This window comes from Cupressus sempervirens, chromosome 8 (genome assembly GCF_028749045.1).
Source record: "Cupressus sempervirens isolate cs-2001-9-10 chromosome 8, ASM2874904v1, whole genome shotgun sequence".
NCBI classification, from domain to species: domain Eukaryota; kingdom Viridiplantae; phylum Streptophyta; class Pinopsida; order Cupressales; family Cupressaceae; genus Cupressus; species Cupressus sempervirens.
In genome coordinates, this window is record NC_143125.1 from 175,412,745 (window position 1) to 175,556,923 (window position 144,179).

Genomic DNA, 144,179 nt, shown 5'->3' on the forward strand with positions numbered 1-144,179 from the left:
CAATAGTTGAAAGCACAAATGTGAAATTTGATGAGAAATTTAGAATACAAGAAAGAATGCTTAGTTATGATTCTGATGATGATGCAAGTACTAGTCAGAGGCCTAACATCTAGAATGAACAAGAAATATTATATGAAATGATTTGTGGATTGAAGAAAAAAAGAGAAGAACTAAGATCTGAAGTTAGAGAAGAACAAGTAACACCTAAACAAAGAACACCAAAATAAATAACAAGGTAGTTTTGACTAGAAATTAGGTAAGAGATGTCATTTGATTGATATCACAAGTTGAACCTAAACTACATATGAAGCATGTAAAGATGAATCTTTGATAAAGGCCATGCGAGATGAACCTAATTAGATTTAAAATAATAAGACATAGGAATTGGTCTCTAGACCTCAAGATAAGAACATTGTTAACACTAAATGGGTTTTTAAGAAAAAGAGGAATGAATAAGGAGAAGAGTTAAGAAAAAAATTAAGGTTATTCACAATATGAAGAAATTTATATTAAATAAATTTTAACCCCTATTACTAGAATTTAAATAGTAAGGATTTTTTAGTAGATGCATCTGACAAGAACTTCTAGGTATATCAAATAGATGGACCATAAACATAAAGTTAACATTTTTGAATGGAGAACTTTAAGAAGAGTTTTACATTGAATAAACCAATAGATATCCATTTACATTTGACAAAGATATGGATTTCACACCATGTATCGATAAAATAAAGCACCTAGAGTGTGGTATGCAACATTACACAAACACTTAAAATTTTTGGGATTCAATAAAGTTAATGAAAAAGGTAATATGTATTTAAAAGAAAATTCAGATGGATTATTGATTATTGAAGTATTTTTTGATGATATTATTTTTGGGGGAAATGATGAGGCTAGTGAGAAACTTTTAGAGGAAATGAAGAAGGAATTTCAGATAGTATGATTGGTGAGATGAAATATTTTTTGGGATTGCAAATAACTTAGATTAAGGATGGCATTTTCATATTTTAGAAAAAATATCTCAAAGATCTATTGATAATGTTTGGATTGGAAAATTGTAAACTAATTGGTGCAAATATGGTTATAATTTGTAAATTATTAAGAAAAGATGAATCACCTAGTGTAATGTAAATAAAGTACAAATAAATGATAGGAGGACTACAATATATAACACAAACAAGACTAAAAATATAGCTAATGTAGTTGGTATTGTGGCAATATTCTAATAAGATCCTAAAGAGACACACTTAGCAATAGTAAAAAAGATTTTCAAATATATGAAGTGTACATTAGACTATGGATTATGCTATGGCAGATCAAATTATTTTACCTTATGTGCTTATACTAATGCTGATTGGGTAGGAAATCTTGATGACAGAAAAATCACAAGTGGTGTAGTATTCTTCTTGGAAAGGAGATTAGTTTCTCAGCTAAGAAAGAAGCAACATTATATATGAAAATATAGAACAGAACCAGAGTATGTACTAGAAAAAAAAAATTATAATAGCATCATTTGGATGAAGTAGATGTTGAAGAACATAGTTATTTAGTTTCTAGAACCTACTAATCATTCATTGTGATAACACAAGTATAGCTAGTATGTCAAAGATTCTAGTATTGCATTCAAATACTAACTTATTACTATAGCATATCACTTTTTGAGAGAGAAGGTAACAAAAAAGGAAATCAGATTGGAGTATGTCACTAGAAAGGAACAAATAGTAGTTATCTTCACAAAACCATTGGCCAAGGATAACTTTGAGTGGCTTAGAGGCATGTTTGGGTAATTCCCCAACCTTCTTTAGATTAACTAAACCAAGATTGCATTAGTTGAGTATATTAAGTGCATTTTATTACACATGTATGGAATCTCTAGTGGATGCTTCCTTTGGGGGAGTGGTCATTTGGACTAGAGTTATTATAACTCTTAGGTAAAGACTTGTATAAAAGTTCCCATTGAAACATAGAATTTTTCAAATTGTTTTGGAGATGATTGAATAATGAGAGCAGTTCAGATTCTTAGATTGGCATGTTTGGGGAGATGATTGAGTTGATGCACTTGGATTGATTTATTATGAGTTGCATTCATGACATGGTTTTTCATTGATGTCTACGTGTGTGTGTGTGTGTGTGTGTGTGTGTGTGTGTGTGTGTGTTATGACAATCAAGTTGTAAATGAGAATTTGTTCAATGAGGTCAAAAATTTAATTTTTATCTTAGTTGGGCATAGAATCATGTTTTTGGATATGTCTAAATGCTATATCTATGTTCACAAAAAGTTATGTGCAAATTTGATTAAGTTATAGATGAATATGTGAATACTAGTCACATAGTAGTTTGCAAAAGAACTATTTTCTAGTAAAACAATTGTATCTATTAAGAGATATTGAATTTAGTTAAGAGATCTTGGATTATGGTTGAATATATGTTCATGATGATGTGTTTGAGGTATTAGAATCTAGAGTTTACTTGGTGAAGGTCGATCAAGGATAACATGTGATATATTCATTGTCATTTGACTTTTTAGTTATATTATTTTTGAGATGTGTAAATCTAATGTAAAAATATTTTAATATCTTAATGAGGTTCTATATTATTTATTTTACATTGGGGAATCCTCAAGGATGACTCAATTAGTTATTAGGACAAGGTATAAAGGAATGATGTATTCCTTGGTTGTGAGTGAAAATATTGTCATTGTAATTAATGTATTAATGTCAAGGATACAACTTTGATGAGATTAAAGTAGAAGATGATAATGAAAATATGTTGAAAAATTCAAAGGAACTATAAAGGTAAATATTTTTTTGTATTGGTCAGTTCACTCTTGGATATTTTATCCTAGAGATTTAATTTCTGTGATAGTTTAAAGCAATTTTGATAGTGGGTTCAATTGACTTCTTATCATCTTCCAACATGGCTACAAAGATTCCTAAAAAATTTGGAATATTCTAACAAGGATTCAAAGCCTCCTAATAGGGACTCAAGTTAATTGATTAGTCACATCCTTTTTGAAGTAATTTTTATATTAGTACATCATCTTCTGGGTATCATTACTATCATGGTTTTCCCTCTGATCAAGGGTTTCCCTAGTTAAAAAATCTTATTTTGTTGTGCATGTTTCTCATATTATGATTTTTGCATATATTAATTATTGGAATTGGGTTTGATAATATTAACCTAGGTTTTTTTCAAGCACACAACATATTCACTTCCCCTTCCTTTCAGTTGTGTTGGTGGACTTTACTTTCTAACAAAGTACATCATGGATATCATTCCTAGGATATGATGTATGAAAATAAATAAATTACAATAATTGATCAATTACTAAGTGTACCTAAGGATGTGAAAGAAAATAGGTTTGGAACATATGAAGAAGTGGGTAGAAATATTGTTATAGTAATAAGATATTTTCTTATTAATTAAATCATTTTGATTTAATTATTAATTCATTTATTGACTCTAGTTTCCTTAAGCTAAAATTGTTAGAAATAGGGAATACTGAGAGTGGGGGTGAATCAATATTCTACAAACTTTTTCCCAAAACCAAATATTGTTAATTACTTTATAACATGCATATGAAAGTAAACTAACAATATTGAATATTAAACATAACCATGCAATAAAACAACTCATAACACCATATTTTGTTAACTAGGGAAACCCTGGCCAAGGGAAAACCCCTGTGGGGATGGTACCCAAAAAATTATCCACTAAATAAAAGTATCATGTTAATGATGTTGACCTTATTAGGAGTCCATAAAGTACATATAGTGTCTCAATCCTTGTTACAGGAATAGGCCTTATTAAAATTCTTAACCTTTTTAGGAGTTTTCATATACAATTACAAAATGTATGCAAGATGAACCCACTACCCAAACATGCAATTATACAATACAACTCTTTATACAAAAGAGATAGATACAAACACCTCTTTACTACTATTGTCTTCAATATTGTATCTTTCCTTTGCTTCTCTTCGCATACCTCTATCATTTAGAATTTTTATCATATGAGTTCGCACATGAGCTCACATATATCATACAACTTACATTGTGCTTCGCATAATACAATCTTTCCTTTATACCTTTACATTTTATCAAAATTGCCCAGTCGGCCTTCAAGCCTTCACACGCTTGGAAAAATACAAAACTAACTCTTTCACTCTTAGGGATAACATATAGAATTCTATCCCTAAATATTTAAATAATTATTTGGTAAACAAAAATCTCTATCCCATAATTATGCAATTATTGATATGTTGTGTCCTACTCTATACACTACCTTTATTGGTGTTTATTGTGTAACTCCTTCTGTACCGTCTATACAAACTTCCACACTTACATACATCATACTAACATATTGAAATATATATCCTTAATTACACACATTCCAATAATGTCTCTATCATTCATACACATCAAAATTGTCTCTTTTATGCTAGATAATTATCTAATATTTAGACAATTTTCTATGTCTAACTGTGGAAACTTCATATGTACATAATGCCTTGTTCACATAAGATATATGTTTCCATAAATTAAAACTCCATCACTATACCAACTTATCTTACTTATCCATATTTCCAACATTATCCTCCTTTGGTTTTGGTGGCAACATATGGGAAAATTGGCCAAAATGTTCTACAAAAACCTTCTTCAAAAATTGGCCTTTACAAAAATTTATAAAACTACATACATGCCAAAATTGTAAAACTTTACATTTTCACTAAGGTGGATAAGCATGAAATTTAGTAATCGAAATGTGCCTTCAAAATTTTTAAATTCTTCTCCCATGTATCCTTCACTCCCTCTAATATGCTGAGAAGAGCACACAATCTATAGGATGTAATTTCTACTACATTCAAGTCCGAGTATACAAACTTGTCAAATGATGTCTTTCCTTTCAGACACTACTCCACATGTTGTCCAACTGTGTTGAACTTCAATAATAGGTGTTCCCTCAAAAGTGAGAACCTATTTGCAATCATTTCCCTATTTAATTCTATGATACTTATCTCATCATAAGTCTTTCTTATCTACCTTTCAATATTTTCAATTCTAATGCCCAACTATTGAAGCCGATCTACTAAAGCCTTAACATCATCTTGCTTCCTCTAGAAATTGTCATCACTGTCCTTTGTAAATTTAAAAGACATAGCACATTTGGCATAAAATTCCTTTCCTTCTATCTCACATCTCCTTATCTCCTTCATACAAGCATCAAGAGCTCCTAGATTATTCCTAATGTTCTAACACACTATGTTAAACATTTGAGCATCATGCTTTTCTTGGGCTTGAATTGATGCCACATCTAATAGGTTAGATAATTTAGCATTAAATGGTTGAATCACTTCCTTAACTCTATCATTTGGATTAGGATCTGAATACTCACTACAAATTTACTATGTAACTTTTTCAATACATCCTTAAGAGTTTTATACAAACTCTTTACTTGTCTATTCTTTTTTATTATATTATTCAAAGATGATATCAACTCTATCTAATCATCATCATCTGAGCTTGTTAGAGCTACAAGGGTAAGAGATGTGCTTGGTGCACTTGTCTTCTTATCCTATTTCTTCATCTTCTTCTTTTCTTCCTCTCTTATTTTCTTCTCTTCATCTTCTCTTCTTTTTAGTTCTTCTACCTCTTTCTCATTCTTCTATTTTTCCTCATTCTTCTTTTTCTCTTCTTCTTCCTTCTTCTTCTTCTCTTCTTCCTCCTCCTCCTTCTTCTCTTCTTCCTGCTCCTTTTTCCCTTCATCTTCCTTCTTGTAAGAATTTTCCTAAGGGAAAAATTCACCCAGGAACTAAGAACTCAAACACAAGCACAACTGAAGACCAAGAGAGAGAGAGTATGATGAAAATGATGATATATTCAATATGCCATGATAAGAGTACACTAGGAGTGCCTGTATATAAAAGCCTTTGAGATACATCTAAAATGCCTCATAATCATCATCATGATATGTCACACAACCAGGCACATGTCCACAAGATATGGATTATCCTCCATTAAGCATAGAAGTAAGTGTGGTGATAAGAGGATAAGCCTACAAGGGTGTGACATGCAAATCAATGTTGTAGACACCATGTGCTAAAATAGAGTTGCATACTCTTGTGTTGTCAACATGACAACTCACATGATGTGAAAAATCTTAAGTGTCTCACAAATAAAAATAATAAAATAATGCATTAACCTAAGTAAACTTAAGTGTAAATAGTGAATACTTATTTACACCAACACTTCTTTTTCTTTTCCTCTTCTTCTTTCTTCTTCTTTACCTTATTTATTTTTCTCTTCTATTCTTCTTCCTTCTTCATTTTCTCCTCTTCCTTATTTCTTTTCTCTTCTTCCTCACTCTTTCTTTTCTCCATTCCTTCATGTGCTTCTTCTTCATATAATTGGAGTAGCTATAGATATTACCAATAATGCTTGTACCATAATCCTTAAAAGGATTCTTAGTATCAGTTCCAATTGAGATCTATGGAGCTATTTAAATTTCTTTGTTTAGGTCTTCCATCATCTACACAATAGCCTTTTTAGTGTCACTAACTTCTTGATGATTTCCTCCCATGGTAGTATGGCCATTTTCTTGTTTCTTAGATATGGTTCTAGATGCTTCATATGTTCATCACTGTCAACTTGGCATAGTTTCCTTATCTAGTTTTTCCTGATGTTCTTGTCCTTATCAACCACTCTCTTCCTTTTTTTTGTTAGCCTCTGATAGATTTCTTTTGGGATCTCATCCTTAACATCCTCACATTTCTTATTAGACATAATAATATGTCTAATAATACCATTTTCTAGCTCTAATTTGTTAATCCTTGTATATAAATGATAAAACTTATTTAATTGAACAAAGTTACCATCATTGATGATCACACTATTTACCTTCTCAATTTTAGGCTTCCATACATTTCTCCTTGAGTGCACAACTTTAGGTTTCTTCTTTTGTATTTTCTAAGGCTCTACTTGACCTTGCATCATCTTGCCAAGTAAGAAAAGCATTAATTCCTTCTATCTCTTTCATGGTCCTATTGTCATTGTCTTCATTCTTTTCTTTCTGGGAGAATCTGGTAACTCTCATTTCACCTCTACTACTCTAATTGGTTTCCTTTTTACCTCTACAACATCTACTTCTTTTTCTTTTGATTCCTTTGTTAGAGGAATAGTAGGTGTGATGGGTCCCTACTATTGTGACACTACTATATAAGGGGTAATAGGTGTTGCAATAGCAAGTGTTACCATTGTTACCCCTTTTGATGGTCCAAGAGATTCCAAGGGTGGAATGTACAACATCCCTTATTCAGTAGTTTTTTAATCCCAGTGATGGTCTGCCTCATTGCTCTTGCTTCCTTAGTTGTCATCCTAGCTTGTTCCATAGTCTTCTTCATAATAGATTCTACTTTCTTCTTTGCTGAATTTTCAAATCGAGCTTGACTAGTTGATTAGATCAGCTCTTCATAGGTTCCCAATGTTGGAATACTTTAGAATAAATAAGAGGGGGGGTGAATCAGTTATCCAATATCCAAATGTATAGATAAAACTTTTCAGTACTTAACAAATACATGTGCATGCATTGATCATCCAATATCTCAAACCATAGTATATTATTGTCCTAGGTCAAATGAACTTTTCAAAAATGTAAACATGAAATATCACAAAATCATTCATACGATTTGACACAAGGATTTCACAAGGAAACTCAATTTGGGAAAAATCACCAGTAACATGTTGCTAATTATCACTCTTCTAATGTGAGCTCTATGAGGAGCCAACGCTGTCAAAGGTTACAATGTACACAGTTAAATGTGTCCTTGATTAAAGGATTTCAATCACCCTATTAGGAGTGATCCATATTAGAGGAATTTAGAACATTCCATTAGAATGTCACCTTGTTAAAGGATTTACTCATGACTGTTAGATCAACTTTAATCCAAAGGATTTATCCAAACTAATACAGTTCTTAGAAAGTAATAGTAGGACTTGATCTAATAACAAAAAAACTCACTTACAGATTATAGATCTCATATTAAGTCCTCCATTATACTTTCCATTCATCCCCTTCATCTCTAATAGCTTGTTCACCCTTCAATCCTTCACTTCCTTAAGCCTTCTAGCTTAGTATGCCAACTGTAGGTTCATTCCTTCAGCCACCAAATGAAGCAACACTTCAAGAATCCTTGTCTATCTCTGGCCCACACTATGACACTTTTCTTTTGGCCTATTATCTCCTTATATAGAGAATTTAGATATTTTTTTGCTTCACCACAATCATCCATTTTAGGGTTAGGTCAAATTCATTGAATCTACCCTCTTTTCCATTTTGTTCCCTTCTAGAAACTTCTATTACAATCCTCTTCAAGTTCATCTTAAAATATTTTATCTTGAATTATGTGCCACCATCTCATCATGCTTATCATCCACATTCTTCACACAATTCAAGAAATCAACTTTGCCAGCTTAGATTTGTCAAATACTCAATCAAACTCATTTTACTATCACTCAATAATAACATGTTTTCTCATAAATAATTGTCTTCTAATGCTTGGTCAACACCAGGTTGTTTGGCATACACTAAAATTCCTTTTATTGGCTCACATTAAATTTCTTTTGCTCAACACATATTGAATTTCACTTTGCTTGGTGTTAACTAACTTTATGCTTGGCCTGTACTAACTTGTACTATTTGTTCGATAGGGCTTGGTAGAAAAACTTATTTTTTCAGTTTCCTTCTTGTCTTTTCTCAAGTATCCTTTCATTATAGCCTTAGGTAGATAAATAATACACTATATCATCAATGTCTTACTTGGTCTTAGTGCTTCTTTTATACACCATATAACTCAACCTTTCTCTAGGTACTTTTTAAATCCTTTCTTTTCAAATCCTCTTCATCAATCAATCAAATGATAGAATTCAAATAAAATTAGCAATTGTCTCACTAGAAAGTAGCAAGTTTGACATCAGTGACAAAATAATGATTGTTTGATGTGTTAGCTTAAAGAATAAATTTGACAACTGAGTGTCAATACACTTAACCAAGATCAAGAATAGGTGCCGAGTAATCTTCAGGTGCCGAGTAAAGTGTAGGTGCCGAGTAAAGTGTAAATGCCGAGTAAAGTGTAGGTGCCGAGTAAAGTGTAAATGCCGAGTGAAGATCAGGTGCCGAGTAAAGTTTAGATGCCGAGTAACATAGTTTTTTGTAAGTGCCGAGTAACTCAGTAAAACAGCATGTGCCGAGCAACAGAAATATTTCAGGAGCCGACTAATCCAGGATATCAGCATAAGAGTTTGGAATTGCACAAACTATGATGAAAACAGTCTTTACAACCGACATAAGGAAATCTCAAAGGATTTAATGATCAGATCGAATCTTTTATATTTCCTATGTAATTTGCATGCAGCCAATAAGAAAAATGATAAAGGCATGCAACCAATCAGCAAAAGATAAGTATTAAGCAAAAATGAAGATTGAATATGGATCGTAGATCCAGACCTAACCCTAAATCCTTGAATGTCTTTATAAGGAAGATGATATCTCATAGAGAAGATATGATAGAGAAGGAGATAATGAAGATGATGATATAGAGGAGAATATATAGAGTGGTTGATATACTATTTTCAGAAGCAAAAGATATCAGATCACAAAGGATCAAGATCAGACGAAGCAGAACAGAGCCTGCATTCAGCAATCAAGGATTGTAAATTATCAGGTTCATTTTACCTAATACTTTCTAGCCATTGTATTAGCATGGAAATCCTATGGTGATAGGTTAGCTTAACAGCTATTTCATTGATCCTAGAGATAGGTGATTAAATCATTTAACAGGGTGAAACTTCATGTCAAGTGTTTGTAAATCCTTTAACCAGGTCGCTATTGACATAGTGTAAAGCCTTTAATAGGGAAAACCATCAGAAGTGGTTAAACAATATTGGTGCAGTAATTTTTGTGGGTATCATCCCCACCCCAGTTTTACCTTCTTATTCCTGAAGGGTTTTTGGGTTACCAATTTTAGGTGCTATGTGTTATTGATGCATGTGTTAGTTTCATGTTTACTTAATGTATTTACATGCATGCAATTTATTTCCACATAAAAGTTTTATAGGACAAATTTTAGTACTTCTGATTCACCCCCCCCCCCCCCCCCCCCCCCCCTCTCATAAGTACTCTTTCCACATTTGAATATTCCAACAATTGGTATCAGAGCGTTACTAGGTTCTCATAAGGAAAAGTTTAACAGCTTGGAGGAAAAGATCTAGAGATGGAAGCTTTCAAACTTGGAAAGATCATTGAAAATCAGGTGATAGATGTGCAACTTGCTCTGCATAGCTTGGAGGAATTTAGAATCAATTTGAGAAACTCATTAAAAAAAAGGAAAGATCTGGCCATAGCTGAGAATGATATACACTACAAGGAAATTGATACCACCAACATATTTTCCAAGGGAGATACCAAAGAGTTTGATGTAGCAATAGCAGAACTGATGGAGAAAAACAAAATTCAAGCAGAAGAGATTAGATCTCTCAAGATGGAACATGAATCACAGGCCATAATGATATGTGAAATTACAGAACAAAAGAAAAGAGCAATTGATGATAAGGTCATGATGGAAAATGACAAAAGGAATCTTGCAAACAGACTTGAAGAAAAATGTACTGAACTGACAAGGATCTCAAACATGCAGATGGATACACTTGCTCAAATGATGAACCTTCATCATGAACTCAATGTGAAGGACATTGAGATCTCTACTCTAAAGATGTAGAATGAACAAATGCAGAATGAATTGAACAGAGAAAAAGAGGTAGTAGAAAATCTCAACAAGTCAAGTGAAGCCATCAAGTATTTTGAACAGTTGTTGAAAACTCCAAGATCTGCCCATGATACATCAGGACTTGGTTACAATAGCACTGAAGTTGGAGAATCATCAAAAAGTGCTGAACAAAGAAGTGACAAAGGTAAGAATACTAAACCCACTTGTCATTATTGTAATAAGAAGGGACATACTGCTAATGTGTGCAGGAGCAGAAGATTCAATCAACCAAACACACCCAAGAGTAAGAGTTTCTGTCACAAGTGCAACATGCAAGGACATATGACACAAGATTGCAGATCCAATTTCACAAGGACTCAGAGATTTGATGGAAATTGTTATAATTGCAATAAGTATGGACATAGGGCATTTTAATGCAGATCAAAACCAATGTGGACATCAAATCAACCAGCAAAAATAGAAGGAAAAGAAAGTCATCATCATTGGGATTACAATACTAGGTACAGTTGTCATTATTGTCAAGAATATGGACATACACCATAGAATTGCATAAGAACACATTTCAGAGGGAACTACAAAAGATGGTTGAACCAAACCACATGTTTCAGTTGTCTGAAAACTGGTCATATCAGCAAAAATTGTCCTACAAGATCAAAGGCACCCAAGTCTGAAGAGAATAAAGGCAAAGAAAAGATTGATATTGAAAAGATAAGGGGGCAAATGAACAAGACTTGGAAAAAGAGAGATGAGTGCAATACATCAAGTGAAGGGATCACTTCACCCAATGGGTCAAGTGATCACACTTCATCAAACTAAGCATGAGAAGTGTATGGGACTGATATACAAAGTTATATCAGACATTAGTCCCAAGATAAAGAAGCAATTCAAAGTATAAATCTACATGAAACAAGATGTCAAGATGAAAACTAAATGTTGATGCCGAGCTACCTTTGGATATCAAGTCAAAACTCAAAACAGATGCCAAGCTCCCAACAGCGACCGAGCTGATAACCGATGCCGAGTTTAAAAAAAAAAAAAACTCCAATGGAAGCCGAGTAGAAAGGAAATTTAGTAGACGCTGAGTTAGGTTGAAATTTCTTCAGAAGCCGAGTTGGCAGTTGAGCATTTAATGCGATGAAATCAGGGTATATTATCGAGATTTCAATCAGTTTTTTGCATCGCGATCAAGAAGCAAAGCCGAAAAAGGAGCGGAGAAGATCAAGAAAAGTTTAGAAGCAATTCGTGAAAGATACCAACAACGATCTCATCGATTCAAGGTATTTCTCTTAAGTGCCAAGCTACGTAGGTCTCACAAACTTGTTTGAATTATAAAACCCTAGTTTGGAAAACAATGACATCCGGGTCATAAACCAGCAAGGGTTTAGAAAGCCATGAAGTTTAGTTGGTTAGCAACGAAGTAAAACAACCTGAATTTAGGCCCATACCTGAAGTAGCATACAAGAATGATCCTGCAGGTGTATTATCAGTTATTCCGGATAAAGTTGTTATGGTAGAAGATGTTCGCAGATGCTACAATTGTAAAATTGGTGCCATAGGAGACTTAGAAATTCATAATGCATATGATAAATTATGTGAAAACAAAGTACTAAAAAATGAGTTTTCCACTGTAGAAAGAAAAGGATTAACCAAAACCCTAGCATTTCTGACTGTCTTCAAAACAGAATGGGTACGGATAGTTTTGAGCCGAATACATAACAAAACTTTTTGGTTAGAGCCAGGGCTAGTAAAATTCACCAAGAAAATCGTTCATAGGGTTACTGGTATTCCAACCCTAGATCGGCCAAAGACCCTGCGAAGTGACAAAAGGGAAGTAATTAAGAGAAATATAGGTGCAAAATGGAACAATAGAGGGATGACTATCGACACAGTCACTGATCCTCTACTAGACTTTGCTGCAAGAATTATTTCACACAAATTCTATCAATCAAGCAGATTAAATAGTGTACCTTGTATAGCAGTTAATGTTGCATACAAGATAATAAAAAGGGATCACACTTATGATCTGGCAGAGCTCATGTTTCAACAGATTAATGAAAATCTGGGAGATATAAGGAAGAGCAAAGGGGCTCAATGTAAATTTGGATCAGTTTTGATATGTATGTTTTTCTATCTGATGAAAGAATTTCCTTCTATAGGGAAAGTTAAATGGAATCCAGACAAAACAATTGTTGAACAAATTAATGGATACATTGAACAGATGGGTGAAAATTTTGATACCCAAATGATTGGTTATTTTGAGGACTTCAAAAATTCCATGAAACAAAGAATGAGAATTCCAGTTTCAATGACTGATAAATATGAAAGAGATATTTGCTTTCTTGTAGATATAGATTATACTTATGTGCAAGCAGTTATACCTAGAATAAGATGGCTTAGGCCACTAGGATATGAACTTGATGTTGATCAACCCTCTACAGAAATAATAGCCTTACTTGCAGAAGAAGTAGATAAAAATACAAAAATCTTTGGAACTTATGATGTTGTCAAATCAAAGGCATAGTAACAGATTCACTCCCAAGTATAGAGCATTCAGTATTCTACAGAATAAAATTGAAGAGGTAGTTACCAAATCCACAAGATTGTGGAAAATAGTTTACAAGAAGATTGAAGATGTATATAATGAGGAATATAAGGCAGAAGCAATTGCCAAGATAAAAGAAAAGGGAGCATCAGAAATAAAAGAGAAGAAACTAGTGGAGAGTAAAGGAGAAAAGGAAGGAGAGGCACTCAATGAGGAGAAAGAGGAAGAGAAAGATACAGCTGAACCACAAGATCAAAGTATGCAAGACATATAGGAATCTCTTCCTAGTCCTCCTCATGCCACCATCACACCTACAGATTTCATAAAAATAAAGGATGTTACAAAAATTTCAGTTCAAAACATCAATCCATTAACTACAGAGGATTTGGAAATCCTTGACCAATCATCTTTAGTAGAAAAATTAAGTTCAAATCCTATATTGGTCAGTGTTGATGAATTACAGAATCCAGAAGTCAAAGAAAAAGCAAGGGTAAAAGCACAAATGCCACCTTTGATCACACAAACTACTAGTATTCTATTCCTTCCACCACCACCTTCACCAAGTATAAGTACTGATACACTCCAAGTGCCAAGTACAACAGCAGGGGAAACAAAAGAAAAATCTGAACAGCCACCAAGTTCAACCCCATCTAGCATTCAAAAAGAGGATACTCAAGCTGAAGAAAAAGAGACACAGAAAAAGGAGGAGACTGCAATACAAATACTGGTTGCATTACCCAAATCTAGGACTCCAACACAAACTCTTCAGCAGCTGAGCACAGATGGATTACAGCTGAAAATCAGAACACCAGGCTCGAGTTCATCAAAAGCAGTCAGGAGACTTCACTATGGAGTTCCTGAGCCTGATGAAGAAATTAAAATCCCATATTATGAATCTAGCACTCTTACAAAAGAAAAGATTAATGAAATTCAGAGTGCACTAGACAAAAGAAGGAGACAAGAAGCACTAAGAAAGGAATACAAGCATAAGCGTACATTGAATGAAATTAAGGACATATTCACGGAAGCTTTTTGCTTACAATCTCTAGATGAGTCAAGACCAATCATGGAACAACTTTCTATTATAGTTGACCAGGTGACTAATGAAGACTAGGAAACAAATGTAAAATTACTTGAATGGTCAGAAAAGAAGTTCCAAGGAAAAGTAAACAGTAAAATATCCAGTGATATAGCACTAGCACAAGAAGAACTGGCAAAGAAAGTTACAACAGTTAAAATTGTACTAGGAAACATCTTTTCCCTGTACAACAAGTTGAGTGATTTTTCAAGATTCACACAAGCCACTAGCTAGAAAATACTGAGTTTGGAAAGCAATCTGAAAACTTCTAGTATGCAACTCCCTACAGATCTAGCTCAGAGTGAGAAGCATTTTGTCCAATCGCTTCACACACAAAGAGAGCTAGTCATTTTGGCAGCAGAGGATGCGACTACAAAAGCCAAATTGATACAAATGCAATCATCAATTACTCCTCATTTGGGATTACTTCATAAGGAGAAAATAAATGCAGAGACAGTCCTCAGGAAAGACCCCATTCTTTCTTCATTTGATGGACTTGTACACCTAGCAGTAGAGATTGCCATCCAGCATAAGACATTAGATGTCGCATTAGCGAATTGGGATACAGCTCTAAAGATACTCCTTGAAGTAAATAGCACATTTTTGGCCAAATATGGCATTTCATTGTAAAGACCCTTGACATAAGTGTCAAAAAAGGATGAGAATAAGTAATTAAAGAAAGAAGTTGAGTACAGGAATGAAATGATAAGTATAATAAAAGGGGGAGTAAGTATAATAAAAGGGGGAGATAGCAGAGATAGCCAATTTTGAAATTTTGACCAGGAGATAGCAGAGATAAGCAAATTTTGGAATTTTGGGAGAGAAAGAAAATTTTGGGAAGCAAAGTTTGAATGAAGGATTAATTACTGAGTCACATGGGTTAAGTATTTTTGCCACTCATGTCAAAGGGGGAGATTTTTAGCTTAAAGAATAAATTTGACAACTGAGTGTCAATACACTTAACCAAGATCAAGAATAGGTGCCGAGTGCAATAGATGTCGAGTAATCTTCAGGTGCCGAGTAAAGTGTAAATGCCGAGTAAAGTGTAGGTGCCAAGTAAAGTGTAAATTCCGAGTGAAGATCAGGTGCCGAGTAAAGTTTAGATGCCGAGTAACACAGTTTTGTGTAAGTGTCGAGTAACTCAGTAGAACAGCATGTGCGGAGCAACAGAAATATTTCAGGAGCCGACTAATCCAGGATATCAGCATAAGAGTTTGGAATCGCACAAACTATGATGAAAACAGTCTTTACAGCCAACATAAGGAAATCTCGAAGGATTTAATGATTAGATCGAATCTTTTATATTTTGTATGTAATTTGCATGCAGCCAATAAGAAAAATGATAAAGGCATGCAACCAATCAGCAAAAGATAAGTATTAAGTGGAAATGAAGATTGAATATGGATCGTAGATCCAAACCTAACCCTAAATCCTCGAATGTCTTTATAAGGAAGATGATATCTCATAGAGAAGATATGATAGAGAAGGAGATGATAAAGATGATGATATAGAGGAGAAGATATAGAGTGGTTGATATACTATTTTCAGAAGCGAAAGATATCAGATTACAAAGGATCAAGATCAGACGAAGCAGAACAAAGCCTGCATTCAACAATCAAGGATTGTAAACTATCAGGTTCATTTTACCTAATACTTTCTAGCCATTGTATTAGCATGGAAATCCTATGGTGATAGGTTAGCTTAACAGCTATTTCATTGATCCTAGAGATAGGTGATTAAATCCTTTAATAGGGTGACACTTCATGTTAAGTGTTTGTAAATCCTTTAACCAGGTCACTATTGACACAGTGTAAAGCCTTTAACAGGGTAGGCCTTTAACAGGGCAAACCATCAGAAGTGGTTAAACAATATTGCTGCAGTAATTTTTGTGGGTATCATCCCCACCCCAGTTTTACCTTCTTATTCCTGGAGGGTTTCTGGGTTACCAATTTCAAGTGTTATGTGTTATTGATGCATGTGTTAGTTTCATGTTTACTTAATGTATTTACATGCATGCAATTTATTTCCACATAAAAGTTTTATAGGAAAAATTTTAGTACTTTTGATTCACCCCCCCCCCCCCCCCCCTCTCATAAGTACTCTTTCCAAATTTGAATATTCCAACATGATGATAGGTTTTATCGATATCCTTCATTTTTATACATCAACAATCTTCTTCAACACCTAATGTGTCAAACTCCTCATCTTTATTTGATTCAAGGATAGCCTTGATATATCCTTCTATTGATTCTTCAGTGATCTCATACCCAAAGGATTCAACATACAACATATTAGGCTCTACTACCTCAATGTATGTGAAATATGTGTCCACCATAAATCAAATGTCTTTAGTACTTTTTTGTCATGGAGGGTAGAATTCTAAATCTCTCCCTCATCTTAGTTTGGTATGTCTTCACAATCAAATTTTCATTGTCATTTACCTTCTCAATAAGGTGTCTATTATATATTTTAGAAATCTTTTTCATGGTGCTCCTATCACTAATCATTATGGTTGATGCTTGCATGAATGTAAATTTCTTGATCAAATGGGAAATGAGTGATCAAGGATTAGAATCTAAGCTAATTATTCTTAACCTTATTTATCTTTTCCAAGTTCACTGTCAAGTTCACTCTTAGGATTTCACACAAGTTGACTTTATCTCTGTCAATATAGATCTTATAAGTTACTTGAATAAATCTAGGTTCTATATCATCTTCTTTGGAGCTATAGCACATCCTTGTTGCTATGATTTTCCTCAAGAATCTAACATGATCATAATTGATCTTACTTATCACTATAACTCTACCATTATAAACATAATTAGTGTTGTCAAGTACTAACTTCTTTTTATTCTTCTCATTCACTGGTATGCTACTTTCATTGCATTATCCAGTAACCTCATGAATAGGGTTAGCTGAGATTTCAACCACATTATCCCCTAACCAAAACTTGTCATCATGAATTTTACTTAATATTATCTTGGTATATTCTTCATTGTTAAACACATAGTAAAACATAAATTTTACTAGGTAATTATCCTTCAAGTATTTATATTTTTTTTGGTAACTCATGTGTTCATTGTAAATATGGTTAAATTCCTCAAAGATGTATTCTTCTCCTACATTTTCAAATTTTCTTCTTAGGTAACTACTCACATCTTCAAGATGAATCACAAGTTGGAAATATAAGAGGAGTAGCTAAGAGGGGAGGGGTGGATCGCTTACCACAAAAGTAAATCCAACATCCCTTAAGATGTCAATACAATTCAAAACCAACTAAAATACTATTGTAACTTGGTTAACACATGAACACTCAATTTACTCTAAGAATTAATGTCACTTAGAAAATACTGAAATAATAACTTCTTAAGATGTTTAGTGTGTTTAATCTTAATTAACTTAGTTGCAAAATCATAAAGAATATAACATGAAAACAAGAGACACCAAGAGTTAACCTATAAACACAATTTGGGAAAACCACCAATTGCAACTAGTTACTATTTTTTACTCTTCTAAAGTGAGCCTTGTTATGAGCCAAGCCTGATGAAGGTTACAAAACACACTATTAGGTGTGACCCTATTAAAGGGTTTAGTTCACTGTATTAGGACTAGCCTTGTTAGAGATCTTTAGACACTTCAATCTAGAAATGCCACCTTGTTAGAGGATTTGGAAAATAGTTGTTAAGCTAACTCTATTAGGAGATTTGATTTACCACTACTATTATTAGAGAGTAACAATGATATGACCTGACTGTTGATGCAACTATATTTTTTGATTTTAGATCTTTGTTCTAGCTTGAATACTTGATCCTCTTTGATTATAATGTTCTTTGCATCTTGATCAACTCAAATACTCTGACATCCTTCCAATTTTCTTCCTTGATTTATCTTTTCAATCCCATGCTTCTTTTCAATTCAATCCTCAACTTGGCCTTATATTTATATGTTTTACCATGTCTAGTCAACCTGAATGCAATTTCAAACAAATGAAATTCATCCCATGAATCGGCTAGAACTAACCAACAAAACTTTTAAATCAAATATATATATGTAGGAAAATCCTTCTTTAGTTGACCCAACTCGGTCAACACTAACTTTGAAATTACTTTCCTTCAAAATTCCTTTGGTAATTGAGTGAGCTCAATTAACAATCATTCCATGCCAACTTTTCTTTGGTAACTAAGTGAACTCGGTTAACATTGGTTCCATGTAGACTTTCCTAAGGTGACTAAGTGATCTTGGTAGACACTCACTCTGAACTTCGTCAACATTGAAATGCTCATCATACACAAAAAATTTCTTTGACTTTAGAGTGAACTTAACATACAATGATTGCTCATAATACACTTGACATTTGTGTAACATCAAAGAAAACATAAAATTGAATGATTGTATCCAACAATCTCCCTCTTTGGCATTGATGGAAACATAAAATTTCATGATACATATAAATTTTAGAGAAAAATATAAGTAAGGATAATATCCTCAATTTCATTTTGATTCTCATCCATGAGAACTCCCTCTATCAGTGTGATCTCCCTCTATCATAAATCTTTGATTGTAATATATCCTTCTGACAACAAACTCTCCCTCTTTGATATCATTTCAAAAATGTTGATATGAAAAATTATCCCTCCTTGACATCTCAAACATTCACAAAAATTTCTTTGATGTATGACAAAAAACTTTCCACTTTGATATCTTATGCCAAAAACATCAATCAATGAAGTTTTCATGTACTTGATGTACAAATTCATATGCAATCTGCTCTATCAATATTGCATCAACTTAACTAATCTTTAACATGCTTGGTTGATGCATCACTAAAATCTAATTAGTAAGCTTCAAATAGGAGAATGACCCCTAGCTTACGCCTTAGATACAAAAATGAATCCTTAGGTAATGGCTTGGTGAATATGTCTACATTTCTTCTTTTGTATTCACATATTCCAATCTTAGCTCCTTGTCTTTCACTGATTCTCTCAAGAAATGATATTTTATTGCAATTTTCTTGGTCTTAGTATCCATCACTAGATTCTTGGATATGTTGATTTCACTGGTGCTATCATAGAAGATATCAATCGGGTCCTTGATCTCCTCCTTCATACTTGACAATAGTTGTTTGAAACATACAAAGTTGGAACAATTGATTTTTGTTGCAACATATTTTACTTATGTTGTAGATTGAGATATATAGTTCTTCTTTTTTCTTGTCCAAGATAATAGCCTCTTTCCAAGAAAGAATGCTCCACCACTAGTGCTTTTCTTGTCATCAACACTTATTACCCTATCAACATTAGTGAATTCTCTCAATTCAAAGTTGCCTCCTTTCTTATACCATAAACCATAATCTTTAGTACCTTTTAGATATCTCATTTTTTTTTATTTCCATCATATTTTCATTCATATAAATTCATGCGATTTCCAAATGACATGCACTCTTAACTAGATCATCTACTCATTATCTTCTATCTCATATCAATTTCAAAATTTTTAACTCAATCTTTACCCTTAGTTTTCTCTTTTTGATACTTGATCTTCAATAAAAGGTACTTAATTCAAATAGGATGAGTCACATATAATACTTGACTTCAGCCTTTCATCGAGTGCATAAAAATAGTATTCCTCTAGTACTACATGTGAACTTGATGGATCTTTTTCTCTGACAAATACCTCTTTGAATTATTCCACATGTTCTTTCAATTCATCTTTCTTACTATTCTTGTTGCTAGCATTCCTTCCATTTTTCATGTTATTGGTTCTTTTGAAATTTGGATTTATGTTGATGTTCCTCATGTCCATTCTGCAAATTCTTGTTTTGTGACCAAAATTGTTACATAACTGACATACTGTTGTACATCTTTTTTGATTTGGTGCATTCTGATTAACTAGTAGTGCTTTGCAATTTCTGGCAATGTGTCCAAAATTGTTACACTTTAACACACAATGTTACTCCTTATTCCATTAGATCTACTAGAGGATCTTATTCTTTCATTACTTGTTGGGTTAGTATCTCTAAACATTCTACTATTTATATAATTACTATCAAATCTAGGTTTCTTACAATCAACATCTTTATGACCAAAACTATGAAAATTATAACAATAAAAATTAGTAATAGGTTTAAATGGCTTACATGTATAGTCTCTCTTCATATGACCAACTTCATTACAAAGAAAGAATCTACCTTTGAATTCATACCTCACCTCTTTAGGCAATTCAACTTGCTCTATTTTCTTAGGTTCATCAAGTTTCTTAGGTTGACTTGCTTGCTCAACTTATTTTGGTACATCTTTAGATTGATTGGATTCAATCCTATCTAGATCATTCTTCTTAGGTTCAAAGGATTCAACAACTAGATCTAGTTACTTTCTTGCTTCAGATTCCTTTTCTAATTTTTCTTTAATGAAATATCCAAGACTAGTCTTATTGTAGGAAGGTCTCTGATAATATAGTAGCTAATAAATTTTGTCACTACTAGAATATAACTTTTCTAATTGTTTCTTATCTTGGGTTAACTCTCCTTTCATGGTAGCATTATAGTTCTCAAGTTTTGCATGCTCTATTTTGATGGATTTAAGTTCAGATGTCAATTTAGTAAGATAGGCTCTTGGATCTGCATTTTTAGATTTTAGATCTGACTCGATCTTTCTATCATATTTCTTCAAACTTAGCTTTAGTTCAACAATAATCAATTCATGTTTTAGAATCTCATTTTCCTACTTTAATGTTCATGCCTCATCACTATCTTTTGTCTGCTCTCTAGGTTACTTTCTAGATTTGAGATGATCAATCTTGTCTTTCAATTTCCCAATGAAGTCTTTTGCATCTTCATATCTTTCTTTCATATTATCTCTTTCTTTAGTAACAAAATCAATATGCTCAAGGGCTTCTTCAAGATTCCTCTATAACTTTTTCATATGTTACAAGCTAGAGTTGTTGTTTCACCAAAAGATTGACCTATCAATTCTTGGTACAACCACTAAACTTATAGAACATAGGAGGCAGCTAAACCATGTCATGAATCCTAAAGGGTAACATTGGAATTTCATCAAAAAATCCCTAGCTCAACATTACCCGAGGAGATTTGAACCTATGACCAAGCTCTGATACCACTTGTTAGAAGCTAGAGTTGTTGTTGTACCAAAAGATCAACCTATCAATGCCTGATACAACCACTAGACTCATAGAACACAAGAGGTGGTTAAGTCATGTCATGAATCCCTAAGGGGAATTTTTTTGGTTGGTACAACACCATATTCATAGGGATCTTACTCAATTTGTTTAGCCTCTTTAGAGAAACTATTTCCTAATACCAATTATTAGAAATAGGGAATACTAAGAGGGGGGTGAATCAGTTTTCTACTTCCCAATATTGAATATTGTTAATTATTTTATAACATGCATATGAAAGTAAAATAATACTGTTAAAAATAAACACAACAATGCAATAAGAGAACTCATAACACCATATTTTGTTAACTAGGGAAACACTGGTGGGGATGCTATCCACAAAATGATCCACTAAAAAAAATTATCTTGTTAAGGATGTTGACCTTGTTAGGAGTCTATAAAGTACATATAATGCCTTAGTCTTTGTTAGAGGACTAGGCCCTGTTAAAAGCTTTAACCCTATTAGAATTTTTCATATACAATTACAGTCTATAAAGTACATATAATGCCTTAGTTCTTGTTAGAGGACTAGGCCCTGTTAAAAGCTTTAACCCTATTAGAATTTTTCATATACAATTACAAAATGTATGCAAGATGAGCCCACTGCCAAAACATGCAATGATACAATACAATTCTTTATACAAAAGTGGTAGATACAAAAATCTCTTTATTGTTGATATCTTCAATATCTAATCTTTCCTTTTCTTCTCTTTGCATACCTCTAATGATACATCAAAATTTACATCATATAGTTCGCATATATCATATAATATATTTGTTTCTGGATTTGATTGTGTAGAGATTTTTACCATCAACATTTCAAATCACACTACGTGATCCATAATCAGGATGAAAATAGAGCAAGAGATGTAAAAAAAAATGAGTTGCAGAAGTTGATTGACCCAAAAGATAAAGGTAACAAGAGGAAGTCATATTACATGCTGACCAAAGGAGGAAAGAAGGTTGGACAAGGAACCGACAAGGCACACTCCACACACAACAAGAAAGAAAGAACAAAAAAAAAATCAAAAAAGGAAAAAGACCAAGAAATCAATCAAATGTAGGAAAAGTAATGACACAACTAACCAATTCTTAGAACATAAAAACAATGCACGGAAAAAAAAATATATAATAAAAAGAAAACCTATGGAAAAATATATATATATATATAAGCAAATGAAGCAAGCGAGAATATTACAAAGATATATAATCATATAAGGAGACTGTAAGAAAGAGTGTGCGAAAGAGAAAGGTAAAAAATGGGCATCCACCACTAAGAAACACAAAAAAAAATAGTAATAAATAAGAACAAGATAAAAATCACAATAAGAAACAAATAAAAATGAAAAAGAATGTTCAAAAATACATATAACCAAATAAAAACAACAATCACTATATATATATATATATATATATATATATATATATATATATATATATATATATATATATATATATATATATATATATATATATATATATATATATATATATATATATATATATATATATATATATATATATATATATATATATATATATATATATATATATAGTTAAATAAAAAATGTGCACACATAATATAACAAGTGTCTGTGTGTGCATGTATTTTATTTAACACGATTGTTAATAGATAAAAATTGAAAGAAACCAAAACTAAACAACCAAAAAATTCCAAAAAATAAAAAGATAGTTAATTAATACATATTAACAAATATACAAACAAACACTATATGTGTGTGTGTGTGTGTGTGTGTGTGTGTATAGTTAAATAAAACACATGTAACTACTATGTGCATGCATTTTTTATTTAACCAAATAGTGAATAGATAATAGAGAAAGACAAACAAACTAAACAACCAAAAACTCCAAAATTATGTGCATACCAAGGTGTAAATATATATATATATATATATATATAATATAAGTAAAAACATATATCTATATAACCTGTTGAATAAAACCTATGCACATGAGATAAGGTGTGTGTAGGTATCTGGTTATATATATATATATCACGTGTTAAATAAAACACATACACACACCTTATCTCGTGTGCATATGTCTTATTCAACATGTCATATAGGTTTCTATTTCATACTTATATATATATATATATATATATATATATATATATATATATATATATATATATATAACTTTTGATATTTGATGCATATACTTTGTATCTTTCTCTCTCTATATATATATATATATAACATTAGATATTTGATACATATTTTTTCTATCTTTCTCTATATATTTTATATATTTGTGACATATATATATAACTAGTTAAATAAAATGCATACACACACCTTATCTCGTGTGCATAGGTTTTATTCAACAGGTTATATAGATATATGTTTTTACTTATATTTTATATACTTTCATATATATATATATATATATATATATATATATATATATATATATATATATATATATATATATATATATATATATATATATATATATATATATATATATATATATTTACGCCTTGGTATTGTACACTCGAAAGTGTCCCACTCTAAATCCTTCTATCCAAACGATTCCATGAGTTCGGAATGCTTGGATGCTGGCTTAGAGCTCCCTATGCACAGAGTGCAAGAGAGTGTATTTCAAGTTCAAGGGCTCTCAGACGAGCCTTAGATATACTCTTCTTGCTAGTAGACTATGCAATGGGAGGTTCCAAAGACAAGATGCAAGAATGCAAATGTCCCAAGGAGTTCCTCAAGAATGCAATGCAAATGAAAATTAAGCTAGAATGAGATGCAAAGTGGAGCTATGCTAAAACATGTATGAGAGTGTTACAATACCATTATTAAGCTATGTGAGATTAAGCTACATGTTAAAATGTACACTCGAATGGAAGGTTCCAAAGAAAAGATGCAAGAATGCAAATGTCCCAAGGAGTTCCTCAAGGATGCAATGCAAATAAAGATTAAGCTAGAATGAATATGAAAAGTGCAGCTATCCTAAGCATGGGTGAGAGTGTTACAATCCAAATATTAAGCTATGTGAGAGATTATTGCAAAATAGAAGCTAAACTAACATGCAACATGAATCTAAGCTAAAATGCCATGGTATGAGAGAATGTAGACAAGAAATAGAAGTTCTCCACAAAGCTCCAAAGAAACCTGTTAGAAAACTTGTAGCATGACAATACTCAAAAAATGGATGGATGATTTGAGGGGGAAAGCTCTCTCCCTTTTAAAGTCGTATGGATGGTAGAGATCAAGATGAAGATGGTGGATGATCAATAGTGGAATTTGAAAAGAGGAGTGATCCATGTGCACACACAAGTCAACCAATAGAATATAAGTTGATCTGTCATATAAGACAAAAGTCACAAAGCCTTTTTTTTTAGTTGCAAAATAGAATAAGGACTTTATGTGTGCACTTTAAGTGAGTTAGATGAATGGGGTCTTTTATTTAATTAAAAGGGGACATGTTCTTTTAATCAAATAATGAACTTAGGATAGCATAGTCAAACTATAGGTTATAATCAAATAAATTGATTATTATTAATTTGGTCTAGGTAAATGATTAAATTAATTTAGCCAAAATGTTGAAAAGGGGGCTAATAGTCTAGATGACGATTTTTAAGTGATTACAGGTATGTATATAATTTTGGATTTTTTGGTTGTTTAGTTTGTTTTTCTTTCTCTATTATATATTCACTATTTGGTTAAATAAAAAATGCATGCACATAGTAGTTACACTATGTGTACATGTGTTTTATTTAACTATATATATATAGTGTTTGTTTGTATATTTGTTAATATGTATTAATTAACTATCTTTTTATTTTTTAGAATTTTTTGGTTGTTTAGTTTTGGTTTCTTTCAATGTTTATCTATTAACAATCGTGTTAAATAAAATACATGCGCACACAGACACTTGTTATATTATGTGTGCACGTGTCTTATTTAACTATATATATATATATATATATATATATATATATATATATATATATATATATATATATATATATATATATATATATATATATATATGTATGTATCTATATATATATATATGTATGTATATATATATATATATATGTATGTATGTATATATATATATGTATGTATGTATATATATATATATGTATGTATATATATATATATATATGTATGTATATATATATATATATGTATGTATCTATATATATATATATGTATGTATATATATATATATGTATGTATATATATATATATGTATGTATATATATATGTACATATCTATATATATGTACATATATAGATACACACATATATATATATACACACACATATATATACACACACACATATATATACATATATATATATACACACCAATACACACACACACACACACACACACACACACACATATATAGTGATTGTTGTTTTTATTTGGTTATATGTATTTTTGAACATTCTTTTCATTTTTATTTTTTTCTTATTGTTATTTTTATCTTATTCTTATTTATTACTATTTTATGGTGTTTCTTAGTGGTGGATGCCCATTTTTTACCTCTCTCTTTCGCACACTCTTTCTTACATAGTCTCCTTATATGATTATATATCTTGGTAATATTCTCGCTTGCTTCATTTGCTTATATTTTTTATTTTTCCATAGGTTTTCTTTTTATTATATATTTTTTTGTTCGTGCATTGTTTTTATGTTCTAAGAATTGGTTAGTTGTGTCATTACTTTTCCTACATTTGATTGATTTCTTGGTCTTTTTCCTTTTTTGATTTTTTTGTTCTTTCTTTCTTGTTTTGTGTGGAGTGTGCCCTTGTTGGTTCCTTGTCCAACCTTCTTTCATCCTTTGGTTAGTGTGTAATCTCTCTTCCTCTTGGTACCCTTATCTTTTGGGTCAGTCAACTTTTGCAACTCATTTTGTTTTACATCTCTTGCTCTATTTTCATCCTAATAATGGATCACGTAGTGTGATTCGAAACATTGATGGTAAAAATCTCTACACAATCAAATCCAAAAAAAAAAATATTATGTAATGGATTGTGGAAATCTGATCTCTTTAATATATCATATAACTTACACACTACTTCGCATAATACAATCTTTCCTTTATACCATTACATTTTATCAAAAATGCCCAATCGGCCTTCAAGATTTCACACACTTGGAAAAATACAAAACTAACTCTTGCCCTCTTAGGGTTAACATCTAGGATGTCATTCCTCAATATTTAAATATGACCCATAATTACCCAATTAATGATATGCTATGTTCTGCTCTATACACTGTTTTTACGTTTATTCTATAACTCCTTCCATATTGTCTGCATAGACTTGTGCACTTACATACATCATCCTAAAAATATTGTACTATATGTCCTTAACAATGCATGTGCCAATAATATCTCTTTCATCCATACACATCAAAATCATCTCTACTCTATTGGATAATAGTCTGATACTTAGACAATTTTCTATGTCTAACTGTGGAAACTTCATCTTTACATGATGTCTTCTTCATATAAGATATATGTTTCCATAAATAACAACTCCATCATTATACCAACTTATCTTACTTAGCCACATTACTAAAAAAACATTAAGCATATAATAATTAATTCTTTTATTAATTATTATTATGCAACCTAGGTTAAACTCCTATTAGGAGTTTGATCTCCTTTTATAAGGATTGATCTCTCTTTGTAAAAATCATTCACTTTTGATTAATAGTAATCTCTTTTTTTCTCATTGATAATGTTTCATCTATGGATCTGGGGATTCCAACTTCCATATATTTTTCTTCTCTCTTTCTCTGACTAGCTTTTGCGTGTAGGTGATTATTGGGAGTTGTGGGTTTTCTCTTTCATCAACTTCAACATGGTGTTAGAACTCCAAATCTTCATGCCCTTGTTCTATTTCTAAGAGGTTTCACTTGGTTTTCAGATCTATGTTTTATCTTTCAGAGGGTTTCATTTTTCATAAATATTTTTATTGGATCTAGGGAGCCTATTTTTTAGAGAACTTTTAGCCCAAGCATACATCACTTTTGAGCTTACAACACTCAAAAAACCCCATTTACATATAAAATATGTCCAATTTAGACATTGTTGAAAATTGAACAAAAAATAATTTAGCCCAAGGTCATACAACCTTGGGCATAATTCCTAGGGGCAATGATTTTTCTTTCCAAAAAAAATTGATTATCATTTTTTTTTGATATTTTTTAATCAAAAATTAAGATGGGCTTTTGAAATTCCAAAGGCACTTTGGTTGCTTCAAAAGATACATGTGATTTTCCATGCACATGTTTGTAAAAATCAGGGGTCAATTTTGTTGGAAATATAAGGTAATTAACTAAGATGGGATGGGTGAATCAATTACTATAAAAACAAATCCTAGATACCTTTTGATGTCAATAAAAAATGCAAACAAATAACTGAATACTGCTAAAGCTCAGTAAACACACAGACTATTGTAACTCGGTAGTAACTAGATTAGCTTGGTAAAAGATTAACTTATAAACCATTAGATGCTATCTGTGATTACCATTACTTTAACTTAGTTGCAAACACATAAAGAAAATAGCATGAGCACATTTAACACCAGGATTTGACTTGGAAACCCAATTTGGGAAAAACCACCAATACCAACTAGTTATTGATTTTCACTCTTCTAAAGTGATCCCTATTAGGAGCCAACCCTGTTAAAGGTTACAAAAAACACTGTTAAGTGTGGCTCTATTAAAGGATTTAATCACCCTATTAGGAGTGGCTTGGTTAGAGGTCTTGAGAACAATTCAATGGAATTGCCACCTTGTTAAAGGATTTTGCAAATAGTTGTTAAGCCAACCCTTTTAAGAGATTTAGATCATTGCAACACTAGTTAGAGAGTAAAAATGAAATGACCTATTCGGAATGCAATGTAATTGCTGATTTTAGATCTCTATTATGGCTTGTACTTGATCCTTTATGATCGAATATGACTTTGCTACACCACAAGGATATTTTGCTTATCCTTCAAATTTTCTTCTTCATCTTGCTAATAGATCTTCAATTACATCACCATAATTCACACATTCTCTTGTACTCACATGCACACTTGCTTTCTTACTTTGAAATCACAACTTGACCCTATACTTATACCTTTCACTTTGTCAAGTTGGCTCAAATACAACTTACAATAATCAATATTCATCACCTTAGTCAGTTGGAATCAATAGATAGATTAATTAAACTCAATACAACAAAATAATAAAATCCTTTCCTAGCCAACCCTTCTTGGTAGAAACTAACTCTAAAATGATTTCCTTCATTAACCAATAGAAGATTGTTTAACACTGCAAACCTATGAAAATTCGTTTGCAACCAAGTGAGCTCAGTTATCACTGGTTCCATTCAACTTTCCTTCATTACCTAAGTGAGCTCAGTGAACACGTACTTACTGCAACTTTTCCTTCAACACTAATTGAACTCAGTAGACATTGCCTTCTAAACTAGGAAAATATAGGAACACCTGGTAGACACTAAAAACTATCTTTACTATCTAAGTGAGCTCGGCATATACTGATTGATAATAATTATGACATTTGTGTAACATCAAAGACAAAACACAATTAACCAATTGTATCCAAAAATCTCCCTCTTTGGCATTGATAGCAACACAACATGCAATAGCACAATGAAATTTTGGATTAGAGAACTCCCTCTATCAGTATGAGCTTTTCCTTTCATCAAACTCTATCTGTAATATGTGATGTCCCTAGAGTGGGCCCCTAATGGAAGGTGATGTAGGTCTGTCCGTGCGGTTTGTTGCTACCACATGTCTAGGGTCCTCACTAGCGAGGCTGTCCTGGGGTTGCCCCCTTAATGTAGGGAGGTTCCGTTTACTAACAGTTTGAGCTTTTGGTGCAACAATTACTAACTTGGTATCAGAGCCGAAGGTCTCGAGGTCGAGACCCGCAAAGCATGGTGGGTTGTGATGTCCCCAGAGTGGGCCCCTACCGTAAGGTGACGTAGGTCTATTTGTGCGGTTTGTTGCTACCATGTGTCCAGGGTCCTCGCTAGCGAGGCTGTCCTGGGGTTGCCCCCTTAATGCAAGGAGGTGCCATTTACTAACAGCCCAGGCTTTTGATGCAATGGTTACTAACTTGGTATTAGAGCCAGAGGTCTCGAGGTCGAGACCCGTGGAGCGTGGTGGGTTGTGATGTCCCCAGATTGGGCCCCTAATGGAAGGTGACGTAGGTCTGTCTGTGTAGTTTGTTGCTACCACATGTCTGGGGTCCTCACTAGCGAGGCTGTCCTAGGGTTGCCCCCTTAACGTGGGGAGGTGTTGTTTACTAACAGTTTGAGCTTTTGGTGCAATGGTTACTAACTTGGTATCAGAGTCGAAGGTCTCAAGGTCAAGACCCGCGGAGTGTGGTGGGCTATGATGTCCCCAAAGTGGGCCCTTGATGGAAGGTGATGTAGGTATGTCCATGCAGTTTGTCGCTACCACGTGTCCAGGGTCCTCGCTAGCGAGGTTGTCCTGGGGTTGCCCCCTTAACGCGAGGAGGTGCCGTTTACTAATAGTTTGGGCTTTTGGTGCAACGGTTACTAACTAAAACCTCCTCACGTTAAGGGGGCAACCCCAGGATAGCCTCGCTAGTGAGGACCCCGGACACGTGGTAGCAATAAACCGCACAGACAGACCTACGTCACCTTCCGTCAGGGGCCCACTCTGGGGACATCACAGCCCACCACGCTCCACGGGTCTCAACCTTGAGACCTCCGGCTCTGATACCAAGTTAGTAACCGTTGCACCAAAAGCCTGGACTGTTAGTAAACGACACCTCCCCGCGTTAAGGGGGCAACCCCAGGACAGCCTCGCTAGCGAGGACCCCAGACACGTGGTAGCAAAAAACTGCATGGATAGACCTACGTCACCTTCCATTAGGGGCCCACTCTGGGGACATCACAGCCCACCACGCTCCACGGGTCTCGACCTCGAGACCTCCAGCTCTGATACCAAGTTAGTAACTATTGCACCAAAAGATCAGACTGTTAGTAAATGGCACCTCCCCATGTTAAGGGGGCAACCCCATGATAGCCTCGCTAGCGAGGACCCCAGACATGTGGTAGCAAAAAAATGCATGGACAGACCTATGTCACCTTCTGTTAGGGGCCCACTCTGGGGACATCACTGCCCACCATGCTCCGCGAGTCTCGACCTTAAGACCTCTGGCTCTGATACCAAGTTAGTAACTGTTGCACCAAAAGCCTGGACTGTTAGTAAATGGCACCTCCCCGCGTTAAGGGGGCAACCCCAGGACAGCCTCGCTAGCGAGGACCCCAGACACGTAGTAGCAACAAATCACACAGACAGACCTATGTCACCTTCCATTAGGGGCCCACTCTAGGGACATTACAGAGTTAGTAACCATTGCACCAAAAGCCCAGACTGTTAGTAAACAGCACCTCCCCGCGTTAAGGTGGCAACCCCAGGACAGCCTCGCTAGCGAGGACCCTGGACACATGGTAGCAACAAACCACACGGACAAACCTACGTCACCTTCCATTAGGGGCCCACTCTGGGGACATCACAGCCCACCATGCTCCGTGGGTCTCAACCTTGAGACCTCTGGCTCTGATACCAAGTTAGTAACCATTGCACCAAAAGCCCAGACTGTTAGTAAATGGCACCTCCCTGTGTTAAGGGGGCAACACCAAGACAACCTCACTAGCGAGGACCCCGAACACATGGTAGCAACAAACCACATGGATAGACCTATGTCACCTTCTGTTAGGGGCCCACTCTGGGGACATCATAGTACCAAGTTAGTAACTGTTGCACCAAAAGCTCAGACTGTTAGTAAACGGCACCTCCCCGCGTTAAGGGGGCAACCCCAAGATAGCCTCGCTAGCGAGGACCTCGGACACGTGGTAGCAACAAACCGCACAGACAGACCTACATCACCTTCCGTTAGGGGCCTACTCTAGGGACATCACATAATAGCTATTACCAAGTCCATTTATAAAATTCTCCCTCTTTCAACATACTTCATCTTTTAGACAACTTATCCCTCTCTGACATTATTCTGGTTCAAAAATTTATTAGAGATATGATAGTAACCTTCTCCCACTTTGACAATACATGCCAAAGACAATAACTCTATAAATTCTAATGTACCTTAAGTACCGATTCATCTGCAATATGCCCTTGCTAATTGTGCACCAACTAATTGATCTTCAATAGGTTATGGTTGATGCATTCACTAAACTTCATTTATTGAATTTGAGATAGGGGAATGATCCCTAGCTTACCTCTTAGATACAAAAATGCATCCTTAGGTAATGGCTTAGTGAATATGTCTACAATCTATTCCTTTGTATTCACATATTCCAATATGACTTCTTTATATTGCACTAATTCTCTTAAGAAGTCATATTTTATAGCAATATGCTTTGTTTTGGAATGCATCACTGGATTCTTTGATATGTTGATTGCACTAGTGTTATCACAATATATAACAACTTTATCTTTGATTTCTACCTTCATTCCTTCCAAAAGTTGTTTGAACCAAACAATGTTAGAGTAATTGATTGTTGTTGCTACATATTTTTCCTTTGCTGTGGATTGAGAAGTAAAATTTTGCTTCTTGCTTGTCCAAGATACTAGTCTTTTACCAAGAAAGAATGCTCCACTAATAGTGTTTTTTTCTGTCATCAAGACTTCTGTCCAATTAGCATTAATAAATACTTTTAATTCCAAATTGCCTCCAAGTTTGTACCATAAACCATAGTCTTCAGTAACTTTTAGATACTTCATGATTCTTTTGATTTCCATCATGTGATTTTCTTTAGGATTTGCTAAGAATCTTGCCACTATTCCAACTGCTAAAGCAATATTAGGCCTTGTGTGAACTACATACTACAATTTTCCAATCATTGATTTGTAAGTAGTCTTATCTACTTCTTTGTAATCATCATTTTTGGAAAGCTTATGTCTAGTAGACATAGGTGTTCCAACTGGTCTTGAATCTTCCATTCCAAATTTCTTCAATATCTCCTTGATATACTTAGATTGAGTGATGTAGATATCATTTTTGTTCTACTATATTTGCAATCCAACAAAGAATTTTATTTCACCAAACATGGACATCTCAAATTCTTTGCTCATTTCTTTTAAGAATGCTTTGCATAAATCATCATTTTCTATAAATAAAGTATCACCAACAAATATTTCTACTAACACAATCTTCTTGGCTAGTCCTTCCTTGATATACAAACTATTTTTATCATTAGGCCTTTGAAAACCAATCTATACCAAGTAATTATGGAGTCTTTCATACTAATCTCTAGGAGCTTGCTTGAGATAATATAAAATTTTTTATAGTTTGCAAAGCATTTCTCCTTGGTTAGGATCTACAAAACCTTCTAGTTGCTCAATGTAAACTTCCTCATCAAGGATTCTATTCAAGTTTGATATACTTTAAATCCTTTATGTTTTGCATATGATAGTAAAGTTCTAACACCTTCAATTCTTTCTACATGAGCAAAAATTTCACCATAGTCAATACCTTTTTCTTGAGAGTAACCTTTGCATACCAATCTTGCTTTGTTTCTTGATACCTTTCCATCTTAATTTAGCTTATTTCTAAATACCCATTTTGTACCAATTACATTTTTATCCTTGGGTCTAGGAACAAGAGTCCAAGTTTTGTTCATTTCTATCTGTTCTATCTCTTCATTCATTGCTCCAATCCAACTTTCATTTTCTAGAGCATCTTTAATACTTCTAGGTTTAAATTCAACAAGTAAACATGTACCTTTTAATTTACTTCTTGTCATTGTTCCATATAATTTATCTCCAATGACCCGATTAGGTGCATGATGTCTTCTAACATATCTTGCTAATACAGGCTCCTTGGTCTTTGAATGAGTTTCATCATCTTATTTTTGAATTTTAGTTTCAAGTTTAGGTCCTTGTATCTATGACTCGAGTCTATCAGGCTTGGTTTGAACTAGCTTAGTATCCTTTGTTTGTGACTCAGGTCCTTGTAGCTTGGGTTGCATTGTCTACAACTTGGTAGCTATTGGAGTTTCTAGGGACTTGGAAGTTGAAGCAACTTTTCTTTCAGATAGATTAGGAAGGGTATCAGGTTCATAGTAAATGAATCTTCTATAGTCTTCAGTTTCCTTGTTGCTTTCTTCTTCACTCTTTTCTACATATTCATCAATTCTAACATGTGCACTTTCTATGATTTTGTGAGTAGATAAATTCAAACAACTATATGTTTTTTTTCTACAAGAGTATCCTAGAAATATGCCTTCATCACCTTTTACATCAAATTTTCCTTTTCTATATTCCTTCAATATGTAGCATTTTCTGTCAAATTCCTTCAAGTAACTTACATTAGGTTTGCAGCCATACCATAGCTGATAATAGGTCTTATTTGAATATTTCTTCAACTAAATTGTATTCAAGGTGTCAACTGCAGTGCTGATAGCTTCCTTCCAGTATTTGAGAGAAACATTCTATTTAATCATTAGGATTCTTACACAATCCATGATAGATATATTTCTTCTTTCTACTATACCATTCTACTGTGGTGTACCAGGAGCAAATACTTGTCTTTTGATTCCTCTTTCAATGCAAAAATTATTGAATTCATGGGAAATGAATTCACCACCTCTATCTAATCTTAGGCATTTCAACTTCTTTCCAGTTTCTTTTTCTACTCTTGCCAGATACCAGTTGAATTTTTGAAAAGCTTCTAATTTTTCTTTTAGGTACATAGTTGGCATCATTCTAGAATAGTCATCAACAAAGAGAATGAAATTTTTTTCTCCACTATAACTTTCTATTCCAATAGGTCCACATAAGTCTATATGAACAATTTCCAAGATTTCTTCTAACTGATAGTCTTTGCTTTTGAAGCTTATCTTTCCCATCTTACCAATTTGGCAATTCTTGCATAGACCCATGTTAGGCTTCTTCAAACTAGGAATACCTCTTACTCTTTTAAGTTTTCTTATAATCTTAACCAAATTATCAAAGTTCACATGACATAGTCTTTTGTGTCATAACCAACTTTCTTCTACTTGAGCAATAAAACATGAACAATCACTGAGATCAAGATAAAATTGATTACCTTTTGTTTTATTTCTAGAACCAACTAAATTTCCTTTCCCATCTAGTAGTTTGGCCTATCCTTTCATGAATTCTACCTTGAATCTAGTGTTATTCAACTGTGCCACACTTAGTAGAGTATTTTTTAGTCCTTTAACCCAATAAACATTATCACACATAAGTTCTTTATTTAACAAGATACATCCTTTTCCATTTATATTGGAAGGTTCATTGTTTCCAAATCTTACACTACCTCCATCATAGTATTCCATATGCTCAAATTTTGTTTTTTCACCAATCATATAATGTGTCAATAATCCATATATCATTTTTGCTAACATGAGAGATAAGTGCCATCTTATCTCCTTCATCAGCAGATTCATCTTTCACAATAATATAAAGCATTTCATCTTCACTATTATCAAAATCTTTAGCTATGAAAGAAGATTTCTTACCTTTGTCCTTGAAATTCTTGTAGTTCTTGGAGTCCTTCTTGCCTTTATGTTTATTTCTTTTCTTTTCATCCTTTATTTCCTTGTTTGGACACCTCGCAATAATGTGACCAATTTCTTCACAAGAAAAGCAGATAAGAGGAACTTTACCTTTATACTTCCCTCTTCCTTTGGAATACTTAATTGCAAGCAGGGCTTCAAAAACTTCAAGATCACTATCTGAACCTTTTTCTAATGATCCATCTTCTTCACTTCCTGAACTTTTTACTCTTTTCTTTGAGTGAGAGTTTATCTTTAAATGTAGATTCAATGTTTTTTGAAGCAAGAACATAGTTATCATAATTTTCTAGCTCAAAAGTTGTTAATCTTCCAACTAGAGCATCCAACCCTATGTTATTAGTTGGATCACATCTCATTTTTTGAATAGTAGATACTCTAATTACATAAATGGGAAGAAGAGTTTTGAGCACTTTACTTACAATAATTTCCTCCTTGATGTCTCCTCCAGATGCTTTGATTGCACTTACATTGGCCTTGATTCTTTCCACATATTTTTAATGTTTTCATCTTCTCTCATTCTCATTTGATCAAATTGTCCTCTAAGGCTTTCTTCTTTGGCTCTTCTAAAATTGTCATCTCCTCCATAGATATCCTTTAGTTTGTTCCACATTGTAAAAGTAGTTTTTCAATTTTTTACCTCATCAAATTCAACATAATTAAGAGCAGATGCAATATCAATCATCATGATATTATGATTCTTCTTTTCAGTAATATCTTCAACTAATAATGTTCCAGTGGGAGTCTTATATTTAGAATCAAGATACTTGCAACTTGAATCACTAATCATAACTAAATGCAATCTCATAAGTGCTTGCCATGCTACAAAATTGTCTCTGTTTAGCTTGGGAATCTCTCTTTTGTAAGACATCCTAATCTTTAGCTTAAGTCTTTGAAACCTTCTCTGCAATAACCAAAAGCTTTGATACCAATTGTTGGAAATATAAGAGGAGTAACTAAGAGGGAAGGGGTGAATTAGTTACTACAAAAATAAATCCCAAATCCCTTTTGATATTAGTACAAAATGCAAACAAATAACTAAATACTGCTAAAGCTCAATAAAAACACAGAGTGTTGTAACTCGGTAGTAACTAGATTAGCTTGGTAAAAGATTAACTTATAAACCATTAGATGCTATATGTGATTACCATTACTTTAACTTAGTTGCAAAAACATAAAGAAAATATCATGAACACATTTGACACCAAGATTTAACGTGGAAACCCAATTTGGGAAAAACCACCAATAGAAACTAGTTACTGATTTTCACTCTTTTGAAGTGAGCCCTGTTAGGAGCCAACCCTGTTAAAGGTTACAAAATATACTATTAGGTGTGACCCTATTAAAGGATTTAATCACCCTGTTAGGAGTGGCTTGGTCAAAGGTCTTGAAAACAATTAAATGAAATTTCCACCTTATTAGAGGATTTTGCAAATAGCTATTAAGCCAACCCCGTTAAGAGATTTAGATCACTGCTACAATGGTTAGAGAGTAACAACGAAATGATCTGTATTGAATGCAACTTAATTGCTGATTTCATATCTCTGTTCTGGCTTGTACTTGATCCTTCCTAATTGAATATGACTTTATTGTACCATAAGGATATTTTGATTATCCTTCAAATTTTCTTCTTCAACTTACCAATAGATCTTCAATCACATCACCATAATTCACGCATTCTCTTGCACTCACATGCACACTTGCTTGCTTACTTTGAAATCACAACTTGACCTTATACTTATACCTTTCACTTTGTCAAGTTGGCTCAAATACAACTTACAATAATGAATATTCATTACCATAGTTAGCTAGAATCAATAGATAGATTTATTAAACTCAATAAAATAATAATAATAATATCCTTTGCTAGCTGACCCTGCTCAATAGAAACTAACTCTAAAATGATTTCCTTCATTAACAAATAGAAGCTTGGTTAACACTACAAACTTATGAAAATCCTTTGGCAACCAAGTGAGCTCAGTTATCACTAGTTCCATTCAACTTTCCTTTGTTACCCAAGTGAGTTTAGTTAACACTCACTTAAACTAACTCTAAAATGATTTCCTTCATTAACAAATAGAAGCTTGGTTAACACTACAAACTTATGAAAATCCTTTGGCAACCAAGTGAGCTCAGTTATCACTAGTTCCATTCAACTTTCCTTTGTTACCCAAGTGAGTTTAGTTAACACTCACTTACTACAACTTTTCCTTTGATGCCCAAGTGAACTTAGTAGACACTACCTTCTAAACTAGGCAAACACAAGAATGCTCAGTAGACACTAAGAACTATCTTTACTGCCTAAGTGAGCTCAGCATATACTAACTAATAATGATTATGACATTTGTGTAACATCAAAGACAACACATAATTAACCAATTATATCCAACAAATTTTTTATCAGGTACCTCCCTGATGACGAGATAGGTCTATAGTCATCATGCCCTATGCTAGCATCTCCCATTAGTGATTTACTATAGTTGCATTATTTTGCATGTGGTTTTTTGCCAAAGCTTGAGGATGGCCATATGTAAACTACCCAACATGCCTTACCATCACCTATGGGCCCCTATATGAGTCGACCACCACATGAAGGAATATTGGTGGAGAATTTTCAAATTATGCTAGAACTTTTATCTCACATTTTTGATGGTTGGATATTAATTTCCACATGGAGGATTTGGTATCTATGGGCATAATTTTCTTTGAGATTTGTCAACCTATTGTACTCTTTTTGGATCTAACACCAGTCTTCCTTATACCCCACACTTTGGTGGTTTTTGTTAATATTTACACAATGACCTATGTCAAGTAGTATGTATGCATGTACAAGTGTATAGTCACCCTCTGACAATCCTTATAGCTCCTTTTTTTTGGGGCCTTGTGATTTTTGGTACACATAGAGGTCTTATTGCCTTGGTTTTAGTGTATATTTGCATCCACATTTTGGATTTGCATGCTTTTCTTGGTGCTTTTTTTTGGGTGCCAAACTAGAGATGTGTGCATGATCTTTTGAAGATGGACTTTGGGCCCTCTATCATCCCACATCAACAACCTATATGGAAATTTTATGATTTTTTTTTTATGCACAATCCTCTCCTATGTCTTCTCATAGATTTGGGGGAGCCTTTTTTGGAACCCATGTGCATTGGCATTATCAACTCATTGAGAAGGGTTGGCCCAACATCAACATCATCCTTTTTATATAGTTCTTGAAATCCAATGGTTTTTTGGGGTAGGTTATTTTATTTAGTGATTTGACATGTTTTTCAAATAAGTGCACATTTTACATGCCATTGTTTTTTACATTAACAGTGGTTGGTCAACCTTGGATTCTGTTATTTGCAGCCTCAATTTTTTTGGCACAAGGTTATTTTTTAATACACATGCTCTTGTGGGCCCCACACATTCTCAAAGACCCTTTAAGAACCATATTTATAGATCACTTTGCCTTTCTAAGATCATGTTGACATGATTAGTGGTTTCGCATCTTTATGGGGGTTTCTTGAGAAATATGGCACATGCCCTTTGAGCCACCAAAATTTTCTTCTAGCACCAACCCTTTGATCTAGCAAAACTAATTTTTTTGACATTCTTTTTTCTTTGGCAAGTAGATTTTTTTCAAAAGGGGCCATTTTTTAGGCATTTTGCCTCAACAACCATTTGACCATCAAAATTATGCTAGTCACTTGCTAACATCAACACTACATCAACATTTATGTTTTCCCTTCTGGCTCTATTTGGATCTTAGGCATACATACTCTTTTTTCTACAAATGAGATATCACCAAAATTTTGGTTTTGAGCCCATCACATTGGTATAAGTGGTTTTCAATTTTGATATTTTTTTATAGTTTTTTCTACTGTCAAAGTTAGGAGTTCTATTTTTCACTCTAAGAGACATATCTTGAGCATCTGATTTCTAATTTGGGAATTTTTTATATCATTGGAAATGACTTTCCAAGATCTTTCTCTTGATGCTAGTTTTTTTTCTAAATTCTACTCTAGGCATATTCTATTCTATTTTTTTCTTTTTTGCATTCTAGTGGATATCTAGTTGTTTCAGGTCTAGGGATCACTTCATTGCTTCAAGTGTTTTTTCATGGGTTACCTATTATATTAGCCTTATGTACCTTCTATTCTATTTAGAGATCTATTAAATACATTCTTGCAAATGCACTAAGATTAAAGTACCATATTGCATCTGTATTTTTGTTTTAGTTGTTTTGTCTTGTTTTTCCTTCTGATTCAAGTAGTGTCATATGAGGAAACTCATGCATATTATTATATTATTTGGGCTCACCTTATCCTATTCCTTATTATACATGCACTACTCTAATTAAAGTGACATGGGGGGTTGGCATTTTTCCTTTGTCCAATGAGTTTCCCTTCTGTGACATTAGCCTCATGATGTGACTAAGATTGATCACCTTAGTACACACATATGTATTGTTTTGTGCATCATGATCATGGTTCCTTGGCATGTACTTATTTTGGCCCACTTTTCTAGTTTCCTATCACCTCACCCTTGTCTGCATTAGGGTGGGTTCTTCTATTATTTCTCATGCTTACTTTGTTTGATGGGGTGAGATATATATTCATTATTTGTTCTTTCCTACTAGTCAGATGTAGTGGTTGGGTACCTATGCATTTTAGTGAGATGGATCATCTACCATATAGAAACTCTTCTTTTTATTCCTATTTTGGTTGCAGCATATTAGAATATATAGTCCACCAATATAACTAAGAGGGGGGATAAATCAGTTATACAACTATTATCACAATTACCAACCTTATTAAATCTTGACCATATGATCAATATAATTAGAAACCACAATAAGATACTCATGCACAATAACACTAGATATGTTAACTAGGAAAACCCTTGATCAGAGGGAAAACCCTGATGGGGATCATACCCACAAGATGATATGCTAATATAAATATTCCTTGTTAGAGGATGGACCCTATTAGGAATCTATGAAATACATTTAGTACATATGATTACCTGTTAGGATACTTTGAACCCCTGTCAGGAGATTCCAACCCTATTAGGAGTTGTGGAAGGTAGATGGGCCCACTTCCCAAATGATCTATTTATTATTCCTTGTAGAATAATAGAATTGAATTAAACTGCTCCTTCCTCTTTCTCTATCATGTCAAACTTGACTTGTGCTCCTTTTAATCTTGATGCCAAATCACATACTTCACATCCAATAATCCCTTGGATTTCTTACACACATTACCAAAATACTTTGCTCTTATTCACGCTTCCTTGATCACTTTGCATGCTCTATACATCTTACAAAAAAGGAAAATACTTTCCTTTATACCAAGTCCTCAAAAAAATTCCTTGAGTTGACCTTGAAACTTTCTCAATTAATTATAATAGGACCACAATAAGATAATTAATTATGTTGCAACCATATAGCACTATTGGGCCATAGTCTATACAAATCTTCACACGTGCGACTTCAGGGCTTGGGCACTTACTGATGTCATCACTAGATTACTCTCTATAACTATCCTACTACACATCTCTAGATTATATATCTATCATATGATATAATAGGATCATCATAAACTTCTTCTTAGGTACTCTATTTATGCACTACTCTTTGTAAATCACTTACAACTTATGCATGTCTTCAATTTAAGTTATGCACACCTAGCCTTATAATCAATACATAGTGTGGAACATGTCCTTAACTGTGCATCACTTGACAATCAAAATTATGATTGTATGATCATGATCTTTATCTGCTACTTTTTCAATCTTTATACAATTACTACTATGTTGACATCAATGACAATCATAGTCATGAATGCAACATTTCAATACTAATAGATTCTCTCCAATTCTTATAATACTCCCCCAAAGGAATAATACCTAACAATACTTTGCTACGACTCATATTGTTCTCATCTTTTCAAATCCTCTTCATCAATCAAATCTGAAATCCTCTAGAACACTAATCTATTCTACATCTTTTTAAAGATTGGCATTAGTTGTTAACATACTAAACAACTCGTAGGTTCTCCCTCATACATCATAGTACTTCATGCTTTATATTTCTGCATAGATATATTCCTTCTCTTCTCCTTACTTGAATCTTTCTAAATCTTCCTAATAAAGATATGTTCAACTATCTCTCCCCCACTAACTAGAGGAAATTTCTCATGTACATATCTCCCCCATTGACATCAATGAAAAAGGCCTCATTATGTCAATTCTTCTATATGGATTTGTACTTTTTTTGTTCAACTGTAGGTGTCTCATCTTTGCTAGATAACTTGTGACTAGTTATCATTGGTGTACCAGTAGGCTTACAACTCTCCAATCCAAATATTTTCAACAAGTCTTTCAAATACTTGGCTTGTGAAATGAAAATTCCATCACTATTTTGCATTATCTAAAAACCTATGAAGAAATTCATGTCTCCTATCATACTTATTTGAAACTCATTCTTTATCTCTTTAGCAACCTTATCACTTGCTTCATCATTGCCTCCAGATATTATGTCATCAACAAATATTATAGTTATCAATAAACCATTCTCAATTTCTTTCAAATACAAGTTTTTATTTGTTGTACCTTTTAGAAAATCCAAGCTTTTCCAAATACTTGTCCAAACTTGCATACCAGGTTCTTGGTGCTTGCTTTAGACCATATAGAGCTTTCTTCAATCTGCATACCATATCTTTCTTTTTTATCAGAGGAAAAGCTTCAAGCCTCTCAATATATACCTCTTCCTCAAGTTCTTGGAGAGCTTCTTTATATAGGGTATCAAAAGTTAAATCATCTGTGATGCTTCCTTGAATGGTGGTGTCATAGTTTTCAAAATCTTCCATAGAATCTTCTTCATTGGTTCCACCATATGGTTTGAGTCCTGCAACAATCTCAATTATCCTACCAACATGGATTCTTACAGATTCATCTTTCATAATTTTAGGATCTTGAAATTTAAATATTCAATTCTCTAATCTTATCCTTTTCATATGTTTATTACCTTCAAAAGTGTTGGAAATCTGATTGAAAAGCTCATTGCTGAAGATCAAAGAAGGAAGATTGTTGTAAAAGAACATTTTCAATCATTATTTTTTCATTGATATCAAACCTACTACTTGTAGGAATGAAATTTGCTTATAAAGATCCAAGTACTATCACTTAGTTGATTGATGAAGAGGATTTGATCAACAAGATATAACAAGAGCACCTAAGGGAAAGGTTGAGTTATGATGTTGTAATGAAGTACAAGGATTAGTTAAGACAATGGTTAACTGATGTATTGATAATATACTCAAAGATAAAGAGGATGGTCACACTTAGAAACTTTGGAGGAAGAAGTTGTAACAAGGTTAAATGCAAAGCTTAAACTAAGATGATTAGTGGGTGCTGAGCAAGTTAGTTGAAGTCAAGAAAGTTATTAGTTGGAGTAGAGTAATAGGAAATTCTAGTGTTTTCTAAGTGATCTTTAGCTATCGAGTGAAGACTAGGTGTCGAGCATTAGGAAAATCTTAGTTAGTGCCGAGTGATCTTCAGGTGCCGAGCATCAAGAAAAACACAGTTGATGTCGAGTAACATAGTATGTGCTAACCACTAGTATTTCAATAGTGTTGAGCTGCTACATTATTTCAAATGATGAAGATTCACCAAATCTAAGCCAACAAAGTGGTTACCTTAAATTTTGTGAATGAGTTGGTGGCACAAAATTCTATGTAAACCATTTTTTAGTGAATTCTAAAGGATTATTCAAGAAGTTTCTAGAGGAAACAAAATATGGGTTAGATGCAATGAATCCTACCTAATCCATATGAATTGAAATTTAAAAAATGGAAGAATCAAGTAGGAAAAGGAACTCCAAGACTTCTATTTAAGGAGTCATAGACCAAGAAGCAAATGCTACTGATACTGTTGCTGCTGAAGAGCCAAATCTATGAAATGGTTAGAAGGGTGTCAAGGAGAAGACATCTAGGAGAAGAAAGAGTACATAGGCTCTACTTCTACAAGTGGTCATGAAGAGATGATTGCACTAGTACATTGAGCATGGAGACTCAAGGAGACTAAGCTTGAAAGGAGGGCAAGTTGTCAAAGTTGTAGTGATTGAAGGCTAGGCAATGGTATGAACTGAGAAGTGATATGAGATCTGCAAGTAAAGTTGTATGTTGTAGTTAGGTCAAGATTTTATAATACTCTCTAGCAATTATATTAGATATGAAAATCCTATGGACTTAGGTTGGTTTAATAGCCATTTTTAAATCCTTTAATAGGGTGGCATTCCAATTGAATGTTCTAAAGTCCTTTAACTAGGCTCACTTCTAGCAAGGTGGTTAAATCCTCTAACAAGGTCACATTTAACAATGTGTTCTAAGCCTTTAACAAGGCATGCCTTTCATAGGGCATCACTTCAGAAGAGTGAGAATTGAGTAGCATGTTACTGGTGGTTTTTCCCAAATTTGGTTTCCACATAAATCACTATGTTATGTTTTGATTTCTTATATGTTATGCTTGCATGTTGACTTACAGTAATTTGCTGGTTAGAAAAGTTAAAGCTTGGATGAATGAATGGTTAAATGGGCTCATTATACTTAGTGAAAAGTTTGAATAGGACATTTGGACCTTGAATAACTAATTCTCCCCTCCCCCTCCTCCTCCACCACCCCACCCCCCCCCCCCCCCCCCCCCTCTTAGTTATTCTAAAGCATTTTTAACAATTGGTATCAGAGCCATCTGTTGATTTAGTTTCAAGGTACTAGAAGTAGGAAGATCAAGATGTCCAAAGAGAGAAGTTCCCAAGCTCAAGAAAGACAACTTTGTTGCATGGTAGAGTCTAATGATATTGCACCTTGGATCAATAGGTGACTATGCACAAACCTCAATTGGGACAAAACATGTAAATCTAGAAAGACCTCTTACTGTAGATGATTTGAACAAAAAGAAGGAGCACAATCAACCAATGTTGGAGATTGCCTCTGCACTTAACTAAGTAGAATATGATGACATCAAGGATTGTGACATTGCATTAGAGATGTGGAAAGCCTTATTAGATATCTATGGAGGAGATCAAGATGTTCAGAGATGAAAGAGAGAAAGCCTAAGAGAAAAGTTTGATGACATGAACATGGAGGAAGGTGAAAATGTTGCTCAATATGCTGCTAGAATGAAAGAACTAGTAAGTGCAATAAGATGTCTAGGTGGTCAATTGGAAGAGGAAACTCTCATCAACAAATACTTAAGAACTCTACTCCCTATCTATGCTATTAGAGTCTCAGCCATTCAAGAGCTAAGATGTGTACAAGGAAACACACTAACCTTTGAAGGAATAGTGGGAAGACTTACTACATTTGAATTGTCCAATTTTGATAACTACAGACCAGAGAACCTTGAATCTACTTTCAAGGCCAAGATGAGAATAAAAGACATTGAGGAGGAGATATCAAGAAAAAGGAGAAGAAAAGGAAAACATGCATCTAGTGATAACAGCACGGATGAGGAAGACGTGGAACAATTAAAAGCACTTCTGGCTAGGAGATTCCATAGAGGCAAAGGTAAATTCAAAGGTAAGCTCCCTATCATATGTTTTAATTGCAATGAAGTAGGTCATATTGTTGCAAGATGTACACAGAAGAAGAACTACAAAGAAGGAAACAAGTACAAGAATAAGAGGCAAGATGATAGCAAACACTATAAGGAGAAAGGCAAAAGATGCTACATTGTTGAAGAATATTCTGATGAGAATGATGATGAAGTAGTCTATGTGTCCATGAAGGATGAATCAGATAAAGATGAAGATGAAGAAACAACATTGGTTACCTATGTGAACAAGAATGACAAGTGGATCATAGATAGGGGATGCTCACATCACATGACATGAGATAAAAGTAAGTTCATTACCTTTACTCAATATGATGGAAATGGTGTTAGATTTGGTAATGATGCTCCATGTCAAATCAAAGGAAAAAACTCTATTAAGCTCACAGAGAAAATTTCGTGTGATAATGCATACTATGTTGAAGGATCGAATTACAACTTGTTGAGTGTATCATATTTAGGAAATGTAGGTTGCAAAGTTGAATTTGAAAACAAAACTACTAAGATCTATGACACTGATGGAATTATGATAGGAAAAGGTGAACAAACTAGGAGTAATCTATTTTATCTAGATATGGAAGATGCAACATGTCTTGTTGTTAGACTTGATAATGTGTGTTTGTGGCATAAAAGGTTGTGTCATGTTAATTTTGATAATCTAATTAGCCTCAGCAAGAAAAAGAAGGTTAGAGGGTTGCCCAAGTTGAAGAAACTTGAGAACACAATGTGCAAACAATGTCAACTAGGGAAGATGACTAAGTCTAGTTTCAAAAGAAAAAAATACACTTCTAATGAAGTACTAGAGCTAGTCCATACAGACTTATGTGGTCCAATAGAAGTGCAAAGCTACCTAGGAGACATATACATAATGCTTTTTGTAGATGATTATTCTAGGATGATGACTATTATATTCTTGAAGAAAAAAATCTGATGCATTTGAAATGTTTAAGTGGTATTTAGCAAGATTTGAGAAGGAAATAGGAAAGAAACTGAAATGCCTAAAGTCAAATAGAGGTGGTGAGTTCACATCAAAAGAGTTTGAAATATTCTGCAATAACAAAGGTATCAAAAGATGAACATCAGCACCAAGAACTCTCCCACATAATGGTATTGCTGAAAGGAGGAATAGGTTAGTGATTGACTGTGCTAGAACCTTGATGATGGAGAAAAATATTGCACTAAAGTACTGGAGAGAAGCTGTAAGTATTGTAGTCTACACATTAAATAGAGTTCAAGTCAAGAAAGGTACAAATGCAACACCTTTTGAACTATGGTATGGTCACTCACCTAATATTAAAAATTTCAAAGTATTTGGCTATAAATGTTATATTCTAAAAGATATGAGAAATGACAAGTTTGATGTGAAGGCATATTCTTTGGATACTCCACTAGAATTAAGGCATATAAGTGTTTGAACACTAACACTAACAAGATTGTGGAAAGTGCAAATGTAAATTTTGATGAGCATGCAGAAGTCCAAGTTGATGAGTCCAAGAAATCAAAGGATTATAGATACTTTGTATACTTCTATGAAGGAATGACTGTTGAAGACAATGCTACAAATCAAGTTGGGAATCAGCAACAAATTTCAGTATCTACCCAATCTCAGCCAGTGAATGCCAAGTTGCATTTAGAAGCCAAGCTGCAAAATGTAGAGAATGCACATTCTGATTCTGAAAACAATATACACGATAGGAATGATGAAGTTCTAGATGAAGAAGAAAAAAATGACTCTAAAGCTGAAGGATCAAACATGGAAAGAAAAATAAAATAAAGGTTAGCAAAGTATGTAAGAAGACATCACCTTGCAAAGAAAATCATTAATGACAAGGATGCCAAACCAATGACAAGGAATAGACTAAGGAATGAATCATTTCTATTGAGCAAGCTTGAGCCTAAAATAGTGAAGGATGCACTACAAGATGATGACTAGTATAAAGCCATGGAAGAGGAGATAGATCAAATTGAGAAGAACAAAATATGGACCTTAGTTCCTAGACTAGCTAATCAGAATGTGATTGGTACCAAATGGGTGTTTAGAAACAAACTTGATGAAAATGGTGAGATAACAAGAAACAAAGCCAAAATAGTTTACAAAGGCTATGCACAAGAAGAAGGACAAGATTATGGGGAAAAATTTTCCCCTATTGCAAGAATAGAAGGAGTAAGAACATTACTTGCATATGCTGCATACAAAGCTTTCAAAGTCTACTAGATGGATGTTAAATCTACTTTTTTGAATGGTATACTAGAAGAGGAAGTCTATATAGAACAACCATAGGGATTTGTTGATGAAAATAACAAGGACATGGTCTACAAACTACATAAAGAACTTTTTGAACTGAAGCAAGCACCTAAAGCATGGTATGAGAGGTTGTACAAATATCTTGTAAAGATAGGATTTGAGAGAATAGATGACAACAACAACTTTTACATCAAAGATGAAAAAGGTAAAGACATTTTGATATCAAAAATCTTTTTCAATGACATACTATTTGGAGGAAAAGAAGTTCTATGTAAATATTTTTCTGATCAAATGAAGCATGAATTTGAGATGTCAATGTTTGGAGAAATTAAATTCTTTGTTGTACTACACGTACATCAATTGAAACATGGTATATTTGTGACCCAATCCGAAGACATCAAGGAGATACTCAAAACATTAGGATTAGAAGAGTCAAAACCAATTAGCACACTAATGGCAACTGGACATAAGTTATCCAAGAATGATGAATTAGCTAAAGTGAATCAGAAATTGTATAGATCAATGATTGGAAAGTTGCAATATGTTGTACATAGTAGACCAGACATTGCATTAGTTGTTGGAATAGTGTCTATATTTTCTACAAATCCAAGAGAAAATCACTTAATGGAAGTAAAAATAATACTGAGGTACCTGAAAGGAACTAATGATTTTTTTTTGTACTACAAGAGGAGTGAAAAGTTTGAACTAAAAGCCTATATTAATGCAGATTGGCAAGGTAATATTGATGATAGAAAAAGCACCAATGGAGGAGCACTTTTCTTGGGAAAAAGGTTGATTACATGGACCAACAAAAAGCAAAGTTGCACCTCACAGTCCACTGCTAAAGCTGAATATGTTGTAGCTGCTATAAATTGCACAAATATTGTATGGATCAAACATTTGTTGCAAGGTATAACAGAATATGTAACTGAACCTATGATACTTTATTATGATAATACAAGTGCTATCAACATACCAAAGAACCCTGTAATGCATGCTAAAACCAAGCATCACTATCTAAGAGAGTTAGTGGAAGACAAACAAGTGAAGAAGGAATATGTTAGCTCAAAGGAACATATTGCTAACATCTTCACAAAGGCACTACCTAAAGATTCTTTTGAGTATCTTAGAAGTAAGTTAGGGGTGATACCCCTAGCCAAGGCTACTTGAAGCAAAAGTAAGAATTACCTGCATCAAATGAGTTGATTTTTGAAGATTTTACACATTGATGCAAAGGATGTTTACTTTAGGATTCATGCCTAAAGTAGTAAAAGTGTTAAAGTTCCAAATCAGTCACAAGTAAGGTGATAGGGGGCAAAATGAAATGAACCTACACAAGCAACACTTACATATTAAGATGCTAATATGTCTTTGGCATTATTGTCAAAGAGGGAGAAGATGTGAAAAACTTATCAATAGGAAAAGATGTAAAAAATTGATCAATAGGAGAAGTTGTGAGAAACTGATTACATGTTGATGATCTAGTGATCAAAAGTATGAGGGATATACTGATCAAATGAAGATAGAGGGAGAAGTTGATAGAAATAATCAGAATAGCAGAAGATGAGCAATACAAAGAGAGAAACAAAGAACAAGGAGGCATCAACAAAGAAAGAGAAGCAGAAGTGAAGCAATCAGAATAGTAGAGAAAGATATGAAGATACAATTACTTTTTTCCATTTGACTTACTATTCTAACTTAGTTAGCCTGTGGTTGAATAGTTTAGTTTGATGGTTGATCAGTTTGGTTTACCATCAATGCCAAAGAGGGAGATTGTTAGAAATCTAATTGAAAAGCTTATTGTTGAAGATCAAAGAGGGAGATTGTTGCAAAGAAGAAAGATTGTTGTAAAAGAATGTTTTCAATCACTGTTTTGTCATTGATGTCAAACCTGCTACTTGTAGGAATGACATTTTCTTATAAAGATCCAAGTACTATCACTTAGTTGATTGATGAAGAGGATTTGATCAACAAGATGTAACAAGAGCACCTAAGGGAAAGCTTGAGTTATGATGTTGTAATGAAGTACAAGGATTAGTTAAGATAATGGTTAAGTGATATATTGATAATATAATCAAAGATACAGAGGATGGTCACACTTAGAAACATTGGAGGAAGAAGTTGTAACAAGGTTAAATGCAAAGCTTAAACTAAGATAATTAGTAAGTTAGTTGAAGCCAAGAAAATTCTTAGTTGGAGCCAAGTAACAGGAAATTATAGTGTGTGCTAAGTGATCTTTAGGTTCCAAGTGAAGATCAGGTGCTGAGCATCAGGAAAATCTTAGTTGGTGCCAAGCATCAGGAAAAACATAGTTGATGCCAAGTAACACAGTATGTGTTGAGCACCAGTATTTCAATAGTGTCAAGCTGCTACATTATTTCAAATGATGAAGATTCACCAAATTTGAGTAGACAAAGTGGTTACCTTGACTTTTGTGAACAAGTTGGAAGATAAGGATGATGATCTAGTGGCACAGAATTCTATGTAAACCATTTTTGAGTAAATTCTAAAGGATTATTCAAGAAGTTTCTAGAGGAAACAAAATATGGCTTAGGTGCAATGAATGCTACCTAATCCATATGAATTGAAATTTAAAAATGGAAGAATCGGTCAGGAAAAGGAACTCCAAGACTTCTATTTAAGGAGTCATAGACCAAGAAGCAAATGTTGCTAATACTATTATTACTGAAGAGGCAAATATATGAAGTGGTTAGATAGGTGTCAAGGAGAAAGCATCTAGGGGAAGAAAGAGCACAAAGGCTCTACTTCTACAAGTGGTCATGGAGAGATGATTGCACTGGTACATTGAGGATAGAGACTTAAGGAGACTAAGCTTGAAAGGAGGACAAGTTGTCAGAGCTATAGTGATTGAAGGCCAGGTAATGGTATGAGCTAAGAAGTGATTCAAGATCTACAAGTAAAGTTGTATGTTGTAGTCAGGTCAAGATTTTCTAATACTCTCTAGCAATTGTATTAGATATGAAAATCCTATGGACTTAGGTTGGTTTGATAGCCATTTGTAAATCCTTTAACAAGGTGGCATTCAAAGTGAATGTTCTAAAGTCCTTTAACTAGGCCCACTTCTAACAAGGTCACATTTAATAGTGTATTGTAAGACTTTAACAGGGTAGGCCTTTTACAGGGCATCACTTTAGAAGAGTAATAATTTAGTAGCATGTTACTGGTAGCTTTTTCCAAATTGGGTTTCTACGTAAATCACTGTGTTATGTGCTGATTTCTTATGTGTTATGCTTGCATGTTGACTTACAGTAACTCGCTAGTTCGAAAAGTCAAAGCTTGGATGAATGAATGGTTGAATGGGCTCATTATACTTAGTGAAAATTTTGAATAGGACATTTGGACCTTGAATAACTAATTCACACACCCCCCCCCCCCAACCCCCCCTCAGTTATTCTAAATCATCCTGAACAAAAAGTAGACTCTAAAGTTTTCCAAATATTATAAGATGTTAAAAATGAATTTACCTAACTATATTCATTCTCTAGAAGAGCTAATAGTAAGGCTTCTCTGGCTCTCATGTTACACATAAATAGATCTATTTCTACTTCATTACATTGTTCATGTTTTTCTTCTTCTACAATTATTTTGTTACCTTTTATCAATAGCCAATATCTTGGACCCATACACACCAGATGATTCTTCATCTTATCCTTCCAACCATCATAGTTGACCACATCAAACTTAGGACTATCCCTTTTTAAAAGAATCATCATGATCTCCCAAAGTAGTTAAGCTTTCCCTTCAAGGACTTGAAGCTCTAATACTAATTGTTAGAATATATAGTCCACCAATATAACTAAGAATAGAGAGTGAATCAATTATACAAATATTATCACAATTATGAACAATATTAAATTTTAACCATATGAGAAATATAATCAAAAACCACAATAAGATACTCATGCACAATAACACCAAATATGTTAACTAGGGAAACCCTTGATCAAAGGGAAAACCCTAGTGGGGATGATACCACAAGATGAAATAATAATATAAATATTCCTTGTTAGAGGATGGATCCTATTAGGAGTCTACAAAATACATTTAGTACATATCATTCTTTGTTAGGAGACTTTGCATCCTTGTTAGGAGATTTCAACCCTATTAGGAGTTGTGGAAGGCAGATGGACCCAATATCCAAACAAATTCAAGGGAAAGAACAATGAACCCATTGTCCCAATGATCTCTATATTCTTTATTGTAGAATAATAGAATTGAATTAAATTTCTCATTTTTCTTTCTCTGTCCCATCAACCAGACTTTTGCTCCTTTTGATCTTGATGCCAGATCATGAACTTCACATCCAATAATCCCTTAGATAACTTACTTGCATTACCAAAATATTTTTCTCTTATTCACACTTCATTGATCACTTCACATGCTACATACATCCTAGAAATAGGGAAAATAATTTCCTTTATATCAAGTCCTCAAAAAAATTCCTTGAGTTGGCTTTGAGGCTTTCTCAATTAATTATAATAGGACCACAATAAGATAATTAATTATTTTGCAACCATATAACACTGTCTACTCATAGTCTATACAAATCTTCACACGTGTGAATTTAGGGCTTGCACACTTAATGATGTCATCATCATATTATCCTCTATCACTGTCTTATTACACATCTCCAAATTATGTCTCTATGAAATGATATAATAGGATCATCAAAAATTTCTTCTCAGGTACTTTATTTCTACACTGCTCTCTATAAATTACTTACAACTTTTGCATGTCTTTGACTTAAGTTACGTGCACTTAACCTTATCATTAGGACATAGTGTTGAACATGTCATTAACCATGTATTACTTGAAAATCAAAACTTTTCTCTTCTGATCATGACATCTATCTACTACTTTGTCAGTCTTCACAAGATTACTACTATGTTGACATCAATGACAAACATAGTCATGAATACAACATGTCAATATTGCTACATGCTCTCCAATGCTTAGGATATTCCCCCAAAGGAATACCATCATCATTCATGCCAACACAAACTTCCATGTTCTATTGATAAACTCTTCAGACTTTGGTATTTAATGTCATTTGTATCTTCAAGTTTAGTTATTTGGCTTTGTGTGCCTCTTGATTCAAGTAGTGTCTTCTAAGAGTACCCATGCACATTATAGTCTTATCTACCTATTCAGGTTCTATTTTAGTAGAGGCTCATTAGATCAACAATTTTTTTTTACAGAACTTTGCAACTTCTATGTGCTTCAATTGTGTTCTTCATGATCTTCTGGGACATTGCCTAGTTTGAAGGCTTCTTTACTCCTTCACTAGTTCTTTCAGCATTATTTCCATTTCTTTTTGGAGTATGGTTTTTCCCACATGGTTTTCACTATTTCTTCTCTTTTCAGATATTTTTTTGTGTTTGGGTACCTCATTAGGCCTTGTTTGTCAGGAACCAAATTTACTTTAAGTAGTAGTTTCTAGGTTTTTGGCTACTCCCTAATTTTATATTAAGGTGTATTAGAGTAATAAGATATTGTCTTGTTAATTAAATCATTCTAATTTAATTATTAATTCACTTTTTATCTCTAGTTTACTTAAGTTAAACTTTAGGCATATAATAATTAATTATTTTATTAATTATTATCATGCAACCTAAGTTAGATTCCTAGTAGGGTTTCGATCTCATTTTATAAGGATTGATCTCTCTTTTTAACAATAATTCAATTTTGATAAATAAAAATCTCTTTTTTTCTCATTAGGAATTTCTTGTCTATGGATCTAGGAATTTGATCTTTCGTAGCTCTTGTTTCTCTCTTTCTATGATGAGTTTTTTCATGTAGGTGATTCTTGAGAGTTGTGGGGTTGATATTTCATCAACTTCAAAAAATATAATATCAAAACAAAAGAAATTGAAAGATGAGAAAGATTAAGGAATTAGTTACACAAGAATACATAAATTTATAAAAATTCCAAATAAATATGCTAAGATAAAGAAAAAATAGTTAAAAGATGTGTTATCAATAAGAAAGATGGATAGGGTACACCTACAGAAAGAATGAGATCCAAGACTCCAAGAGCCACTACATCTTGACTTAGAAGAAGAAATAAAAGACAAACATAATAATTAATCAGTATAGGTACAAATAAAATAAGATTGAAACTATAACTATTAAAATTCCTAAGTCAGATTTCGATACAACCAAAGCAATAACACAACATGCAACTACTAGAGAAATACATGAAGTAAAGTATAGACTATGGTTGGATGAAGACAAAATTATCATAGAAGATGCAATAATATCATATTTCTCATAAAATCAAAAGGTTTCCAAATGAACTTAGGATAAATATTCCCAAGGTATTACTTGAAAAAATTAAGGTAAGATGGGAAGATCATGTAAAAAGAAGAAAACAAGAGAAAGAACATTAATTATTATAAAATAGAATTGAGTGTTGAAGATATTAACACCACATTGGAAAAGTATAAAAATAGATTTGCTACAAAGAATATAATTCCAAAGATATTAGCAAGATTAAATCAAAGAGCTAAGGATTAAGCTATAGAGACATAGAAAGAAAAATCATATATCAATGAACTACAAGTATCTAAGAGTGAGGAATAATTACATATTGGAGAAATATATGAGATGAAAACCATAATTGGATACAATAGTATAGATGAAGTATATATTTACTAAATGGAGTAACAAGATGAAAAAGTTTGAATAATTTCTACCAAATCAAACATTGATAAGAGATAGTATATTATATTTGAAGATGAACAAAAAATTTATCCTATCGAGATCCAAGATGATATTAATGATAAAATAGATAGTAAGGTTAGAAGAATTTCAATATTCATAAGTTAAGGACACAACATAACAAGAAATATGTACTACTACCATAAACAAGGAAGTACAAACAATTGATATTGTATACATCCTAGGTACGACTGACAAGAAAAGATAAGTTTTGGAAGAAAATGAGGAACATAAAAATGAAGCACAAATGACTAAATAAATAAAATTTGATAGAACTTTATAGATTATTATTGTGACTATGGATGAACATGATAAAAGGAAAAGAGAAGTTGATCAGATGAAGACAACAAACATATAGATAATAACCCCAAATATGACCTATAGAGAAATCCAAATGAACTAAGCTATAAACATAAGTATGTTTTCTTAGAAATTTTGAAGAGAAATTAGAAAAGGAAAAATTGAAAACAAAGAGACAAAAGAAAAGAATTATGAGGAAAAATGTTGAAACATTTTTAGAATTACTAAGCACCAAAAGTTGGTATTGATACAAATGTGTTGGAAATATAAGAGTAACTAAGAGGTTAGGGTGAATCAGTTACCACTAAAAAAATTCCAAATCCCTTAGATGTCAATACAAATTTCTTATTCACTAAAACCCTTGCACAACTCAATTAGAACTAGATATTCATTGTAACTCAGTTAACAAAGGAATCTTGAGATATTAATGTGTATAAACCTTTAGTAACTTAGTTGAAGAAACATGAAGTAGTAAGAAAATAACATGAACACATGAGACACCAAGATTTAACCTATAAACTCAATTTGGGAAAACCACCAATGAAACTAGTCATAACATTTCACTCTTCTAAAATTAGTCATATTAGGAACCATCCCTGTTAAAGGTTACAAAACAAACTATTAGCTATGATCTTGTTAAGGGATTTTAATCACCCTATTAGAAGTGGCCTTATTAGAGGTCTTAAGATACTTCAATCTAGAAATGTCACCTTTTTAGAGTATTTAAAAAAATGACTATTAAGTTAACTTTGTTAAGAGATTTCTTCACTATTAGAGAGTAACAATGATTGACCTGATTAATGAAGTAACTGATTTGTAGATTCAGATCATTTTTCTAGTTTATCCTTTGGATCCTTCCTAATCAAAATAATCTTTGTATCTCTTTGGATTTTTTACCCTTAATTAGATATCCTTCTTTATTCACATCTTATCTTCTTCCACTTCACCACATTTCAATCCACAACTTGACCTTTCATATATATGAAACCCAATGCAAGTCATCTTGAATAACTTTACAAATAATCAAATAACATCCACTAAGTCAGCTTACATAAACCAAATAACCAAAAAATTTATTCTATTATAGGTCAGTTGACACTTAAATTGGGTTACTCAGTTACCACTGAGCTCCTTGGTAACCAACTTGACTGGATTTACATTGAACCCCTTTGGTAACCAATCTAACTTAGTTAACACTTGAATCCTTCAATGACCAACCTAGCTTGGTTAACACTTGATCACTGAATTTGACTTATTCTAAACTTTTTATCAACTAATACTAGAGTCTTTTGAGTTGGGTTACTACTATCAGTGCTCTATTAGAATGTAGCATTTGTATAAAATCAATGATAATATACAATTGAATAATTGTTTTAAAAAATCTCCCTCTTTGGAATTAATGGAAACACAACATATCACAAGAAAATGAAACCTAGATCATTTAGAATGATTTATAAGATTTTATAATATCCCTAGTTTCATTTTGATTCTTCATCCATGAGAACTCCCTCTAAGATTCTCCCTCTGACATCTTATCTTCAGACTCCATTTGATCAAGTTCTCCCTATTGTTGATATAAAAGTTTCTTCCTCTAATTTATCAAACTATACATCAATTCTTTTGATATGAACATGACATATTCAATCACTCCCTCTCTAACATCAAATGCCAAAGAATTTATAGATTAAATTTATAATGAACCTGATGTACTAGTTCATATGCAATGAGCTATGACTTCTTTTTATCAACTTGATATATCTTCAATGTAGTTAGGTTGATGCATCACTAATATGTACTCTAGTGAGCATTAGATAGGAGAATGACCCATAGCTTTCCTTTGAGATACAAAAATGCATCCTAAGGTAATAGTTTGGTGAATATGTCAACAACCTACTCCTTTGTGTTCACATATTCCAATCTAACCTCTTTATCTTGAACTAATTCTCACATAAAATTATACTTGATTGCAATGTGTTTTTTCTTAGAGTTCATCATTAAATTTTTGGATATGTTGATTGCACTCGTGTTATCATAGTAGATAACCAATGGGTCCTTGACTTTTTCCTTTATTCCTAATAATAGTTTCTTGATTCAGACTACGTTGGAAAAATTAACTATTGTAGCAAGAAACATATTCTACCTCTATTTTAGATTAAGAGATGTAATTCTACTTCTTATGGGTCCATGACACTAGCCTCTTTCCAAGAAATAATGCTCATCCACTAGTGCTTTTTCTCTCATCAACACTTCCAACCCAATCTGCATCAAGAAAGACTTTTAACTCAAGATTTCCTCCTTGCTCATACCATAGACTGTAATCTTGAGTGCATTTGAGATATCTGATAATCCTTTTGATTACCATCATATGATTTTCTCTAGGATTTTCAGAAAACCTTGTAACTATACCAACTGCTAATACAATATCAAGTCTTATGTGAACAACATACTGAAGTTTCCCAATCATGGATCTACAGGTAGTCTGGTTTACCTCTTTTGAATCATCATTCTTTGATAGCTTATGTCCAATACACATAGATGTTCCAACTAGGTTGGAATCTTCCATTCTGAAGGTCTTCAATATCTCCTTGATATATTTTGACTGAGTAAGGTAAATGTTATCCTTCATTTGATTAACTTAAAAACCAAAAAAGGATTTTACCTCTCCAAATATTGATATTTCAAATTCTTAATTCATTTCTTCAGAGAATGACTTACATGAGTCATCATGAACCATGAATAATATATCATCGAAAAATATTTCTACTAACAATATATTATTTTTTGGACCTTTTATAATATATAGACTATTGTTATAATTGGTTCTTTAAAAACCAATATTTACTAGGTATCCTTGTAGCCTCTCATACCATGCTCTAGGAGCTTGTTTCAAACCATACAAATCTTTGTGTAACTTATAGACCATGTCTCTTTTATTTGGATCCATGAAACCTTCAAGCTAATCAATGTAAATTTCTTCCTCTATAATTCTATTCAAGAAAGCTGATTTTACATCCATTTGATACACTTTGAATCCTATAAATGCAACATATGTAAGTAGTGTTTTGACCCCTTCAAGTCTAGCAAAAAGAGTAAATGTTTCTCCATAGTCTATACCTTCTTCTTGAGCATATCCTTTACACACTAGCCTTGCATTATTCCTTGATACTTCTCCATTTTCATTCAATTTGTTTCTAAATATCCACTTTGTACCAATTACATTTTTGTCCTTGGGTCTACGAACAAGACTCCAGGTATTGTTCCTTTCAATTTTCTTGATCTCTTCAATCATTTCCTTTATCCAACTTTTATTATTCAATGCATCTTTAATAGTCCTAGATTCAAATTCAGTAAGGATACATGTACCTTTTAGTTTGTTCCCTATCATTGTGCCTTTTGTTTGATCTCCAATTATTTGTTTAGGTGCATTATGCCCTTGGACATATCTAGCAAGTGTAGGTTCCTTTCCTCTAGATTTTGTAAATGTTTCACTTGGTTCACCATGCTCAAAGGTTCTATGAAACTCTAAACTCTACACTATTTCCCTTGTCTGAGACTTGATTCCCATAGTCTGTGACTTGAGTTCCTCTTTCTAGGACTGAGTTTGAACTATCTCCAACTTGGATTGCTCTGGATGCAACTCAAGTTGAACTTTAGACTTAGGTGACTTGGGTGGTGTTACTACTGGAGTGATGTTATCTATTGTTACTCAATCACATTTTTTTGCACCTTTGGTAAAGTATCAAGCTCAAAGTTTTAAAAAAAATTGTAGTCTTCAAGTTCCTTGCTGCTTTGTTCTTCACTCTTTTCTTAGTTCAGTTGAACTCGATTCAAGGTATGAACTATTGTATTGATTGCTTTGTTCTAGTATTTGGATGCAACATTTTTCTCTATCATCAATTTTCTTGCACAATCCATGATGGATCTATTGCTTCTTTCTACTATGCCATTTTGTTGAGGTGTGTTAGGTGAAGATACCTATCTTTTGATTCCTCTTTCATTTTATTTTGTGATGTTTTAATCTTATCTCATCTTCATTTGATCAAATTGGCCTCTTAGACTTTTTTCTTTGGCTCTTTTCAGATTGTCATCTCCTCCATATATATTTGCTAGTGTGTTCCACATATCATAGGTAGTAGGAAAATCTTTGACTTCATCAAATTCTAAATAATTGAGAGTAGAAACAATATCAATCATCATTATGTTATGATTCTTTTTATCCACCATATGATCCATAGTCAAGAATTAGGAGATGCCACATATTGGTTCTCCCAAAAGTGTAGGCATGTATTTCCAATAGTTCCCAAATGCAACTGTATGAGTTCTTGCCATGCTTTAAAGTTTTCTCTATTGAACTTAGGAATCTCTCTTCTGTAAGATATCTTGATCTTTATCTTAAGTTTTTGAAACCTTTCTTGTGGGCGCCAATAGATCTGATACCAATTGTTGGAAATATAAAAAGAGTAATTGAGAGGGGATGGGTGAATCAATTACTACTAAAATGATTCCAAATCTCTTAAGATGTCAATACAAACTTCTTATTCACTCAAACCCTTTCACATCTTGGTTAGAACTAGATATTCATTGCAACTCAGTTAACAAAGAAATCTTGACATATTAATGCATATTAACTTTTAGTAACTTAGCTATAGAAAGATAAAGAAGTAAGAAAATAACATGAAAACATGAGATACCAATATGTAACATGGAAACCCAATTTAGGAAAACCACCAATGCAACTAGTCATAACTTTTCACTCTTCTAAAGTGAGCCCTTTTAGGAGTCAACCTTGTTAAAGGTTACAAAACACACTATTAGGTGTGACCCTATTAAGGGATTTGAATCACCCTATTAGGAGTGACCTTGTTAGAGGTTTTAAGGCACTTAAATCTAGAAATGCCACCTTGTTAGAGGATTTACAAAAATGATTGTTAAGTCAACTTTGTTAAGAGATTTCTTCACTACTACAATTGTTAGAGAGTAACAATGATTGACTTGATTAATGAAGTAACTAATATGTAAATTCATATTTTTATTCTTGTTTACCCTCTAGATCCTTCTTGATTAGAATATTCTTTGTATCTTCTTGGATATTCTATCCTTAATCAGATATCCTTCTTTATTTGCATCTTATCTTCTTCCACTTTATCATATTTCAATCCTTAACTTGGCCTTTCATATAAATGAAACCCAATGTCAAGTCAGCTTGATACCTTTACAAATAATCAAATAATTTCCACTAAGTCATCTTACATAAACCAAATAATAAAAAAAGTTATTCTACTATAAGTCAAATGACACTGAAGCTAGGTCACTTCATTACCACTAAGTTCCTTTGTAACCAACCTAACTCGGTTTACACAAAACCCATTTGGTAACTGACCTAACTTCGTTAACACTTGAATCCTTCAATGAGAGACCTAGCTTAGGTAAAAATTGATCATTGAACTTGACATATTTTGAACTTCTTCTTGGCTAATACTGGAGTCTTCTGAGCTTAGTTACTACTAGAAATGCTCTGTTAGAATGTAGCATTTGTGTAATATCAATGATAATATACAATTGAATGATTTTTTCAACAAATGGACCATTAATTGATTAATTAATGGTATTTATAGATGCAACCTAGAAAAATCAAGATATAAAAGTAGAATTTATGAAGAAAATTGAGAAGAAATTAGAAAATGAAAAAGATGAAAAGATAGTGCAGAAGGTTACATAACTAATGACAACATTATCAAAAGGTATAAAGAAAATAAAGAAAAATCTAATAGAAGATAATAAGCTATACAAAATGACATGTAGTGCAACATAATTCACTATAAATATCAATGAAAATATAGATGAAATAAGAGATAACATTTCTATTCTAACAAATAATTTAAAGCCTACAATGGAGCATATAGTCCAAATAGGAGAACTATCTTACAGGCTAGAGAAACTAAGACATATAGAGGAAAAGATCAAGAGGAATTTATTGGAGATATAGTGCATGATCATACCTACTGTAGATATGATGAAGAAATAATTAGGAATTGTTATTGAGCTACTTGATACATTAGGACAAAGTATTGCTTAGAATGTGCAAAATAGATAATAGAAGTTAAAAGCACTATTGCTACTCTAAATCAACTCAAATAGGTATGGAGTAAAATTTTCATGGACATAAAGGAAAAGTACATAATTGTTTTTTACAAGTTATAAACAAGAGAGTACCCCAACCTACATAATAATTGTTACAATATTTGGTATTTCTATAAAAAATGGGGGAGTGTAAAGAAGAAAAAATTGGAGTAGAATAGGGAGAGTAAATTTGGAATAAGTAAACAGAAAAAGGGGGAGAGTAAGGAGAAATTGAGTAAAGAGAAGTAACTCATAAACAAATAGGGTGTAGTATAATGAAAGGAAAAATACAAACAATAAATTTGGATGAACATTGAATTTTTTCTAGCAATGCCAAAGGGGAAATTGTTACTAGAAAAAAATCTCTATGGGTTATTGAAAAAGATTTTGAATATAGTTGTCATTGTTGGAAAATCACATAAGGAAAATTATATAGGTAAACAAGTTAAGAAAATAGGAAAATAGATAAGTCATGTTAGAAAAGAAAGACACTATTGCAAAAGGAAAGAAGTGAGAAATGTTATTAGTAGACTAGAATAATATGGAAATAAAGGGAACACTATGAAAAAAAAGGATAACTAATAGTTAAAAAAATAGACTAAAAAAATAGGCAAATGAAGGAAAAAATGAAAATTAGAGGTGCAATCATCACATCAAGAGATTATTTTAATTTGGACAAAAGAAGAAGTGAAGGAAACAAGTCAAAAAATCATGAAAAATGATTTATAGAAATAGGTTAAGTTATTTGAGTCTTAATCCAAGGAAGGTTTATCGAAGGAAAGTTTATCGAGGACAATAATGCAAGATTTGAGGGTAACATCTAAATTCAAAACAATTTATGGAAGATTTGAGAGGGAGTATCACAGATTCTTTATTAAGTTTAGGAAAGCATGAAAGAAAAAGAAATGATATATAGGTAATAAATCATAAACTAAAAATAATATGGGAATGAGAATGTCGAATAGAAGAACACATTTATAGAATTATTGTTCTAACATAGAGTAGAGTAATTACAGAGCTAAGGAGGAGCTAAATGGATTTAAAAAGACTTAGGGAATAAGGTATCATAGTTCAAAAATGTTGTTGATGTATTCCTAATAGTTTAGCAACAATATTATAAAATCCTTAAGCTAGGTAATCCTTAATTAGACTTAGACGTTCTATTTGGAACTTATTGTAAATCCTTTAATTGATTGAACACTGAATAAGTGGGATAAAATATCTTAATAGAGAAATATTTAACATGATAGTAGATACATTTAATTAGATATCAATCACTCTTAATAGGATGAATTCATTCAAAAGATGACATTATTATAAGCTCTTAATCAAAATAAATATTATTGTAGTGATGGGTTGTGGGTACCATCCCCACTATAGTTTTTCCATCTAACTAGTAAATTTTTGTGAGACCAAAATACTGAGTTATGTGTTATGTGTGTGATTATTCATGTGACATGTACATTTCATTGGATACTTAAAATTTTAGTAATAGTTACTCTATTATTTCATATTGGTAAACTAGTTGATGATACAATAGATATCGGTGAAAGTAATTTATCATTTATCATTTTATAGTTAAAAGGTTAGATTGGTGAAAAGTTTGTGGTACTACATCACCCCCCTCTTAGTACCTAACCTAAATCTTTCCAATAGTCATGCTCTTTTCTATTAGAAGTCCTAGGATAAAATACATACTTATGCATTCCCATGGTCTTCTTGGTATGGGTAGAGGAGTGTAAAGCCTTGTATTAGAACTAGATTTTTTGGTCTTTTGAAATATTACAAAAGTTTCCACAAACTTCTTTACATCTTCCTACAACTTAGATAAAAAATAAAATGTTATAACCAATTACAATATTTTGTCAATCCCAAAATGACTTGTAAGGCTACTAAAATGATTTTTTTAATGATATTTTCCACATTGAGCACTTTGGTATACTGAGTTCACTACACTTGAAAAGAAGACCTTCTTGTACTAGGTATTCAAAAAAATAGTATGATACCCATTCTCAAATTTAGTGCATACCTCATAGGCTTCCTTGAAGTTTGCATCATCTTGGTACATGTTTTTGAGTGACTTAACTCCCATGTTTTACAATTGGATATCTCACAATGTTAGGACCCTCCAAATAAGTGCATCTAAAATTTTGTTTGTAACTGTTAAAAATTAAACTCTACCAATATAACTGAGAGGGGGGATGAATTAGTTATTTGACCATTATAACAATTATCACTCTTACTAATCCTTAACCATGTGAGAAATATAATCAGCAACCATAACAAGATACTCATGCACAATAACACCAAATATCTTAACTAGGGAAACCCTTGATTAGAGGGAAAAACCCTAGTGGGGATGGTACCCACAAAATGATGTACTAATATAAATATTCCTTATTAGAGGATTGACCTTATTATGAGTCTATATGAGCATTCAATACATATCACTCTCTGTTAGGAGACTTTGAATCCCTATTAGGAGATTCCAACCCTATTAGGAGTTGTAGAAGGCAAATGGACCCACTGTCCAAATAGCTTCAGGGGAAAGATCACTAAACTCATTATCCAACTAATCTCTATATTATTCCTTGAAAATAATAGAAATGAATTGTACTTTTACTTCCTCTTTCTTTTTCCTTCCAACCAAACTTCTCTTCTTCTTCTAATCTCAATACTAGATCACTAACTTTGCATCCAATAATCGCTTGGATTGCTTACTCACATTTATCAAATACTTCACATATCACATTTGAATTACACACTTTACCAATAGGAAAATAAAATTATTCCTTTATACCTTCTCCTCAAAATAATTCCTTGAGTCGGCCTTGAGGATTTCCCAATTAATTATAATAGGACCACATTAAGATAATTAATTAATTTACATTTACACATCATTGTCAACTCATAGTCTATACAATTTCTCACATGTGTGACTCCAGACCTTGCACACTTTATAATGTCATCATCAAACTATCTTCTATCATTGTCTAACTTTGCATATCACAATTCTATATTAGTAAAGATATACAAACCAATCATCAAAAACTTCTTCTTAGATACTTTATCTACTTATTGCTCTTTGTAAATTGAAGCATATTTTTTGCATGACTTTGACTTACTTCATGCACACTTAACCTCATCATTAGGACATAGTGTAGAACACATCCATAACCGTACTTCACCTTGTCTGCAATACATCATCTATATGACCTCGACCTTTATTTGCCACTCTACTAGTCTTCACAAAAACATTGTTATGTTGACATCAATGACAAACATTATCATGAATGCAACATGTCAATCATGTTGTCAATCTCCACATGTTTTGGCAATGCTTAGGATACTCCCCCAAAGAAATAACATCAAAATTCATGCTAATAGTGACACCCTTCTTGTGCTTGATGGTGAAGGTGAAATCCTACAAAAATTGCACCCAATATACATTCCTATGGCTCAAATACTCCTTTCTTTTTAGAAACCTTAAAGAATGATTATCAATCTACACAATAAAATCCTTGGGAAATAATTAATATCTTCATTTTCTTAGACCTCGTACCTTTGCATACAACTCAAGATAATAAGAAGAAAGCTTGTGTTTTTCTCAATTAATATTTTCACTAAAGGATACTAGTTTTTTTTCTTGGCTCAATACTACTGCTATGGATGGTTGTCTAGCATCACATTCTATTGTGAAACCTTATTTAAATTAGGTACAACTAGTATGGATTTTTGTGATACCCTTTCCTTCAAGTACTCAAAATATTTATTAGAATCCACTATCCAACTAAATTTTAAAAATTTCTACCCCCTTTTATAGTATCAATAATAGGTGCACACACCCCATTGAAATCCTTAACAAACTTTCTATAAAAGCTTCCAATCCATGGAAACATTTTACCTAATTTGTACTTTTAGGTGTTAGAATGGATTCTACCTTGGATAGATCCATCTTTAAATTTCTCATTGAGATAAAAAAGACAATAAATGTTAGTTCCTCCTACAAGAAATCATATTTATCCATATTTATCATCAATTTCTCTTCATACAACATCTGCAAAACTAGGTCCAAGTGCCTTAGGCATTCTTAGTCTTGCTAAACACCATTCTTAGGCATTCTTAAATTGATTAATGAATGTTTTAGGACCCCATTCATGAGACACATAAAAGTGTTGGGTACATTAAATAGTTCAAATAACATGATCAACCAGTCATAGAGATACACAACGGTATTTAAAGTAAGTTTTCATGTATCTCCCTCTCTCATTATGACTTGGTGGTTGATCAAAATTTGAAAAGTACCTTGTACCTCCTAAGAAATCCAATAGGTCTTCTATCTTGGGCATGTGGAATCTATATTTGGTTGTTATCTTGTAGACTCTTTCTTATGAGCCCTTTCTACAATAATTCTTGATTTTTCCTTTAAATTTCCTCATTCTACTCTAGTTTCATCTTATAGGATTACTTATTAGGTAGAGTGGCTCCTAGAATAATGTCTATGTGGTGATTTTTGTCTCTGATAGGGGGAATTTTTTTGGCACACTACCTACAATGATACCCTTATATTTATCTAACAAAACTTGGACTTCCTGAGTATCAACCTTCCTCTCTTGGGGTTTGACAATTGGTTTGTCTTTTGGCTTCATAACAAGGGTAAAACATGTGGTATCTTTTTCTTTGAGAGTCTCCATAAACTCATTTTCATCAACTAACATGAAATTGGTTACAAATTATTTGTCCTTACCATCATGACGAAGAGGGGTCATAGTATAGTTTACACCATCCTTGATAATGTTATAAACATTCTTCCTTTTTCCATGACACAAGGAGATATATCAAAAGGTAGGCCAAAGGCTAACCTAACAATTAACCAACCCTCACTAAGTTACACAATGAAAGAAATTTACAAATGACAACACCAAAAAGAGAGAGAGCCATAAATCTTTCATTTATTCAAAAATTGCATCATACACTCCCAACTATGAGGCCTTCTAGGTAATGATCAATAAAAAGATCTAAATAGACAAAAAATATCCTTAATTATGTGAGATCATCCCCTTAATTACTTCCATCTTCTTGCCTCTCTCTCCTAAACCTAGACCAAGACCCTTAATTCATGCTTTCCAAAATGACTTACAGAAGTTTCTAGATCATCATATGGAGAAGGACAACTACATAACAATCTATATGTATCCCAATAATAAATCCAATTCATTAAATCATGACCAATACAAAGGTCAAGTATCAAATAAGAATCCAGTAAAAAACTTAGTGAAAGAAGAATTTAAGACATCATTGAACAATAGCCACAGAGGGTCACTGAGGAACTCAATAAACACGAAACATGAAACACTCGAAAAACAAAGAACTTGAGTCACTTAGTAAATGAAGATAGAACCACATACACCAAGCCAAAATTAATGAATTCTTTGAACATGTTCATAAAATAACTGAGAACATATCTATTGAATAAGATAATAGTGCAACCCAAGATGCTCATGTATTAGACTATCAGGATTTAAAATATATGATTCTCTTGAATAATGAGTGTGTCACAATCTGAGATGAATCCAACTTAGACCATGTAGAATATCCAACTAGCATGTTCTTCCACTTTACCAAATACTCAAAGTAATCATTTCCTCTTGAACTCTTACCAACTCTATGATCCAAAATTTTCTCTATCTTTTAGTCAACTTCTTAGGATAATCACTCAGTACTATTAACTCATATTGTGATTCATGATACTTGTACACAAATCAACAACATTGATATATCCATGTCATTAGGTAACTTAACTTCATAAGAATTACCACAATCAAACTTCCTCAACATTTTGCAAGGAAAAAACTTCTTCATCTTCAACTTACTATATGTGCCAATAAGAAATATACCCTTCTTCAAATGAATCATCACCTCATAACCTACTTCAAAAACCATATGTCTTCTTAAATTATCTTCATTATCCTTATATATTTGATTACTTTGTTCCAACTTATCTTTCACTTCTTCATGCAAGGACTCCATAAATTTTGCAAATTCATCACCTTCAACACTTCTCTTTGTTTCACCCACAACATTCCTTAAATTTCATATGCCTCTAGATTGTATTCTAGTAAAAACCTCAAAAGGTGTCTTTCTAGTATTCTTGTTCACAAAATTATTGGATTCAAACTCTGGTCATACCAATACCAAATCTCAGTAACTAGGTTTATCTCAAACTAAAAATCTCAATAAATTAGCTTCTTTTAATAGCCTATACTTTTTCATCTATCTATGGATGAAATGAAGAACTTTCTTCAACTTGTTGTCCATATTTTTCCACAAATTCTTCCATAAATAAGCAATAAACTTGTTATCTTAGTTAGATATGATGCTCCTTGGTAATCCATGCAACCTAACAACCTATTTAAAGAAAATCTCACCAACATGTATTGCATCAACTATTTTCCTACATTGTATGAAATATGTTATCATGAAAAACTATCCACAACAACAAATATGGAATTATGCTACCTTGTTCTCCTCAATAATCCAAGAAAAAAAGTAGTACCGATATCAATCCAAGGTTTCTCAAGTATTGAAATTAGTGTATACAACTCAATATTATGACTTACTCCTTTTGTGACTTGACAAACCCTTTAGCTCCTTACAAAATTTTAAACATCCTTATACAACTATGGCCGATAATAATTTTCATTAAGAAAACTCAACATCTTATCAATAGCCAAATTTCTAGCCAATCCACTATTATGTTTCTCCTTAATCAAATTAACTCTCATAGACCCTCTCGATATATATAACTGAATTCCTTTTAACAACATACCTTTTTGAATGAAGTAATATCCTTTCTTACTCAGTTGATCTAGTACTAGTTCTCTTCACTCTCTCCACAACTTGGAAAACTCAGGGCCAATCTCATACAAATCCTTTATCTCATCGAAGCCAAGAGCCTCAACTTTCATCTTAGTTACAAAGATTGTCTTCTGCTCAATGCATTTGTAACTCATTTAGATGTTCCACTCTTATGCTTGATCACAAATGTGAAATTCTATAATTACTCAACCTACTTCATCTTTCTTTGATTCAACTTATGCTTACTTCACAAATATTGTAAAGCTTTATGATTTGTATACAACACAAATTCTTTAAGAATTAAATAATATCTCCACTATTCAAAGCTTGAACAATAGCATAGAACTCTTGATCATACATGGAATATTTCTTTTTAGTATTATTCAATATTTCACTAAAGAGAGCAATGTGTTTTCCTTCCTAACTCAATACAATGCTAATTGCACTACCACCTACATCACACTCAACTTTAAATACCTTATTTAAATTAGATAAATATAACTTGTAATTTTGCAACCTTTTGTTTCAAAGTTTCAAAACTTCTGTTAGCTCTGTATGTCCACTTGAAATCATTTTTATCTCCTCTCATTGTCTCAGTCATAGCATTACGAACTAAATTGAAATTTATGATGAGATTCTTATAAAAAATTTCTAACTCATGAAATGATCTTTCCTCACTCACATTCTTAGGTGTAGTCTACTCAACAATTACTTTATCCTTCTAAGGATCCATCTTCAGACCATTAGTAGAAATCAAAAAACCAAGGTCCACAATCTCCTCTTTCATGGATAAACACTTCAAATTAGTCAAAAATTTTGCCTCTTTTAATCTCTATAACACTTGTCTAATATGCTCAAGATATTCATTTTTAGTCTTACTGAATATTAGAATATTATCTTGATAGACAATCACAAACTTACCAAATAATTTCTTGAAGAATTCATTCATCAACCTCATTAAAGTACTCAATGTATTAGTCAAACCAAAAGGCATAAGAACCCATTGTACAAACATTGTTTTGTCCTAAAAGAAGTCTTACACTCATAACCTTCTTTGATTCTAATTTGATGATACCCACTCTTCAAGTTAATCTTTGTAAAATATCTTGCTCCACTCAAACAATCAATTATATCATCCATCCTTAGCATAGGAAACCTATATTTCATTGTGATCTTGTCAATAGCTCTAGAATCAACACACATTCTCCATTTTCAATTCTTCTTAGGTTCCAATAGAATAGATACATCACATGCACTCAAAACTTCTCTGATCAAACCTAGCTACAATAATTCTTGTAGTTGCATGTTAAGTTCATCATTCTTAGCAAGTGTTAATCTATAATTTTCTTTGTTCACGAAAATAACTCCAAGAATCAAGTCCATACAATGACTTATGCTTCTTACTAGTCATAAACCATCAAGTACATTGTGTAAAATAATATCCTAATAATCAATGAGAAACTTTTCAATTTCTACTCAAACTTAGTCAATACTAGCATTACTCAATAAACTAGCAATCACAACAAAACAAACCTTTTCTTTCCTCACATCTTTCACAATTTGATTTCTATTAACCATCAAAACCTATATCATGGTACAATAGTTTTTATTAGGGGCCTCTATCAAAGGTAACAAGACTTGTATTTTTCCATTTTCCCAAATAATATATTGATTCAATCTACCACCATATAATACTTGTCTATCATACTTCTAGGGTCTACCAAAAATGATATGGAAATAATCGATAGGCATAATATCACATAGAAATTCAACTTAATAATTCCCAATCTTCAATTTCACATGGCATTGTTCACATAATTGTAACTTATTCTGATTCTTCATCCAAGCAACTTGATAGGGTTTTGGGTCTCTCATTTTTTGCAACTACAACTTATTAACCAACTCTTTTGATGCCAAAAATTTTAAACTATCACTGCCAATTATCACCTTATAGTATTTTCTTGCAATCTTGCATCTAGAATTCAAAAGAATTCTCCTCAATATGGATTCTCCATTAGATTTCTCATTACACATAGTTCTCACCATCATACTTTTATCATTTTCAAGTCCATTTGGTGGATGTATGGATTCTTAATGGACTAAAGCATTTTTGCTACTACTTGTCGCTTTCTTCCCAAAATAGTTACACTTAAAGGATCTATGTCCCTCTTCACCACATTTGAAATAGGTTCCATGAAATCTCCCTCTTCCATATCCACCTTGGATATGGGTCAAATAAAGGTTCCAACTCTCACAGTTCCACTATCAGTGTGTTTGAAAATCTCAAAAAAATAGGAGCATGCAATTTGGCCATCATTTTGGTGACCTAGAAGGTGTGAATTGGCCAGATGAATGTAATTGTGATTTAGATCATTCTAGAAAAAGAATTAGGTCAAAAGGCCCCACGGTTTGAAAGTTATTATAGTTTTTCAGGTTTTGAAGACCTCCTAAGAATGCTTCAAAATCAGGTTAGGGGCATTAAATGACCTCAAAAAGGGCCAAAAAAATGGGTGATGAGTGAAGCTTGTCCATAGGGCTATAGAGCGCTTCGAGAGCTTTCCAAAAATGTAAACAGTTTGTCAATCGGAGCTACGGTTCAAAAGTTATGCCTCCCGAAAGTTCGGTTACCGTTTCTGGATTCTTCTAGATTTGCACCGACTTCTAACTCCTCTTCTGGAACCTTATATTTGATCAGTGGATGCCTACTAGAATTTTCTAGAATGTACTCCTAGTCCTTAACCCTCTGGGGTCTATTTAAGGAGATTTTTGGCATTGTAAAAGGCAGTTCGGAGTGGAGTTTGAGAGGAGGTACTAAAAGGAGAAATTATCTCCAGATTTATGTTATTGTAAGCCCTTAGGGCATGTTTTGAAGTTTATTTTCCTGTACTATTTGTACTAGCTTATTTTCTCAGTTAATATAATTTCACTTTTTTGTTGTTTCCATTCTGTTCTTGGGTTGTGTCCCCATCAAGTGGTATCAGAGCAGGTTTTCGTGAGTGTGTAGACAGAGCGCCGACTGTGAGGCAATTTGCACTAGGACTGTGTGGTTGTGGGTTCGAGTTAGAAGATGCCTCCATGAAGAGAGCATGGCGGAAGGGCCAGAGCTATTAATCCTGAGGAGGTTAGAGCCCTCCAGAGGCAGGTACAAGAATTGCAAGAGGAGCTTCGTAGAGGAGCAAATGTTGCTGCAAGTGACAACAGTGAGGATGACAACGAAGAAGAAGTAATGGGACCAAAAGAGGAAGTTGATGGGGAAGTTTTGAATCCGATAGAGGAAAGGCTTTTTAGGGCCATTACTAAGTTTGGGAAAAGACCTACAATTGAAGTGGGTGTATTTTCAGGAAATCTGAAACCAGATGAGTTGATCGATTGGATCAATGAACTGGAAGAATACTTTGAGTATGAGGATATCAGGGACCCAGATAGGGTTAAGTTTGCAAAGGCCAAACTAAAAGGCCATGCAAAAATTTGGTGGCAAGAGGTTCAATTGGAAAGAAACAGAAGAGGAAAGGAGAAGATCACAAGATGGGATCGCATGGTGGACAAATTGAAGAAGCAATTCATTCTTGTGGATTATGAGCTTGATCTATTTAAGAAAATGCATGGGTTAAAACAAGCAGGAAGATCAGTCCAAGAATATACAGAAGAATTTTACCAACTCTTGATTAGAGTAGGACATGCAGAAGAAAATAAGGAGAAGGTTGCTCGTTATATCAGTGGGTTGCGACCTAGCATCTAGGAGGAATTAAGTCTGGTAAGAATGACCAGCGTTGAAGAGGCATACCAGTTTTCCCTACGAGTTGAAAAGAAGCTGAATAAAAGGTTTGAAGGAAGACAATGAGGGCGCGGTCAAGGAGGAAGGGGAAGTGGTAGATCATCTGGAGGTCGCAATGAAACCCAAAAGAAAAATGAAGATGTGGGTACTAGCAGGAACCAGAGGAATGAGGGTTTCAACCGCTCCCATGACCAAGACTTTGGAAATCAGAGAGGAAGAGGTAGAGGACGTGGACAAGGAAGAGGAGGCTTCCGTGGTACCTATTTCCATTGCAATGAAGAAGGTCATCGTGCCTTTGAATGCCCTCAACAACAAGGAAGGACAAATAGGAGAGCTGAGGGCCAAGCTAGGGTTGCTCACGTGGATGAGGATGCACAATCATCACATTCAGAGGATGCAGAAAGAGGAGAGACCTTGGTAAATGAAAGAGTCCTACTAAGTGGTGAGAATGAACCAGGACAACAGAGGAGTTTGTTTCGTACCAGATGCAAGTGTGAGGATAAATGTTGTGACGTGATCATTGATGGTGGTAGCACTGATAACTTGGTATCAGAAGAGATAGTCTCTAAGCTGAAGCTCAAGAGGGAGAAACATCCACAACCCTATCAAATTGCTTGGGTAAAAGATGATCATAAGGTCCTGGTAAGTGAACAATGTTTAGTGAAATTCAAAATTGGGAGTTACCATGATGAAGTTCTCTGTGATGTTATTTCGATGGATGTTTTCCATCTATTGTTCTGTAGACCATGGCAATTTGATAGACATGCAATACATGATGGACATGCAAACACATACTCTCTGACAAAGGATGGAGTTTGCCATAAATTGAAGCCCATGAAAAAGGAAGATGAAAAGGTATGTAGCAGTGCTAGGATTTGTCTTGTTGATGGAAGGAAGTTTTTAGATGGTATGAAACATCAGCATATGTGCTATGCTTTGATTCCTAGGAAAGATCAAGAAGGTAGTAGTGAAATACCACTTGAAGTTTCAAATTTACTAGGGGAGTTTGGAGATATTATCTCTAATAATGTTCCAGATGGATTTCCACCAGTAACGCAAATCAGTCATTAGATAGATCTGATTCTAGGAGCTAGTTTTCCAAACAAGGCTGCTCACAGGATGACTCCTACTGAAATAGAGGAGCTAAATAGATAGGTTCAGGAGCTGTTGAGGAAGGGCTTGATTTGAGAGAGCCTGAGTCCATGTGTAGTACCTACAGTACTCAGACCAAAGAAGGATGGAGAATGGAGGATGTGTACAGATTCTCAAGCTATAAATAGGATCACCATCAAGTACCGATTTCCTTTGCCAAGGATGGATGATATTATGGACTACTTGAGTGGAGCTCAGTACTTCACAAAGATAGATCTAAAGAGTGGTTATCATTAGATATAGATTTGAGAAGGAGATGAGTGGAAAATAGCCTTCAAGACCAAGGAGGGTCTTTATGAGTGGTTAGTCATGCCCTTTGGATTGACGAATGCCCCAAGCACCTTCATGCGGCTCATGAATGAGGTACTTAAGAAGTTCTTGGGAAAATTTGTTATTGTCTATTTGGATGATATTTTAATTTTCAGAAAGACTTTGGAAGAACATTTATTGCATATTCGTAGTTTCCTTGAAAGGCTAAGGGAAGAGAAACTGTTAATTAATCTAAAGAAGTGTGTCTTTGCAAAAAGAGAGTTAGTCTATTTGGGGTTTGTTATATCACCTAAAGGTCTCAAAATGGATCCAGAGAAGGTAAAAGCCATCTTGGAATGGCCTACTCCAAGGACTGCTACTGAGGTAAGATCATTTCATGATCTGGTTAGTTTTTATAGGAAGTTTATTAAGAATTTCAGTGGCATATGTGCACCCCTAACTGATACAATAAGAGGGGATAGAAAAGAGTTCAAATGGACTGCAGTAGCTGCGAGAAGTTTTGAATTGCTGAAGAAGAAGGTGACTGAACAGCCTGTGTTGGCACTTCCAAATTTTAGAAAAGTGTTCCAGGTGGATTGTGATGCTAGTGGTAGCGCTATTGGGGCTGTATTAAGCCAAGAAGGTAAGCCTATTGCATATTTTAGTGAAAAATTGAATGATGCAAAGAAGAAGTATTCTATTTATGATCAAGAGTTCTATGCAATAGTTCAGGCCTTAAAGAAATGGAGGCATTATTTATTGCCAAAGGAATTTTTTTTGTATACTGATCATCAAGCATTACAGTACCTACATAGCCAAGGTAAATTGAATCAGAGGCATATGAAGTGGGTAGAATTCTTGCAGAGTTATACATTTTTGTTGAAGCATAGAAGTGGAAAATCTAACAGGGTTGCAGATGCACTAAGTAGGAGACAGTTGTTGCTTACAACAATGCAGGTTGAAGTAGTTGGGTTTGATGAACTCAAGAATTTGTACCCCGAGGATCCTGATTTTGCTGAAGCATGGAAAGCTTGTAAAGAACCTGTTGCTGTAGATAGAACCAAGTGGTTAGACTATTTGATTCAGGATGGCATGTTGTTCAAAGGTAGTCAATTGTGCATTCCAAGGAGTTCCATGAGGGAAAATCTGATTAAGGAGAAACACAGGTGGAGGGATGGCAGGACATTTTGGTCGGGATAAGACCATTGCCATTATTAGAGAACATTATTTTTGGCCTCAAATTTCACAGGATGTGAAGAAGTTCATACAAAGTTGCTAGGTTTTTCAAGTTGCTAAGGGGTTTAGTCACAATACTGGTCTATATCAGCCATTGCCTGTTCCATCAAGGCTGTGGGAGGACATAAGTATGGATTTTGTTTGTGGATTATCAAGGACACAAAGGGGTAATGACTCAGTATTCGTGGTGGTTGATAGGTTCTCCAAAATGGCACATTTCATTCCATGCCACAAAACTCATGATGTTGTCCATATTGCAGACTTGTTTTTCAAAGAGGTGGTAAGACTACATGGTCTTCCAAGGAGTATAGTTTCTGACAGAGACACTAAATTTGTGGGGTATTTCTCGAGGACATTGTGGAAAAAGTTGAGAACAAACTTGAAATTTAGTTCCACACATCACCCACAAACTGATGGTCAAACAGAAGTGGTAAACAGAAGTTTAGGCAATTTGTTGAGATGTTTAGTTGGGGATAAGCCCAAGGGATGGGATTTAATTCTACCACAGGAAGAGTTTGCTTATAATAACTCTATAAATAGGAGCACTGGAAAATCACCATTCCAAATTGTATATGGGAATATCCCAAGGACTGCACTAGAGCTGAGGAAGATAGAACAAGGGGAGAGGACAAGTGCTGAAGCTGAGGAATTTGCTGAACATATCAAGCGTCTACATGAGGAGGTTTAGGCACACATAACCAAGATGAATCAAGAGTATAAAGCTAGGGCTGATCAAAGGAGAAGACATAAGGAATTCCAAGTAGGAGATTTAGTCATGGTGCACTTACGAAAAGAAAGATTTCCAGTCGGTACTTACAACAAGCTAAAAATGAAGAAATTTGGCCCCTGCAAAATTTTGAAAAAACATGACTCAGGAAATGCATATGAAGTGGACTTGCCAGATGGCATTCACATTTCTCCCATTTTTAACATTGCAGATTTAACAGAGTATCATGATCATGGTGCAGATGATGAGCTGGTGTTAGAGCCATGTCCAATTCCTGGTTCTAAGAAGGAGGAGATAGAAGACATTCTAGATCATCGTGTGGGTAGGAGTACCAGAAATAGGCAGTATGAAGAGTATTTGTTCAAATGGAAAGGATGACTAATCAAGGACTCAACTTGGATTTCAGCAGTTGAGGTTTCCCATTTGCAATTTCCTCTACCATCCATAAAGTGACAGGGTCACTTTTCAATCTACCCTGGGTGTCTAATGTAGGAGCATCCAGAGGTATAAGGGCAATCCTGTGTCACCCAAAAAAATGTACTTAGACTTAGTTTCTGTTTCATGTCTTTACATTTTTGGATACCCATTTGGGTCAAATAAAGGTTCCAACTCTCACAGTTCCATTATCAGTGTGTTTAAAAATCCCCAAAAAATAGGAGCATGCAATTTGGCCATCATTTTGGTGACCTAGAAGGTGTGAATTGGCTAGATGAATGTAATTGTGATTTAGAGCATTCTAGAAAAAGAATTAGGTCAAAAGGCCCCACGGTTTGAAAGTTATTGCAGTTTTTTGAGTTTTGGAGACCTCCTAAGAATGCTTCAAAGACAGGTTAGGGGCATTAAATGACCTTGAAAAGGGCTGAAAAATGGGGGACGAGCAAAGCTGGTCCATAGGGATATAGAGCGCTTCGAGAGCTTTCCAAAAATGTAAACGGTTCGTCAATCGGAGCTACGGTTCAAAAGTTATGCCTCCCGAAAGTTCGATTACCATTTCTGGATTCTTCTAGATTTGCACCGACTTCTAACGCCACTTCTGGAACCTTCTATTTGGTCGGTGGATGCCTACTAGCATTTTCTAGAATGTACTCTTAGTCCTTAACCCTCTGGGGTCTATTTAAGGAGATTTTTGGCATTGTAAAAGGCAGTTCGGAGTGGAGTTTGAGAGGAGGTACTAAAAGGAGAAATTATCTCTAGATTTATGCTATTGTAAGCCCTTAGGGCATGTTTTGAAGTTTATTTTCCTGTACTATTTGTACTAGCTTATTTTCTCAGTTAATATAATTTCACTTTTCTGTTGTTTCCATTCTGTTCTTGGGTTGTGTCCCCATCAAATTACTTCGAAGAGGCTTAACAACTTAAGTAATATCCCTATGGATATGGAAAAGTTGATGAAGAACCTCAAAGAAGCTCTTGAACAAATTGATCTCCTTACCAAAGAAAGAGATAAGCTAAAGGACAGATATGAAGACTCCAAAGTATACATTAGTTAGTTGAAAGAAAATATTAAACATCTAAAATCCAAGCCTAAATCTATTGAATCTAAAACTACTAATGATGACTATTCAAAGTTGAAGATAGAGTACAAAATATTGAAGTGTGAATTGAAGATTACAAATCTAAAGTTAACTTTGAGAAGTGATCCTAGCAAAGTTGAAACTAATTTGAAGACTAAAATTGCAAATCTAAGAGAAAGTCTGGCAAAGAAAACATCTAAGTTTGAAATATTGAAAGAAGATCATGAAGAACTCCATAAGTGCATTACTATTGTGAAAGGTGAATTGACATGGTGTAAACAATAGCTTGCGAAACTTTATTCTAGTAGAGAAAGGCTTGATGATTCTATGTCTATACAAAGACATTATGACAAGACTGGTCTTTAATATTTAATCAACTTGTCTATGAAGAACCCTGAGATTAGATCAAATCCAAAAGAAAAAGACAAATCTGATGATAAGATTAAGTCAAGTCAATCTTCTAAGAAACCTAAGGAAATTGAGCAAATCAAGGAAGTTGAAATCTTGGATGAACCAAAGAAAGTTGAGACTCCCAAGGAAACCAGGTATGAATTTAGAGGCAAGTGCTTTTTATGTGGTGAAATAGGTCATATGAAAAGAGATTTTACTAATAAGTCATTTAATCATGTTAAGGACTTTTATTGTCATAATTGTCATGGTATGGGTCATAATGCAATTGATTATAGGAAACCCAAGTATGATAATGATAGAAGAATAGTAAAATATCTATAAATACTAACCCTATAGATAGAAGAAGATCTTATGATGACAGAAAATAGATTGTGTGCTATAAGTGTAATAACTTAGGACACATTACTTGGAATTGTCATGCACTTGATGATCAAAAGAATCCTAGAAGTAGAGCACCTGTATGTTAGTTATGCAATAACTTTGGACACATAGCAAGGTACTACAGAATGGATAGAAACTTCAGAGATATAAGGAACAATGGAAGAAACTTTGGGAATAGAAGAAATGATGGAAGAAACTTTGGAAATGACAGAAGGAACCAAGAAAGGAACTCTGGAACTAGTAGAAGCAATGAAGAACAAAGAAACATTGTTAGTGAACTTCGAGAAGAACTTAATAAAGTATTCATGATAGGAAGGGATATCTCAAAAGAAAAGTTAGATGATGATGAGATAGGAGGATCGAAGTCAGTTGTTGAGTTTGATTCAATAAAGTTGAATTAAGCTTGTTCATAGCATCAAAATTTGAGAACTTCAGTTAGAGACTGAATAAGAGGTAGTGAAGTTGGGAAATGGTGTATCTAGATGTGTTTAGATGGTAACTAAGCTTTCTTGTTATTTTGAGCTCATCTAAACAAGTTATGATGAATTTCAAAGTTATTGGTATTACAATAAAGGGTAATTCTATAACAAAAGATGAAAAGTACATTTTTGCAGAGAATTTCATGATGCAAAGTTTTTAGGATGTTTTTCATGATGGAAGGAGGCTACAGTAAACCTTAGATGGCATTTGAAGATTAGACAGATGATTTTGGATAGTTATCTACTTATAAAATGCAACTAGTAGCTTTTTCATTTTTGTGAAGTATGTAATTAATGCAGTTCCAAGTTGATACTTTAATGGAGTACATAATTGATTTTACTTCATTACAAACATATTCAAAATGAAGGGCATTCAAAGCAATTTCAAAGTAAACCCTATTTTTAGAAAGAGGCATTTTATCATTTTTTTGCAATATTTGTTTGGTAAAAGATATTGTTGATAAGAATCTTGGATATGTTAGTTGTTCACAATGTTTAGAACGAGGATAGACCTAAGTTTAAGGTAGTTTCTATAAAACCTAGTAATGGAAACCCTAATTCTGCATTGTCTATCACCTTGAACAATGTAGTATATCTGGAAGATGTAGAAAACTATTTGAATTGCAAGTTTGAGTCTATTTGTAGTGAATATATGAAAAAAGATATGGAATTTTTCTTTAACCACGACATGACAGTCAAGGCCAGATTTGAACATTTAAGTGAATTGGACTTGTTTAAATATAATTTTTACCGTGAACTAGATATAGATGAATGGACTCAAATCATATTGAGTAGGATTCATGATGGAAAAATATGGATGCAAGTGAATGTAATAGACATTTATGTTGACCTTATATATGAGGTAACTAGTCTTAGCAAATAAGGCAGTGTACCCATAGGAGAGAAACTTGTTAAGAAGAAAGTAGAAAACTACACTAAGGCAATTTATAATGGTAAGGCTATGGTAATTAGCTCCATCAAGTAGAATGATGTGAGATTTCTTAGTAGAATAATAGCTTATTCAGTTTGTACAAGGTCTAAGATAGATGAACTTTTAGAAGGTTTTATATATGCAGCTTACAAGATTTGTGTTGAGAAAGAACAAGTGAATTTGAGTGAAATTTTGAGAATGTAACTCTTGGAGAACCTTGAAAATACTAAGAGGAAAAATAATGGTGTATTTAGATTCCAATCATTGATAAATCACATATTCTTTCATGTGGTAAAGAGATTTCCCTACTTGTTAGTAACAGATATAATGAGTAGTGATAGATGCACTATGGAGAAGATATCAGAGGTATGTAGAAGACACCCTGTAGACAAGGTATTGGACAGTGAAAATTTGATTATGAGAACATTCTAAAATGAGATGAAACAAAGGTTTAGGATCTCACCTGCAATTATGGATAGGTTCAAGGAAGACATATGCACTTTAGTTGATACTAACTATACATACATTCAAGTAATTGAACCTTGAGAAACATTTTTGGATCCTTTAAACTATGAGTTAAGTGAGGATATTGTAGTTGGCTACATAGATTTATTGTTGAATTTTGAGAAATATAAGGTAGAATATAGATTTGGCACATTTGTTGAGATCACACAACATGCTCATCAAGAAACCCTAGAAAAGGCATCTCACAAGAAAGTTGAGTCAATTATGAAGGAAGCATTATTTGAGGCTAGAAGGATAGAAAATGAGTCTAAGGTAGTGAGACAAACATTGAAACAAGGTGTATTGAATATTCAACCCTTGTCAATTTTAGTTGTAGAGACAACTTTGGGACAAAGTATACCATATGTAGCAATATCCATTGTTCATCCTAGTAAACATAAGATAAAATCAAAAAATATCTAAAGAAGTGCCTCTAAAGACTAAGAGAGTCAAACAAATGGCTTTGGAACCTAGCAAGAAGTAGAAAGCATTGTTAACAATTGAATCCAATAGTGATGAAGAGATTCAAGAATAGGAAATCAACCAAGCTCAAAAGGTGAATCCACCTAAATAAGCAGTAGGAAAAGCTCAGAAACCATGGAAGATGAAAATTGAGAAGATTAACACAGCAATTGCCAATGAAGGAAACTTTGTTTAGATGAACAAATTTTATAATCTTTATAATAATTTCGAGAAGGATCAGATTGATATATCTACTATAAGACATATCATTATGAATAATTTAAGTATAAAGGAAATAAAAAGAGTAGTGAACTAGAAATTCTATGAGAGACTTATAGAGAAGAAGACTCTAGCAAGGGAAGAAGACCTTGAACTTTGGAAATCTATGTTAAGGATAATCCACAAGACTGATGATGAAGATGAGATTAAGAGATTGTTGAATAACCTCACACCATACTTGAGAAATAAGTTGAGGCCATTCTTATTTATGGTTGGTGAGAAGGACAAGATGAGGAAGGAGATAGTAGTAGCCATCAGTTAGATGTTTTCAAATTCACAAAGAACAACTCCTCTAGCTCCTAGAACTACAAAAGTATCAGTTAGTGGTGATACTATGAAGATTGATCAAACCAATGCTATAATAAACATTGATGATACCAATACATTTGGTGGTTTCAAACCAAATGTACCTAATATTGAAGATTTTGAAGATAAGTTGAAACAAATTGAGGAGGAAAAGATGCTAATAGAAATTGAAAGGCAAAAGGTAGAGGAAGCCAAGTAGAAATTTCTTGAGGATGAAATAAAAAGAAAGGAATATGAATATAATAGGAGAATTGCAAAAGAAGAAAGGAAAAATAAATTTGAGGAAGAAGAGAAGAAACAAAGAGAAGAAAAGGAAAGGAAAGAAGAGGAAGAGAGGAAAGCTAAGGAAGCAACAAAGAAATAGAGAGAGGATGAGACTAAACCAAATAGTTCATCTACTCTACTCTCTCTTGCTAGTTTGGCTACTGATGATAATGATCAAACTAACCTAATTTCATCCTTATTAAAACACCTACAAAGAGAAAGACAGTGAAAAGTTTGCAGAGATCATTGATGGAAGTAATTGATAGATTGCATAGTACTTTGATAGTACAACATATCGAGTCAAATCCTAAATTGAGAGCAGATGTAGTGCTAAAATATTTTGAAAAAGAGTTTGAATTTTTTTTGAATGTTGTAGAGGAAAAATCTTAGATTTCCCATGATGCTAACTTGTTCAGCACTATCTACCAGAATATCAAGAATGACTTAGTCAACCTTGATACATGCATCAAAGAACTTTAGAAGTGTCAACAGGAAGAGAAATTCTTGTATGTTAAGTGTACCTTATCATACAGATTAACAAAGGATTTGGACAGTCAGTTAGAGGCAAAGATGAATGATTTAGAGGATTTATCCAGCCTAATCTAGCACCCATCAAGTAAAGTTAATGAAATTGAGAGTCAAGTTGCTAGTGTTCACAGTAAGATCAAGAAAATGGAACTTTGAAAAGAGAAAATATTGAAGAGAACATCTAATTTTAGAGAATCTATTGCTTTGAAGTTATCATTTGTTGAAAAGCAGTTAGAAGAATGTGTCAAGGCCAAATACACATATACAAACTTTTTGTATTCAAATCTAAATACAGTTGAGATTGCATCATATGCATTATGCGCAATTCTCACATCAATATAGTCTACCAAAGAAACATGGAAAAAAGGTATGGACAATTTGAAGGCTATTTTTGATGATTGTATGAATTTTATTTCAGCATAAAGGCAAGGAAAAGCATTTTTGACAGTTTTGAAATAAATCTTGACATTTTGAGACCTTTGTCATTGATGTCAAAGGGGGAGTAATAGAAAAATAAAATTGGAAAGTAGAAAATTTGGATAGAAAAAGGGAGAGATACATGTGTAGTATGAAGTATATTGTAAGGGGGAGCATACTTATAAAGTTGTAATAGATGTAATGTTTATTTTCATAGTTTGTTTTTTGTCACTTAGCCAATTTTCCCTATTTTGTTGCCATCAATGCCAAAGGGGGAGATTGTTGACAATTGGCTAATTGTGATATGTAATTTTTTTCATTAGTAGCAACACATGATGTACATGTTGATAGGAAACTTTAAAATAAAGATATTTAGTGTTTGGTTATCAGAAAATTGTCTAAGTATAGAATTTGGTTTACAACAGTGTATTGTTTTGTTTCTAACATGTTTCAAACATCATATTATGACAAGTGAAGTTACATGGAGATAGTATACATGTTGTTGATAATGTGTATAAACTCAAAAGTTTGTACAGACTATATGGAATAGAGTTAATCATGTTTTGATGAAGCAAGATAGTAGAATTGAAGGAAAAAATTGTTTTGGTTGCAAAACAATTACTTGTCCAATTAGGGCTATAATCCTAGATGTTTTCTCTAACTTGGAAAAGTTAATTGTGTTCTAGGCTGACCTAGTACTATTTTATGTAAAGGCATGGTACTTATGCAAAGGACTTCTTGTGATAAGAAGTGTGTGCTCATGATTATGCTATTGTATCAAGTGTGTGAACTTGTGAGAGAACTTTTGTGAAAGTGATATATGCAAAGTTTTGTATGAACTATCTTGTGATCTAAGATTGAGCTAAATATTAGAGATCAATAAAGGAAGGAAAATAATAGTAGATTACTTGATTGAGTAGCGAGCTCTTCATGTAGCTAAAATCGCATGTTTGGGCAGTGGGCTCTTCTTGCATACATTACACTACAACTCCTAACAGGGATTCAAAGTCTCCTAACAAGGAATGTTATACTAAATTTTCTTATTGACTCCTAACAGGTGCCATCCTCTAACAAGGAATATATATATTAGTATATTATCTAGTGGGTATCATGCCCACCGAGGTTTTCCCTTGGCCAAAGTTTCCCTAGTTAAGAAAATATGGTGTTATGAGTTATCTTTATGTATTGTTACTATTACTATTTAACGTTACTTTATGGCTTTGTTATGCATGGTTTAAAGTAAGTAATAGTATCTAGTTGGTGATTAAATTTTGTAGATTACTGATTCACCCCCCCTCCCCATAATTCCTATTTCTAACAAAAAACCCTTAAAATCATTTCTTCCTCCTCTTCCACTTTATGTTTAGGGTGAGGTGTCACCACTATTTCATCATCTCTAACATCATCAAGATGTACTCCTCTCCTATGGGTTGTCTCCACCACATCTAATTTGACTACAATCTATCTCACTATGTCCATAGTTACATTGTCTTCATTTCATCTAACATGAACCATTTTGATAATAGGCTCCTAAAAGATCATAAATCTCTACAAGTCATAGCTAAATACTTAGATCTATCACCCTATAACCAAATAAAATTAGGGTTAAGCATATTCTAATCTCCAAGAGGATGAAGCCTTTCTCTAAACCATCCGACACAAGGAGATAAGTCAAAAGGCAGGGTCAAAGGCTCACTTGACTATCAACCAACCCTCACCAAGTTATACAAAAAAAGAAATTCACAAAGGATGACACCAAAAAGAGAGAGAACAATAAATATTTTAATTTATTCATCAAATTTCATCATACATGCCCATCTATGAGGCCTTCTAGGTTACGATCAATACAAAGATCCAAATACACATAGAAAATATCCTTCAACATGTGAGATCTAAGATCCCCTCAAATACTTTTCTACGCTTTCCTTTCTCTCCTAAACCTAGACCAAGACCCTTAATTTATACTTTCCATAATGGCTTATAGAAGCTTCTAGGTCATCATATGGAGAAGGATAACCATATAATGGTCTACATGAATCCCAATAATCAATCCAAACACTAAATTATAACTAAGAATTAAACACAAAGGTCTTGTTGGATCCTAAATTAAGAACTTTTCAATAACCCAATAATGGGGACAAATACATCTAGGGGTAGCTAATTCCCATGTTCAACATACCTATTCAGAAATTGGGGACAACTATAAGGCTATGCTCCTTCTTATTTAGGCTCTACAAGACCTAGGCGGGTGAACCTTGGATTCATTCATATGGTATTAGCTCCTAAAAAATATATTTGAGTATGGATAAAGAATATGAAAACCCTTAAATCTTCTATGCTTATGCAAATAATCAAAGACCTAAAATAGCCAATAGAATGACCTATGAACTTGACAAGCTAAGTGAGAATAAATTCTTTCATCTCTTCAACATAAATTGATTATAAGATTGATTTTAGCATAACCAAGACATAAACAAAAAAATATATAGATCCTATAGTTAATTAGTGCCTTATCTATTGGTAAATTCCATAAATTACTAACACACATCCTTGGAAATCATTGATACATATCATATATCAAGACTCCATATCTATCTAGTCACCTTGTGAATTAGACATTTGCATCATTTATGAATCTCACACTTGACCTATGCCTTCATGAAATCTGCAACCCTATGATGATAAACCAAGCATTTACATGACTCCTTGAATCACAAGAAAAAAATATCAACACATAGAACCTAAAATAGGATGCAACTAGTTTTGTACTGTTTGTTAACAAACCACAAAGAGTTACAAATAACACAAATAGGAGACAACAATCAGATTGAAGATAAACTCATTGCTCATTTTATTTATTCCTTTGAAACAAATACATAAAGGATGTATGGAATAACTCTAAAAAACAACTCAATAGACCAGAACTATCTATATTAACTCCATTGGTGTTGTTCAAATATAGAGAGAAATGTTGGGCATGAATGATGGGATTATAGCTAGAGCTCTACTCAATAGTCTGGAAAACAACCAACCATCAACAACCCTAGAGAAATAGAAGAGAAGAGACTAAATGGAATGAAAGAAATCTTAGATCTGCTATGATGTTGTCATTTTACCACTTGAAGAACTTCCATCTATTAATGTAAAACTTCTCTCTACTCTCTTCCATCAACTAAAAATCAGATCTTATCCTCTTGCCTCTACTAACTAATCAAAATATTTTCAACCTAATGGAAACACATAGGTTATTTGCAAGAAGATACAAAATAGCTAGTAAAACTCATGCTAAAACCCATGTCATATGCTTTTTAGAGGCAAAATAATACTTAGGAACATTTTTCCCCAAATCTAGAGCCAAAAAACTCCCCTATTTGCTTTCCAACTGAATATGAAACTCCATGATGAAAAACACATGTTTTGCTGAGAATGCCCCTAATTTTACAAAACTACCTATAATTTTTACTGCTAATGATCTACACATATTTTGACTGTAGATTTGGAAAGTTCATCTTCTCCCCTTTCCAATGGTATATTGCACTGTATATTTTGGCAAAAACTCAGGCTTCTAGCATGCATTTCAAGTTTCTAGTCCCTGGCCATGAATGGGCCATTTAAATGTAAAAAATATTTAACATTTCAACATGGTCTAAACTATACTATATTTCTCAAATTTATTTCAAATTATCAAACTTGAGAATACACCTACAACCTTTTTGAAGGAATTTTTCAATATTTTAAATATTTCAAATTTCACATTTACCTCATTTTACCTCGATCAAACCTCTAGGTAACTACCACATGAGCATCATGTGTCACATATGGATTGGTTGACTATGCCACCTTACTAATTCATCACCAACCCCTTGTCACATATCATATTTTTGCACCTTCAAGGCCTTAACCCTTAACCATTATGATCATGCATATGGTAGTTACTAGCCACTTTTGTACCATCGCACCTATTAGCCTTAACTTCTAGTTCACTACTCTGAAGTCATGATTAACCATTTTCACACTATCACAAATATTTTCTCTAACTTAGAATTAAGTGTCATAATGCTAAGCCTAGTGGTTAACTAGTTGTTTCACCCCATCACCATAGTTATTACTAACCACACCTTAACTATTGTGATTGTGCAATAAGGGTTTTCCTCGAGAACTATGTCACATGGCATGTATTGATTCATCCTTGATAGCCACATCACCATCCACATCATCACCTATGCTATGAGTCAAAATTATCCTTCTATTGCCTCTAGCTTGTTGGACCCACCATGTGAGACTTGCACTCCAAAAGTAGATGTAACTTAAAGACACTATGGTATTGTGCATTGGTGTATGTAAAGTGCTTTGAGGCTTTCAACATGGGAAATATGGGATAATAGTTTGAGGCCTTTTTTCCAAAAGCATATGCCTGTACACTAATAGTGATATAGTCCTGCATCTGCATAAACCTTTTTACACACAAAACTATGCTAAAAGCGAAGACTAGATCCCTTGGGGCATGCCTCACCTTCCTCAGTGATTTAAATACCTCTTTAACACTACTCACAACACATCCTTCCTTGTTAATGGGAGTCATAATTTGAATGAAAGCCTCCTCTCTACATCTCTTTGCAGTGACACCTATATTATTCCAATACTATTTCAACATACCTTTTGTAAACATGATTAGGCTCCCATAAAAGACCATTAGCTAAAAATGTGTTTGGTCTTTACAAACCCTATTTGCTATCTCTATTAGTTCAATAAGAATTCAAAATGTTCTCTATGTATCCACCCAATCCCTAGATGACTACCAACAATACATAAACCAAGTGGGAACAATAAATTAATACATGGAAAAATGCTCAGTCTCCTTTTTTCTTACCACTACAGGCTTCTTCAAGCATGGGAAGAAAACTTCACAACAACACCACCACTTTGATTAAGGGAATACTAAAACCATTATAGTATTTGACCTGCATAGTTGGTGGTACCTAAAGAGGAGGGTGACAAGAACCATGTGGCAGGAGTCAATGGCTTGTAGATTATTTGTTTTAGCATGCACATTGATTGTATTTCAATACATCCAATTCCCTTAGCTTCCTTCCTTGGTCTACAATGATTCTCCCCTTATCTTCTAGACTTGGCAGCTCACAAATCCCCAACATCTTCTACTCATCATTCATCTATAGAGAGGAAAATGATTTCATATTTGGAGGCAGATTGATCATGCATGTACTTGGACATCAACATTTTCAATTATATCTTTCCCCCATCACACCCACTTTAACCAACCAGTAGGGCTAATTAACTCATGCAATTAAGATTACATTACAATGGTACAAGAAAAGCATTGCTAGGGTATGCCCAAATATGTCTTAAAATTGTGTTACACAGAAACCAAGTATGGAGCATCCTTTATAATGTAATTGTCAAATCACATGTTCTTAACATCCAATTTAATGGAAATGCTTATAATTAAAAGCATATAAACCCACAAATTTCTCCTTCCACATTCCGAGTCTCATTTGACACAAGCTAAGAGAATGAGTATTAGTAATAATGTTTTAGGCAAGAGACATGTTCTTTGCATGTAGAAAAATATGGGCCAAGTATGATGGCAAGATTGTAGAAAATATATCAATCCTTTCATTCTACTAGAGCCACCTTATGCATCCAATTTCTTCTTGCAAAGTATTAGTATCCCAAATTGATCCTTTAATCTTCATTTCACTCGCATCTTCTTATGGACATAATATCATACCATACTTCATACTTGCCAATCAAACCTGTTTCATTTATTACATACATTATCCTATGTATATCCACTTGATCTCAAAAGATCATATATGCATATCAAACATGAAGTTACGCATAATTTTTTTGACCTCTCAGAATATATATAGTCCCCACAATGTTTTATTGCTCTTATGAGATTAGTTGGGCCCAAAGTGGGTCTAGCTAAAAAAAAAAATCCAAACTGAAACACCTGACCCTTCAAAATGAATAATTAATCATCTGGCACTGCTTAAGATCAAATTCAACCACTAAATCATTTTTTAAAACTCATTTTACCTCATTTTTGCAAACTATGCTTTTTTGACATAGAAGGCCTACAAGCCAGCTTTAAAAACTATCTAAATAAAAAAAATGGGGCCTTGAGATCTAACGTACCTACTCTCTGTTCCATATTCTTGTATCCTATCAGATTTTGAGTCATGATGACATTTGGATGAAAAGATATTGACCATCAAATTTGCTTACTTGAAATTCCCTACAAACAAACATGTCAGAAAATAATAAAGTGTGTTTAGTTTTGGCTTTGAAAATAGGTCAATTAGGCACTTAGGGGCACAAAATTGGGACATTAGTTCACTATCATGAGGAGAGTATAAGTATGTGGTTTGGGTCCATGATGAATAACTGGGAACATTTGGAAACTATTTAAAATGGGGTACTCAGATATTGTAGAACTGGAAACATTAGTAGAACAATGATTTTCACAAATAGAATGGACCTAGGAAAGTGTGCAGATGGATTCGTCAAGACTTGAAAAATGATACACTTAAAGTATTTTTAGAGTAGAACATAGGGGTATAATCCATTTGGTCTGATCTATCATGGATTCAAAGTTCTGACATCCTGAATAGAGCTACTGATCAATCTGCACTTTTATACACTATTAAAACTTTATAAATTACATTCAAAAACTAGTCAAACGGATTTGTCATAGGCTCAAATCTGGAATATAGCAAGTGTCTAACCCTTGGAATTCAATGAAAAGGGAATTTTCTCATTTTATTCAACCTAGAAACCTTATAGGGATAAGGATGGGATAAATTTTGTAAGTTTAGTTTATTAACCTTCTCCATTGATACCAAATTATTGGATGAACTAGATTATGCTATCACTTTACCTTCCTATTTAGCTTTCAGGTAGTCTTGACACATAGATTTTCCATGGGGTGGCTCCTTGGAGGTAGGTATCTTTGAGATAGTTCTCTTAATATTTGATGCTCTCATTGTTATGGATTTGTAGGTCTTGAAGGTGAATCCATGCTTTGGTTATCTTCTTTATGGATCAATTGAACTCTTCTTTTCCCTCCTTGGTTACTGGATCCTTGCTTCTCTAGACACCTATGCATTGGATAGAGACCTTTATTACAATTAAAGCACCTACTTATTTAGATACCTAATCCCCTTTCATGAAATCTTCCCCTAACATTAGGTCTTCTCCCTCTGTGAATTCCCCTATGGCTTTGTTCTCTTACATGTTACTAATTTTCATCTCCTTGTAGCTTTGGAGATTTCCCTCTTCCTCCAAAGTTTCCTTTTCCTTTGAAATTCTTTCATCTACCTTTTCTTTTTTGTTCTCCCTTTCTCCTTTGTCTCTCCTCTATCTTAAGTGTCATTTGAAAGCACTTGTACATTGTATCAAGCAAGAAGAGGGTCACTTCATCTTGTATGTTATATTTTAGACCATTGATATACCTATCCACCTTCTTCTTTTATTTCTTGTTGCTTTGATCTAAGGATCAATTTGTGAAATGCCTCAATATATGCACTCACATCCAAAAAAAATTAGAGTATGAAGTTTTTTATGCATGCGAATCTCATAATCATTAGGTGAAAAATGTTTCTTAATTTCTATCATCATGCTCCTCCATGAGTATATGGGATTCTTCCCTCATATATTCTCTCATTTTATATAAAATTCAACTCACTAAAGGAAGACCCCTTTATCTTAGACTTAGCAATCTTCACCCTCTAATTCTTTTAGATGCTATCAAACTCAAAATGATTCTCCAAGGCCTCCAACCAATCCATCAGTTCCTCAGGGTTCATCTTACCCATAAAAATAGGGATGTCTTCTCTACTCTCCTTCTTCCCAAATCTATTAAGGGCATATATTAAATGTTTTATTCTTTAGGCATTTTCACTCTCTCATATGCAGAATTCTCTTCATCTTCCCCTTCTTCTTCCTCATAGGACACTTTATCTATGTTCCCTTTTCCTTCTAAATTCGTGATCTTTTCTTCCAAGACCCTATCCTTTTCCTCCTCTTCTTAGTGACTCTTAGAAATTTCTACATGCATCCCCTTTAGAGGCATTTTCCTAGACTCTCCTACCCCTTCTACTTCCTTTACTAACATGTACTACTACAATTATTTTCCTAATGACCACCACCACTCTGATACCACAATGATGCAAACTGGCATGCAATGAATGCTTTAATGGGCTTTGATCTATTTAATTGATGGAGAACCAACACCTAACCACAATAAAAAAAACAAAAACTTATTCACCTTACCTAGACCACATCAGTATGTCTAATTATCTCTACTTAATTTTCTTCAAATCCTTTAGGACTAAGGAACCATCACACTAATCACACTTGACTAGTGGACCCAATCACATACAACATTCCTATCCTTCTATTCCTAACATGACATATGTACAACACATCAATATTTTACCATAGGGAGTTGAGTGGGGTTTTTTAAATATTATAATGTTAATTTGAGACACTTCCAACCTTCCCAAAAAATTTATTGATCCCAAGAGAAATAGTGCAATGTTTAGGCCTAATAAATATGACCAACTAGTGGCCCTATTATAGAGGTTTCTCCTACTTAACTTTTACAAATTCCAAATGATCTTTAAAAAATACCATGTATGAGTACCCTTTTGGGAGATAAATGAAACCCCAGAGTTTCAAATCCCAACTCCAATTCTATACCCCCAAACACTTCTAAAGTTTGAAGACCTAATATGCTTAATTAGGTCTAGGTTACAAAGGAAGCCTTCACCAGTTGAATCACAAGACTAAATCAATGTATGGAATAGAGTTATATCCATCTAAATATACTCAATCCAAAAAAAGTTTGGAGCTACTCGCCTCCTAAGTCTGATTGTGCACAAGTTTGCATCAACAATGACTAAGAACATGAGTCTTACTTGGCCTAGGGTTTGGTGGAAAGAATAGTAAACCAACTCCAATCACCATGTCCTCTTAGAGTCTTAATTTACACCATCCATAATTTCATTCCCCCTGAGGTTATTAAATTATAATAGTGGAAATGCAAGTTAGGGCCTCATGTTCACCAAACCCTTGAAAAGTGAGGGTTTTTAGACAACTTTCACTAAATTGTGCATATCTTTCATTATTCTTCAAAAAATTAAATATAGACAAAAAAAATCTACTATCAAACCCATGAAACAATCAATATCTTACCAATCACTAATAGATTGTATGCATTCATTCATGTGTATTCATTTTCCACCAAAGTTATGCATTCATTTTATCACTAATCAATTTTCCACCAAAGTTGCATGCATTCATGTGTATTCATTTTTTTTATTTAAATAGACTCCCTCCAACTTCCATAACTAACTTTAAAACTTATGTGTCCATTGGAGGAGTTGTTTGACAAGTTTTCACTTTTTGCAATAAAAGTTGCAAAAGTTGTCAAGCAACTTTTGTAACTTCGACAACTTTTTTGTAGCTTTTGACCACTCTATTCACTAAGACCTACAAAAATTTTAATTTCAATCATTTGGACCCAATAACTCCTAAGAAAGTTAAAAATATCAAATTCATCACTTTTTTACCCTTTTGACTAAGTCTAACCACATGGTTTCTAATTACACCTTGTGTCAACTAGTCTTACAATTTGGGTTCTTTTATTACAATAAATGGTCCAATGGACCCAAATCTCCTAATTGACTCCTACTATGCCTCAATACATGCAAAGCATGATATCCATCTTCTTATGGTGAAGGTGCTTCAACACCAACCATTAACCATATATTATTGTAATAAACTTATTTTATCTTTTTATATTTTCATTGCATCTGAAATGTTAAAAACTGCATAAGGTGTTCTTATTGATATAATTTTTATGGTTACTAATATTTTGTTTATATTCACATTGGTAATAATGGACACCCAAAGAGGCAAGAGCCTAAAATACAAAGGTAAAATGTGAGCCTCTGACCAAGGAGGTCTTGGTTTTGAGTCTACTTGAGTTTAACACATAATAGTTAATCTCAACAAATGATAATTAATCTCAAAAAATGATAATAATAAATAATCTAGGCTTCGGCCCATTACCTATTGAAAATAATAATAGACACCCAAAAATTAGTTCACTATGCATTATACAATAGAAATAATCCACATACCAAAATTAAGTTATGTTGTTATTACATAAATAATGAATAATTAATTCCACATATCCTTTTAAAAGAATATTCAAATATTACAAATAATTATTAAGCCAAGAGGCTTTCTACAATGGCAACAATCTTCAATGTAAAAAAATTTCATTTTGAAAAAAATTTGACATTCATTTACATGTCAGAAAAATAAAATATAAATAGACTAAATATAATTATAATTAAAATTGTGAAAATTGTAGAGAGGAAATGGAAGTAAAAATGAGGCAGATCAAGAGTCTCAAATCATTTCCTCATGCCTCTTAGGCTCACATAAATATGCGATGATAAAAATTATGGGATTATGAAAATAGACGCCTCAAGAAGGATATCTCTCAGTTTATTTTGTGTGTGTGTGTGTGTGTGTGTGTGTGTGTGTGTGTGTGTGTGTGTGTGTGTGTGTGTTTGTGTGTGTGAGCTAGTTAAGTAATAGTGAAACAAACTTAATAACATTTATATAGATTTCTTTAATATTTTTTATTTTTTAACATTTAATACCTATTTTAAATCTTTAAATAAAAAAGAATCGAAGACGAGAACAATAAGAAAGATAAGAATTAAAAAACAAAGCAATTGCCAAAATTGGAAAAAAAATGACAAAATGATTGGAGTTGAAGTTCGTACAAATTGAAAAAATTAGAAATAAAACCCTCTATGAAAACTAGAACTTAGAAAGCCTCAATGATTTCATTTTTAGCCATTCAATGGAAAAATTGAACGATGTTTTTTTAACAACCTATAGAACATAAAAATAAATAGAATTTTGAAGATGCGATAAATTTTTTTAGGTATAAATTTGAAGCATGCATTGATTGATTCTAAAAGGGAAACATGAAAAATGAAACACTACCTTTGTGCTTGTAATTAGAAAACAAAAAACAAACAAAAAAACTTCCCTTAAACAATCTATGTTTAACAAATGCCAAAATAAAATTAGGAAAGAGAAATTACTTTGCAAGGATTGATTTCTTTTCTTATTTAGACATAGATGGCTGATTTCTAGTTAAATTACTTTAAATTTGAAGATCACACAAATTTTATAGACCTAAAAGAATCATCACACAACCTTCAATTCAGAGTAAAAGTAATGTTCATTGTGATGAAGAATCTATAGCACTTATTTACAGAAGGTATTGTAGAGGTCCACAATCTTAAAGGGATACCTACAATTTCTTTTCTTGTGAGAGGGTTCTAGAAACTAACATTTCTATGAATGTTTTAGAATGTATTATGTTCTTAAAATAAGAAAATTCTGAAAAGTTTTATATTTAATTAGAAATAAGCTTTTATTAAATTATGTGTACAAGATATTCATAGATATTGTATTGGTTGCTATTTTTTTTAAAAAAAAATTATCACTTATTAGTACTTGTGGACACATTAAGTATTATTGCAACATTTTATGAACTCTAAGTATGGACTTGTGATTAAAATAAATACTTTGAACCAATTACACTTCACCATATTTTATATTTTTCTATAACTTGTTTATTTTCTATAATATATATGTTCATCTTTTATTTTTAATTTTTAATTTTTTTTTCAAGCATTTTATTGGTCAAATTCAGTTGAGCCTTATATGCCAAATTCTCAAAACATACACCATTTTGTTACTTTTCCATGTTCCATCAAATTTGTCAAATAAAATGTTTAGTGTTTGATGAAATGGTAATAAAAAAAATTATAACTACAAAATATCCATCAAATTTGTATTTTTAATAATTTTTAAAATTACATTCTACAAGCATTTTTCTTTACAAAATATTAGAATAAAACTAAAAATTTATAATATATTTATATATTTATATATTTATTCCTTTTCATATTTCTAATTTATTTATTTTCAATTTTATTATGTTTAATTACATATTTAAAATATTTATGTTAAAATGATATTATGAAATTTAATTTTTCTCTCAAATATTATTTTATTTATTACAAAATATTATATTTTAAATCAAAATATATTAATTAAATACTTAAAATTATTACTTCAACTATTGCTTCTATTAGAGACAAGTACTTAACCACTTTAGTGACAATTGTTGTTAGCTAGAGTGAAATGCATAAAGTTTCATTTTTTATGAAATAATATGCACAAGATATTCGTAGATATTGTCAAATTGATTGATACACTTTTCATTTGATTTGATCACTTGTCTTTTAGCAATAGTGAAATATTTTTTTATTTTTATGAGAAAAAGGCCAAAAATACCAAAAAGAAAATAATATCTTTGAAATTCTTCCCTTTGTCAGTATATGTCCTTCCTCTATATAAGGTAATGTAAGCTTTGTCAATCTCCTTCAATGTATCTCTCTTATATCTCCCTCATTAGAGTATCTCTCCCTCTTTTTGATATTCAGGTACTTATGTCCACTTATCTCCCTCAATACTTATATATCTCCCTCTTTGACAATAATGCCAAAGACCTATCATCTATGTATGCATATATAATCAATTCAGGTTCTCCCTCTATCACCTTGCATGTGACTGTAAGTCTTCTAATTCAACTCCTTCATTACTTTAGGTAGCATCTAAAGTAAGATCCACTGCATCAAGTTGTAAGATACAACATTCAACTCAATTGAAGTTAGGCACTACTTATGCATTTTAAGTAGCTTTAGATAGGGGTATCACCCCTAGCTTACCTCTAAGATATTCATGCACATCCTTAGGTAAAGCTTCTATGAATATTTCAACTATCTATTCTTTTGTATTCACATATTCCATCCTCACTTCTTTGTCTTGAACCAGCTCTCCCAAGTAATGATACTTGATTGCAATGTGCTTATTCTTTGTATGCATCAGAGGTTTATTTGATATGGTTATATAGCACATGTATTATCACAATAAAGTACCACAGGTTCAATGATTTCTTCATTCATACCTTTGAGTAATTATTTAATACATACCACATTTGTACAATTTATTGTAACAACCACATATTTAACTTCCGCAGTAGATTGAGATATACAATTTCATTTCTTACTAGCCTAGGTGACTAATCTCTTTCCTAGGGAAAATGCTCCACCATTTGTGCTCTTGTTGTCATCAATATTTCTATCCCAATCAGCATCTGTATAGGCTCTTAACTCAAATTTTTATTTTTTCTTATAGTATAGACCATAGGCATATGTTCCTTTCAGATATCTCATAATTCTCTTAACAACTATCAAATTATTCTTCTTAGGATTTGCAAAAAATCTTGCAACTATCCCAACAGCTAATGCAATGTCAAGTCTACTATGTACTACATATTACAACTTCAATTATAGACCTGTACAATGTTTGATTCACATCAGCATAATCATCATTCTTTAACATTTTTTGTCCTATCACCATAGGAGTACTAACTAGTTTTGAATCCTCCATCCAAAAGTTTTCATTATTTCCTTCACATATTTAGACTAAGTGATGTATATACCATATTTCATCGGATATAGTTGCAAACCAACAAAGAACTTGATCTCTCCAAACATAGACATCTCAAATTCTTTCTTTATTTCATTTTCAAATACCTTACATATTGCATCTTGACCTTCAAAAATGATATCATCAACAAAAATCTTGGCTAGTAAAATATCTTTACCTCCTTCTATCTTCAAGTATAGATTTTTGTTATCATCAGTCTTCTCAAAACCAATATTCACAAGATAATTGTGGTCTTTCATACCATGCTCTGGGGGATTTCTTTAAACCATATAAATCTTTGCATAGTCTACATACCATGTGTTGGTAAACAGATTTTTTTTTTAAATTTAAATCTTAAACACCCAAATTTGTGAATGACATATGATTACAATAGTTGGAAATTTTTTTGAAATGACTAACTTTTCTCTAAATTCTTAGGTATAGATCCCTATTGCATATTGATTTGCAATGAATTATGTTTGTTTCTAAATCTAAAATGGGGTGTGTTCTTAACTCAAGAACAAAAAAGGAAAACCGAGCTAGGCCTAAACAGGAACTAACTTAGGAAAGAGTTGGTATTTTAAGATTAACTAAGCCTATGAATTCACACATCTTATGAACCCACAAGGCATAATGATTTGATAATGCATGCTAACTAAAAATAAACTCATACCAGTAGGAAACCAACCACGGAGATGGAAAGACTAACTTGAAAGAAAACACAAAAGAGATTTCTCTTGAACCTATGATAACAATACTATTATCTTCAATTTGCTACTTAGAAATAGGGGAGTGAACTCTGTTCATTCCTTGATTAAAATTAGACAAAAGAGAAAATGCAAAACTAACATAAAATAGAATGGAACTAAAAATAATTGACATAAAATACCATTCAATTGTCTCTACAACATCAAGTTTTTCACATCAAAAATTAGCCAAACTTTTATTAATCTTTCAATCTAGTACATATAGGATTCCGAGATGACCATTACAAAAGGAACTTAAATTGGTTCATCTCCTCTGAAATGACAAATGGAAAACAACCAATTTTTCCATTACAAGAATTACATCATAATATGAAAGGGGTGAAATATGAATCACTTCGTCTTCTTTCCCTTTTTTGACTTTTCCCTATAGGCCTTGGTGGTGACAATGATTGGAATCAATTCCTCATGCCTAAGAACATGTACATTAGTGTATCTTAAGAGCCATTTAGAATTCTCTCTAGCTAAATCTTTGAAAAATTTAACTAATTTTGTATTTCCTCCATGGTCATCTGTACACATGCACCAAGTTTTTGGAGCTCAAAAACTCTTCTGGTGATCGGAAGATATCCCTGTCAAACTATCTATGTAATTGGAGAAGCTCATTTTCATGATGGCTACTCCAATGATTACCTTCCCTTATCCACTAGTCTATTAGTCTATATTTAGACCTCTTAGGAGTTCATAGTCTCTATCTTGATCCTTTTCACTTTAGCTTCTATTTTCTTAAGTCCTTCCTCTACCGCCATGATCATCTCATACTTGAATTGCATTCTCTAGAGACACTCAAATAAAGGCTCATCTCCTTTAGGTGAGATCTTTTCTTCCATAGCCTCCTTAGCTTTCATATGGTTAATAATATTTAGTAAAGAGACACAATATTCTCTCTTAGCTTTCTCTACTACCAAGGTGGCTCTATTTGCTGAAATGTTGTCCTTCTCTGTTTCAAGCCTAAATATCGCATTGCCAATCTACTCTATAATGGTGAGTCCTTCTAACTTGAGTTCATGGATAACCAATAGGGTAACCAACTACCTAATGAAGTCATTAAGTTCATGGATTTCCACCTCCATTTTGACCTTTGATAATTTATGGCTTTCAAGTTGTCCCTCTATTACCTCATTTTTTGATTTCCATAAGCCAACCTTGGTGTCATGTCTGTCATCCCCAAGATCCATAGAATGTAGGGCAAAATCATCTATAGAAATATCTTTTATTCTTCCTTCTTTAGTGAGCTTTATAATTTTCATCATTATATGCCCTATTTTAGGATCTTTTCGAAGAATGGACAAAGTCTTCTACTTTCTTACTTTACTTAGTGTTGACCTAGAGCGGATAGGCAAGATAAAGTATCTTTGTTAGGAGCTCTATCATCTCTCCTTTTTCTTTTTTTTTCTAAGGTGTCCTCAAGCCATGAATCTATGTTGATCACCTTGGAAGTAGTCCCAAGAGCATCTATGATAAACATCTTTCTCTTGATCGAGGTGAGTGTTTTCATGGCCTAAGAGAAAGGATTCTTTAGGGACTACTACTTGCACTTAGGGACTACTCGAAAGGAGTAGTTCAACACTTACAAATTGGATTGGACTGCTAATTACTACACCATATTTTAATCCCTTTGCCTTCTTCTTCTTAGCCTCTGATGGAGTTCTGATCACTAGAAGGGAGTCATCTTGACAAGTCTTAGTTAAGGGAATACTTTTGTTAGCAGGTTGATAATCTCCATTTTATGCTTGTGTTGGCCTTTGGGTAATGGCCAAGGTTGCACCTGAGGTGCCACCTTGAGAGGAGAAAGCCATTGCAACTATTGGGGAAGCCTGAGTGGTTGTGCTTTTTCTCTAACTCCTTCTAGTTGTGGTCCATTTAACCCATTTTCTAGCCATTTTATAGATTCAAGCCATCATCATATCTAGCTCTTCCTTAGAATCTTCATAAGGCTGTAAGCATATTGGAGTGCCTCTTAGCTTAGTCAAGTGAGTATTGTTATACATGTATTGACCATCATCCTCCACTCCTTCCACATCAATATTGACTTTGTAATTTTCACCTAATCAATTGTTAGTCTGGTGAAAGCATGATCATGACTCTCAAAATCATTCTTGCAATCAGCCCAATAGTCCTCAATGGTGGTAATGTGCTTGATTACACTTCTTCTTTGCAAAACATCCCTTGGATATCCATTCGGATCAAACATGGCCCTCAAGACTTCATACACCTCCAATTTATACTCCATTTCAAACACCTTTAATATTTTCTTGGCATTTGAATGGGTGTCACAGCTGAAAGCTCTCACCTTCATGGAAAATTTATACCCTTTCTTCTTCAAACTCCCACTCAACACATTCAATTGAGTAGCTTTCTACATGATCATATCACTAGGATATCTTGGTAGCTTCAAGGGGAAACAATAAAAAGCTTCAAGATGTAAATAAGAAAAGGATAAAAATTGGATAAATAACTTCCAAATTGGATGATGGCTACCATGGCTTCAAGATTGAATCTCCTTTCTAGACATCCCTATAGCTCCATGCAAATCCTCATAGTGAATGCATCATTAACTTTTACATATTTTGCATAGTTATTTTCCAACTGTAAGCATGGGTAAAACTCATAAGATTTCACATCACTAGGAAAATTTTCCACTCTTGGGAGGCCTGGCCAAAGTTTTAAGGAAGCTAAAATATAGATGAGGAAAGAGGACATATACAATGTACTATAAAACTTTGTGGCACAGAGAGCATTAGAAAGAATTTTTCTTACCTCATGAGCCCAATCAATATATTAGGTGTCAAAGCAGATGACTTGCACTAAAAAGAAATATTTTTCAATGAAATTCAAAGCTTCTACCTCACCTTTCAATCTATGTAGAAGGACCAAGATATCAATAATCTCTTGTTTGAGGTTGGTTCCAAAAAAGGTCTTAGGAACCTTACTCTTGGTACTTCATGGTTTTTGGAACCATGTCTACATGATTTATTTCCTCCATATCATCTTCTTCATGGTGAAATTAGAAATGGCTCCTCTGAAGATCAAGTCTAAGAATTCCTATCATTCTAGTACTCATAGGCAATTCATCACAATTTTCCTTTTGATTGAAATCAGCACTATGTTATCTAGTAGTACAAATTGCCTTGTCTCTAGGTCATAATGGTGTATACATTCATAGATCAATTATGGCACCTAAACTACAACTAGAAAACCAACTACCTCAACCAACCCACATCCTTAGAGCTTCTTCTCTGTGATGGGATGAATCAACTCAGAATTCACTCTTTTTTGAAAATCCTCCATGTCATAGAAACAGAGAGAGGTATCTGTAAAATCCTACAATTAGGATTTGATTTCATTCAACCCACAAATTTGGTTGCCATTTTTTTGAGAATGAGCTTTGAATTAAGAAAGTGAAAAGAATAGCTAATGCAATAGATACTGGCTTTTTGAAAAAGTTATGCACATTAATAGAATATAAGTTCAAAGAAAGAGCGGTAGTTTGTTCAACTGTTCATGTTTCCATATATATGGGAGCCTCAATTCATTGTTGATCTTCAGAATTTGTACCACATGAATGAATTGAAGAAGATATCTATTGAAATAGTAAATTCATGGGTTCAACAGATATCTAGGGGTCTTTTCACTATTCCTTTGGCTCAATGGTAACTTTCTATCTTCCCATAAGTTACTTTCCCATTTTCCTTTAAGTTTTAGGAAGTTACTAATAGAGTACTCCATGGGAGAACATCCACTAAGTTGAATTATGATCATCAACTCTTTTTTGCAATGGTTAGATTCTTTCTATCATCATTCTAAGACATTTTATGCACAAATTGCAAATCCAATCTGATTAATGGCATGATTTTCTTTAAAATTCAAGAAATTATCTTCATGGGTTGAAAACCCATCGAGGGGAAGACAATTTTTTTTCTTCACCAATGTTTCCTTTCTTAATTGAACTTTCAAGACCATTATCCTTTTTGGGATCAAAAATTTCTAAGTGAGGTGCGAAGATTCTATAGGAGCCCACTTATCATTTCTTTTCACTTTAAATTGTCTTTTTAGAAAATCATCTTCATGGGTTAAAAACCCATTGAGGAGAAGTTTGTTCTAATTTTTCTACCTAGGACAATTATGAGAGATATGGAAAATCTTAAACATTTTTTGAGGTCATAATTGCAAAGGGAACATGGATTCGCCATAGGGTACCTTGTTATTTTCGTATTTTTGATCCATGTATATCATTTGGTGCCTTTTGCATGAAATCATCTTCATGGGTTGGAAACCCACTGATGAGAAGATGATTTCCACATTTTTGCAAGCTTTTGTTTCTATTGAAAAAAGTGATAGGCAAAAACTAGACATAACTTGTAATTGATAATTGCATGAGTAACATGAATCTCCACCAGACCAGGTACTAACCTACCCATAAGATCACTTCAACAAAAAGAAAAACCACCTGGCTATGAAATGGGGAAAAGGGAAAAAAGGAGAAATTTGATGGAGATTCGTTCCACCTAAGAGGGATTAGACCTAGACTCAATCACAACTAAGAACTCACTCACCTCACTATAACATAGGCATTCACTTTTGCTAATTTGTTAGAGGATGAAAAGTGAAACAACACCATGTTCTTGTTATTTGGATCAAAAAATCCTTTATATTCTTCTATGTAAACCTCTTCTTCTAATATACCACTCAGAAATTTTGATTTCACATCCATTTAATAAACTTTGAAACCTTTGTATGTAGCGTAAGAAAGTAGAGTTCTTACTCCTTCCAATCTTACAACCGAGGTAAATTTTTCTCCATAGTTAATCGCTTCTTCTTGTGCATACCCCTTGCAAGATAATTTTCCTTATTTCTAGTGACTTCGCCATTCTCATCTAACTTTTTTCTATATACCCACTTGGTTCCAATCATATTCTTGTCCTCTGGTCTGAGAACTAGAGTCCATGTTTTGTTCTTCTCAATCTAATCAATCTCCTCTTTTATAGATTTACTCCATTCTTTATTCTCTAAGGCATATTTCACTATCTTAGGCTCATGCGTGCTCAACAAACATGAATCACTTATCAACCTATTCCTTGTCATTGGTCTAGCTTCTTTATCTCTAATAATTTGTTCAGTAGGGTGATGTCCTCTAACATACTTTGACAATCTTGGTTCTACTCTTCTTTCTTCAACGTCTCTATCAAATTCTAAATCACTATGTACTTCTATATTAGGTTGGTTAGTATTTCTTTCATGTACACTTATCTTAGAATCAGAATGTACCTCGTCTTCTTTTTGCAACTTGGCTCCTAAAGGCAACTTGACACTCATTGTATGCGACTCGGCAATCACTAAAACTTGTTGATTTACAACTTGGTTTTTCAAACCTTCATTAGTAGGCATACCTTCGTAAAAGTATATAAAGTATTTGTACTCTTCAAGTTCCTTCATAGTTTAGCTTCATGTATGTCTGTATATTGATCAAACTTCACATTTTCACTTTCCACAATTTTTTAGTGTTAGTATTCAAACACTTATAAGCTTTACTTCTTATGGAATAGCCAAGGAGTATACCTTCTTCACTTTTAGCATCTAATTTACCATTCCTAAAATCCTTAAGAAAATAGCACTTGCTTCCAAATACCTTAAAATATTTTACATTGGGTGAGTATCCATACCATAGTTCAAAAGGTATTAAATGAGTACATTTATTGACTTGTACATGGATCAAGGTATATATGATTGTAGTTATAGCTTCTCTCCAATATTTCAAAGAAATATTCTTCTCCATCATGAGTGTTCTTGCACGGTCCATTATAGATTTTTTCCTCTTTTTAGCAATCCCATTTTGTGGAGGGATCCTAAGTGAAAAAGTCTATCTTTTGATTCCTCTATCATTACAAAACATCTCAAACTCATTTGATGTAAATTCTCCACCTCTGTCAAATCTCAGACATTTCAAGTTTTTGCTTGTCTCTTTTTCAACTCTGGCTAAGTACCACTTAAAATTTGGAAAGCATTGGATTTCTATTTCAGAAACATAATTTTCATCATCCTAGAATAATCATCAACAAATAGGATAATGTACTTGTCACCTTTTTAGCTTTTCACATCAATTGGTCCACACAAATTAGTATGAACTAATTCCAAAATTTCTTTAGAGGTGCAAGTCTTACTTTTAAAACTATATTTTTTCATCTTGCCTAACTAACATTGTTTGCAAATCATATTGTCATGTTTCTTTAGTTTAAGAAAACCTTTGACTCTTTTCATGTTACTGATACTAAGTTATCAAAGATAACATGAAATAACCTCTTGTGTCATAGCCACACATCATCAAATTTTATAACAAGACAAGTAGCATCATTCATGTCAAGATAAAATAGATTACCTCTAGCTAGATAACCTTTTCCAACTAGTTTCCCATTAGTGTCATTGATCTTTGCTATATTATTCTCAAACTCAACTTTGCAACCTAAACTATTCATTTGAGGCACACTCAACAAGTTATATTTAAGTCCTACTTAATAAGCATTTTCACACATGATCTTTTCTGTGAGTTTGATTGATCATTTTCCTTTTATTAGACAGGGTGTATCATTTTCAAATCTTACACTATTTCCATCATAATAATCAAGGGTAATGAACTTACTTTTATCTCTAGTCATGTGATGTGAACATCCACTATCAATGATCCATCTATCACTCTTGTTCACATAAGATACTAGTGTAGATGCATCATCCTCATTAGAATCATCCTTCATTGTAACATATACCACTGCATCATCATGGTTGTCAGATCCACCTTTAGTTTTCTCCTCAGCAATATAGCAAGACTTCTTTCCTTTATCTTTATAATCTTTTTTTTTCTCATCTCTTTTTATTTTTTATTTTTCGTTACTTCTAATGTTCTTCTTCTCTTGACATCTTGCCACAATATGACCAACCCCATTACAATTAAAGAATGTGATAGGTAGCTTACCCTTGAACTTTCCTTTGCCTTTTTGAAATCTCCTTGCCAATAATGCTTGAAGCTATTCTACATCCTCCTCATTTGCATCACTATCACTAGAAACATATTTAACCTTTTTCTTTTTCTCTTTAGGTTCCTTTAATTATAGTTTAGCTTTGAAAGCAAATTCAACATTTTCAATTTTGAAATTATTAGAATTAGAGAGTTCAAAGGTAGTCCACCAAACCTTCAAGGGACTAATTAGTACCAAGTATACATCTTAGTTGTTGTATGGTAGAAACCCTAATAGCATAGATACACAATAGTATTCTTAGTACTTTTCTAATTATAGTATCATCATCAATGCTACCATTAGCTCCTCTAATAGCATAAATAACATCTTTTATTCTAGACCAATATTGAACAATGTTCTCACCTCCTTGCATTCTCATGTAATAGAACTTCCCTCTTAGATTTTCAAATTTGGCTCTCAAAAAATTTTTATCTCCTCCATAAATTATGTTTAACGCATCCCACATCTTTTTTTCACTGTCACAATCCTCTATTTTATCAAACTTGGAATAACCTAGGGTAGAGGAAATCTCCAACATTTCATGATTGTGTTCTTTCTTCTATTTTAGATCATCAGCAATTAGGGCTCAAGCGATATCAACATGCTTAATGGTGATGGTAGATTGTGCATGGCCCTCAAGACCTCCAATGTGTAGTTGCATCAAAAAATTTCATGCAGGAAAGTTTTCCTTTTTAAGCTTGGGTACCTCTATTTTAGACATCTCTGATCTTTTTCTTTTAGAACATTCATATTGATCCTGTCAAGCACTATGTCTCTGATACCAATTGTTGGAATTCTTTAGAATAACTAAGAGGGAGGGTGAATTAGTTATCCAAGGTCTAGATGTAAAAATAAAAAATTTCAATTCTTAGTAGACCCATATCCATAAAACTTCAACATGCATGCATCCATTAGATCATACAATACTTAAACTTTGTAGGTTACTAACCTACTCAAAACAACTTTGCAAAAATGTAAACATGAAACACCTTAAGAAAATTCTTATAATTTGACATAAGGATTTTACGTGGAAACTCAATTTGGGAAAAACTACTAGTAACATGCTACTGAGTCTCACCTTTCTAAAATGATGCCCTATGAAAGGCCAACCTGATTAAAGGTTACAATACACACTGTTAAATGTGACCCAGTTAAAGGATTTCAATCACCTTGTTAGGAGTGAGACTTGTTATAGGACTTTAGACCATTCTATTAGAATGTCACCTAGATAAAGGATTTACAAATGAATGTGAGGTCAACCTTAATCCAAAGGATTTTATCCACACTGGTATAGTTATTAGAAAGTAACAGTGGAACTTGATTTAATAAAAACTTACAACTCAATTGTAGATTATAGATCTATGTTTCAGTCCTCCATTCTACTTGGCATTCATACTCTTCATCTCTAATAGCTTGTCTACCCTTCAAGCATTCACACTCTTAAGCCTTCTTTATTTGTATGTCAATTGCAGTCTCTTCTATTCGGCCACTAAATGAAGCAATACCTTAGACTCCTTGTCTATCTTAGGTTATCACACATGACAACCTTTGCTCCTAACTGCCTATCTCTATAAATAGAGAATTTAAATCTTTTGTTGCTTAACCACAATTGTCCATTTTAGCATTAGGTAGGATCAGGTGGGATTCAATGAATAGAACCACTTTTCCATTTGGTTCCTCTAGAAACTTCCTCTGCAATCTTCCTCGTATTCACCTCAAAATGGTTTACCTTGAATTCTATGCCACTAGCTCATCATAGTTATCTTCCACACACTTCACATAATTTAAGAAAATAAAATATTTGGATCATATTCATCAAATATTTGATTTAACATTGTTTAATGTCACTCAATATCTATACTATTCTTGCACTCAATCAACACTAGTTCACTCAACAAACACTAAAGTTTATTGATGCTCACACCCACTAAACTTTACTCAAAATATACTAACAATCACTCAGCTTACACTATTTTTCTTCTTTGCTCAACACCTCTTGATTTTCACTTGGTTTCAACTTATTTTTGCTTGGATTGCACTGATTGCTTGGTAAGGCTTGGCAGACACTTTTCTTACTTGATCTTCTTTCAGTCTTAACTTGATTAATCTTTCATTTCAGAATTTAAATTGATAAAAAATACACTATAGTATCAATATCTTACTTAGTCTTAGTGCTTCTTTTACATACCAAATAACTCAACCTTTCTCTACGTGCTATTTTTATCTCCTCTTTTCATATCCTCTTCATCAATCAACTAAATGATAGCTTTCAGACCAAAAAGAAATTTCCTCACCAATAGGTAGTAGGTTTGACATCATTGACAAAATAATGATTGTTGTATTATAGGTTCTTCACTTCAAAACAATCTTATATCAACACACACAACTTAACAAATTGTCTTCTCATAACATCGTACACAACTTTAATGAAAGAGACATAAAAACCTAGAAATAAATATTGTCTTATCAAAGTACTATACAAAGTTTTATTGTTATAGAAAATCTAAGATTTAAAAAAAAAAAAATTCAATATCTTTCAAAACTAATAATGCATATTAATTGCACAATTGTAATAGAATGAAGAAAGCGGAGAGTGCATAAGTTACATCAAAGGATAGATAGTAGCTTGCAAGCCTACATCAGTGTTGAGGAAGACCAATCACACCATATGATAGCTAACTTGGCAAAATTCCTAGGTCACTATTTAGTGTAATTGAAAACAACATATAAATGGGATATCAAGAGTGTAGTAGATGAAGACTTATCAACTGGTAGAACTAGATAATAAATAGAGATAAAAGTAACAGAAATAAAATAATATATATTAGGTAAGATAATCAAGCTAAGAAAATAAATCATGAAATAAAATAGTGTGTGACAATAAGAAGTGATTACTATTCTAGCAAATGCAAGAATTTTTTTTTGGAAGGGGCAGATAGAATAACTGCATCATTATAGGTGGCATCCATAAGAGTACATAGTTATTACTAAAAATAGATGCGAGATTATAATAGAACTCTTTTTGCAAGCCACAGAGGAAAGTTCCAAAGAAACCAAATGATACAAATAGGTTTTGTTCTCTCAAGACCTTTTTAAGATTTCCACTCATATCATAGTATTAAAATAAATCCATCAAGTCAAATAAGGAGTTGAGCCAAAAAAGAAATTCTTAGAGTAGCAAGTAGGTTTAATTATGTGTGAAGTTCAAACAATATTCAGCAAATTGGAAAAAATTAGCACCAAATTGCAAAAAATTCCAATAAATAACAAAGGGAACATGATTATCTAGAAAGCACAAAAATTGGAGAGATTAGGAAGGTCGGGATTGGGACACATTTCCATAGGTAGCGATGAATCAGAAAACTGACATCCATAGAAGTGGCTGATAAAACAAATGTTTTAGTCCAAAATCTCTAAACTAGGAACCAAAGAAGTTAGAAAGAATTTCATGATGCATTGGAATTTGTTATGGGAAGATTAGACATCATTCAAAATAGGATTCATCCTATCTTATAAAACACAAACTACATGATACAAAATCCAAATCAACATATTAAAGAAGAGTATAGTGGATTAAAACATTGGTGGATTAACTTTAGGAGCAACAGATCAACATAAGAGAAGAATAACATATTTCATGAATATTGGAAAAAAAATTCCCTACTTTTTCTTTAATGAATTAAGGGAACTCTTGCCGAAATGCCTAACATTTTTGGAGGTAAAGCGAACAATTTTGGGGAAAAAAAATGCTCTCCCTTTTTATAAATCATTGCTTCAAGTTCAAGTGGGAGAAGATGTGAATGATGGATGCACTACAGTCCCATCTTGTAGGTCAAGAGAAAGAGACAAAGGATATCGATGAAAAATCATAAACATTATGTCCTCATTAAAACTACACATCAATAGAGGAAACAATGGTCTTTAAACCCCTTTGGCCCTCTTCAGGACAAAATGGAGGAAGTAAGAGAGAAAGGTTTCACAGTGCTGGGACAATCCAAAAATAAGGAGGTTGCCCTATCTCAGGGACCAATGGATAATCTCAAATGTCAAAAGGAAGTATCAAAATATAATCATAAGGTAGTCCATTTATCAAGCTAAATAGTCAGATACATTCATAGGAGATGTCAAGACCAAGGCCTTTTTGCATGTTGTATAGGTTTAGGGATGGAGGTAGCTCAGGTAGAAAATTGGCCAAAAAGTGTTCTAGGTAAGCATGTTAACTTAACAAGAATGGAAAATGAATTTATTTATTTATCCTGAGATAAAATAGATCTTAAGTTTATATGGTAATACTTTAGTTTTTAAAGGTTATCATGTGTTAAATTCCTAGATTACCCAAAAAAATAAGCTAAATTCAAAGTAGAAAAACCTATATTTTTACCATATTTTCCAATTCAATTTCGTATGAGGACATTCTTAGAATAATCATATCTAGTTTTGGAATTTATGTAAGTTTGGTAGATTCATATGGTTGCATCCAATCCAATTGTTATAGTAAAAATAGATGTTAACACTATCGAATTAAAAACACTTGATATTAATGTTGATGATAAAATTATTTATGTTAAACTACAATTATTTGAAGTCCTCTTCAATAGTTATCAAGATTTAGCTTCCTTTCAACCCCATCTTGGCAGTAATCCAATGAAGGCATAAAACACTCAAACTGTAAGGAGTGATGAAAAGGAGAAATTGTCAATCCACTAAGATGACAGGGAAGAAGAAGGAGAAATTAGAGACTACCATCCTCGCCTCAACCTAGTCATCATTTCTTCAAATCTAGATAAGGTAGTTGACCCTTTAGAGGCTCCATCCTAATTACCAATAAGCCAACATAACCAAACTATAACTATGGGAAAAAAAATTATTAAGTTAGGCAACACACTCTCAAGGAGATCAAAGAGAAACCTTGAAAAGAAAGGAACCAAAATTTGACTTCTTGATAGAAGACCTAAATAATATGGTAGTTGAAGATCTTATGATTTAGTTCATTGATGATATTTTTTATGAGGAGGAACTCCAGTTGCAAAAATCTATTTTGATTTCAAAAACCTAGGAAATAGAGGACATAGAAAGGGAGACAAACCCCATTGACATTGAAGTGGGGTTACTAGAGATAGCTAATGATTTCACAAGTCCTTTAGGATTAGGGGTCATCCTCCCAAGTAGGGGGTCCTAATTGTGTGAAAGTATTAAAAAAGAAAGGGTGTAAATCCTTGCAATAACTACATCTAAAAGATGGGGAAGCTAAGGGTCAGATTAAATTAACCAATTTTCTTAATGTTGGAAAGGGGAAGTTCCTTCGCTAGGCACCATGAATTTCTTAACTTGGAATGTTAGTGGCCCCAATATCCCTAACAAGTAGTGACTCCTAAAATGTTGCATTACTAACACTAAAGCTGACATAATTATTCTTCAGGAAATGAAACTTAATAGTGAAGAAATGAATAAGTTCATAAGATCAGTAGGTTGGAGAGAGATAAAATATTCCCCTGTGAAAGGGACTTTTGGAGGTCTTTCCATAATATGGGATCCTAGAAATGTATCGATTTCATCTATAGAAATTCATAAAAGTTGGATGAGTGGTATGGTGAAAGGAATAATATCTAAATTTTTCTATAGGTCATTTAATGTCTATGGTCTAATTCACAATGGAGATAAAATTAGGTTATGGAAAGAGCTAGAAGACATATTAACATTAGAACATTAAGGTCTATTTATTCTAGAAGGACATTTATATTTTACTCTTTAATCTTCAAAAAAGAGAGGAGGCAAAAACACCCTCTCATTAGCATCAAAATTTAATTGGGTAAATAGGCTAGGTCTTCTGGAGTTGGCTAAATCGGACAACACCTTCACTTGTAATAATAGAAGAAAGGGGTTTAGTAATATTGCAAAAAGATTAGACAAGTTTTTCTATTGTGAATATTGGTCAACAATATTAGTTTCATTTCAATATGAAGTTAAACAAATATTAGGATCAAATCACTATACTATGGAGCTTAAAGTTATGGAAAATAAATGGCCTAGTAATTTTTCTTTCAAATTCGATCAAATGTGGCTCAAAAATGATAATTGTATTAATCTTCTTAAGAGATTGTGGGAGGAAATGAAAGGCTTGGTATCCAAGATGTTCCAAGTAGTTAGTAAATTGAAAGTATTCAAACACAAGTTAAAATAGTGGAACTCGGAATTCTTTGGAAATGCCTTTGAGGATAAGATAACTATGGAAGATAAAATGGAATGAGAGACGCTCAATTCCTTGAAGAAAGAAAGCTTGTGCAACAATATGAATAACTTTTGGTGAAAGAATAATTTTTCTGGAGTTAAAAGTTGAGAGAAACATGGTTAGAAGTCAGGGATAATAACACCAAATATTTTCATAATAGCTCTAAGTAGAGAAGGGTTATTAACCAAATTACTTCCATTAAAGGAATGGATGGAATTCCAAAGAACTTGAATGAGGATATAAACTTAGAAGTTGTTTATTACTTTTAAGGTATTTATAATAATAGTGTAAGTTCTAATATAACAACTCAAATGAGTGTTCTCTTAAACATCCCATGATTAGTCTCCATGGAACAAACCAAAATCTTGTTGTAGAAGATCACCAAACCATAGGTTGCATAAGTCCTCAAAAAAATGAATTCAGATAAGTCTCTAGGCCCTTATGGTTTTCCAACATTTTTCTTTTAGAAATGTTGGGACTTCATAGGAGAAGATGTAATGAAAGCCTTAGAAGGATTCAGGAACTCCAGCAAACTACTAAGATAAGTGAATAATACTTTTATAGCCCTTATTCCAAAAAGGATAAGGTATAATCTATTGGCTCTTGATTTAATGGAGTTTGAATAACCAAGTGTGTAAGGCAAGAATGCATCTATGGGCAGCTATCTCCAATAATGGACACAATTCACCAAGAACTAGGGCCAACTATAAGGCTACATTCCTTCTTCACTTCAGGCTCTATAAAACCTAGGTAGGTGAACCTCTTAATATCTAATTATGTGACCAGTGTAATGAGCATAATCAAGATCTAGAATAATAGATGAAACCCATAAATCTTCTATACTTAACCAAGAAATCACAAGCATGAAATAGATAAGAACATGACTCATGAAACTGGTAAGCTAAGTGAGGGTTAAACTTTCAATAACTTTCAACTTAAAAGGGAAAATTGATTTAATATGTTGATAATAGCAAGACCCAGGTATGAGAAACAAAACCTAATGATCCTATCTCTGACCAATGTCTTATCTATTGGGAAATTACATGAATTATAACCATACATCTCCTGGAAATCTTTGACATAACTCCTACATCAAGATCCATGATCTATCTTTCACCTTATGAATAGACATCTACATTAAAATGAATCTCATACCCGAATTATCCCATCATGAAATTTGTAAACCCTATGATAAACACCAAGCAATTACATGGGATTTTGTTCCACAAGCAAGACATTTCAATCACATACATCCTTAAAATAAAATGCATCCTAATTCATGCTCTTTGTTTACAAACTAGAAAAGATTACAAATCTATGACCAGGAGATAAGATTTAGATTGAATTTAAACCCCTTTTTTGTGTTTTATTCATTCTCCTTGAAAACAAATACATGAAAGATGTATAGAATTAACTCACAAATCACCTAACAAGTAAGAATTATCTGCATAAAACTTAAAATGCTGCTCAATACAAGAGAAAATGCTAGGTGTCTAGCTTTCACAGCATGAGTAGAGCTCCTAGAACTGAAAATTGAAAACCAACCAACCCCAACAAAAGAGAAGAAGAGAGAATAAAAAGCCAGGAGGCAATTCCCAGATTTGATCAAAAGATGACAAGTGTCCCCCTAGAATTCCTTCCCAAGAAGTTGAATCACCTCTCTCTACCTTCTCCCATCAATTGCTAATCATATCTCTTCTATTTTGCCTTTCCAAATGCAAAAAGATATCTCAAATACTTAATGGAACAACATAACTGATTTGGTAGGAAAAAACAATTTTTGACAAGTTCCATCAAAAAGTATGCAAATTGAGATACTTGAGGCAAAACACATCGTTATGTATCAAATTTTGAACAAACTGAGCCACAAAGTGTATCAAGTGCATCTTAACTGAATTTTGCAACTAAAAACATGAAACACCTATCAAAAGCCATGCATTTCAAAAGAATTACAAATCCCCCTATAGCATGCACCAATGATGATCTATACAAAAACCAACTTCAAAAATGGATAGCTTTTTTTTTCTTAGTTCCAACGGTATATTGGAGTCTATATTTTTAGTAAAAATTAGACCTCTAGTCCACATTTGAAAATTGGGCTCCCAACTCCATTTTTTATATTTAAATGCAAAAAAAAAATTTGAAAAACTTTTTTAAAACACTATAGTATAAAATATAGGTTTTTTTTTTTAATTATAATTTCAATTTTCTCACTTTTCCCTAAGTCCACCTGGGCCCTAAAGTGTGTCACATGGCATGCTATCATTGGCTTGTTTTTTGCCACATCACCTGCTAACAAGGCTAGCCACCTCATCTTGACCTGGGCCCACCACCACATGGCACCCAGGTGCATTCCCACATCACTTAAACTCTGCACACTTCCACAATGTGAGAATGCACCTTGTCGCCATGTGTCCTCTGCAACATGTGACACTTCACTCAAAATTTCATCTTATTTGATCTCCGTCTAGCATGCATAGTGGGCCCATTCAATGTAAGCTTGCCTTGTAAAAGGTTGGTGTCTTGAAGACACAATGCATATTATGTAGGATAGTATTTAAACTTTAAAACTCCTACCGCCCACCCAATGTGGGATAATGAGCCTGAGTCGAATCTCTCTTTTGTTCTATGCCTCTGCCAAAATATTGATGGCATCTTTAAACTTGGTCTTCTCCTCTTCACACATACATGATTTTATTTTCTTTAACTTCTCCTATTCAATAGCCTCATCTTGAGAAGCTTTTTCGGGATCTGGTTGCAATTCAATTGTCACATGATGAGGATTAACCAAAATGAACTTCTAAACTAATGGAAAAATACAAACTTTGATCCCTCTTGAGCAATGCATGCTTTTAGGTTCTCCAAGGGCTTTTCAAATATCAAAAGATCAAAAGGACAAACCCTGAGGATATGAACCAGTGTTATTTTCCCTTAAAGAAAATTCAATTGTATTCATTGATGTTTCAATAGCCTCAGATGTAAAACCTTCATCAACTAGCTTCTTAAGCGTTGAGAAAATAAGCTCTTCTACCCATCCTATATCATCTTCAGCAACATTTTTAAGACCAATACTAAATGCCAGCTAAAGAATTTCCCCTATGTTTTCCTTATTATAGTGCCATCTTCATGTGTGTTCTACCTTCTTCCATTTACATGGGCTCTCTTGATGTGGATTGCAATATATAACTCATGGAGCAAATAAAACTTTAAAATTTCTTTCAAGCTGTGGATGGTTTTTCTCCCCCAATGGCTTCTCCCAACACACTGTTGCCTCCTTCTCATCACTAGTTATTCCCTCCCCTGTTCCACATGCTCTCCTTTCTTTCTTAAGCATCTCCTCTTCCTGAACCTGCCAATGTCTGCCGCTTCAATTGAAATGAAGGAAAAGTTGAATTTATAATATATTTTGACTTTAATAACAACCTCTACATATGGTCTTCTTTCAAACATTTTCCAATGTGGACCTCCCTTTATGAAAAAACCTGCTCTCTTCCTATCATTGACTGCTTGCTTACATTTTATGTGAGAAGGGGCTTTCTATGATGGTTTGCTAGCAATGGAGAGGAGGGGCACGTTAGCAATTGTTGCTCCAGATACATGGCAATGTGTTGAAAACATTAAGGATACTAGCTGAACTCTAATGATGACTGCAGAATATGTTTGGAAAATTCATTCATATTCTAAAAGCTTGGTTGTGACAACAATGCAAGACAACGGTTCTACCATGAGTTCACTTTTGGTGGCCTGAGACTGGTATCAATATCTGATGTCCTTTGCTTGATATTGATGTGACTTTATCTTCAAAAAGTGGTTAATTGCTAGAAGCCTCCTTTTAATCTTTAATCAAGACAAGATAAAATCTCAATGCAATAGGCTATTAACATTTCACATTAATATTTTTTACTTTGCCATAGACTATAGTATTTTCCCTTATTCAAATTTGTTTTTATCAAGACTTTTGTAGACCATTTTTCTCCTTATTACTTCAAATAATTTGATCCATTTTATCCAACTTCCTATCACAATCATTTAATGATCACAGTCATTAAAACATCTTCTAAGCTATTTCACTTCCCAATAGCTTACCAATCTAATGGAATTAGTTAGGCCCCAAAGCAAGTCTGATTAAAAAAAAAATCGTTTCAAACAACTGATCCATCAAATTGACCCATTTGGACATTTCAGACTAACAAGATTCAAATTCAATCATCAATTTATTATTTAAAATTTACTTTTAATCAATTTTGCAAATTGTGAATTTGTGTCTAGAGGCCTGCCAGCTAGCCTTATAAGTTGATTCAATCAAGTAACCAAGCCACAAAAATGGGCATAAGTGTTCAATCCTACTCGCTCTACCATAATGCTAATTCTCAGCCCATGAAGAATCCCCAGTAAAAAGATTTCAATTGTCGAACATCCATACTTCAATTACCCTACAAGCAAATAGTGTTAAAAAACATAAACTGGGCTCAAGTTCGGCACTATAAACTGAGTTATTGATCACTTGGGGTTCTGAAAACCAGGATATAGGTTCTTTGTCATTCAAAGGATAAGAATCCATAATTTAAGGCTTATGAAAAATAACAGGATGACTTTGGCAAATTTCTGAAAACAGGCACTTGGAATTTTTTAACTGGGAAATGTGTCAAAAAGTAATTTTTGGTAAACGGATGGACATAAGAAAGTCTACATATGGATTCATCATGACATAAGAATTGGCATACTTCAAGGATTTCCATGACACAACACAATGGTACAATCTGTTTAGGCTTACCAATTATGAGATCAAAGTTATAACGTGCCGAACAGGGGTATGAATCAATCTGGATATCTTAGTCATAACAAAACAATGTAAATGGGGTTTTTAATCATGTTAGAAAATTGATCAAATGGATTTGTCATGATCTCAAAATTGGAACATATGAATTGTCTAACCCTTGGAATACAATGCAAAAATAATTTCTTCATTTGGGTCAATTGGGTCCAAGATATAATTGGTTGAACAGGGCTTCTCAGAATTGTGAACAACTACACAAACGCATGAAAGAGTAAATAACCAACTTTGAGGGGTTCAAAAACTAGTCAAATGGATTTGAAATGGGCTGAAAATTGGAACACATATTCTTTGATATACATACTAAAAATCCTCAAAGTGGCGGGTCATGACACATTCCTGGGTAAAAGATATTCAAAGGAAAACTGGGCTACTGTATGCATTTTGACACTTGGGCAGAATTGTGAATCTTGACACTAGCTCAAAATGGGACTTCACCGAATGATTCAGGATGGAAAAATAACACTGTAGATCATATGCATATGTAAAATGAAAGGTGTTAAGCCACTCAAACACCATATAAGCCTCAAACTGACAACCAGCTACATATGCATAAAAAACACTTTAGGGCATTGATTCTTCAAAATTTTCAATATGTGACTAAAAATTGACCACGCAATTTTCAATCCCAACAGAATCTATCAATGATTTTAGACCCATAGCTTTATGTAATATTCTCTACAACATCTTTACTAAAATTTTGGCCAAATGGATTTCAAAAAATGTTGTTTAGTCTTATAAGTTACGAACAAATAGTTTTTTCCCTAAGAAGATCAATATATGACAGCTTCATTCTAGCCTAGGAGGCTATTCGCTTGGTTTAGAATAATAAGTTACCTAGTATGCACATTGATGCAGGAGCATCTAGTAGTGCAAGGGCAATCTTGTATCACCCAAAACAAAATTATGCTTAGACATAGTTTATGTTTAATGTGCTTTCATTTCTAGACACCCATTTGGGTCAAATAAAGGTTCCAACTCTCACAATTCCACTATTAGTTTTCTAGGTTAGAGTTTTTAAGCACCTTGTGATACATGTAAATATAGAAAATAGGTTATTTTGTAATTGAGCCAAAATTATGATGAGTTAGTGGGTGTAATTTGGAGGGATGATTATACTTGTAAATTAAAGTGCTCCAAAAAAAGAATTAGGTCAAAAGGCTTTACGGTTAGAAAGTTAGTGCAATTTTAAGTTTCCTAGAGACCTCCTAAGAGTGCTTCAAAGTTAGGTTTGAGGCACTAAATAGCCTTGTACGGGCCCAAAAAAAGGGGGGATGAGAAAATTTGTTCCATATGGCTATAGGGCGCTTCGAGAGCTTTTCAAAAATGTAAACGGTTCGTCAATCGGACTCCCAATTCAAAAGTTATGCCTCTTGGAAGTTGGGCTACCATTTTTGGATTCTTTTAATTTTACACCGACTTCTAACAAGATTTCAGGAACCTTCTATTTTTGCAGTGAATGCCAACTAGCATATTCTAGAATGTATTCCTAACTCTAAACCAATTGTAGTCTATTTAAGAACATTTCTAGTATTGTCAAGGGTGTTCTTAGTGGAGTTTGGGAAAAGGCACTGTGAGGATAATTTCTCTTCGGATTTACTCTATTGTAAGCCCATAGGGCATGTCTTTGGGTCTTTTTTCCTTGCGCTAAATGTAGTAGCAGATTTCCATTGATAATAATATTTCCCTTTTCCTATTGTATTCATTTTGGTCTTGGGTTGTGTTTCCATCAAGTGGTATCAGAGCAGCTTTTCCTAAGCATGTAGACAAAGTGCTAACTATGAGGCAGTTTGCACTAGGACTGTGTGGTTGTGGGTTTGAGACAAGAAGATGACTCCATGAAGTGAACATGGTGGAAGGGCTAGAGTTGTTACTTCTAAGGTTAGAGCCTTCTAGAGATAAGTTCAAGCATTGCAAGAGGAGATCTGTAGAGGACTGAATGTTGCCGCAAGTAACGAAAGTGAGGAAGAAAATGAAGAAGAAGAAAATATTGGACATGAAGGGGAAGGTGAAGAGGAAGTCCTAAATCAGGTAGAGGAGAGGCTTTTTAGGGCCATTTCTAAGCTTCGAAAAAGACCTAATGTTTTCAGGAACTCTAAACCCGAATGAGTTGATTGATTGGATCAATCAACTAGAGGAGTATTTTGAGTATGAGGATATCAGGGACCCAAAAAGGGTTAAGTTTGTGAAGGCCAAAATGAAAGGCCATGTCAAAATCTGGTGGCAAGAGATTCAGTTGGAAAGGAATAGAAGAGGAAAGGAAAAAATCACAAGGTGGGATTGCATGTTGGACAAACTAAAGAAGCAGTTCATTCTTGTTGATTATGAGCTTGATTTGTTCAAGAAAATGCAAGGGTTAAAGTAAGCAAAAAAATCTATCCAGGAATATACAAAGGAATTTTATCAACTTCTTATTAGGGCAGGGCATGCAGAAGCAAATAAGGAGAAGGTTTCCCATTAACTCAATGGGTTATGACCTAACATTTAGCAAGAGTTAATTTTGGTTAGAATGACTAGCATTGAAGGGGCATACCAATTTTTCCTGCGAGTTGAAGAGAAGCTAAAAAAAAGGCTTGACGAAAGGAAAATAGGGTGCAGTCAAGGAGGAAGGGACGGTGGTAGATCATTTGGAGGCCAAAATGAGACCCAAAAGAAAAATGAAGATGTGGGTACTAGTAGGAACTAGAGGAACGAGGGTTTCAATCACTCCCATGAATGAAGAAGGTCATCGTGCATTTGAATGCCCTCAATGACAAGGAAGGATAGATAAGAGAGCTAATGGTCAAGTAAGGGTTGCTCATGTGGATGAGGATGCATAGTCATCACATTCTAAGGATGCAAAAAGAGGAGAGGTTCTTGTAAATGAAAGCATCTTACTAAGCGGTGAGACTGAACCTAGACAAAGGAGGAGTTTGTTTTGTACCAGGTGCAAGTGCAAGGATAAGTGTTGTGATGTGATTGTTGATGGTGGCAACACTAAAAACTTGGCTTTTGAGGAAATGGTCTCTAAGCTAAAGCTCAAGAGGGAGAAACAACCCCAACCCTATGGGATTGCTTGGTTGAAGGATGATCATAAGGTCCTAGTCAGTGAACAGTGTTTGGTGAAGCTCAAGATTGAGAGTGACCATGATGAAGTTCTCTGTGACATTATTCTAATGGATTTCTGCCATTTATTGTTGGGAAGACTGTGGCAATTTGATAGGCATGTTGTACATGATGGTCATGCAAATACATACTCTCTGACAAAGGATGGAGTTCACTACAAACTAAAGTCCTTTATAAAGGAAGGTGAAAAGGTATGCAGTAGTGATAGGATATGTCTTGTTGATGGAAGAAATTTTTTGGATGGTATGAAACATCAGTGTAAGTATTATGCTTTGATTCCTAGAAGAGATAAGGAAGGTAGTAGTAAAATTCCACCTGAAGTTTTAGGCCTATTAAGTGAGTATGGCGATGTCATCTTTGATAATGTTCTAGAAGAGTTGCCACCAGTAAGGCATATCATTCATCAGATACATTTAATCCCTGGAGCTAGTTTTCCTAACTAGGCTGCTCATAGGATGACTCTTACTGAAACTAAGGAGCTAAATAGACAAGTTCAGGAGCTATTGAGGAAGGGTTTGATTCAAGAGAACCTGAGTTCATGTGCAGTACCTACAGTACTGGCACCAAAGAAGGATGGAGAGTGGAGAATGTGCACAGAATCTCAAGCTATAAACAGAATAACCATCAAGTATCGGTTCCCATTTCCAAGAATGGATGATCTTGTGGACTACTTGAGTGGAGCTCAATACTTCACAAAGATAGATCTCAAGAGTGGCTATCACTAGATATGGATATGAGAGGGTGATGAGTGGAAGATTACATTCAAGACCAAGGAGGGTCTATATGAATGGTTAGTCATGCCCTTTGGATTGACCAACATGCCAAGCACCTTCATGTGGCTTATGAATGAGGTACTAAAGAAATTCTTGGGAAAATTTGTTATTGTCTATTTGGATGACATTTTAATTTTCAGCAAGACTTTGGATGAACATTTATTCTACATTCATAGTGTCCTTGAAAGGTTGAGGGAAGAGAAATTGTTGATTAATTTGAAGAAGTGTAGCTTTGTTAAAAAAAAGAGTTAGTCTACTTTGGGTTTGTTGTATCATCTAAAGGTCTCAAAATGGATCCAAAGAAGGTAAAAGCCATCGTGGAATGGCCTACTCCAAGGTCTACTACTGAGGTGAGATCATTTCATAGTCTAGTTAGTTTTTATAGGAAATTCATTAAGAACTTCAATGGCATATGTGTACCCTTGACTGAAACAATAAGGGGGGATAGTAAAGAGTTCAAATGGACTACAACAACTACAAGGAGTTTTGAATTGTTGAAGAAGAAGGTGATAGAACAACTTGTGTTGGCACTTCCTGATTTTAGTAAAGTGTTCTAGGTAGATTGTGATGCTAGTGGCAGTGCTATTGGGGTTGTATTGAGCCAAGAAGGTAAGCCTATTGCATATTTTAGTGAAAAATTGAATGATGCAAAGAAGAAGTATTTTGTTTATGATCAGGAGTTATATGCAATCATTCAAGCCTTAAAGAAATGGAGGCATTATTTACTGCCAAAAGAATTTGTCTTGTATACTAATCACCAAGCATTGCAGTACCTAAATAGCCAAGGTAAATTGAACCAAAGACATTTGAAGTGGGTAGAGTTCATGTAGAGCTATACATTTGTGTTGAAACATAAAAGTGGAAGGTCTAATAGGGTTGCAGATGCATTGAGTAGGAGATAGTTGTTTCTTATTGTAATGCAGGTTGAAATGTTTGGGTTTGATGAACTCAAGAATTTGTACTCAGAGGATCCTGATTTTGCTAAAGTGTGGAAGGATTATAATGAACCGGTTACTATAGAAAAAACTAGGTGGCTAGATTATTTGATTCAGGATGGTGTGTTGTTCAAGGGCAGTCAGTTATATATTCCAAGGATTTCCATGAGGGAAAACTTGATCAAAGAGAAACACAATGGGGGGATAGCAGGATACTTTGGTTGAGATAAGATCATTGCCATTCTTAGAGAACATTATTTTTGGACTCAAATGTCACACGATGTGAAGAAATTTGTGCAAAGTTGTCAAGTATGTCAAGTAGCCAAAGGATTTAGTCACAATACTAGACTTTATCAGCCATTGCCTATTCCATCAAAGCCTTGGGAGGACATAAATATGGATTTTGTTCTTGGATTGTTGAGGACACAAAGGGGTAATGACTTAGTATTTGTGGTGGTTGATAGGTTCTCCAAGATGGCACATTTCATCTCATGCCACAAGACTCATGATGTTGTACATATTGTAGATTTTTTTTTCAAAGAGGTAGTGAGACTACATGGTCTCCCAAAGAGTATTATTTCCAACAGAGATACTAAATTTGTGGGGTATTTCTGGAGGACTTTATGGAAGAAGTTGAGGACAGAATTGAAGTTTAGTTCTACACATCATCTATAGACTGATGGATAGACTAAAGTGGTAAATATAAGTTTGGGCAATTTACTGAGGTGTTTAGTGGGAGATAAGCCCAAGGGATGGGATTTGAATCTGCCACAAGCAGAATTTTCTTTCAATAATTATGCAAATAGGAGTACTAGTAGATCACCATTCCAAATTGTGTATGGAAGCAGCCCAAGGACTACACCAAAAATAAGGAAGATGGAGCAAGGGGAGGACAAGTGTCGAGGCAGAAGAATTTTCTAAACATATCAAGAGCCTACATGAGGAGGTCCATGCCCACATCACAAAGATGAATCAACAGTATAAAGTTAGGGCAGATCAAAGGAGGAGACATAAGGAGTTCCAAGTAGGGGATCTGGTTATGGTACACTTACGAAGGGAATGGTTTCCAATGGGTACTTACAACAAGCTAAAGATGAAGAAATTTGGCCCTTGCAAAATTTTGAAGAAACATGACTCGGGAAATACATATGAGGTGGAGTTGCTAGATTGGATTCACATTTCTCCTATCTTCAACATTTTAGACTTAACCGAAAATCATGATGATGGTTCAAATAAAGGGTTGATGCTCGAGCCATGTCCAATTCCTACTTCTAAGAAGGAGGAGATAGAAGAGATTTTGGATAGTCGTGTGGGCAGGAGTACTAGAAATAGGCAGTATGAAGAGTACCTTATGAAGTGGAAAGGATGACCAATAGAAGACTCAACTTAGATATCAGCAGTAGAGGTTTCCCATTTGGGTTTCCCTCTACCAACCATTATGTGACAGAGTCACTTTTCAATCTACCCTAGGTGTCTGATACAAAAGCATCCAATAGTGTAAGGGCAATCTTGTATCACCCAAAAAAAAATGCTTAGATATAGTTCTTTTTAATGTGTTTTCATTTTTGGACATCCATTTGGGTCAAATAAAGGTTTCAACTCTCACAGTTCCACTATTAGTTTTTTGGGTTAGAGTTTTTAAGCACCTTGGGATGTGTGTAAATGCAAAAAATGGGTTATTTTGTAATTGAGCCAAAATTATGATGAGTTAGTGGGTGTAATTTGGAGGGATGATTATACTTGTAAATTAAAGCACTCCAAAAAAAGAATCAAGTCAAAAGGCTTTACAGTTAGAAAGTTACTGCAATTTTAAGTTTCCTAGAGACCTCCTAAGAGCACTTCAAAGTTAGGTTTGAGGCATTAAATGGCCTCGTACGGGCCCAAAAAATGGGAGACAAGAAAAGCTGGTCCATAGGGCCATAGAGCACTTTGAGAGCTTTTGATAAATGTAAATGGTTCGTTAGTTAGATTCTCGGTTCAAAAGTTATGCCTCCTAGAAGTTGGGCTACCATTTCTGGATTCTTCTAATTTTACACCAACTTCTAACGAGATTTATAGAACCTTCTATTTTGGCAGTGGATGCCAACTAGTGTATTCTAGAATGTATTCCTAACTTTAAACCAATTGGGGTCTATTTAAGAACATTTCTGGCATTGTAAAGGCAATTCTTAGTGGAGTTTGGGAGAAGGCACTGTGAGGAGAATTTCTCTCTGGATTCAGTCTATTGTAAGCCCATAGGGCATGTCTTTGGGTCTATTTTCCTTGTACTAAATGTAGTAGCAGATTTCCACTAATAATAATATTTTCATTTTCCTGTTGTGTTCATTTTGGTCTTGGGTTGTGTTTCCATCACTCATGAAATCAGATATTATGAAAGCATATGACAAGGTAGACTAGCATTTTTTATGAAAATGTCTTGAAGCTTATGGTTTCTCTAAAAAAATGGATAGATATAATCTTTGAATGTATATCTAATTTGAAAATGTTTATTTTAATAAATAGCACCCTAGTATGATTTTTAAGTATTTCTCATGGACTAAGATAGGGAGACCCTATTTCTCCTTTTATGTTTATTCTAATGGATGATGTGTTAGGGAGGTGAATTATGCAAGAAAGAATTTAAGGATTCATCAAATGTATCTCAATAACTTAAGGGGAGGAAACATCTACACATCAAAATTTTGTAGATGAAACAATGTTATTTAAAGAAGGATCAGCTAGAGAAGCCTATGCATGGAAGGATATTCTAGGTAACTATACCAAAGTGTCGGGTCGGGAGAATAATAGAGATAAATCAGAGATCTTTTTCTTCAACACTTCCACCAATTTGGAAGCTCAAATTTGTGCCATTTTAAACTATAACAAAAGTATCTTTTCTTGCAGATGCTTGGGTCTCCCTCTCAATTCGAGTAACAATGTTTCTAAACTATGGGATCCCCTACTAGAAAAATCAAAAGTAAAAAATCACTACATGGAAACATAAGTGACTTTACTCAGCATGAAGAAAGATTGTGGTTTCTACTATTTTGTTAGCATAACCCATTTACCAGCTTTCATGTTTGGACCCAAATAGTAAAGTGATGGAAATTGAAGGTATACTTAGAACCTTTTTCTAGTAGGGTAATGTAGAATCGCATAAGTTTTCCCTTCTTTCATGGGACCAAATCTATAGGTCTACATGTTTAGGTGGAGTTGATACCAAAAATATCAGACATCAAGGAATGGCCTTAGGAGCAATGTTATAATGGTAGATGGTTAGGTTCCCTAAAGTCAAATAGGTTAGGATTCTTTCCTAGAAATACCTTTCATCCCCTAATCTAGTCAATATCTTTAGGGAGACCAACCCTCCCAAAGGCTCAAGATTATGGAATTTCCTCTTGAAATGCATAAATATATTCAAAATAAGCTGTCATGGAATCTTGGGGATGGAAATGAGGCTTTGTATTGGCAAGACTTTAGGGGTGGCTATAAGCCCTTTGTTCATTACCCTTCCCTGTTAAAAGCCAAATCTTATTTGGTAGAGAGATGGGGAACAAAGGTGAAGGACTATGTAATTTTTGGAGAAAATGGATTGCATTGGAAGTGGAGAAATCTTGATATTGAAGACATTTCGTTAGAAAATAAATTTCTTCTTCAGTCAATTCTAAGATCTAGTTTGATCTCCTTTAAGGGAGGGGATGATAAACTCTTATGGAATGGGAGCAAAAATGGAGAGTGCAGCTCAAAAATGGACTATTTGTATCTTGAATCTCTTCAAGGATTCTCTCCATGTCATTTCCCTCTTTTTCTATGTTGGGATAAGTTATTCCTTCCCAAGGAAGGATTTTTCTCATGGATTTTCCTTCATCAAAGGGCCCTTATAGCAGAAAGGCTTTAAAATTTTGGGATTCAAGGACCTAGCAGATGTCCACTATGTGAATTTGATGAGGAATATGTTGATCACCTCTTTCGTAACTTCCCTTACTCAAGCTCATGTTGGCATTGGCTATGTTCTCAACTAGGAGTTCCGCTGGCTTTTCCAAATTCAATCAGGAGTATGTTGACTTCTTGGTCGTCATTAAGAATAGATAGTATACATCATAGCCTTTTGATTAAATTTCCTTCCATAATTATATGGGAACTATAGACGGAGAGGAACCATAGAATCTTCTAGGATAAGCAGATGAATGTTGATCAATTAAAGTAAAAGATTGAAGTCTCTATCATTGAATTAACTAACAAAAAATTGCTTAATTCTCTCCTCAAACATGCTAATATGACTCATTGTGATGAAAGGATGAGAGGTAGATAGATTGGTCTAAAAATTCCTCCATTTTGGGTGATGGATGGACTCTAGGTAAATTAAAGAGTTTAGAATGGGTTTGGTAGGCTCCATAGGATGGTTAGTTCAAGCTCAATTTTGATGGAGCCTATAGAGGAAATCTGGATCAAGTAGGTATAGGGTGATGCATTCACAATGATCAAGGGATTAAAGTAGCTAACTTTTCCAAATACATAGGTGAAGCGACTAACAACTCGGCAGAGATTTCTGCTCTAGTGGAGGGCCTTCAGTTGTGTAAATCCTTAAATATTAAATTTTTAGAAGTTGAAGAGGATTCCATCATCATAATTAATTCCCTTAGAAATGGTTCCATTCCTAATTAGCAAATAGATGCAAAATTAGCTAAAGCTTTAGAACTTTGCAAATATTTTGACAATATTATATTCAATCATATCTATCGAGAAGGTAATAAGCAAATAGATGAGTTAGATAATATGGGGATTAATGCATTTATGGCATCGAATGCTAAATTATTTCCTCATATTCCTTATTAATTATTAGTTACAAGGCTTAGAAAAGTTGGTAAGTACAAGTTGTCTTTTAAGTAGGAAAAGAGAGATATCATTAGTTTTTTGTTCTTTTCCCCTTACTGAATCATGATTACATTCCCAAGCTCTATATCTTTGTGAAGTTGTAAATTTGAGGTTGTAAGGGATGCTTTTATTACTCTCTTTAAGTGATTGCTAGAAGTTCCCTCCCCTCTTTCAAGCTTCTTTCCTTTCTTACTCTATGTCTGATCAAATTTTGAGATGTATCGGTCTAATTGGTTTGTAGAAGTATTTTAAAAGGGTATTTTGTGATGTTATTAATTAGTTATGGGTGTGTTGAAGTTTATTCGATTTGAAGTCTTGTTTTTCTATTTAAATGCTTCTTTAAGACTTTATGGGTTTCTACTCCTCAATCTCTAGTTGATGGCATTCTGCAATTTCTTGTTTTTATCTTTTTAATAGTATATTTATTTAAGTTTCCTAACCTCTAACAAAGAAATATGGAGTTATTTGTTTCGATTAGTGTTTTTGTGACGTTTTAGGTAGTCGAAGACACAAGAGTGGATCTCTCTTTGTAGAAGATGGAAAATTAGAACAATTAGATATGGAACAAAAGATATAATTTTATAATTTGGGCTAAATTGAGGGACCATCACCCAATTTCATCTTTTCAGTATCTTACAAGTCGGATTGTACTCTTTTTATGTTTAATATATGATCTCAACCTTTTGATTATTATTTTTTTTTAAATTTTAAAACTAATAATTGATATAACAAATATAAAATGATTTGTCAACAATAAAAGATATACCTTAAGATATTAATAAATAAAAATTAATTCATCTTTTCAAAATATACAAATATTCAAATATCCGAATTATTGAATCTATTGATTTTGATTCATTTATTTACTACAAAGAAGAAAAAAACTATCTTGAATATCAAATCCATTAGTGCAATCTAATTCACACCTCATTTTTCCAAATCTAAATCTAAATTTTAAATATGAAATCCATTACAAAATCAAAATCTTTACCTTTACAAATATCGATGTGTTTTCTTGGTCCTGACTAGCATCATACTTTAGTATAATCAAACCTAGTATCTATAAGTAAATATGAATTAGATTTCTATATCAATAGTACGGACCATTGTCAATTCCCCTCTAAATTGCATGTTTTTTATTGCAAAATAACACCATGGTGATGAATCGTCAATCATGAGAGTTGACATTTGTTAGTCTTCCATTAAAAAAAATTAGGTCGTCTTAATTTTCTTACTCAATTTTTGGCTGAACCACGAGGGTTGACGCGTATAAATTGTCCAATGATCAGAAAAGTGCCTATGAAGTGGAAAGGACAAGCATAATAATTCAATCGATTTTTTTGAATCTTGTATTTTCTTTATTTCCATGGGTACTTTGCAACTCGACTATAATTGGTTTTGACTTCAAAAAGGCTCTTCGAAAACCATTTGAGGTACCACAAAAGATTATGGTTTATAAAGTATGAAGTACTCGTAAAATTATAACTCTATAGATTATTTTAAGGACAAGATGGAAAGCACCGGGTATACTTTTGATGATACACAATGAATACTTTTTATATTTTTCATTTTTCATTTCTCTTCACATGGGAGTGTTTTTACTATCATCTCTATTATTATTTGCTTTGAGAACATTTCCTCCAAGATTTGGGTAAGTAGTTTGAAGTATTATTTGTATGATTACGTATAAAGAATAATTCTTATGGTGTTGACTTTGGTTTCCTATCACATGGGAATGTTTTATCAATGCTATGTTTATCATCATTATTTTGAATATTTGTTATTAAAGATATTTTTTCAAATAATGGGTTAGTTCAGAAGTTCAGAGGGTTTTTTTTTAATGATAAATACTAAGTTTAGAGAATGTTTTGATTCATAAATTATATTTAAATTATATTTTAGAAAGAAAAAATGTACATGTTATTTTATTTTGATATAAATCTTGTTTTTATATTTTTAAGGATTTTTTTGTTAATAGTAATTATATAAAGTAATCTTTATGTCTTAACAGTTTTGAATTTTATATCAAAGATTATATATTATTGTCTTAGAATAAATTCATTATCAATTAGTAGCTTTTTCTAGTGATAATCATGCAATCATTAGACTCCATTTGCATCTTATCATTTAGTAGTCTTTGTTTGTTTGGTTTTAATCTTGTAAATTAACCCAGTGATCAAATTGCTCCTCTCTTTTGGTTTGTGTACATGGTACATTCATGTATTCATGAGACCTTAGACCAGAGTGCAAATAGAATGACAACAAACTAATCTAAACCCAAGAAATCATTGCCAAATAAAGACTACGAACATCCCATGTTTCCCTAAGTACAACCGCTAAGATTGCTCTTAGACCAGTGTCTCAGTGACAGTTCTAGAACAGGAGTATGTCATGAATGCATATCTACAAATATGTATGCAAGATCTACGGGATAATGCAAATTATATGAGTATAATAAACCTAGAATGTTATGATATGAGCATGCAATAAACTAAACATATGCTAAATGATACTAAATAACATGAAAAGAATGCTAAAATGCTATCAAAATGACATGAAATTGCTAGAATAACAATGCAAGCATGATAATTCTAAATGTGCTTATAGTGCAAATGCCTAAAACTTGGGTCTGTTAGCTCTTGAATTTCCCTCCTATTTATAGGATTTTGGAAGGGGTTGGGGTAAGAATCAATATTTTACCTTTGACTAGAGGATGGAGGTGAAACTGAAAAAATCTCATAAGGCACTAAGAGGAAAAGTCCAACAGACTTAGTTTGTGAGGATAAAAGAGGATTTTTCCAATTCTTTTCAATGTAAAAAGGAGGATTTTCACTTTTGTGAGGATAAATGAATTTTTTGATTTTATAAATATTCCATTTATTTTTCAACTTTTTTCTTTTCTTTTCTTTTTCTTTTTTTGTGATTTATGAATTGATTTTCCTCTTTTAAAGTGATTTTAGGTCCTTATGATTTGATATTTGATTGATTGATTAATGACTTGATGTAAGGATTGATTTGAAATTTTGTTGTGTTCCTCTAGTTTAATCCTTAATTCATGTCGTTTGATCAAAATTGGATTGTTTAGGTCTTTGCCAACTTTTGGGTGTCTACAAATGCCCCTCTTTGAGCTAATATGTGAAGCATATCAATTTAAAGACTGTCATATTTCTCTAATTTTAGGTCAAACTCTGATTATCAATGATGGTTTGATGTTTTGAGGTTGGTATGATGTTTGATTATCGATACTTGATGTTTAAGTGTTGTTGATTTTACTTATTCAAGGTTTGATATTGTGATGTTTTGCTTGGATGCCCTAGTTTTGTTTGATTTGATGTTAAAACTTTGATCGAGGCAAGACATTTTGATATTTCAAAATTTTGGATACCCCGGTTTAGATGCCCTAGTTTGATATGGATATACTGCCACCTCATAAATAAAATTAGAAAATATAATGTGTAAAAATATGGAGAGTCCAATTTTATTTCTAAAATAATGGATAGGAAATTCGGAATGAATGTTGAATAGGTTATGTTTGATTAAAACCATGGGCAAAAATTTTTTGGCCAAAAGACTATAAAAATGGCTTATAACGTTTGAGAAGGTTATAAAATGCCCTAAGGGGGATTAAATAGGTCAAAACACCATTTTCCACTTTCATTTTCACATTTAACCTTTGTGATTATGACTTGGAGCTCTGACCCTAAGAAAATGGTTGTCTCATTGCGTGAGCATAGGTTCGAGAAGGGTCATCGATACAAGTGTCCAGCTGACTACAATCCTCCGGTGAGTCATTGAGATCCTCTATGTTTAATATTTTTAGGTGTTTACATGCATTCTTTTCATTTTTTCATGGAATGTCCCTATGAATGTTGTATTTTAATTGTTTTAGTACATTTGATGTGTTTGGTAGTGCTTTTACTTTCTTTTAGCGTACTTGAATGATTAAGTAGCCCATCCACAAGCCAAAATGGTGAATTTGAAACCCTAGGTTAGTACTTAAATAGGGCACCTATAGGTTTTTGTAGTGTTGTCAACTATTTTAGAGCATTTAAGGTATCTTGTACCACATACAAGGCATGAAATCATGTATTCAATTTTGTAGGGTTTGCTTATGAAACTGGCATGTAAAATTAGCATATAATAGTGCATATGACAAGTATTATAGCACATATGAATTAAAGAGTACTTTTGTACAATAAAAAAATGCTCATGAAGAGTTAAATGGCACTTTTAAGTTTCTTTACACATGCGCAGATTCTCATAACACTTTTAGTGATCTTTTCAAGTGCATATGTGTGTTGTAGCACATACATGTAGGCTCATAGCACATATGAGGCATATATCAATGTAAACAAAGTTTACAACACATTTGAGCTCTATAATAGCACTTATGGAGATAAAAATGGCACATGTAGGCTAGGGAGTAAAGCTTGATTATGAGTTTGTTTGATTATGAGTGTATGTAATAAGTCAAACAATAGGGATTCTTTGCTCATAGGGTGACATGTAGGATCAATCCTTTGATGTCAGATGGGTGAAAAAAATAGTGACCCTCTCAAGATATAGAGTAGGGTAACTAACATGTCTATCTCCCGATATAGAGTAGGACAAATAACAGGTCCAAGATATAACTAGTAGTTGGCTAGCTAGATAATTAATAGTTGATTAATGTAAAATGACCACTAATGAAAGAAGATTGATGTCTTTATTTGATTATTTGATTGATGGGTACTTGGGCGTAAGCTCATGGTGCGAGGATTGTATCCATGGCCATTAGAGTTTGTAGGAAGATTTTTAAGGAGCATCAGGTCATTGAGAGATGTGGATTCACTAATTTGCTATAGATGCCCTAATTCTGAGTGAACAGAGGGTTATTGACAGTTGTGGCTGAGCGATGGCACTTGGACCATAATACCTTTCACATTCCCATGGGGGAGATGACTATTACCCCAGAGGATGTATATCAAATATTTCAAATCTCAATAGTGGGAGACTTGGTAAACTATGATCAGATGATAAATAAGACCACATTCAGAGATGTTTTTGGGGATGATAGCATCAAAGATGATAGTGTGTCATGGTTTTAGATGTTGCAGTATAAGCCATTGCCAGCTATGTTGGCTAGACTGATAGGGGGATTTTTGTTACTAGATAGATGAGGATGGGGATGTCCAATTGGATGGGGCTATATTATACAGGATATGATTGAGCAGTCACGGAGATTTGCCTAGGGTAGTTGCATATTGGCTCATTTATACCATAATTTGCATTAGGTTGTGTAGTTAGGTGCCTCTTCACTATTAGCAGGGATAATATTATTACATATATGGATATGGGAGCATCTTCCTATCACTCGACTGATTGTGTGTGCTAGTGACCACAAGACATGTCATACATATATACTTATTCTAGTGTTATCATGTGACCCCATCTATGTAAGACAGAGTATTGGCATCTAATTTTGGATGATCTTGATGAGGTCATATGGCAACCATATAGGTTTATAGAGGCATGGGTTGAGGATGATGATGAGATGGTTTATTTCTTTGGTTTACGAGATTTTCTTGGTCAGATTCCCTCGATGATAGAGAGATTATGTTTCAAGAGAGTTGTGAGATAGTTTGGGTGGTGGTAGGGCATACCACAAGGATCAATGCATTATGCTTGGCTACAATCAAAGAGACCAATATGGGGGCCAACCTTGGAGTATGAGGCCTACTAGGAGGAATTTTTTTAGATGATAGAGATGCCATAGGGATGGGCATTGAGGGACGGAGAGGCAAACATAGGGATGCAAGGTGGCTATATGTGATGGTTCAAGGAGCACCCATTCCTGAGGTACACAGATCCTGTAGAGCCTATTCTTGGTATTAATGACCAATTGAGTGAAGGAGAAGATTGGGATGATGAGGGTGGACATGGGAGAGGTAGGGGTCAACATTGAGCCAAAGGAAGAGCCAGAGGTAGAAACAGAGGTGGGGCGAGAGTATGAGGGATGTATAGAGGGAGAGGCCAAGTAGTAGTGTTACCTCCATCGAGGGCTATTGCATGAGGTCTAGTGAAGAGGTTAGTAGAGAGAGGGATTGATGGCCAAGGTGGGATGAAAATAATGGGAGTTATATCTAGTGGTGCAGGGTCCAGCCAACGGGCAGGTGATGTTGGGCATAGCATGACAGAGAAAGTCAGGGCTAGGTTACCCAATGATGTGTATTTTATTCAATGGAAAAAGCGATGGGTACAAGTTTTAGCACTAGCTGTAGAGGGATTATAGCTACAGGGGTAGTAGCAGGTACCACCACAAGAGCAGCTACCACCCGAGAGGCTATTTGGGTCATCAGATATAGAGACTCGGATGAGTACCATGGAGGAACAGATGAGTGAGTTGATGAGTAAAATACATGCTTTTATTGCTATGATGACACTGAGGCCACCACTACTACCTACGTCATCGAGGATAGAAAGGACTATGTCTAGTTAGATGGCCATATCCATACATATCACGGTGATGACAGATGCGATTGAGTAGGCTCAATGAGATGAGAGGAATGCCTCCAACAATTAGGGACCTACAATGCAGAAATAGATGGACGATGTTGATGGTGAGACATAGGGGTGATCTTTGTATCATTTATATCACATTTTTATTGACATATCATATATATCATTGATGAGGACCTATAGATGTCCATGTGGATTGTACTTTGTGACCTTTTTATGTTCATGTTGATGTGATTATTTTGATATAAATGTTGATGCGGTCCATTTTATATTCATGTTGATGTCATCCTTTTGATATTCATGTTGATGCGATTCATTTTAAAAATTCATGTTGATGTGATCCTTCTGATATTCATGTTGATGTGATCCATTTTATATTCATGTTGATGTGATCCTTTTGATATATAATTATCTGATCATTGAGATATTATAACATAACACTTATTGTATTATGGACTTTTGTATGTATGTGATGTAGTGATTTGATTGATATGATAGCTATAGATGTTGAGTCATCGTGGATGATTAATGTAGTGTAGAGATGCTTAATGTTTAGAAATGAAGTTGATAAATGACATGTATGAATGAAATTTGCTAATGAGTGGTCTGCCTCACAATAGGTGTATCATAGTCATCCTCTGGGCCATGCTTAGGAATAATATATTCAAACTAAGGACTATTTTTCTCGCTATGGGGTGCATTTAATCTTTTCAACCCAGGGACCTATACTTGAAATGGTCAGCATACTGGGTCTCTTAATGAGTCACTAAGCTTATGTTGCAGGAAAGTAAAATGCAAGAAAAAGGACTTACACTATTGCTATTGGAAATTAACACACTTAATTCTATGAATACTAGAAATACAATGAAAGGCTAACAAATATTCCAACTTGGTTCATCCACCATAACTGTTCTCACATATGCTGCAGTAACATTCACGAAGTGTGATTCTACAAGAAGGAACTTACAACTTCTACTTACAATACTAAGAATGCTTGGAAACAAATCTATTATATCCTAATCTAATCCACCTTCCAAGTGGGCCCCCTTGGTTGGCTTCACTAAACTACTAACATAAGATAGAAGCCAAAAACTATTTCATTATATTTCAAAAATTCATTACATAACACAGAACTATAAAAACACAACTGTAAAAGTTAATAGTATATTCTCATAAACTCTTTCTTCTAACTGGCTAAACTAACACACTTGGGTCAATTCCTATATATAGGAGATCAACACTTATTCCATAACAGAAAAGTAAATATCCTAGCTTTAAATTTGTAGGAGAGAAAGAAGGAAAATGACAACTCAAGGTGGGAAGAAGAAATAACGACTTAAGGTAGGAATAATAAAGTTTGAACATCCACTCACCGTGGAATAAATGCAAAGAAGGAAATAAGTCTTCATAGCTCCTCCTTACTCACTATCATGTCTTCTGGAATCGTTACAACTTTCCTCCACCGTGGCTACTCCTTAGTGTTCTCTTCTCCTTGAATGCTATTGGCGCTCAACTTTTGAATTCTTCCAATCATCTTTCAACTTCATTGCTAACAAGTTAGTTATTATGCAGAGACATGTTTGCAAATAAAAATTTATCAAATTAAATTCAAATATAAGAACACACATTTTGATAAATATATTAAATACTACATAATATATATATTACTAGAAAAAGATGGCATAATTTCTACCCATAGGTTTATCATAGGTTTGGTAAACATAGGTCCAAAAATGTTTTGACATAGATAAAATAGAGTATCAACAAAGTGTTTTAAAACTATTATGAAATAAAGGCAATATTTGGTCTCATCATCTACCCCCTACTAAACTAGTACTTGTCCTCAAGCATTACACTTCCTTGTTAATGACCTAAACTCTCCAATTTCAGTCCTTCCTTTCCTAATACTCTTGAAAGTATAGTAAAATCCTCTTGTTCTCTCCCACACTTCCCTTCTATGATCTTTTTGTAGCTTGTCGAGTCTATCGGCATTAATGTCATATAAAGGCCACAAGAGCATTGGAGGCTACATGGTTAGGCGACACCATAATTCTAGTCTGGCCTACTTCCCTAACTCTAAATATTGTGGAACCCTATGAAGTGCTACCTCCAAGTTGATGGGACTATGTGGTTCTAACTTTTTAAGAGATTCAAGCAATCTAGCCCATCTACTCCTAGCACCAGTCATAGCTCTCCGGAAAGCAAAGCAGGGAAAAAAATTTTAATTAACATAAACCTTATCTCTAGAAGCAAAGATCATATCCCTTACTTCTAGATTCTTCTTTCCATAAGTTAATGTGAACCAATCCCTAAGAACTTCATCTAGCTTGCTACTCTCTACTCTTAAAGGAAAGGGTTCTGACCTCTCCTCATCTCTGTAATTATTCAACTGCCTGTCATAGTTTGCTTCATTCGACATCTAGGACACGAGGGCTCTTAAATGTATATCCCCTATGTAAAGCAAGGGATTCCATTGAGTCTCTGAAGGGATAACAAAATTATGAACATATAATTCACAAAGTAAATTTTGCTAATAGGGTGGTAGAGTCTGATATAGTTCATAAAATTCTTGTGCTCATTTGAACTCTGCATTAATATTCTTAAGAGTTAACATTAACTAAAACAAAAGAAATTGTTCTTTCAAACAAAGAGCATAAACTATTGGTGGTGGTCTACAAGCAAGGGCCTGGTCAGCTAACTTGAGGGCATGATCCATTCATTTCTTTTGGCTTGCTAATTGTTCCTTTAAATCTGTGATTTCTTCACCTTGAGATGCTATAATTCTGTTCATGTTTTTCTTCTCTTCTTTCCACAAGGCCTCAACAAATAGATGCTATCCATACAATTGAAAAAGGAGTTTCTGCAGTGTGATAGAACTATTGTCTTCTTCATGATTTATTTTCCTCTTTCTCTGCTCCTTCCATAAATGTTCTACAAAACCAATAATCTATGTTGGTTTATGGGGAAATAGGGTAGTGTTTGGATCAACACATTCAGGAACTATTTCATCCCTACAACTTGAAGTACTTGGTTGGTCTGCTAGGGTATCATCTAGATTTTCTTTCGTTTCATCCCTACATTCCTCAGCAGGATTTTTGGGAATGCTTTTAATCTCGGGATGGGGAGGAGAGTGATCAGAGACAATTTGTACAGAGGATTCCTTAGTAGATGTTTTGGAAAAAGGAGAATTCTTAGAAACTTGCCCTCTCATCCTAGGGCTTCTCCTTATGGGGGTTTCTTCTTGCATCACAACCTTTTGCCTACTTTTCCCTTTGGATGTCTTTGCTACAGGAGTAGTTGCTGTAGGACTTTTCTTTATTCTCTTTTGTCTCACAATTGTATGGTTTGGCTCTTCCTTTTTTTGAACAAAGATTTCTCCTTGTAGTTTTTGTTTCCTCTTGGCTTTGCTAGAAATAGGTTTTGGGGTCTCTTGCATAGGTGAAGACATGGTCTCTTGAATAGGAATAGTTTCTTGCACATTTCCTTGGGTATTTTTGGCTTCAACCTCTTGGCTATTTTGTTTAGTAGGCTCATTGGTAGGGACATTTTCCTCACTAGGTTGTTCACTAGGGGCAGCTTAGGGTTGTAGAGTTTTGGTTTGCACAAATTCATCCCATGTCATGAGAGACACATCCCTAACCGACCTCTCTATCAGTAACTTGATTAAAGCATGATGAGTAATGGAATTATCTTTTCCTTTCTGAGTTTCTTCCGCACTAATACAAAGCATATTATACAAGAAATTTGGAATGTTTATTGCAATATTATGCCTTACACAACTAAGTAATTTGAAATGATGTGCATGCAAGTACAAGAATCTACATTTGCATGTAAAATACCTGATAATATGCATGGTTAATTCATTGTATGGCGGCAACAGTGACATTCTCTTGCAACCTTGCTTTGTAATGTCCATTTGAGTATCAGGTAGTCTGGTAAATTGAGCTCTTACTAACCTTTCATAATGTGTGTTGGGGTAATATTCTCCAACTATAGGCAACCCAGTTACTTCAGCAATGCGTTCCTCTATTGCAATCATCGTTAAACCCCAAATGAAAGCTTCACCCTCATCAAATATCCTTGTGAATTCTACGGCCACCTCTTCATCATATGCAGTCAAACTCAAGAAATACCCTAGCCATCTACATACATTAAACCTTCTTATGGCTTCTACGTCTGAGAGCAACATAGTATGTTCCACTAGTTCTCTCCTCTACAACTATCCACCCATTTTCTTAACCCTTTTCTCTGCTTGCTCTGTTTTCCCCCTTTTGAATTCAAACTACTTTATTGTTTTACAAAATCAACTAACATTTCTTTGTTTTAACAGGCAATTAATGTCATAAAAATTGTTATACACAATAATATGGCTTTTAATGAAGGTAAATCATGAATATGTGTGAGAATTGTTTGAAAACAAGGTTTAGATCACATAAAATTTAAACACAAGTCACGTCATAGCTTGACACAGAAAATCATTCAAAAATAAGGGGTACAACACCTCACTTGTGTACTTATGGCAATTAAATTTCATTAATGAAGGAAATATGAAGATTTGGAAAAATCTTTACGGATAAATAGAAATGCCATTGGATATTAGTGACCTTCTCTGCCCCCTGCTAAATATGGACAAGTGTCCACACTTGTCAAACCTAGTATGGATAAGGGATTGGCATAACACTACCATCATATAAATTATGCAGTATTAAATATAATTAATGAAATCTGCAAACTATAAGTGAATAATAATTTGAAAATATTATATCTGTCAATCTAATTATTGTACGTACCAAAAAAAAGGTGGCAGAAGTGATATCAGCATCAGCAACATCTATCAGCATCTCATGGGGTTTACTGAAAACATGAGAAATTGATGACGTGAAAAGTGGGTGGATGGGTGGAAGGTGAAGAGATGAGATGGAAGGAGAAAGTGAATGAAAAAGTGAACTTTATGTGAACATAAAGTCTTTATTATGAGCATGCACAAAGAAACTAATATTGAAGAGCAGTAGTCGGAAGGTTGACACCTTTGGCTACAGGAAGAATTACCTGATGTATATTTGAACCTAGCCACTAAAACTGCTATAGGAAGTCTTCTTTGTTTTGAGGTCGTTTATACAATTTGAGTCTGTGACCATTGACTAATAATTTGAAAGGTACTAGATCAATGGTAATTAGTTGAATAGCTCCATTATCAAAGACATGACTAATTTCATATGGTCCCAGCCATCTTGTCTGTAGCTTTCCTGGCATATCTTTAAATATGGAATCATATAGTAGTGCCCAATCACCAACTTGAAATTTTTTACTAATAATATAAGAGTCAGGCCATTGTTTCCTTTGTTTTTGTATCAGTTCAGTGCATTCCAAAGTAGCTTTGTACATTTCATCCAGAGAGTTAAGATGTAGAAGACATTCTCTTTGTGCTACAGGAAGTTTAATATCCAATGCCAATGTTGTCCTTAGAGTTTTATGTTCAAATTCAACTGGAAGCATTGCTACTTTTCCATATAGGAGCTCAAATGGTGTAAATCATGTAGTAGTCTTCCAAGCTATTATGTAATCCCAAATAGCTTTTTGTAATCTACTGGTCCAATCCCTACGATGTAGATGAACTATTTTTTTTAGGATATTCTTCAATTCACAATTTGTGACCTCTACTTGTCCATTAGGTTGAGGGTGATAAGGACTAGATTTTTGATGCCTAATGTTATACTTTTTCATCAACTCTAAGATCATATTAGAGGTAAATTGCGCACCTTGGTCAATAACTAGCTTTTTGGGTACACCATAGTGAGTAAAAATTTCTTCATACAGAAATTTAGCAAATTTTTCATCACGAGCATGCTTCATGGCCTTGACTTCAACCCATTTTTTCAGGTAATCAATGCACACAAGAACATAGGATTTCCCATTAGATGGAGGATCAATTGGACCAATGAAGTCCATGCCCCATTTGTCAAATGAAGTTAATGCCATCTGAGGATTAAGAGGCATTTCATCTATTCTTTTTGGATGGCCCATCCTTTGACACTTGTCACATGTCCTTCTATAGTTGGTTGCATCTTTCTGAAGTGTAGGCAAATAATAACCAGTTGTCAAGATTTTCAAGGCTATTCTTTTTGCTGCAAAGTGTCCTCCACATGGTTCATTATGACATGCATGTAGAATATCATATGTCTTATCTTCTCTCACACATCTTCTCATAACTTGATCAAGTCTAGTGTAGAACAAGAGATTATCTATCCAAGAGAAATGAAAACTTTTCTCTACAAGTAGCTTATTTTCCTTATTAGAAAATTATCCTGGTATTTTATTGGCTACAATGTAGTTAGCAATATCTACATAGCATGGAGTTTGAACAGCAATATGAAATAAATGCTCATCCAAAAATGCATCATCTACCAAAGTAGTGTCAGTATCATCATGATGGATTCTTGATAAATAATCAGCTACAACATTGGCTTTTCCAAGCTTATCAACAATAGTTATATCAAATTCTTGCAACAATAGTAACCATCTTGCTAATCTGCCAATTATAGTAGGTTTATTCATGAGATATTTAATTGCTGCATGATTAGTATGAACAAATATGGAATAGCCAATTATGTAATGCCAAAATTTGTTTAGGGCATAAACTACTGCTAGCAACTCTTTTTCTATGATAGTGTAGTTTAATTCTAGTCCATGAAGGCTCTTGCTGATATAATAGATTGTATTTTCAAGATTTTGGGATTTTTGTGCTAGGACTACACCTATGGCATAATCAGAGGCATTGGTATATATGTGAAAAGGTAAATTCCAATCAGGGCCTTGTAAAACTAGGGTTGTAGTCAAAAGATTCTTAAGCTATAGGAAGGCTTCATCACATTCGGATGTCCAACTAAATTCAGCTTCTTTCGTGAGTAACTTATACAAGGGACTAGCTATTTTTTTGAAATCTTTTATGAAACATCTGTAATATCCAATATGACCTAGAAAAGATCTTACATCTTTTGACTTTGTAGGTATAACCAATGTTTGAATTACCTCTATCTTAGTTGGATCCACTTGTATTCCTATAACTAATATGAAATGACCAAGTACCACACCTTCCTACATGAGCATGAAACACTTTTCACTATTAAGTGTCAAATTGTGCTCTTGACATCTTACCAAAACCTTTCAAGATTCACCATTGCTTCCTCAAAAGTGACTCCAAACATTGTGAAGTCATCCATGTATATTTCCATACAATCATGTGATATATCAGCAAAGATGCTAATAACTGCTCATTGGAATGTTGCATGAGCATTACATAGACCAAATGGCAAAACAGAGTATGTAAAAGTACCCCATGGACATGTAAATGTAGTTTTATCTTGATCTTCAAGAGTAATACTAATTTGGTTATAACCACTATATCCATCTAGAAAAGAGAAATACTTCTTTCCAGCTAGAGTGTCTAGAACTTGGTCTATGAATGGTAAAGGAAAGTGATCCTTTTTGGTGGCCTTGTTCAATTCTCTGTAATCTACAAAAATTCTCCATTTTCCTCCTTTTTAAGGTACTATGACCAGGGGTGACACCCATCTACTGTCAAATATATGACAAATAAAACCAGCATCAAGTAATTTTTGCAATTCAATTTTAACTATCTCCCTAAGGCTTGGATTTATCCTTCTCTGGGGTTGACGGAGTGGTACACAGCATTCATTGATGTATATCCTATGGGTGCATAGTGTAGGACTTAACCCTTTCATATCACTATAGTCCCATGCAAAGGCCTTTTCATGCCTTTGAAGCAATTCTTTTAACTGTTCCATCTGTGTGGGTGTTAATTTGGGATTAACATGGAGATTATGACCTTTAGTCAATTCAACAATAGTGGTGGACTCTATCATAGCAGCTTTAGAAATTGGACTTTCTTCTGATTCATACGGTAATAGTGGATAAAGAACTTTAGGTTCTTTGAGCAAAGTAAAATTTATCACATTCTTCATATGTGATTAATTCCAACACAAAACTTTCAGATACATCTTTTTCTACCACACAACTAATATGAGGATACTCTAAAGTACTGAATCTTCCTCTTGTAGTTCTAGAAAAGACTATCTATGTAACATCATGAGTTGTACTATAGAGTTTAACTCTTCTTCATCCCCTAAATTTGGTCAAATAGATGTGCTCAAATCTGGTAATGGTTGGGCTGGAGGATATAAATTAAATTTCTTTGTTTCTTGGTCATTTGATATGGTCATATTCCCCAATCTGCAACTTATATTTGCATTAGTTGCGGCTAACCATGGTCGACCTAGGATGACAAGGTAACCAAATAGATTAACTTTGGGGGATAAAATCATGAAGTCTGTAGGATATTCTAGAGAATCTAAGGTTACAACTATGCTTTCTATCATCCCATCAGGGATGACAGTAGAACTATCTACAAGTTGCAAGATTGTTGGTATAGCCCTTAGTCCTTCTATTTTTAACTTCTTCATAGTATCCTTGCTCATGACATTTATAGTAACTCCAAGATCTGTTAAAGAATTTTTAACAAATTGACCATTTATACTGACCTCACTATTGAACTTCCTAGATTAGAATATTTTGGTGTGACCAATTTCCTAAACATGATATCAGCCAATTGTCCCACAACATTGACTGTGGTTGGGTCCTTTTTCTTCCTTCCAAGCTTCTTCAAGTAGGCTTCTCTAATAGCTTTTCGATAAACTAGAACATCCTTGATGGCTTGAAATAGAGATATTTGGACATGTATGTTTTTCAACTGATCAACAATATTAAAAGGTTGTTCCTCTATTTGTTCAAGTTTCTTTTGTATCACTTTTTCTGGAAAAGGAGGTTCCACTGCTGGTTGAGTCAACTATTTCAGCAACTAAGGGTTCTAGTGTTGCAGGAGGGTCTGGTATTTTAGTTATAAGAGGCAATTTAGGTGTTGGTAAAGTCGTACTAGATCTCAGATGTATATCTATAACACCCAAAGCATAAGCAGGATACTGTTAAGCATCAACACTATACATAGGTTGCTATGGCTATTAGCTATTTGGGTCTGGCTGAGGTTGTGCAGGTAACTGTGTCTACTTTTGAGGTCTAGGATTTGTAGGTGGTGGCATTAGAGTAGGTTTTTGAACTAGAGGTGGTAATTATGGAGTACCAGTATTTTGGTTAGGCCATTGTTGAGATCCCCTCCATTGGTTCGTAGAATGCCAATTCCCTTGGGGTGGTTGCCGTTTGTTCTACTAGTTCTGCTAGTAGTTCTATTGGTTCTACCATTGGTCACTCTATTGGTTAGGCCAAGGTGGTTGTGAATTCTAAGACCATTGAGATTGTTGTGGGTTGTTTTTCCCAACATTGTTCCAATTAGGTTGATTTTGTGGAGGACCTTGGGGATTACAGTTTTACCATTGATTACCATATAAATTTGAATTTTGCAAAGCATCCTGAGGCATACCTCAATGTTGGGCCCATGGTTGGCATTGAGCAACAAAGAATACTTTCTCATCATCTCCATCTATCTTAACATACTCAGTTGGAAGATGTTGGTTCTCCATGCTTGCGACCAATTTACATTAGTAATCCTTCTTTTACTTCTGGCAATAAGGACAATATTTAGCTAGTTGTAGCTCAGCTTCTGCATACTTCTTCTTTGCATTCATTGTGTCAAGATGTGTAGTGACATCGTTGATGATGTCTTGTTTGAAATTTGACAATAGGTTAGATATCTCGAGCTTTGAAATGTCTTGATTGATTCTTTTAGTGATTGTGGAATAAGGTCCTCAGCCTTTCTTCATGGTTAACCTTGAATAGTTTTGACAGATCTTCTTGAGGTCTTCCCAGGAAGCTTGATATACATCACCACCAGCCATCAGATCTAGTGCTTCTAGATAGTCATCATTCACACCTCTTAGAAAGACTAGCTTTTGTGAATCCTTAGACAACACGTGCTGAGGGTTCTTCTGCAGTGTATATAGAAAACATGAAACATAGTCATCCAATGTTTCTTCCTCCTTCTAGGATATCCTAAAGACATCATCTCCTCTTGAACCAAATGCTTTGCAATACTCTTTGTATTTATCCAAAAATAGAGTTTTCATTTCATCCCAACTTCCTGCTGCATTGGCTCCTAAGCCCATGAACCATCGTAGAGCTAATTCTTTCAATGTTGCTAGAAATAGTTTAATCTTATGGGCATCAATGTTGTAGTAAAAAATACAACAAAGTATATCAAACTCAAATGAGAAAGTATCAAGGTCTTCAATTGCAAGGCCATAGAACTTTAGAAGGGCAATTGCAGGTATATTCTTGAGATTATTAGTATTTACAAGGCTTGGGAGAGGAAATGGAAAAGTAGGTTGTGCCATGACTGGAGGTATTATATTATGAGGATGCTATTGAAAAGGGACATTGGGTACTACATGATTAACAATTGGTAGATTCAGAGCAGTGTTATCAAGAAAACTAGCCAAAACTTTAGCGAAAGGTTGAAGACTACTTGTATCTATTGGTTCAGCTCTTGATGATGATGTTGTGGGAAAAATAGGGCTTGCATCTTCAAAAAGTAACTCAACTTCTTCTTCTTCAATTTCTTCATTCAAATTAACAAACTCCCACAGAAGAAATCTACCATATTCATCCCGTCGTCTTCCTCTTCTATGCATGCAATTAAAATTTTCACACTAGTGAAAGAAACTTCAAACTAGAGCTTTTTAAAAAACTTTATCTAAGAACTATGACTCAAAAATGCTCCTAGCTTGACACCATCCCCAGCCATGGTGACAAAAATGGTCCACCTCACACTAGGTGTATCATAGTCATGCTCTAGGCCATGCTTAGGAATAATACATTCAAACTAAGGACTATTTTTCCCACTATGAGGTGCATTTAATCTTGTCAACCCAGGGACCTATACTTGAAATGGTCAGCACAGTATGTACACTAGGTCTCTTAATGAGTCACTAAGCTTATGTTGTACGAAAGTAAAATGCAAGAAAAAGGACTTACACTATTGATATAGGAAACTAACACACTTAATTCTACGAATATTGGAAATACAATGAAAGACTAACAAATATTCCAACTTGGTTCATCCACCATAATTGTTCTCACATATGCTGCATGAACATTCATGAAGTGCGATGCTACAAGAAGGAACTTACAACACTAAGAATTCTTGGAAACAAATCTATTCTATCCTAATCTAATCCACCTTCCAAGTGGGCCCCCTTGGTCGGATTCACTAAACTACTAACACAAGATAGAAGCCAAAAACTATTTCATTATATTTCAAAAATTCATTACATAACATAGAACTGTAAAAACACAACTGCAAAAGTTAACGGTCTATTCTCATAAACTCTTTCTTCTAATTGGCTAAACTAACACACTTGTGTCGATTCCTATATATAGGAGATCAACACTTATTCCATAACAGAAAAGTAAATATCCTAGCTTTAAATCTACAGGAGAGAAAGAAGGAAAATAAGAACTCAAGGTAGGAAGAAGAAATAACGGCTTAAGGTGAGAATAATAAAGTCTAAACATTGGCTCACCATGGAATAAATGCAGAGAAAGCAATAAGTCTTCATAGCTCCTCCTTACTCACTATCGTGTCTTTTGAAACCATTACAACTTTCCTCCACCATGGCTACTCCTTAGCGTTCTCTTCTCCTTGAATGTTGTTGGTACTTAACTTTTGAATTCTTCCAATCATCTTTCAGCTTCAATAGTAATAGGTTAGTTATTATGCAAAGACATGTTTGCAAATAAAAATTTATCCAATTAAATTCAAATATAAGAACACACATTTTGATAACTATATGAAATACTACATAATATATATAATACTAGCAAAAGATGGCATAGTTTCTACCAATAGGTTTATCATAGGTTTGGTAAACATAGGTCCACAAATGTTTTGACAAAGATAAAATAAAGTATCAACAAAGTGTTTCAAAACTATTATGAAATAAAGGCAATATTTGGCTTCATTAATGAGACATGTGAATGAAATGTTAGGTAACGAAATATATGAAGGAAATGAAATGTGATGGACAAAAATATAATGTAATTTCATGAATGTAATGAAATAGGGGAAATGAAATATAATGAAATGAAATGAACTGTGGTATGTAATGAAATGAAATTAGATGTAATAAAATGTGATGGAGTGAATTGTGATGAATGAATGAAAAGGGGATTAAATGAAATTTGATGAAATAAAATTGTTTGAGATTCGAAGGCCACACAATGTAGCAGATGGTGTGGTGTAATGAGGAATGAAATTTGATAAAAAGAAATAGCAAACATAATTATTTGAGATTCAAAAGCCAATAATGCAATAGGTGGAATGAAAATATGAGATAATGAAGTGTGATGCATGGTGGCGATGTTGTGATGAGACAAGTTCATAATAGTTGAGTGTTAAAAGCTTGCATTGATGTTGATTTTGTTGTCTATTATTGGATAATCAATCCTGAATTTGTTGAATGATGTTGTGAAGGCTTGCTTGCATAATCTTGATTTATGTGTCGATTGTTTATTTTCAAGGAACCCAAAATGAAAATGCAAACTAAATGGATGCAACTAACTGTCACTTTTTTGTAAAGATATTGAAATTAACTATCATCATAGAGTGTTTAATAAAAGCTGAACAAGTACAACCACCACTAGCTCAGCTATGGTGACATGAATACCATCTCATGCCAACAATTACAACCAGAATAATGTACATGAAAGATAGAACAATCGTTAAAAAAAAATTTATAGCCACAATAAATGAAAATAGGCATGCATAGTCACATGTCAGATAAAGAACCTCACCTAAGATATCATACAAAAGTGGTTGAGGTACACATGGATTTCCATATGAGAGGATGCACTTACAAGTGGACACCAATAATGCATAAAATTAGAGGATCACTGGAACTAAATAGTGAAAAACCAAAAGCAAATAAAATATCATGACTTCATCTTGGTACCTCTAGTCAAGTACATCATTGAGGTACCAAAAGTTCATAACAGTAGGAAAACCATAATTTGTAGACCAGTAGTGTCGACAATTGTGTGCAATAGTGTCAAGTTTGTTCAATTCTTCTTGGAAGTAACTGTTGTAAAAGTCTAATAACAAAGTGCGAGATGTGTTAGTGATGATTTAGTAGTGGGATCATGCGATTGTAGTAGATGATATGTGTCAGCATGGATCAAGGTGTCTGAGTGTCAAAGCCAAGGGGTAAGTGTACCTAACATTGGTGCGGTGAGATGTGGAGAGTGGACATGTGGCAAGGCCAACAAGGAATGATTCATGGTGAGTAATGACCATAAATAGATGGATAAGATGTAGATAGAGTAAAGCATGGTAGAGAGTATAACATGGTCATTGGGTTTATTGAGAAGTCCAAGGAAGTGTAGAAGTGAAAGCATGTCAGGATCACTAGATCAATCACAATGGGAGTGTGATGTTAGCATGGTTAGATGGGTGAGCCCAAGATGGAGATAAAAATATAGTGAGCAAACTTCTAGGGAACTGGTATATCAGTCTAAACTTCAAGCATTAGTCCATGAGCGAGGTGAATCAAATCATGTGGGACTAGTGGTAGCACAACCTAAGGATGTGGGTGTTATGGTGGTGTCAACATTAATGATGTTATCTAGGAGCATAGTGAAGTAGGTGTCATAGGTAGTATTCAATGAGGAACCAAAGATGCAAGTGAGGGATAGTCCTATCGAATTGGCAAAGAGCGTATCAAAAATATTGATGGAGGAGGGGGTGATGGAATCTCCCAAAAAGTCTGCGGGAAAAACTCAAAGAGAGGTGGAAGAGGTTAGTGTGAGTGAGGTGATGAGTAGAGCATGGCAATTGATTACTCTTTGGATTCTGAGACAAGGGCCAATGAAAGGATAAATAAGCATGGTGAATGTAGAGCAGCCACAACTAGAGGTGGGGGTGGAGGCCAAACATCAAGTGACATAGAAGAATTGTGGAAAATGTTGGTCGCTGAGAGAGTCTATGCAATAAATGTAGGACAGGTAGTTGCCCTTTTATTGGGGTTGATGAGAAGGTGCAGGAAGATGGAGTATGAAGAAAGTCCACATGACTCCAAGCGGTGGTAAATATGGAATAGGTGCAAGTATAATCATTAGAAGTGAAACCATAGGTGGAGCAATTGTGAGCAAAGGGAAATGACACAGGGATGTGGGTATAGCAATCATGAACTAAGAGGTTATAAGAATCCCTAAAGATGGCACAAATGGGTTTCGAGCATGCAAAAAATGAGTTGGTGTTACTATATTCATAGTATAATTCGTTTAGAGAGGCAATTGCAAAATCAAACACCCTATCATTATAGTGGTTATCATTGAGTGAGTCAAAGGTGAGACAGTGGGAGCAGTGGTTGAGTGAGATAAAAGCTAATGTGGAGCATTGGTGAATGGCAACTGATCAAATGTAGTAGGAGCAAGATGTGCTCCAATGAGTGATTAATATGCTAGGAATAAACAAGTTGGTAGAGAATGTGTTTGTGGATACACAATAGACTATGAAAGAACACCAGGAAGCTACCTATTATATGGGACTTTATCATCATGTGTTCCCCAATGAGAACTGATGGGAAACATAGTTTGTGGATAGGGAATTTACACATCTATTGAACATGCAATTACATGGTGGTAGATTTCTAATTCCCATTAGTGTTGTGTGGGTACGTAGAGGATTGACACCAGGGGCTTCTTCCTCTAGAACTAGATTTGGAGAAACGCCCTTGATTGGACATCCTATTCTACCACATCCCCTAGGGAGGCTAGAATAAATGATCCACCAAAGTTGATTTGAATGTAATAATGTTGTTGTCATCGTAATAGAATAAAAGTGTGTTTATTTTTGTGCCAAGCAAAAAGATGACTAGTGTTGATGTTAATGTGTCAAACAAAC